General features: G+C 44.0%; 2 protein-coding genes across 2 annotated transcripts in view; one reads left to right on the forward strand and one right to left on the reverse strand.

Moving 5' to 3' along the window:
- Nucleotides 1–12,473: 12,473 nt before the first annotated feature.
- SKI (SKI proto-oncogene) lies at nt 12,474–114,334 on the reverse strand. The gene is made up of 8 exons (XM_014257277.2): nt 112,858–114,334; nt 111,827–112,748; nt 23,178–23,303; nt 22,579–22,694; nt 20,825–21,087; nt 20,148–20,449; nt 17,919–18,149; nt 12,474–15,906 (listed from the first exon to the last, which is right to left on the reverse strand). Exons 2-8 carry the CDS (start codon nt 112,736–112,738, stop codon nt 15,718–15,720), a joined length of 2,139 nt encoding a protein of 712 aa, XP_014112752.2. The 5' UTR covers nt 112,739–112,748; nt 112,858–114,334; the 3' UTR covers nt 12,474–15,717.
- Nucleotides 114,335–143,136: 28,802 nt separating this feature from the next.
- Nucleotides 143,137–144,179, forward strand: part of FAAP20 (FA core complex associated protein 20) — a 3,598-nt gene continuing 2,555 nt past the window's right edge. Inside the window, exon 1 of the mRNA XM_014257200.2 lies at nt 143,137–143,261. Within this exon, the coding sequence (XP_014112675.1) occupies nt 143,158–143,261 (104 nt within the window). The 5' untranslated portion in view covers nt 143,137–143,157. The remainder of the gene's footprint in view (nt 143,262–144,179) is intronic.

A 144,179-nucleotide genomic window follows, 5' to 3' on the forward strand; every position in this document is an offset into this window, starting at 1 on the left:
ACACCCTGATCCTCGCACACCCTGTTGTTGTCTGCTAGAAGAGGAGAAACTCCAGCCCCCGGGCAGTAGTTCCTGTGCCATTTCCCACAAAGTCCCCCAGGCTCTAGGTCAGGCTCTGCTCAGCTCAGGGAGGGCTGTCCCCAACCGCAGCTCTCGTACTTTCCTACTGTGTCACAGTCCCAGCGACAGACAGCAGCACTTTGAGCGCTCACATTAATGAGAGTCCTCGTAGTCGCCTCGGAGGGCTCCAGAGCTGGATCACGGAGCTCTGAAAGTCCAAAAGTCCATACCACAATCACGGAGGCTGCAAAAGAAAATTTCCCAGACTCACTTGACACCAAGTTTTTGCCTTCTTTGAGATGAAACGCTTACCAGGGTTTACAAGCCCTCCTGGTGCCGGGGGAATTCCCTGCAGGGGGTGGTGTAAATGTTGAGGAAAGCTATACTGTAACTGTGAAAGCATGAGAAACCATAGAGAGGTTTTCAAATGAATTTTCAGGTTCATTCACAGCTTGGCTGAAAAGCAGCTGTGGAAAACAAACCTCCTGAGAACTGAAACAGTGCACGGAGTGGAGCTCAGAGCTGCAATTCTTCAGTAAAATGGGGAATTTAAGCATTTCAGTGCTGGGGAAATGAAACTGGCCAGTGCTCTGTTTCACTGGGTGAGAAAACAGCCCATTCTGTAGGGTTTGGCCTTGTTACAGAGTGATTTTCAAGACATAGGAAGGAAAAAAAAAAAGTTATTTTAAATTTCCTTTAGCCCTGGCATATCTTGAGAGGGAAAATACTTTTGTTTGAAATTTCAGTGCTAATCATCAGTGGCTTGATTTAGGGAGTTATTGAATATTATTTTTGAAGGCATTCTATCCTTGTAGCTATCACGGAGTCAGCTGGAGAGGTACACAGGTTCAACATACAAAAATGTCTTAATTGTTATCCTGCCCCAAATTGAAGGGCTTATTTTTAGTGCTGGGATCCTTTTTGGAGCTGGTATTCCATCACAGGGGACGATATGAAATATGCTTCCCTTATGGATTCTTACATTTTTAACTTAAATTTGCAGATTAATTTTGTTCCAACAACTCATGAAGAATGAATGGGGACAGACAGGTCTTTTTTAAAAGTGTAATATAAATTTGATTGCCCTTAAAAATCAATGCCAATAGGATCCAGATTTTCAAAGCTCATAAGTGCTTTACATCCAATGATTTAAATTGGAAGGAGACACCTCTACAGCTTTTGAAGGTCTATGACTTTTATCTTTTAATTGCCACTGTAATGAAGAGGGGGGGTTTTTCAGGCCTGTCTGTCTCTGTGGTAACCTCATCTTCTTGTGCCTGCACTACAAGGCCTCCCCAGCTCTATCTCTGAGACACTGAGCTCCTTGAATGAGTTTCCATTTGTTCCCAGCTAGATAAGCAGCACCCTTGTAATACCCCCTTGCTCCAGCGTAGCTCTGACGTAGCTGTTGTGGTGAAGTCTTTATCAGATTAGAGTTTATCAGGCTCACAACACACAGCCTGGACACTTCTTGTATCTCCAGGGTTACACTGAAGCCCAGGCTGCCCTTGGCTTCAGAGTCTCCATTCAGGAAAGTGCTCAAGCACGTGCTTGAGCAAGTGAATAGTCCCACTCAGTGGCTATGCAGTTCCCTTTGGCTTTGTCAGGGATCTGCTTAAGCATTTCCTCAGATTAGAGCTTGGTGGGTGGCTGATTTATCATCTAAACCAGTTTCTGTGCAGGAGCACATTGTAACAGTCAAGAGGAGATAGGTTCTGCTGCGTAACTCCATGTGGAAAGCACACACCTCTTGCAGGAGGAGATGCTGGAAGAGGGACACTCAGTTCTGCTGGTTCACAAGTAGTTTTGAAGCATGAAAAATACTGCCAGAGGAAGCTAGTTTGCTGAAGGGAGTGCTGTTGGGCAGATGCCCTGCACTGTGAACTCATCCTAAATCAGATTTAATGCAAGAAGATCACTTATGTAATGGATAATTGAAATATAGCAGAAGTGCACAGGATTTGAACTCAGGCTGAGGAAAAAAAAATCCACAGAAACCCCAATCAGCGGGAAGGTTGTTGGCCGGACAAGGCAATGTTGGTTTGATCAACATTGTAAAGAAATGTTTTGTTTCATAATGTTCTTGTGTCATAGAAGCATTTGACGTGTCTGAAAATACCAGTATGTTCAGCAGTTTGAGCTTACGACTCTGACTCATCCCACTAAAAATGCCAAAGAAATAAAGCTATTCCTTTGCATCTTTTTAGAGTGGACAGGAAACACACCCAGGTGGTCAAGAAAAGCACCCATCATATCAGGACACCTAAAATTCAGGGGGGTTAAAGACTGCAGCATGATATCTAGGAACTTTGGCACAATCCTTCATATCCCTACAAACATGTGGTGAAACTGTAGATAACCAAAAATCAGGACTGAGAAATTTGGGTCATTGGATAAGGAGTTTTAGTGAGCTTTCCTGTTATTAACTGTACTTTGTTGCTCCAACCTGTGTTAGGTGTGAGTCTGTCTCAGTTCCTCGTTGGGAAGGAGCACCTACCCTGAGGTATTTGGTTAATCTTTGAACTGTGGGGATCCTTGGCCAGTCCCAGTGGGCAGCCAAGATAAGAGCCACTGCACAGAGCAGGCAATTACACCCAACCTCAGTTCATACCCATTTTGTAAATGATTAGTGGCTGCCTTAGTAAATAATTGTTCACCCCAGCATGTGCAGTGCCCCAGCCTGTAAAATGTTTATAACACCTGAGAACAGTTTATTGCCTCCATATAAACTGCTTATAAATGGAAAATTAGTGTGGTGTGGGACCAAGGGCAGGGGCAGAGAGGGCAGTGTTGAGCCTTTGTTGCTGAGGTCCAGGATCCTCCTGCCATGGCAGGGATGTGAGATCCTTCAGAGAAGGAAAAAGTGCCCCTTTGAGTGTACCTTAGCTGGAATTGCCAGAGCCCTTTGGGCTCTAATGCATACAGGATTTATCCTGAGGATACAGATAAGAAGGTATTACGATGACTGGCAGCTGGAAGAGAATGGAGAACGCTGCCTGATTCAGTGCTGGAAGGGACTGGATGGCTCTGGGAGATGTTTCTTTCCATCACTGACTGGGGTGGGAGAGTCAGGCCCTTCCTTACCTGTGGTGTCACAAATCACCTGGAGCTGGGGCTGAATGTCATACTCACCTCCATCCTCCAAATGTAAATAATCCACAGGACACCAAAAGATGAGTGATAAAAATCACAAGTATCTTTCAGTATAGCTGTGATGAACATATTTTCCTTTATTTTTTTATCTTCCCTTTAAGGATGCTGTTGGCCCTGCTTGACTCACTCTGTTCCCTCTGTTTTGGACTGGCTTCTGGTGGGAAGTTAAGCAGCTGTACCTTTGTTTTCTGTCTTCTCTCATGGCTGCAGAATATGAAACAGTAGGTTTTTGTGTGTCGGAGAGTTTCTTAGTTGACTCAGTAGCCAGAGAATGCTGCAGTGTCCAGTAGATGGAATCTGCACTGTTGTCACTGAAGATCCTGTGCCCCCCTACTGCCACTCCCCAAACCCCAAAGGGAGCTCTGAGGATACTTTAATGTTCAGTTAAATCTGAATTAACCCAATGTCCTGGCATTTGAGTGTGTTTTTCATGGGCCCTTCCTCTTCCACAGGCCCATTAATGAGGCTAAAATAACATAAATGTAACAGAAGCATAAAAATAACATAAGATCTTTTCTATTGATCATGGCATCAAAACCAGCAGAAACATGTGATGGAATCATGTGCATACACATTACTTTGGCGTCAAAAATGGTTCCCTAAGGCCTGTTAAAAAAACCTATGGAAAAACATAAATACAAATACCACAAGCGTCATAGAATCACAGAATGGCTTGTGTTGGAAAGGAGCTTCAAAGATCATCTAGTTCAAACCCTAAATGTGTTTTTCCCCATGTTTTCTGCTCTAATCCAAGAGCTGCAGTGTGGGCTTGAGAGGAAGGAAGGTGAAGGCTCTTTTCTTGATGAGCATCTTGTTAGAAAAGTGTGGAAACCTCTGATATGGGAGGTTGTTCCATCTGTGACAGTGGAGAACAAAGCAGAGACTCTTTCTCTGGTGCAAGAGTAAAATCTGATTAAAATGAGAACGTGTTTTGGAAAAAAAGGAACCAATGGGAAATACTGGGTAAATTCTGTAGGCTTTACCCAGTTCTGACTCACAGGTGATGCTCAGTTTCTCTCACATGATGCTGAAAGTGCTCATTGATAACTTGAACAAGTGAGAGCTGCACATCTCTGTTACAGGTGCTGGTTTTCTGGTTTTATATATACATATAAAATACACAATATTATGTCTACTTATGTTCTAAGACAATAGGATCTGCAATCAGCCTGAAATAAAAGGGCAGCCTCTCTGGAAAACCTGAAAGTTGGGTTCTGAATTGTGGCAGAGAGTAAAAATTCTCTGTTTCTCAGGATTTTCTGGGTTATAAGCAAGACTGTGCTGTTTGTTTTTTGTCTGATTGTGGGTGGGGGGATTTTGTTTGTTTATTTTTTGTGGTTTTTTTTTTAGTGCAGTTTATTTAGCACTTCTGCAAGATTTAATGTGATTACTCTTGAGATCTCAGCACACTGAGGTAGAATGTCATAAAGGTGTCTGGTAAACAGATGTTCCAGTCTCTGTGAGCTGCTGGGAAACTGCATCGCTGAATTCATGTGGAAGCAGCTGCAGCTTTGGAAGCTGTAGTTTCCTGAATAAATTCTTTGGACATCTATTCCACTTTGGCAACTGTGGCTGTGGTGAGACAAAGATAGAAGTAAAGCCCAATTGCAGCAATAGGCTGGACCTTTTGTCCAACCAGCTGATAACAGAAAGGTGAATTCACTTTTGGGCAGTTAGGTCTTGAAGTTTTGAAATGGAACCATTAATGCTCAGCACATATTAATGGGTCAGGAGAGGTTTGTGTCAAGATTTGCTTGTGTAGGTAGTGAAAAGATGTTCTGTGCTTTAATACTGGTGGTGTCCATCTCACTGCTGCAAGATCACGACAAGACCCTAAGAAATAACAAGGCTTAATAACAGAATAATTCACCAGAATTGTGAGAGGAAGATGTTATGTTGTGGCTATTTAGGTTTCAGAAAATTTGAGTATCTGGACCTCTAATAATTATATTGGATAGCCAAAATTAGCACCTGTCTTCAAATAGTACTCCTTAAAAATAAAACCTGAAATGGGAGCTGTGCCCAAAGTCATGATGGAGGATTTCAAAATCTAAACCAGGATCTGACACTTTTGCCTGAGCTCCCCAAACTGTTTTGAGGCTTAAATGGAAAGCGTGCAGGGAGGAAAGAAAAGCCTCCCAGGATGCTCCGTGCTGCAACAGGGCTCAGCAGGGATTTCACCCAGAGCACAACTCCTGTCCTTGGAAGTGGAACTCAGCCTTTTCCATTCTCTGATCTCAGGGTGGGTTCATTCCTTCCCTGTGGAGCTGGTGATCCGTCTTATTTGATGGAGAAATTGCTATGACAAAATGCTAAAAGTTCTTGCTCTGGGCTATTTTTAATCTACTGTAGGAGAACGATCAGAACACATTTTCAGAAGGCTTATGTGTGGTACGCTTGTGCTGTGCTGGATGGGATAAATGAGAGTTGACAAAATACAGGACATGATATTTAAACCCTTGACCTGTGACATTAGAAGTCATCACAACTGTACGTTATCATATTTATGTTCTGGAAGGAAAGGCTTTGCTGTGCAAGAATCTCAGAAATGCCCAGCAGAGGTGCAGGGATGTGGTTCCCACTCAGTCTTTCTGCTTTTTTTGTACATGATTGGTAGTGAAATCTCCTCTCAGGCCTGGGTGGGTTTCAGTACAGAATATTTCCCAGCAGTCTTCATGTTGTCTGTACACAGTAACACAAAAACTTGTTTGTGCACAGGAATACATCTGTGTTTTGTGGAAAGGGCGAAGCTACTTAATGACAGCTCAGCTTGTGCAGCCTCAGCAGTTTTGCTGATCCTTTAATAGTCCAGGCTTTCCAACTGCTTCCAACTCTCTGTTCACTGTGCCCATTTCAGAAACAAGAGCCCTGATAAAGCCAAGAGACTTTAGAAATTCTATGAAACACTGTTTTCACCTCAAGTTCAGGGCTCTGCTGAACCCTGCAGTGACTGCTGGTGATGTTCATCTGCAACACGTGTGCTTCCAGAATTCCACCTCCTTGTGAGGGGCATATCCCAAATTAGTCTGGGGATTGGTTCTGTATGTGCAAATCTGCTCTTGGACAAGGAAGTGTCACATGAACACTGGGCTGAAGAAAGCAAGCTGTTTAATCTTAAATGGTAATTGTTATCCTCTGGCTAATGATAAGCAATATTATGGCCAGTGTATCAGCTGTAATTAATCAGTAAGACACAACAAGATGTATGTTACACAGAGATAACAGTGCTCTAGAATCAGTGACCTGCAAAGCCCATTATCTCCCAGCTTCACGAGCCAGGGTGTGCACATGTGGTCCCAAAGCCACTGTCCCCTCTGCCCCTGCCTGCAGGCTGCTTCTGGGGAGCAAAAATGGGAAAGGGTTTTGTGTTGTACAATTTTTTAGCAAAGCTTTTTTTTCCGAGTAGTTGATTTCTGCACCTTTAATAAACCAGTGTGAAATATTCTAAGGTGTCACACCCTGGAGTTCTGGGAAATGAGCATCACTTCAGGCCAGGCCCTGCAGGGTTGTGCTAGCCAGGGAGGGGTGAGGTGTTTGAGGAAAGATTCCCAATTCCAGCACCAAAGCAGCAGCAATGTGTCATTTGCTCCAGGAAAGAATTCCTGTTGCGTTCACAGATAGCAGAGGGAGCTGGAACATGGGGTTAGATGGACTTTGTTTCAGAGTAGGATTGATTTTTGGTTAGAATTAAAGGTTGGAGGAGTGAAGTTTGCACTGTTCATACTGAACACAAAACCTTTCCTGTGAAGGTGCTGTTGTCCATGGCCTGCACAGGGTGCACAAACTGATGCTGCAGGAGCAGAGAATGAAAACCAGGGTGGTACAAACACCAAACCAAAGCGGATGAGAGCATCTGAATCCTGCTTCCTTCAGCACAATTCATGCTCTGTTGTTTAATGTAGGGATCATAGAGGAAAACCAGTGCTGGAGGAGGAAACCCCAGTGTGTGAGAGCTTCCAGTAACAGCAAGAGTAGAACAGGATCAGCTTTTCTTTGCTGAGTCCTGTTCTACTGCTTTCCTTCATTCATTAAGTTACCTCAACAGAAGTTTGCAGGGCAAAACACTTTGATGCTGATCAGATTTTCAGTCTAAGCATCCTGGATGTGGATCTGCTGCTCCTTGGTACTGGGCTGCTGTGGATAATTGCACAAAATTAAAATACAGTGGATCAAATTGCTGTGTTTTGCTCCTATGTAACAGTCTGTCTCACACTTAGTTATTCATGGCTTTTCTCCCCACAGACATATGAATTAGAAAGTCACTGGAATCTTGATAAACAAACTGCTGACAGTTTAGTCTTGGCAGAGGGAGAAAAGCAGCAATAAACTGAGGTGAGAACAGTATCATCTAATGTCTTTTAGCCAATAATTGCTAGGACAGAGTATGTGTGTATGGATTTCCCAAGTTCGGGGTGATGTTATCCATTCAAGTGAGTGGGTTCTTATTTAGCCAAATAATAATTTGAAAGATCTTTAGAAAGATGTAAGCAGTGCAGGCAATCCCTTTGTAGCCCAAGTTGTGCTTTTGAAGTAGAGATCAGTTCTGAGAGTTGGGATGGCACTGAGCCCATCTGGACCCTGATTTCAGTGGATGTCCTGGACATTACTGTATTAAAAATATAAATACATAAAGTTAAGTTTAATATAAGAGCAGAGAGACAAGGCAGAGACCAGAGCCAGCTGTCTGCTCCTTAGAGCCCCTCTCCCTGGTGTGAGTGTTTCTGATTACAGCTGTGCACTGTAAATGCCTGCTCCATGTCTGGGGATAATCCATTCAGAGCAATTACAAGGCATCCGTCACCAACAGGACCTGAGCCACAGGCTGCTTATCTGGGAAAATTGATGGAAGGGAAGGAGGGAGCAAGGGGAGGAAATCAATGCCTTTCCCCAGTGTTATCTGCCAAATTGAATTAAGCAGCAAGGGATCTCTGCATGGGAGCTGTGTGTGGTGTGCTCAGAGCTGGGCAGGGATGGTGGCAGCTGCCCTGGGCTGCTGCTCCCTGGCAACTTCCTGGGCATCCACCGGTACCAGTGGGGCTCGGATGGGCACAGGGAGTTCAGAACTTCCCATGCAGAACTTCCAACCCCACAGCAGCAGGGTCGGATGGGAGCCTCATGTCTGTTCACAGTCCTGATGTACAATCTCATCCAGTGGGTTTTTTTTTATGTAACCAAAGTCCCATCCCAGTTTTTCCATGCAGAGTGTTGTAGGGAAAGCAGCAGGGCTGACATCAGCAAAGATGCAGTAATTGTAGGCTGCAGAGTCAGGACTAGGAAACCTCTATTGCTGAAAAATGCTGTGTGTGTTGAATCCCTTGGCACTGCAGTGTACTCCTGAGCTGGGAGCTGCTGCCAGGCAGAGAAGCTGGAATTTGAGGCAGAGGGTTTGTGGGGGAGTTTAACTGTGGAAGGTATGGTGTCGTGCCCTCTGCTGCTCCACTCACCTTGTGGGTTGGAAAGATAACTGAAGGAAATGTGACTTCTCTGTGTCTGACTGGTCACTTTGCAAAACAGTGCTGGAAATTGAGGAGCTGCATTCAGGAATGCTGAGCAGCCTGGGAAGGGAGGACACTTTGCCCTGCTGAGCCTTGCAGTTGGCACTGCCAAGATGTTTGATGGGTGCTTCCTGCTGGGACCATGAGCAGTAGGAATGTGGCTGCAGGGAGGCCACAGCAGGGCCCTGGCACTTGGGATGCTGCAAAGGGAATCCATCAGTGCTGGCTGAAGTGGTTTCACCTGTGGGCTGTGGCCAAGAGCTCTGTTCATGCACTCTTTTCATGTGTGGTACCTGTTTGATGCTTGGCCACATAAAGGGAACAGTTTAATGACCTTTTCTGACAACCAGACAATAAAGGAATTTCTATTCCAGGGCTGGAACTGAGCACATGGAGCAACCCAAAACACTGTGTTATAAGAAGGGCTTATAAAGGGCTCTTTGTAAACTCTCTTCCCAAGATCATGGTCACTCAAGCTTACGGTGTTTACAGAAATTAAGTTTTGGTGTAAATCTGACCTTTGAAGCAGTGAAACCTCATTTTCTTTTGACCTGTGCAGGTGTCCCCTTGCTCCTTGGAGTCTTCCTCAACTGCACAGGTATAGGAGACGGAACAGCAGTGGTGGATGGGTCAGAGGACTGGGATGGCTGGGGCAGGGTGACTCTGGGGCAGTGTTATATAGGTGAAATTCTCAAGGTTCCAGGTTGAGCAGCTGACTCAACAGAAACAAATACAAAAGTAAATTTAAAATGATGAGCCAGAAACCCCACAGATGCTGTGCAGAACAATTCAACTCAATCAGTCCAGACCAGAGAGCTGTGGAAACTCTTCCCTCCTAAATACAAGTGTGTGGGAATTTGTATTGCAGTCAGGTAATACTTAAAGTGCACATAAGCCATCTCATAAAAATTCCAGCAGCTTGTATGTCACACAGCTGGGTTTTATTAGAGCTGTGCTCTTCCTCCTGACAGTGCCTCGGAGCTCAGATCTCCATTAACTCTGGCATTCCTGGGCTTCTGCTGCTTCCTGGATTCCTGTCATTTTCCACATGTTGTATCCCTTCCCTGCAGGATGTGTTTCTTTAATGTCTTTTCAGCAAATGAAGTGGGAGCACCAAAGAGTTTGGTTTGGATCTCTTGAGCAATAACAAGGAGTCTCCTCATTTCTCCCCAAAATCCCTCAGGCCTCTCCCTGCTCTGTGTGTGTTGAGCTTCCCTGTGTTCCATCTGCCAGGTTGGGATTGAGGGCCTGGTCACAGGACATTGGGAACCACTGAGGTGCTCTGCTTAACCCCATTTCTGGGATTTTGTGGCCGTTTCATTCAGCCGTGCCCCACACAAGGTTTGGATTTGCCACGTATATACCCCGTGTTTGGATTTTCAGTGTTGTTTTCTGATAGCTGGATAACACAAACTCTTAAATAAGTCATGAAAAGTTTTTACTCCAGGCCTCAGGAAATTGAATTATTTCTATTTATTTCAGCTACTTTGTTTGGGTCAGTTCAGCTCGCTTAGTTATTGAGCAGGTTCAAGTCTCATTCCTAACGTTTCTCATTCCTAGTAAACTGAAGTTATTTTGTCAGCAGAACCAGAATTTTAAAACCCAGTTAGTTACCCCTTACCCAGAAACACAAGACAGCTTGACTAGGCTTTACCAATCTGTGTTGTTCCACTCAGAGGTCCTTGGAGACAGAATATGTAATTTTTTCAGCCTCTGGTAGCAAGCCTTATCAATCCAAATCTAGTTTGCTGTTTAGTTTGGAATACCATACAGGAATACCATGACAAGTTTCTCTGAGAAGGAACAGCAGGAGGGAAGTTATTTGAACTTTTAATTTCAGGACCTGGAGTTATAGTAAGGTTGTGCAGCTGGAAGGACAGGGATGTGGACAGGATATAGGGCATGAGATCCCTCCCCAAGGATGTGGAGTTGCATTTAGGACACAAACTCACCCCTTAGAAAGCTGTGTGAGTCTCAAATAAGAAGATATTTATTTTTTTAAGCTCTTTGTTCATTCTCCAGCTTTTCCACTGCTTTACAAAGAAAATTTTTTTCAGAAATGTCCCATAGCGGTGGAAATTTTGCAGCCACTTCTCAGAAAACCATGAGACAATTATTCTGACATAAGTTTCCATCTGCTGCTTTTTGCCTTTTCCCCTCTTGTGCTTCTTTTTCTTTGACCTAGAACAAACTTCTCTATGCTTACAATACTCACTAATCCAAAGAAATTTCACTTGAGTATTAGAATTTCCCCACGCAGTGGAATGCAGTGATCCCAATTAAATTCCAGTCTCCTTCCAGGAGTGTCCGTGCAGCCCTGCAGAGGCTTTGTATTAAACGATGCCTTGGGGAGAGTCCTTTTCCTGGGCTCTCCAGGAAAACAGGAACCAGGTGCTGTGGGATCATGGCCGGGGTAAATTGAAGGGGGGAGCAGCACCTCAGCAAAGCACAGAGAACTCCAAAAACATCCCAGAGCTCTTTATTTTTTTCTGGACAAACAATTTTATTTTCGGTAATGCGTCTATACACTGTACATTCAGTCACTGTGGTATATAAGCATAGCTATTTTCATACATAATCTCATAAAGTCCTTTATTTTACAATATTATCTGCATCGGGGGGGAGGGGATGTGGAAAAGGGGGTGGAAAAGGACTATCAAGGTACACAGCGAAATAGATAAATATGCCAAGCTTTTTTCTTATTTTTTTTAAATCAGGCATTTATAAACAAGAAAGCATACATTACTTACATAAAAATAGTTCTAGAATAGTAGAGTAAGTCATAATATTGTCATTAGCAGCAGCATAGGAGAGACCAGGATAACAAAAATGTGCTGAAATGCTATTGGCTATTATAAATGTAAAGATTTATTTTTCTTTAATTGAAAAAATGTCATTTCTGTGAGTTCTTTCAATTAAAAAAAAAAACAAAACAAAACCAAAAAACCAAAACAACAACCAAGCCAACAAAAAACTTCTCTCTAAAACACATGGACTGCTCAGAGGGCAGAATGGAACAAAAACCAACCTTTTGGTAATAAAATACTTTACAGTGAAAATAAGGACAAATAAAATGTAAATGATTGAGAAGAAAAGGTTATAACCCATATTGAAAACTTGCAAAAAGATTTTGTTTTGTTTTTTTCTAACAGACAGCAAAGGTTCTTCTCAGTTAAAAACACAACTCATAAAACAAGACAACTACCAGGTAAGAAAGAGTTTTGAAAAAGTAAACACCATATACACTTATAATACAACAGTGTAAAATGAAAAAAAAGTATTTACATGTTGAATTTACTTTTAATGTTTTTTTACATTGGCTAGTTCTGTTTGAAAAGCAGAATATTATGTATAGAGTTAGCTGCTCCATAGATATGAATGTTATTGCTGTTGGTTTTTTTTTTCCCTTCGTTAAGTCTTCATTCAGTAATAGAAACAAGGAGTAATTAAACTGAATTATACAAGTAGTAATATATTTGTAGGTAGAGGGAGAGTCAACAGCCTGTACAAAACACCTCTTCTCCCTTGGAACTTCTTAAAGGAAACTAAAGCACAGAGGAAGGGGAGATGGAGGAACAGCCCCTCTCCCTGGAATGCAGCAAGGAGTGGGGGCTGCAGGAAGGAAGGAATTCCATGGGACCAGGCTCACACAGCTTTACTGAGGTGTTGCAGACACCGGAATGACCCCAGAGCTCCCTGGTCTCGAGCACCTTCACACAGGGGGCCTGCTCTGCAGAGATCCCCCAGAGAGAATCAGCCTCTGGAGCTGGGACAGAGACACTTCTCATTACTCTGAATTAGAAATAAATTACACACTGCAGAAACAACTTATCTGTTCTGCAGAAAGACCAATCTGATTGTTAAACACGGTTAGGAAATGCCCAGTAGTTTAAGCCAAACCCAGCCCTGCGAGCCCCTCCTGGGCAGTGGCTGCTGCTGGAGAATGTTTGTTCCTGCACTTCTTGCACCTTATTTATCTTCATGCTTTTAAACCTTCATTGATAGAAACGGCCTTTCACTCCCAAGGACCAAATCCTAGTATTGCCCTGCCTGGAGTGACTGTGAGTGGGGCAGAAAGCAAAGCCCCAGATGTAATTCTGGTTTGGAGATTCTGTGTTGCCCCTGTGACATGTTACCTGTGCGGCACAGGTGAGACTGCTTGGTGGTGATTGACTATTGTACTGTTCTGCTTTTTTCCTTTGAAAATCCTGCAGATTTCCTTCCTTCAGGAGCATGGGAGCCTCATACCCAGTGAGTGACTGCATTTCCCTGGACACAAAAAAGAAAACTCATGGTATGCTCGGGTGAGTGGCTTTTCCTGGGAGACAAGAGCTGGACAAGTTGCTATTTTTGGGGGGTTATAAAGGGACAGAAACGATCATAGATCAGGGGGAAAAACCCAAACAAGCAAAATTTCCAAAGCCAGGCTTCCATGAGCCACCGCAGGAGCAGGGTCTGTTCCTCTGTGTGGTTCTCAACACAGCAGTAAAGCAGAGCACAAGAGACTAGAAATGCACAAAAAAGACCAGCAACAGCTATAGTTGTTTAGTTTCCCTTGAAGAAATAAGTAGATAATACAGATCTGGAAATCATAAGGCTGAGAACAGTTTTCTGCATACTGCATAACAAAAGAACCCCTTTACATAAGACAGTAATAATGCCCATTAATGACTATATGGCAGAGTTTAATCCATGCATATGACTAATAGTCACAGAAAAAACATACAATGAAAATAAAACCCCATATTAAAAAAACAAAAAACAACAAACAACCTGCTCAAGCATGATCAAAATTCCTTTTGCATTGCACTTTAGAAGGAGATCTGCACCTAGAGCCAGTCTCCAGCATCCCAAACACACAAGGGCCAACCCCTGTATCCACAAACAGGTTCAGGTCATTGACTTGGTGTCACTGTTTCTTGCTCCCAACAGTTTTACATTGTCCCAGTAATTCCACTCCTTTCAGATTTCTTCTTTTTTGTACCTAAAACATATATATGAACTTCTTTGTTAATACTCACAGTTACTATAATGGTTACTATAATGGTTTCAAGCAAATAGCTCTTGTTTAAAAAAAAAAAAAAATCTCTCTAATGTACTGTAAGTAAATACCATAATTTTAGGATTGGAAGCCACTTTCTGTCTACTGGGAAATAATTCTGAAGCTTACATAGTTTGCATTAATGTCCAAAAGCAAATGAAGATTACTGGAAATATGTTTCTTCTTTTAAAATAACTCTGGGTATGATGATGCATAGGGGGTTCTCTTTTTTTTTTTCCTTTTTCTTTTTTTTTTTTTTTCTTTTTATTCTTTAAGGTAAAAAAGCATCAGCATTGCCTAGAGAAGATGCTGAGAGGAAAAATGAGCTGGAAGGCACATCTGCAGCCCCAGATCACATTTTCACTTGAGTGTGTCAGAGGTGAGTGTTTATGGGTGAAAATTAACTTTTCTCCTGATCATTAAAGCACCAGCTTTATTTGTTAAGCACTTTTGGAAGCATGTCTGCTGCTCCCTAGCTTAGGTCAGATACACAGCCATAAAACCAGGTTCTAACTGAACCAGCAGCACAGGGACAATTCCTGCTCTGGGTATTCTGGACCTGCAGGATCCTCCTTTGCTTACACAGATGCTGATGGGAGGTGTCAGTGGTGGCAGACTGGGTTCATGGTTTGTACAGCTGTTAGGGCAGAATATCAAATGTTTGACGTGTACATCTTAGAAACAGGGAATAAAATGCAAAGTAAGATTCTGACAAAGTGCAGGTTTAAAAAAACATAAAAATATATAAAACCCCAGCACCACCCCCAAGGCAGTGATGGTTTGCTGCATTGTATCCCGGGCCTGTGGCTTGGATCCCAAAATTAAAGTAATTTCTCTTTGTAAAAGCAAAAAAGTTTTTTAAAAACAGATGTAGGCTTATTCACAGCAGCCAAAGTGTTGGTTTTCTGTTCTGTAGTATCTGACACTGTGACGTTGGACTCTCCTTGGGCACAGAAATCCTCACTGACAGTTCAGAATGGAAGCAGGGAAATACTGAATTCATGGTAAGATGGTGCAACAAGATGAGTTTTCCAGAAACTGAAAGCTGAAGATTTCAGAATGACTTCAACACACAGATGTCTCTGCCTTGTTCCTCTACCAAGTGATCATCCATTTCCTTCCTTTCTTTTCCCAAGGCTGAAGTGTTCCTAGATGAAGTCTCTGAACACAGGGGGAGAAGTGGGGCTGGGCTGGGTCTCTCAATCCAACCCCTTCTCCTCCCCTCACCCCCTGCACACTCCTGCAACTTCCATTCTTTCTGTGTCCAGGGCAGGAAATGGACATAATTCATTCTAAGGAAAAAAATCAACTTGGAAAAGCATTCTGAACATCTCCTACACCTACGTGATGGGATAGAACTGTGATGGCTTCTGAGATGGCTGGAAAACTGCTCCTGACATGGATGGCATCATCACCACAGAGGGGCTTCTGCACAAAGAATCCCAAAGCCTATAAAGTCATTAAAAATTGTGCATCAAAGGTTTGTTTTTTATTTTTTCTTTTTTTTTTTTTGTTTTGCTTTTAAAGGTTCATTATAAAAATCTTAATTTTTTTTAATACCAAGTCTGTGTAATGAATTATTTTAAATAGCTTATAAGAAAAGTTGATTTGTTTTTAAATTCCAAAATGTTCCAACAGGAAGGAGAACACAAAGCCACTGCTGTGCTCGCCTTGAACTCCGGGTTTAGCTGGACCACGCTGCTTTGCTTGGAGTTTGCCAGTAGAAAATTTGCTGTGGACTTAAAAGTATTTTGTTTACAAACACTTTGTGTTTTCTAGGCACAGTAAGATGTTGTGCTATATGGATTGGGAAAAAAAGAGGCGGAATTCAGTGCTTCTGTTCTAGAGAGTAACATTTGCCTTCCAACTACTTTGAATCCATATTCCTAAAGTGTGTGCCAGGACACTGCTACTCACACATGCACTCCCAGTCCCACTCTCTCCCTCCCTGTGCTGGGGGATGAGGCATCAGTTCTCCATGGGGCTTGAGGTGCTCTCACTGCTGGGATGGCTGCTGGCTTTAGGCCACAGTTGCTCCTGAAGTTCCTTGACCACCTTCTCCAGGTGCTCCCGTGCCTCCCGCTCGTGCAGGAGGTCAGCACGGAGCTGCTCCCGGTCGGCCTCGGCATGCTGCAGCTTCACCTGTAGGTCCTCAATCTGCAGGGACAGGACACACAAGGTTGTGGAACATGGGGTAGGGCAGAGCATGTGCCTCCCCACAGACCTTGCACAGGGTCAGGGAAGCAAGAAAATGTGCACTCCAGGCATAGGATTATCAAGATTGAGGCAAGGAAGGAATCCCCTGTTTCTTTTTCCCCATACACTACTGCAGTACAGTGCCCACTTAGCTCTGAAACTCAAACATTTCCAGTGACTCCAGCTCCAGCATGGAAGGTGAAGACCAGAAGAGTTAAGACACAGTTCAAGAATTTCTTAGTGTCACAGAACTCTGGTCACTTCTTCAAGCATGGCTGTTATTTCTTTAGGCAGTGATGGCAGCTCAGCAAAGCAAACCCCAGCTGTTGGCACAGAGGATTCACTTTCAGCTCTTTTACAATGATTGTTAATGGAAGTGACCAGAAAAATCCTTGGCTGCTGATTGGCCAGGCCTGCCCCAGCTATGGATTGATTAAAGCCCTTCAGTGCTCCCACTCTGCTCCCAGCAGGACCTGCAGCTGCCCTTAGTCTCCCTGATCTCCTGTTTGGTACTTGCAGACAGAAAAGGCAGAGAAAGCCCCCAGGACTGGAGGGTGCAAATATCAGAGAAACAACACCCAGCAAGAAAGGAAATGTCAGCAGTCAGCAAAGATTGCCATTTAACAAGGAAAGGAAACCTCCAATGTCTTTGGCTAAAATGCAGGTAAACTTCCCCATCCATATTTGGATTTCAGTATCAAGGCAAGAAAAGGAAGACATAAACCACAGCTCCTCAATGGGTATTAAGTATCTAATACATTAAGCCTACACAGAAGCATTTCCACCCTGACTCTTGTCTTCTCCCACCCTGGCCTGATGTTGTTTCTGTCAGACTGAGCCTGTCTAGAGAACTGTGGTTTCCTCAAAAATAGTATCTGACCAACTTCCTCTTGCACCCCAAGCTGTAGCTACAAGGATGTATAAAGCTTGATTTAAAAATTTCTCAAGAATTTAAGTTATAATGATACCTTATAAAATTCAGTCCTGGGAGTGAGTTACTCTGCTGGAGTTTTGTTACCAGCTGTTCCAGCCACGAAACAGGAGCTGACACCTACCCTTTGCTCAAACAGAGCTCTGGGGGACTCAGGGGTGACCACGACAGGGGGCTGCTGCAGGGGACACTGCCAACCTGCCAGGCCTGGCCTCAGAAAAGAGGCATAATTGGCTCCTTGAGCTCTTTTTGAGGTGATTTTTAGCCTTTAAGCTTAGGAAACCTCATCTATTCCTTCCCAAGGAGGGAATGCATTAGGAGACTGAAAATGCCCAGTGTCACACAGTAACCCCAGGACACACTTGAGCCCCCAAGCACAGCCCAGCCCGTGTTCACCTGCTCTGCTGCTGCTCCCAGGGCTCTGCAGGGAACGCCCAGCACAGCAGCCCTGGAGTGGCTCTGTTTAGTCTGGACACCCCTTATCAGTGAGACATCCTGTGATGCTGAGAGGAAGCCCCACATCATTTCCTGCTCCTGGCCAGACATGCCTCAGCAGGAGCAGGCAGCCACTCCCCTTCCCGTTATCAGAGCTCTGGAGACTGTGAGTTTTGCTAGTGCTCTTCCCCTCCTCCCTTAAAGCCACCACACCAGGGACCTGTAGCTCCCATCTCCAGGAGCACCTGAGTCTCACAACAGGCTGCTCCAGCACCCTGAAATTCCCTTTGCCACGAGCTTTTCAGGGCTATGTTAAACTGTGTAAAGTATTGGACGTATATATAAATAACACAAATTAAAGTATAGGAACCAGTAGCTTTTGAGGACTATGTTTGACGGCTCCCTTTGACATGGGAGGCCCTGCACACCTCGTGGCAGGTGCATGGAATAAGTTTAAATTCAGGCCCCATTTTTTGGAGTCCTGGCTGGCCCCTGCTCTGTGTTGATGCCTCTCCCAGCCAGGTTCCCAGCTCAGGAGCAGGGATGGGAGCAGTGCTGGGCAGGGGAAGGGAGCCAAGGAGCTGCTCCAGCCCCTGATGGGTCTCACCTGTGCTGAGTACTTGGCCCGGAGCCTGCCGGCCTCGCAGCCCTTGTCGCACACACGGATCTGCCGGGCCTGCTCCAGCTCCCTCTTCAGCCGGATTCGGGACTCATTGGCCTCCTTCATCTTCTTCTCATTCTCGGCTCGCAGACGCTCAATCTCTTTCCTCAGGTTGCGCTTGGCCTCTGTTGCTTCTCTCAGCTTCTCCTTCTTGGCCACTCTCAGAAACTCCAGCTCCTGGGACACAGAAGCAGGGAAGGAGTGAGTGCAAAGAAGTACAGCTGCAAGGGGAGCCATCCAAACCACATTCCCACCTCCTGCTAGTTGTGGCCAAGGCAGCCTACAACTAAACCCCACTCTGAACTTTGCACAAGCCCTTCCCCTTTAAATCCCGTGAAGTTCCTACACTCCAACTACCCTGAAGGCCAGGATAACAAAAAGCTCAGCACTGCAGCCCCATTTTGCTTTGTCAAGCAGAATAGCTGCAACCATCTGGGCCTGAATAAAGATGAACTGCAGTTGGAGAGAGCTCCAGCATCAGCTCCATGTTCCAAACCACCCGACTGCAGTTCCTGGGCTGGAGTTGAAGGCTCTGAAGATGCACAACGTGGAAAGTACAGTTCTGAGTGTCCTTTGCATACAGCAAAACTCAACAGGATATCAGAAATCAGCTCTGTTTTATCAAGCCCCACCCCCACTTCCCCAAAAATTCACTCAAGGAAAGGACAGAACACAAAATGTGTCTTTTCTAGCTCTGGAGTGCTGCAGGTGACTTGGGTGAGCCCCAAGACTCCTGACAATGAGCCCATGGACTGCTCTGTCACAAGAGCTGTAAAACTCCAGGCTAAAACCTGAAGCTGAATAGAAACCATAATTTGCTCTAGGAACTACCCCTCCTCCTGTCCAGGCTGGGAGCTGCTGCCTTGGAATCTCAAATCCATGAGGGAACCATTAATTGAAGTGATAATGATAAGGAATCTTCAAGACACAAAGGAAGAAACTCCTAAGTTGTTAAAAACATGTTCACAACAAGCACAGTTATGGCTCACATTTCCTAAATAGTTAAATTAGAAATTAAAGATCTATTTTTTCCCACAGAAGCAGCATTTCCTCCCTGTCCGAGTCAAACCCTCCAGCCTCAGTTGCTGTGAAGTAACACTGCAGGGTCATGGGAAATTCACTCTTCTGACAATCTCACTTCCCAGTCAGGCCTTTGTTAGCTCTGGAAATACACACATAGCCCCTGGAAGTACAGAGAGCCTCTGGAAGTACACACACACAGCCCCTAGAAATACACACACACCTCTCCAGTGTGTGGAACTGGGAGCCCACGCCTTCCCAAATGGAGAACAATAGCTGGACATAGTCCCCTGCCCCTGACACAGGGCTTGATTAACGCTCAATTGCTTCATGTAATTCCTGCCTTAAGTACACACTATTTAAGGTATTACACATAAATGTTTACTTTTAAATACATAAAATAAAACACACATTTACTGGAACACAAAGGAGTGAAGCAATTTCCTCAGGGTAACTAAAAAAAAGGAGTATCAGTGGTGGTTTTGCGTCCCATATTCGACCAAACCAGGCCCTTGTTTACTCCATCCCATGGATTCCAGCCTCACCTTGGGAACAGCTCCACACCAAATATTCAAAAAGGACACACAAATCTTCTACATTTTCTCCCTCTTCTATTTCTCTGCACTCTTTTCACCCCAGCTCAAATACAAGCCACCCATCACTGTGCTCAGTCCTGACCTGCAGGCCTACCTGACCTTTGATACAATGGATGGATCCAGGATTTCCAGAAATAAGGAGCCGCTTCCCTGACTGAAGCTCAGCAGTATGGCCCAGTGAAGCCTGTTAAAGCCCTTGCTTCAGCTGTGGCCGTGGTCCCAGGGACACCCTCCCTCACAGAGCCTTTGAAACTCCAGCTAAAGCCTCCAGAAATGTTTCCTATTCAGTGAAATGAAAACAAAATAAACACTGCTGGACTAGATTTTTTCAGTAATGAAAAATGTTGATTTTGGTAACCATGGATTTATAACCCAAGGAAAAACAGGTGGCAAGCTTAAAAATGTAGGACTGGTTCCTGTGCTTTGGTTTCCCGGCTGGATTTACAAACAGAGCCCCAGCAAAGGCTGCTGCTATTTGGGAAAAATGAGGCAATTCTTTTTTCAGAGCTCCCAGCTGGGTTGTACCTGGCAGGGTGTGGGCAGGGCAGGGCAGCCTTACCTGGTGCAGGCTGCGCTTGGCCTGCAGGGCTGCGTTCAGCTTCTCCTCCTGCTTCACCCTCATCTTCACCACCTCGTGCAGGAACTTCTCTTTGGCTTCTTTTGTGTCCAGGCCACTGTCCAGGGCCTGCCTGAGGTGCTCCAGCTCAGCCTCCAGCCCACTGCTGTGGGGGTCAGGGTGTGCAGTCACCTCATAGGAGCTGTTGACAGGGGCTGGGGGCTGCATCCCAGGGGAGCTCATGTCCTTGGCAGAGCTGGAGGAGGTGAAGGATGGGGAGGAGAGCGAGGATAAGGAAGAGGTGACTGGAAAACAGAAACATTGAAAATTAATTCTAATATGTCAAAAATTAAGAAATAATTATATACAAATCATATATATATTATACAGGTCAAAATGTGCTGTCCCTTTTATACAGAGACACTCAATCAATTTTAAAAAGGAAAGGAAATTAAAAACCTACTCCTTTTATACTTTGATACTTGAAATATGATGAAAATGCAACCTTGACTTCTGGGAGTGACTTGCAATTTGTTTGAAATGTGACCCTGCAACTCATGTCACCAAGGCACTGGGCTTCCAGAATTCCATTTAAACCCCACAGATACTGCACAGAAACTCCTGCAAAAAAAATCCAGCCCAAATAAACTGAAAAAAAGGCAGCCACAAGCGTCACTTACATTCTTCCCTGGTTTCTACTTCAATCTCTGCTTCTGACTCCTTGTCCTCCTCGGGGGCGGTGGCCGTGGTGGCCGCAGCCTCAGGGACAGCCGTGTGCTCTGTGCCATGTTTCCTCTTCCTCGGCTGGGCAGAGCCCAGGGATTCGCTGCTCCGGGACACCACGGTGGCACAGGGAGGGTTGCTCACGATCTTCTGTTGGGCTGGAGGGGCCAGGGCCACGTTGGGGGCCACGGCACTCTCAAAGCTCTTGTAGGAGTAAAAGCTGGTTCAGAGGGGAGGCAAAAGGAAGGAGAAAATGGTCACATTCCTGGCTTTGGAGATCTTCCCCATCCAGTCTTACACTGCAAACATTTACAAGAATGACAGTGAATCCCACTGATTTACACCAGCTGAGAACCTGCCCATGGGTACTATTTAGTGTTTTGCCCCCATTAAACCCAGGGATCCCATCCCAACTGCCACCTAGGAGATGAGCACCAAGGAGATGAGATCTCCCAGACCCTAAAAGTCCTAAAGCTGTTTCCTCCTGCTCTTCATTGGCACTGTTGTTTTATCCAGCTGCACAGCTGGACTTGTGTCTATCCACAAATCTTTTGAAAGCTTAAAACAGCACTTCCTTAAGGAAAATCACAGAGTGGAAAAGCATCTTGTATCTCTGTGATTCTGACACACACCTGAGTGTCTGTGTGTAAAATCACAGATGAAACAACCAACAAACCTTTGGTTAAACCTTGGTGTTAAAGGGGAGCAATAACATAACATTGAATACATGTAATTTTGCAAACCACAGAGCAAACACTTTGCAACTTCAATTCAGCATCTACAACATGATGTGGTATCAGTTAAAATTTCACCTGGAGCTGTTGAAGGTGGGTTTTATCTAATACTGAAATCAGTCAAGTTTCTCACAGGGATACCTAGGGCACTTATACCACTTCTCTCCTTACCTAGTTTAAAAATTAGGATATGCTCGTAGGCTTTTTCACTGCTATTTTCCTTTCTTTTAAATCAATCCCCACAGCTTCTAAGAAACTTGTTCATAAGGGCAGTACAATATGTTTACTGTAATATTCCCTAAAAACGCCTGGTCACTTAAGTCAAACTTTCCAAAGAAATCCTCACCCTCAGGCAGAAATCTGGCTTGGAGGTTTTTCAGACTGCACAGCTCTAGTCTGGCACAGGGATGTCGAACTGCCCTGATACTTTCTGTTCTCAGTGTGGCAGCAAGGTCCCACATGCTGTGGGTGACTTGCTCAGTGCTGCTGCTCTCTAAGAGCAGAGTGTGGCCTTGGTGTCTGGATGGGTCTGACAGGCTCTGGAGCCAGGACCCCATAGGACCAGGGCACACGGAGGGTTTGGGGAAATCTCTGCTGTCCTTCAGACTCCCCAGCACTGTGGGGATGGGAGAGGATGGAGCTGTGCTGGGAACGGGGAGCTGCTGCAGGTACGCCTGGGAATGGGTGCAACTCCCTGGCCACTGTCCCGGGTCTGGGACTCTGTCTTCCTTTAAACAGCAAAACCCAAGGTCTTTGATGACTGCACCCCAACCACCTCTTCACAGCAGCCTCCACCTGACACTTTTATGGCAGGTGCCACCATTAACCCTCTCTCATGTACAAACCAGCAACGATTTTTTTGTGTTTCCTTTCTGCAAATTAAACCTCCGCAGCTGCGAGTGCTCTGACTGAGCACAGGGACAAACTTGGAGCCACCTGCCACTCCTAACCCCCTGTCCCCACCCCTGTGTCCTTACCTGTCCCGAATCAGGGCAGGCAGGTGGCTGGAGAGCTCCTTCTCACTGGCAGACACCGCGGGGGACCAGGGCCGGAAGGCGGAGAGGCGCTGCCGGGGATGGACACAGCCGATGCTCTGGGGACCAGGAAGGAAATGAGTGATTCCAACAACCTTTGAAACCATTGATCCCCACAGAGGGGAACCGGGGCTTCCCAGGGCACCCTCAGTTATCCCCACAGCTGCTCCCCACTGGCCACGACCTCCTTGCTCAGAGGTTCCACTGCAGAGGGGAATTGCACTCATGGGTTTTGTTGGCCAACAAGCTCTGTGTAGTTTGTAGGGATCACAAACAGCTCCTGAGCCTTGCAGGAATCCTGTACCTTAAAGGCACAAGGAAATTCCTTACTTCCCTGTCACAATCCAGGTCAATGAGCACTGGAGGGTGACAAGGAATCTGGGGGGACTGTGTAGCTTAATGCTGATCTGGAAAATGGGTAGAAATGTTACTAATTTAGAAACCCTGAGCATATTCTTTCCCTCATTTTTTCCTCTGGTTTCAATAGTGTGATGCTTTGTGCCAATTTGATCTCTCTTGATTACAAAATACTTAACAATCACCTTATTAGATGAACTGGATAAGGACCGTAACCAACTGGACTGTTTTTCCTTCTCAGTAGAAGCTGGAGATTGGGAAGCAGAGTCATCTATTTTGGGCTTTTTGGAAGCAGGAGGATCTGAAGAGACCTGAAACAAAGGCAGGAAAAACCAAAGTCAGAATTCCTCATTTTGTAATCAGCTTAGAAACAAGTTATAAGGCAGAAGCAAATCTTATTATTTAAAAGGAAGAAACTCTGGGTGTTTTTCTGTTTTTTCAAATGTAAGGCCAAACAAAGGAGTGCAAACAAAGGGCAGACACAGACTGTGACATAACACACTTCACTCCTTGATGGGAGACACTCAGGTCAAGTGTGCATGGTGCAGGAGAGATGGGCAGTGATCATAGGGAGACACTCCAAGCTGCAGAGAACCATGGGCCTTTTATGATTTTTGTATGCAGAAAGGTAAGTTTAATGTGGTTGCTGAACTAGAAAGATTATTTTAAATGAGAACAGAACAGACTTTGTTATTCTGTTTGCAGTGGTTGTTATGCCGATGACTTCACTACCCCACAGCTGCAGTGGATTCTGGGGGTGCTGCCAAGAGCTGCTTTTCCACAAGTGGCTCAGCTTGGCCCATAAATCATCCTCAACCATAAGAAAGCCCTTTGGCAAGCAAAATCCCTTTCCTTCAACACTGTGAAGGAATAAAATTCCTGTAGTCGCAGCGTGGCTTGCAAAAAAATTGGTAACTACTGGTTTAACTGGTGCACTGGGAATACCAGCTTAAAACCCTGCCAGTACAAACACCTCTCACAGCAGGGAGGGAGAAGGTTCTGGACCTTGTGCTGCATCATGACCAGAAACAACAAAAGAGACATCCTACCGCCATTTCTATTCCTTTTTCTGTCTTTTTGCAATTGTGAACTCTCCACCCTTCTGCATTCTCTCCCAGACTGGCTCCCAGAAGGGTGACAGAACCACACTGCAGTAATTAATAATTGCTCATATTTGCATTCATTTCATCCTTTCACTTCACTGTGATTTTTGTGGGCAAACAAGTGTTCATCCAGGTGTGTCTGGAAAACCCAGGGATGGCAATATCCTGCGAGCCTGAAATGCTCCAGCCCAGGTGTCCTTTCTAGTGACAGAAAGGATCTCATTTGACAATGTCCTGTGTTCTGAAAATCAGTCCCTTCAAGGCAACTTCAGTAGGGAACTCAGAGACTGCTTCTCCAGGTGATACTGAACCCTGAGCACTGTGATTCAAGTGATTTAAATTCACCTGAAAAGCACCTGCAGAACTCTCCAAATGCCCTTCTCAGGACTCTCTACCCAAGAGCTCTCTAACTGCACCCTGTCAGCACCTTGATTAGGAGGAAATTACATCCTCCTGTCCATGCAGAGCCTGCTGCTCCCGTGGGAGCAGGGCAGATGATTCTCCAGCCCATGCCAGCCCATCTGGCAGCACCCCCTCACTGCCCCGGACAGCCCAGTGTGCCCAGCAACGTCACCAAGCCAAGCCTGGAGGGCTCAAAACAACATTCTCTGGCACTGTGGAGCTCAGGGCAGCTTTCCATCCGTAGCAGATGAAGGAGGATGACATGGGAGGGGTGTGTGTGTGTGTGTGTGCAACCCCCAGGACAAAATTAGCCCGTGCCAGTGCCAAATTCCAGCTCCACAGGATTTGCAGATGATTCTTTGGGCACAGCTTCAGGCTTCCTCCGGGCTGCCTCCTGCCCGGCCATGGCACAGGCCCTCCCCTCGGACACAACTAGGAAAAGGCATCCCTGAGCCTTTCTGTAGGAAACACTGGAGAATGCACTGGAAAGTATTTGGTTTTGCTCTTGGAGATGCTGCCTGTGCAGAATTAGTGACAGCATGAGAAAGGCATTTGGCAAGTGACTCCTGATCCCAGCCCTATCCACTGGGGATGGGGAGCTGCGTGGGGAGGGGAGCTCGGGCTGCAGGGTGGGGAGGAAGGGGGGATTGGAAGGAAAAAGGCAACAGGTGGCAAGACTCAGCATGGAACCCGTCCCTCCCCACATCTGTCCATCCATCCTGAACATTCTTGCGGGAATGGGCTGGGCCCCAGGAATGGGGTCAGAGCAGGACTGGGACCCTGAGCACACCCAGCTCTGAAATGCGAAGTGGGGTCAATCCTAGAAAGGCTGGGGGGAGATGTTTCCACAGAATGATCTCGTTTGCATTTTCAAAGGAATCATCTCCAACTTTCTCCACTGTCCCCCTTCTTTTGCCTTCAAGTCAAGGCTGACCCCAAGGACCAGGAGGGTCTGAGCACAAAACCTGGGAAATGCTGCTTTACTTCCATGTCCAGGAGCCTGTGCTGATCTGCAAACATGGGGTGCAGCTGGAAAAAAGCAGAAAAGGAGATATGTACATGGGGGAAAACAGGGCTGTCCTCCCCTAAAGGGATGGAAAGGGGACAGAGAAGGAGGTGCTGAACAGAGCCCACAGGTTTTTCTAATCTGAAGTCTCATCTCCCACCCCTGGCCGCTCCTGACAGCCCAGAGGTGCCTGACATGGAACAGCACTTCAGAGGACTCAAGGGCCACTGTGAGAGTTGTTTGGGCCCTGCTGTGATGACTCCTCCAACTTCCCCATCCCTATCCCACCTGGGCTACATGGATCATCTGCTGGTTGAGGCAGGAATTGCCTCTTGACAGATGCTTTGAAAAACCCACCTTGGATTTAAGTTTCACTTTAACAATGTAAAAATGCAACAATTCCAGTAGTTTCTACTACAGGAAGAGATCCAGAGGTAGAACAAAACAGACACTGAGTGCCAGATCTCCTCTCCATGTGACTCAGCCATTACATCCCACCCGGGACAGATTCCAGGCACCAAGATACCCCACTCTGACACTTCAAGCCCAGCCACAGCAGCCAGCAAACCTTGGTACTGCTTCAAATGGGGATGATTTGATTTCATTTTTTTCTCTGTGCCAAATAATGAAACACACACCAAGTTGCAAAAGAAATACTGAAAATCCCATCTTTTTTGCCATCTTCATAAATGATTTATGAAACACTCGAAAAAAATCTCAATAAGACTGAAATAAGTATTTCCTTATTCCTATATTCCTGTATAAATTTTTATTTCCATTGGAAGCAACCTAATAATCTGCTGTCAAATGGGCTGGGCACAGCCACTTGTTAATAAACATTTTCTCTACTCCACAGATAGAAGAAACTTCAGGATACAAAGTGGGCTCAGAAATGCTAACATGAAACATTTACTTAAGCTTTGGTTCTGTTGGTTTCTGAAGCAAATTTTAGGGAAAAATAGATACAGAAAGATTTATAAGTCACGAAAAAAAAGATTTCAGAGGTACATTCCAAAGAGAAATTTGGGGCTGTGAACTCTACCAGCCATTTTAAGGCAAACCAAAATTAGGCAGCTCAGCTTGGCCTGTGGCCAGCCAGGGCCACATTTGACATGTCAGATCAAATTTTCTACTTCAACTAAGTATTACAGTAACAAAACAGTGCAAATAATTTTTGACCCTCTCCTTCTCAGGAAAACAAACCTTCCCCAGAGCTTGGTACCAGGAGCAGAACCAGTAGCTTCAAGTCAGGCACCTCAGCAACACTTTTTGCTACAAATGCAATGGAAAATGAGCCCAGAAAAAAATTAATGTATTTTAAGAAATGGGAGTGCTCACAGGTATGATTCTTGGTGCCCAAGTATCTACCAAAATACATTTCCTGAATTCACTTTTTTTTCCCCCTGCTGTATCCCAGTGTCACAGACCTGGACTGAGCAAAGGCGTTTGCTCCCTCCTCATCCTTTGCTATTTGGCCCCAAACCCACAACATGTGGTACTGAAAACTGGGCTGCTTCTGCCTTGTTAAGAATGAAAACATCAACAAGTGGAAAACACTTCAGAGGCCTCCATACCTGTGGAATTTTTAGCTTGCAAATGTACCTTCAAAAATCAGCTCATGCTCCAAATCCTTATCTACCCTCTGCTGATAAAATCACCCCAAAATGGGTCTGAATTGGGCAGTAAATCTGAACACCTGATTAAAGACAGAGATCTGGCAAAATAGGGCAGTGGTACAGGTTTATCTGAGCTGGTCACCCTTCCCAGGCCAGGTGTGACTGCACTTCTATGCTGCTTTCACTGGGGAATCCATCCCTTGGACTCATCTGCTCCATTAGAAGACGAATGGGAAATGTGGGCTCCAGATCAGCAGGAATCCTGGCACATCATGTGGCATCTTTAGAAAGTAAAGATTTAATGTCCAAAAGGTACTGAGTTATCCCAACATAGAGAAATCTGTATTCCAACCTCTTGAAAATTAATTGGGAAGATACTGTGAGGCTAAAGAATTCCATTTTGTATCTTAAAGGCAGGTGTAAATCAGAAACAATTCCACTGGAAAACCCACAGCTGGAAAAGCAGGGAGAAGGAGAGAAAATAAAAACTGGGCTGTAAATTTACAGTGTCCTCTCCTTCTGCTCAGGCTGCTGCTCATTCTCACCGGGGAGCTACACCCTGAGAACGGGTGGAGCTTCCTGTCCCATCCATTCCCCGTCTGGGTGTAAAAACTCAGCCACTTTCTTAACAGGGCAACAACCACTAGGGCTGGGCTGATGCAAACCCAGAGAAACCCAGTGAGGCTCTGCTGGGGCCCAGACATGCCAGACACCACGGGTTAAAACCACAGCAGAGCAGCAAGAGCCAACAGGGAGCACCCTGTGTCCCCAGAGGAGCTTCCAATCTCTGTATTTCATGGTGCTCTGAACTCCAGAAAATATCTGCATAAATCCAAGGTCGAGCAATCAGTGTCTGAGCCCTGTTCCTGCTCAATGAAGGGCATGTTGAGAAACACAAGTGGAACTGAGAGAGAGAGAGAACCTCCAGGATCTATTCTAGGTAGCTTTCCTGGTTCACTTGTCTGACCACAGACCAGTCACACCCAGCTGAGCAGCAGACTGAAAATGGGTAACACCACTGACCCATTTTGAAAGGGTGCCATGACATTTATCTCCTGCTTTTACTTGGAACAGAAGGTTGCAGTTTTATTTTAAACCCAGTGAAGTCCTGGCCCTGAGTGGCCACTCCTCCTCCAGGAGCACCCAGGACACATTTTTCAGGCTCCTGCTGGCACAGGGATTAAGAAGTTCCACAGCTGCATTAAGTGACATTTCAGAAGGAATGTACCTTGACAAGGATTCAAATCTACTTCTGGAGGTTACTGAGACCACAATTCCCACACCTGAGAACTGAACTTGGAATTTACCATGTGCTGCTTTCATGAATCACAGGTCCGAGTCTCTCTAAGAACAGGATGAACCACATGAGAAGGAAGAGGGCTCTGACAGCCTTGAGATTTCTTTCAGATTTCAAGTTAAATTTAAAAATGCCCAGTGGAGGTTTCTTCCATGTGGGAAAAGGGCCCTTTATCCACATCCTTTAAGCCTCCAGGAGCATGTTGCCCATGGCCAAACACTTCTCCCTAAAGCCTCTTTGTGACGTGGTCCAGGAGTGATTAATAAGGTATTAGACGTCTTTGTAAGGACTGCACTTTCACGTGGATTAGAGGAATAAATATATTCAGGTACAGATTGAAAGCTAGGGAGGGTAGTCTCCATAATAAAAGAAGCTAAAAATAAAGCTGTGCCATGGAGCTTTAAGAAGATTTACTGCTTGTCTACTGCAGATATTTAAAAGAGGAAAAAACCTACCACACTGCATTGTCAATTCCAGGGAGTGTATGTAGCATTTGGGGTTTTTTGTGTGAGTGTGTGGGGTTTTGTTTGGTTTTTTGTTTGTTTGTTTTTTTTGGGGGGGGGGTGTGGGTTTTTTTTGTTTGGTTGGTTTTTTTTGTTTGGTTTTTTTTCAATTTTGGTTTCATTGGGCAGGAATCCAGACTTTCCATCTTCCCGTTCTTGCTGCTCTGCTGGAAGCACAAGGACTCATTTTCCCCTGTCAATTTGGGACGTGTGATTACGGGAACTATTTGCTTTCTACTCCTGCCTTCACAGCACATGCTGGCTGCCAGTGTGTCCCCCAAGGGCAACCTGGGAGGAATCTCCACCAACCACAACTGCCAGGCACAGGTGGGGAAGGAGCTGTGGAAAAATCCCTCCTGGACTGCCCTGCTCTCACTGCCCACAGATGAGCCTCGAGGGCTTTGTCTCCTCCTCAGAGGGGGCTCCTGGCTGTGCAAAGGGCTGATTTTTCAATGCAAACCTTGCCAGCTGGTCTGGAAGAAATGGATGTAAAAAGGAGATGGCTTGCTCACGTGGCAGCATAGGAAATTCACCTAAAAAAACTGTGAACTGAGTTTTTCTCACACCTGTGCAAAAATCTTTAATTTCTATGGAAACATATCCAAAATTTACAATGGCAAAAGTGAAAAGGGACTGGGCTGTTTTATTTCGGACACCATCACAGTTTAAAGCAAAGTCCTGCAAGTACCCTTTGATTAATTCATTTTGTAAAGGCAAATTTAAATTATTTTCCAGAACACTCTACATAGCCCCTAGCGTAAGTCATCATCCATTTTCAAAGCTTCTTGGCTAGCATAAAAGAAAGAAAAAAAACTCGTTTTTTCTCCTGTCTCAACATTTCTTTCCTTTTATTCCTTTAACACAAAAATTAGGCCAGATGACATCTGCTGATTGCACTTATCCTTGGGAGCAAATACAAGGCATTTCTAGCAGGTTGTGCTACAGCAAACCCAGCAAGCACCTCCCAGAGCCACAAACTTCAGCCTAAAATGCAGGGAGAAAAGGCAAATCTTTTCTATTTCTCATACACTGGTAAAGCTGCTGAGATTCTTTGGGCCACTGGGGACTTCACTGGAACTTGTGAACTTTTTCCCAAGTTCCAGGAAGTTTGGACATGATGAAGATTCTACCTGGAAACCTGCATTGATAAAAAATGCTCAGCCAGCTCACCTGGCTGTTTAATCCCTGATCTCTACAATTATGCTTTTAATTTACTGTTCTCCTGACACATCCATCACGTGGAATTACTCTTTGATATAGACATGGATCTATAAATCCATACAACTTTTCAAATCTTCTACAAATAATGACTTCTTAATAGCCATTCTCTTGGTCTTAAAATTCTATGAACCTTTAGTAGTTGCTCACAAAATCAGTATTTCCCATTCAGAGTGATTTTGATTCCTTCAGAAATCCCTCTGCCATTGGCAGAGCACAAACCCATTGTGGGGTGATACCCTCTGCCCAGATGGGAACACTGAAATAAGCCAGAAAAAAAAGGAAAAGCCATGTGTGAATGTGGCTACCTCAACCTCAGGGTTAAATCCCTCAAATTAAGCAGTTTCTGGTAAAGAAGAGTCTGCAAAGAGCTGATCTTTGTTACATGATGTGCTTGCTTTTTGCCTCTTGGCTGATGCAACTGGAAGCTTCTTTTCCACTGGCTAAGAGTCTGTTTTGCCCTTCCAGTGGAAACTAAAAGTTACAGCTTGAAAATAATTCCCTGTCCTGTGGTCTGAACAAAAACAAAACAGCTCTAGTCACCCTTCCCCTTGGCTGAGCAGAGCCAGTGCTGGAGCCCAGCACAAAGCAGGTCAGAGGGGCTGAGCACAGGGAATGGCCCCTTTTCCTCTGGTTGTTTTTACTGGCAGCAGGTCCTGGGAACTCTGGAATGACCTGTCAGGAGCAGGGGAAGGAGAGTGACCAAGGGAGGGAAACATGGGCAGGAATCTGTGCAGCACATACAGGGATAGGTGTCCCAGAAAAACAGGGAGCACTTCTGGCACTGGGAGAGAACCAAGGGGAGGGAAGTGATGCCATCAGGTTCAGCAAGGAAAACCAGAATTTCCTCTGTGGACAGACTTGCTTTGCCCAGTTTGTGGGGTCACATTTCTGGTAATTAAAAAGATCTTTGTAAACAAAATTTTCTCTGCAATGCAGCCAGGCTCACTAGCTGTAACTGCACTCAAGTTCCAGCTCAAAGCTCTCCCAGGCATCTGTTCCTGGATAGTGGAGACACGTCCACTCTGCCAGCCAAGAACCTCAGTTTAGTCTCCAGTGTTATATAAAAGGACGAGTATTCCCCTTGTGACTTCCACTAATTCCAGCACAGTTTAAGGAAGACAAGAAAGGAGAGAGGGAGCTCTAAAACTGATAAAACTGATGGGCTTTTGATGCTCTTTCATCAAACTCCTCTGCAGGACCTGGCTATGGAGCTGCCAAGCTCTGGAGTGTCCTGATTTGGGTGTCCCCAGTTCCTCTGCAGAGCTCCCTGGGGCACAGAATCTGTTCCTGAATCAACTGAAGAGCCACCAGCACCCAAACTTTTTAATTCTGGGAGGAATAGCAAACAGCACAGACAACAGCCAAGTCAGTAATTTAACGATTCTCCCAATCCAGGTGAAGAATTCACTGTCAACCCTTGCCCCACACACCCTCCCAGCACCCAATCTGGAATTTCTGCCAGGCTGGCTCTCCTGGCCTGGCACATGTGTGTGAGCATGTGACATTGCCCTGAGGGCAAGGGACAGTGCTTTTTGTCAGCCTAAGAAAGGACAAGAGCCTGAGGACATCCCCAGGAATTACCTCAAAGGCTGAAGAGCCAGTGGAGCACAGCAAGCACAGCCCCCACTGTCTGCACTGTGCCTTACACTCACCCCCATTATTTACAGGGCTCCTGCTCTGCATCCTCACCCTCTCACTCCAGGAAAATGCATTTTAGCAGCACATCTGGCTGGCTGCAGGGTCACTTTTTGGTCATCCAGAATAAAAACTGAACAAAACAGTTGGGATCCTCAGCTGCAGAAATGCAGCACTACCCTACATTTATTTTTCATTGAATATCAAGTACTTGAGATGACCACAGGAAAAGCTTCAGAGTATTCTAGGGGATGCAGTGTGTGTGGAATGACAGGACCCAGAGCCAGGCTCTGCTTTGGAGCCCAAGCACAATGAGGTATAGGGAAACAACTGCAATTACCTTCAATACCGTCACAAAGTCACAATATTCACAAACATCACCACAGTCTGAATTTTCTGCTCCACCCAGCAGCCAATGCAGTTTTCAAACCCAAGACTGCTTCACATAAATATCAGTGAAAGTCAATATATCAGCCATGGATTAATAGTTACAAATCCTATTAAGGTTACATGGCAGTGCCATGGAAAACCCCTCAGCCCCAGTGGGAAAAAAAACCCCAGAGCAAGGCCTCAGATATCTAAAAACTCACACCTTGAGTCTTTCTATCAGAAGATGAATGAAGGAGGAGCAACCATATAGGTACAGATATTTTAGGTGCCAGTGGCTTTAAGTTATGAGCAAATTTAATATCCTTCAAAGAAACTCAGTTGTCAGTCAAGCGCTGTATGAACACACTGAGGAGTAACTTCTCCATACACAGAAGAGAGGGAAAACCTAAATTCTTTGCTTACAAAATGTTTTGAAAGCTGCAGACAGGCAGATGCTTCCCTAAAAGCACACAACAACCACAGTGCTCTGCAGTTCTAAGAAAGCCACAAGAAGCTCATCTACTTTAAGTAACAGTTATTACTCCTGAACTATCCCCAGAGCTCCCAGGATAAAAAGGCAGACTACCAATTACAGTCTTAGACATCCAAAGCTTATTTTACTGCCTTATAAGCATCACGTGCTCCTTCCACGGAGAGGGAGGGGGGAGGGGAGAGAGGAGAGAGGGGAGAGCCCTTGAGTTTGGTCTTTCTGCCAAAGCCAAGCAGCAAAGCAGCTCTGCTTTGTCAGGAAGGGTTTGCTTTGGAGTAACCTTCCATGTTCCAGTGAGTGATTTGTCCGAACAGAATTAATTTTAGCCACAACATCCCCCATGCTGGAGTGATGCGCTCAGAAAAGGATATCCCTCAGAAGGCCTGGTCACCTTGAGGAAAGGAAAACACTTCGAATAGTTAACAAAAAATTAAAATAACTGAGCAAAACCACGTGGTGGATTGCTGGGATGTCCTGTGCAGGGCCAGCAGTGGGACTTGGATGATCTTTTTGGGTCCCTTCCAGCTCAGGATATTCTGCAAAAATATTATCCCCTACACTGGGATGTTCAATGTGAACACCATCACATCTGGTTTCTTCATTCAAGAAGAAGCCTTTATCAAATTGTCTCCTCTAATAGAAGAATTTTGACAAAAAGCCTACCTGTTTCTCTCCTTTTTCCCAACATAAACTCACCTTTTGACTACAGGTAAGAGATTTAAGCGGAGATGCCCCATGTATGTGAATATGGAGAGAAAGACAACATTTCAAAAAACCTACTTTGTGTAACATCAGATGAGGCAGCAAAAGATAATTTGAAGGGAAAAATGGAAGGGAAATAGGATGGACAAGGAGGGGGAATTCTGGGACACTCCAAGAAGGCTTTCAGTTCTTGTATAACATGATAGATTTTAAGCCTTTAGGAGAGAACTGGCTGAGCAATATTGAGAGCAGCATGACTGTGCAGCCACATGGGTTGTGTCTGCTACAACTCTACTAATAGGAGAACATAGAGGGTGGTTTGACTGTGCACACTCCATATCCGCCAACAAAACTGCTTTCCCTCCCCACTGCATCCCCCCTCATGGTCACAGTGACAATATGGGGGCTCAGAATGCCCAGAGCCCCCAAAAGGGCTGCACTGCCACCCCAAACCAGCCCCTTCTACTGTGAACCCCCCAAGGCACTGCCTGGCCCCAACTCATCCTCAGCAAGCACTCAAAGCTCTGTTTGCCTCTATTCAGAATTAACAGGCTTTAAACACAGATTTTTAGTGCTGAACTGCAGAATTCAGGCCTGGGTGTACAAGCCCTGTTTGTGGTGTCCCAGCAATAAACACGGCCCCTCACAATGTGAGCTGGGCTTGGCTCTCACTTCTCACTTCACCGTTACAATGAAAGTTCTATTCCACACCCCCATTCTGTGTGTGTAACAGGCCTGACCCCAATAAAGATGGTCAAATAAATATCTGGTGACCTCACAAGTATGAAAATAAGTTTTTTTTAAAGAAAAAGTATATCTTCAGGGGGTTTGGAAGTAACTTTCAATTATTTTTAATTGCCTGGAAAATTAAAGTAAGAAAATAGTGTGGTATAAATGTTAGGGCACATTATTAAGCAGTTTTCATAATATCTTAGCCATAAGCTTAACAGACAAAAAGGGTTTTTTAAAGCCTAGGTCATCTGTTCAATATGAATGGCCTGTCTGTTCCAAGACTTCCTCAAGGGGTAACTGAACTGAAATATTCCATGATAGAAACCAGATTCCATTTGACCTGGTAGACAACAAGAACTCCACAGAACCTTCAACCTTTGGGTTTAATTACAAACCACCACAGAGTCTGGACTGCAGCCCATGATCAGAAATACAAAGAAAGGGGTTGAGGGAAAGTTTGGAGCTCTAAATGCCAAGGTTCCTTCCCCCACTTTCCTTTGCTTAAACTGTGGGGTGGTTTTCTTATTATTGTGAACACAACCAACTTCCAAACTGCAAAGTTAGCACTATTTCCAAGGTATCAGTCTGAGGCCTTTCTGTCTTTCTTGTCATGGAATTCTGCTGCCACACCAGACACTGCACCAAACCCAGCATGGGAACCAACACAGAGCTGAATTCCAGGCTTCCATGTCTCTTACTTGATTTTCTTCTTTGTCTGATGCTTGGAAGCCTCAAACCCACTTGGGTTGAACTTTTCTTAGGCAGTCTCTAATGCAGTGACTAACACAAGGCTTTGAGAAGTATTGGAGGTGAAAAATATCGTGAGCAGCTGAGCCCAAATGAAGCCAGACCTTACAGAGAGCAGAGGCTTGTGGTGTTCCATATCCTGGGCAGAGTAGAACTGTGATGTGTTTGGGCCATAGGAGCGATATAAATTGGCAGTAAAAGCCTGACCTAAAAGGCTTACATCAAAGAAAAGCCTGACTCGGACCCTGACTGCACAAGAGCAAATGCTGTCACATCAGGGAGCTGCAGGAACGTCACTGCTCAGTGGCGCTAAAGGTTCACAGGCTCTGCAATTCAATGCTCTTTTCATACATCCAGCACACAAGGAATGATAAATAAATAACAAATCAGGGAAGGAGGTGGTGTGTATCCATCTAAAACAGCGACAAGAAAGCTCTGTCTAATACCACGAGCTGAAGTGGGGGTGGATCATCCACAGAAGGGACTTAATAACCAGAAGCTGAGTCTGCAGGAAATTCTGGTAACATGGATGAAGGGCTCAGATCTGTGGGGTGGCAATAGAAATGACAGATATCTGCAGCCAGACACAAACTCCCTTGCTACTGGGAGGAAGAAGGTAACTCCCAGGCACTTTCCAGAGGACAGATTTGGCACCAGGTCCTGTGCTGCTGCTCTCTGCAGGACATTGGGTACTTCTGGCCACTCAATCTGTGTGTGCACCATATATACTCAGTCAGGTGCCTGCACTTGCTACAGAGGGACAGGGATGAACACCAGGAAGACGTCTGTGTGGAAAAATGGCCTGACATCTTCCCAAAAGCACCAGTGGCAACCCAAACAAAGCATCCACACTGGTGTCACTCATCATGCCAGCACAATTGGTCACATCCCAGTGAAGAACCCAACAACAATGCAGTCCTGGGAAATGGGTAATCCCAACGGTTGTTTTGGTCTTTGGAGATCCCCATAAGGATAATTTAACCATTCTTACATTGCCACAGCTTTACTTGCTTTAAAGGATGTTTAAAGAAGCACAAAACTCCAAGAATAAACTGCTGTAAGGATTTCACATAGTTGCAAATCACCATTCACTGATGTGTCTTATTCACTGAAACACTAAAGGAAAAAAAGCACACAAGTCAAGCACGAAAGAGAAGCCTGAAATTAGACTGATCCCCTTGTTCACTTGTGCAACCCAACAGAAAAGGACAGCCTGGACAGACAAATTAATGGATCAGATTTTACTGTTACATCAGGAGTGAGATGTTCCAACTAAAGTTTTGTATTTAATTTATCGCCTGCTTTACTGTGATACTGTGCCAACAGCTCCAACCCCTAAATCTTTACTTACCTACCTCACATTACAGTTCTGTCTGTCCCATTTTTCTGAGGTTGAGTATTTCAAAAACCCAAGCAAGTTAACTTGAAGGTTTAACAGAATATACTTGTGTCAGGTGAAGCCTGAGGCCTGCACTGGAGAGAGCAGTGAAGGATCTCACTGGTCCCTTTCCCAGTGGGAAAAGTGTCACTCATCACTGGCCGAAAATCCCTTCTGTCTCCATGCACGGCAGGAGGAGGCTGGAGGAGATGATGAACCGCAGAAACCAAGAAGGGGACAAGATGGATTGGTATAAACACATATAAACCTGCTGGTATAAACACACTGTCTGCGTAGTGCACTTAGCTTTAAGCAGAGGGAAGTTGACATTTCACCTAAAATGAGGCCAGGAAAATCAAAGCTCACCTCAAGGAGAGTTTTGCCAGCCACTAAAGGAAACAAAAACTATCACCTTTAGGTAGATAAAAACCTAATTTAAGTGGGGCAACAGCCGAAAGCTTCAAAGGCCTCAAACACAGTAAGGCAAAAATCCTTTGCAATCATCAAAGCTGTTCCATACACATGGCTTGAGAATTATTGTCCAAGAAATTTGGGCAGGTTCCTCCAACCAGGATAAGAAAACTGCTTAGGAGGGAAAAGAATTGAACCAGGCTGCAAATTCCCCACCTCTGCTGAACTCTTGCTGACAAAATCACAATCCTGCTCTCAACAAGGCCAAGTTCAGCCAACTTCCCTAAGAAACAGGTTAAGCTGTACAGCAACAACTTCTAATGGAACAGGGAATGGGGATAAAGCAGAAAATCTCAGGAGAAGGGAGAGAATAAGCATTTGAAACACCAAACAGAATCCCAAACCTTCATTAATGAGTGCAGATTAATTTTGTGGGAGAGAAGATGATCATTGCTACTGCTGCTCTGCTGGAGTAAGAGGAAGGGCTGCGGGAAACCAGGCAGATAATGCTGAGCTCAGCTGTTCAGGACAGCAGCTGTCCCCAAATCCTCACTGGAGGGAACCAGCCAGGAGGTCACAGGAGTCACAATTATTTGGAATGAAGAGGGAAACAATAGGTTGGGGCCCTCTGTCTTCTTGCCTTTCTCATGGCTTTTGTGAGCTGTTGCCTTCCCAGAATAGCTGGCTACACTCGGGGCAGCTCAGGGGCTGGGTCCGGACAGGCCCCTTTTCTCCCCTGCAGTTCCACAATTTAAAAGGAAAAATGACACCTCCATCCCCCCCCATTTGTGTGCCTGGCTCCCAAGCACCTCTGCAATACTAGCTGACCAAGGAGGCAGGGGGAGGTTTTAAGCTTTAGCAAGGGGTAGGAAAAAGCTCAAAACAGACTCAGTCCCATTAAATTTATTTTCTCTGACCTCCCTTCTCAGCTGAATTTCTCTCCCAGGACAAAGTTAATGCCATATTGCAGGACACTGTGACAAACCTGTCAAAATCTCAGCTTTTCCTGAGCCAGGAATGCTGCTCTAGAGGGAAGTGGAGACACTGCTGTTTGACAGAGTATAAGAGAGCTTGTAGCACCCAGAGAGCTAAAACAAGGTCTCTTTAACAGTTCACAAAGTTTAGTGAACAAAAATGGCCAAAAAATTGGTTTGCCAAGATTTTGGCCACCATGGTAAATAAAAAATGATTCTTCTCCTGTCTCTCACTGCAGCCTTGAATGACCTTGGACAAGGCATTGAACTCTGATCCAGCCAGGGCTGCTGTGCCCCAGGAATGCTGCAAACCTGATCCCATTGCAGAAGAGCTTCAAAACGGCAATTCTTACACAATGGTAGAGTCTAACTGGTCAGGCTTAACAGAGCTGAAGGAAGCGTGTAAACAAGGACTTCATTTCTTCCTTGGAATTTCTGATGAAGGCACAGACAGAAGAGACTGACTTTTCTTACAGAATTTTTCTAACCAAGGCTCCCATATCCTGACTCCTACTTCGTGTGAGCTTGGAGAGAAACAGGTTGATTTTCACTCTAGGATGAAACTGCTGTAGTCCTGCTAGCTCAAAAGATCAGGAGAAACACATAAAACATTTAATTTAAGATTAGCAGTCAGTGTTAGACATTCCTTGCCTGTACCAGTAGGGATGAACACAGAGCCTACTGAAAGCTGCACTGTGAGTAATATTACAGTGAATCTGAGATCAGAGAAAACACATTTCTTGTTTTAAGTGGTGTTTCCCCCCTTTTCTTCTTCATACAATTTTAATATTGATCCACAGGTTAAGGATTGTTGTAGGGTGCTACCAGAACAGTTTAATGGGATACTTCTTGTGTTATAATCTTGGTAAAGAGACACACATGTGGATTTCAATAACATCGTGAAAGGCGACTGAATGTAATAAGGTGACAGAAAGATTGAAAGAAGATTAAAACTCATTTATCTCCAACTCCCAGGCAAATCACAGTAACTCCTCCCTGTCCTTCATTCTACACACACCTGATCCCAACACTGCTAAGAGGCAGAAAGCACAAGAATAAAAACCTGACCAAACCCAGGTTTCCCTTCTGGGACAGGTTTGATGTGTTTGCACAGGAGATGAAGCCACAAGGGAGTTTGGATATGCCCAGGAGCAGGCTGGAGCATTCTGCTGGAAAGCAATGCCAGTGACTCACTACGCCATAGACTCTCGGTGAGATCCTAAAGCTTTCCATTTTTTTTCTAACAGCATTTGGCTTGGCTTGGTTTTCTGAACTGCTGCTGCTCTCAGGTTCAACAAGAGACATGTTTCTCTAAGCTGATTTCTCTGTGGCTGAGGATTTAATCAGATCAAAGTAGTGATTAAAACATTGGCTATAACCACAAGCCTTAAAGGGAGAGCTCCAACTGAGCTCTCCCTCTTTCAAATCCAAGGAGAAGCAAAACCTATCTCTGACAAATGGATGCTTTTAAATCCCAGATTTTTGCTCCTTCTGAGTCACCTTTCCTCTCGATAGCGTGAGAAGCTCCTGGCAAGTACAAAGAAATGAAGAAATGCAAATGAATTAAGGGCTGCATGTGAATGTATTAACACCACCAAGACACCCGGGAAGGTGGGCTTGCTGACACTCCCTTCGTTCCAACACATCCACTGTAAACTTCCAGCACAGCTCCCTCAGACCCTGTCACTGCTCCTGACATTCTTTCCTACAGTTTTCTACTTGCTGCTTTGTAGGTCTGTGGTTCCTTTCATCCATCCAAAGACAGCACAATAACATGTTGGGAGTGGTGAGAAATAGATTATAAAAAATGTAAATGGAGCATCATTTCCACAGCGCTACACAGAGTAAACCAGAGCAACCCAAACATTAAGGCCAAAACCACCTTTTTAGTGACAGTCAGTCTCAGAAATGAGGCCTAATTTTACATCATGACCTGTATGAAGAGCCAACGAGCTGTGCCATGAGATCCATGAGCCCCATCCCAGCTTCCTCCTGCACAACAAAAACAGGCCAAGTGATTCACTCGGCAGCTGAGAATGAAGGCTGCTGGGTTCTGGCGCCTTCTCCTGTTCCCTGAGCCCCACCATGCTGTATGAGAATTGTTCCCAAAGGTGCAGCACAAGAACAGCTCCTCTTGAACTCCATGGTAGCTCTGCTCCAGGAGTGCCACAAGATATTTTGAATTAATGGAGAAGTGCATGTTCCATTGGGTGTTAATACTTATTTGTTACGCCGACTTGGCAGCTCAGCCCTCTCCTCACTTCCATCACTGTGACACCTTTGAGATACCAGCTCCTTGGTATGTGGGATAACATCTTCTTCCAAGCTATTCTCAACACTCTACTCCTACTCCTCTTCTATGTGTTTAACCATTTTAAAGCTGATTTGGGTCATGACTAATAGAATTAGATACTAAAATCATGTGCTGTCAGCAGCAGACATTGTAAAGCCAGCAGGACCCACGCAGAATGCGAGTCGAGGCAGCTTCAGATGGGTGGGAAAGCAGTCACATTAGTTTGTGCTTTCTGCCACTTTTTAAATGGAATTAAAGCTGGACAAAAATCCCACCAAAAGCCCCAAACCTCAACTTCACTCTTTTTGGACCCAATTTCTTCAGTTTGCATATCAGTCTAAACCTAAAGCAAGAGGAGATGAAGTTGTCCTCAAGCACTGCTGAGGACAGCGAGGACACTGAACAAATAAATGCCAACAGCCCAATTTTAAGATTTACTGAATTAAAGCAGGCACATGTGTTTTAAATCTAGGGTCACAGACTTGAGGTTTGTGCACAACCTCAAGATCTACCCACTTTGGTCTCACTGCAGCCCATATGAAGAGCACATGCCCTTTTCATGGATATTTCCAATAGCTCTTGATTTCCCAGAAAAAATATTGAAATAAAAGAAGAGCATACCCCCCTTCTCCCTGTTGTGAAATTTGTAGAATGATCTGTCCATCAGCTTTAGGGCAGGACTGAGAGTTACACAGGCCTGAAGGTCAGCAGCACTGAGTTTTATTCCTGGCTCTGCAACTGAAGTTATTTGAATGTCTTTTGGTAAATAAAATGTAAACATTAAAAAATGTAAACAGCATCACATTTTCTGAAGGAGTTTGGTATTTTCCAGCAGAAGGCACTAGGGAAACAAGACCGATGTTTTCACAGCAAACAAACCCCAAAGAACCTCCTTTTCCTAATTCTTTTATAGGGTTAAACACCATTAATTCCAACTGGGAAACAATTCAAGGTGTAGCTCATGAGTTTCATCTCATACATGTTGAGCATTCAGTTTTCAAACCTTTGACTGCAACTTGCCGATAGCTACAGAAAATGGTTACAGAATGCAGTTGTGGAAACCCCCAACAATTCAAAAGGGTTCCGTTCATCTTTCTAAATAAAAGCATGGAGTTCAATAGAAAAGAAGATTTAAGTTAGTCTATGATAAAATACTCCAAAACTGGACACTCCACAAAAGTTGTTCTTTTTTTGCCCCTTTTCCTGACAGCTCTCACACACCACACCCCTATGAATTCCTGCTCATTATGTTTTCCAACATTGTGCCAAGTTCAAACCCAAGCACTGATATGTAAAATATGGTTATTTAGAATTGGTTTCACCACAGGTACCATCTGCTTACAGATGTTTACATGGGGTTACCTGTACTTGAGCTAGCTGTCCAGATTCCCTTGTAGGTGACAGAAAGGCACTTTTGGACTGCAATTCACCCTGAAGGAGATGCTTTAAAACCTGCAGATAACCCATCAGTTAGCACTGACTTAGACACCTACACTGCAGCCAACCAGTAACTTAGTCCTGCGTTTATCCTGGTTCATGGACAAGACTGCATAGAGAAATAAATGTCTAAATATCCTCAAAGACCTGTTCAAAATCCCGGTACAAGACTGGTCCCTTTTAAAAGGGGCAATATTTAAGCATCTTTTCTCCCAGCTCCCTCGTGTCAGCTGACTGAGATCTGTTAACATCTTAGACAACACTTTTATGCCTCATGCATAAGTCAGATTTATTTTAGTAGTGTTTTCTCCTCCACATGAAACAAGAAGTCTAAAGAGTTATTTTAATGAATGGCTCTCTTTTAATGATTACATTTTTTCAGAAGAACAAAAGTGATCTGGTCTTGACCCACAAGGAAACCAAGGTACATTTGTCCCCATAGACAGAGAGCCCCGGGATAGGAAGGAGGGAGTGAAAGGCAACTCCTTCCCTGTGGGCTAAGATATTTTACTTGCAAATGCCTGAAACTGCACCCAAAAAGTAGATTACAAATAAAACAAGTTATCCTTGTGTAAAAGTGGCTGAGCCATCACACTCAGGTTACACTGTTTGGAAGGTTTTTACCACTCCAACCACACACCTGAAACATTATACAGTGATTTTACCCTTTCTGATGGGTTTATTGACAGCATTATTAAGAGGAGGTTACAATTCTGCAGGAATCATTAAGGGTCTGACTAATGTACACACAGCCCTAGTGGGACACTGAGCAACTCAACTACATACACTCATTGTTTTTCGCTAGAAAGGATCCCACAAACTCATCTCCATGAGAGCAAGTTCAACAATCCATTTCATAGAGTCTCCTAATGGAGCATTGAGGTTGTAGTTTTCCCTCTGTGTCCTCAGCTTCCACTTTCTCTGATGTCAGATCACATTAAATGAACAATCAATGTTTCTGTCTGGCTCTTCCTCATCCCATGCCAGGGCACCCCTGCTTCATCCCCTGAGATCTGGGAGAGGCCAGGGAATCCTGGCTTACAGCCCATGCTCTGTCAATACGCCACCGACACGGCGGGTGCAACAACCCAGCAGCACTCTGCCTCCTCTCTTCTTTCTCCTGGCTCCTCCTCAAGCCTCATGCTTAGGCAGAATGATCACTACAAAGATTAAAATTTGCAAAGGTGCAAAACAGAAATAGCAGGAACACAACCTGGTTGAGGCCTTGGGTGTCTGACCTGTCAAGGTCTCACATGAGAGGCTGAACTGTGTTAACCCCTCCTCATGATTCTAGCATCACACTTGGTTTCCAATAAAAATGTTTCAAATGGCCAAACAGACACTGTACAGAACTGTCAGTTTATTCCAGCCCAAGTGCACTGTCAGCTGTATATTACTGAATTGAAATGTCCATTAGAAATTGGAGGAAAATCCAGGCTTTTACCTGTCTAAGACTGGACTGAGATGAGTCTTTCATTAAGGAATGCACAAGTTTAATGTTTTCATTTAAATACCACAGGTATTCTGCCATGTTTAGAAGCAGAAATATGTGATCAGTATTTAAACATCCACATCTCTGTCACTGTGCTTGACTTGAATCTTGTGGGAAATGTAAAGTTTGGATGCCACCCAAAAATCATGTGAAATTTAAGAATCAGTGAAAGGGAGCTGCATCTAGAAGAAAAGTAAAATCTTCAAAAGTTATGCCCTCAGTAAATACTGAATGTCCAGTAATAAAAGCAACAATAGAAGGGATCACCTGGAATTATGCACAGATTCCTAGGTACAGTCCAAGTGACCTCAACAGTCAGAATAAAAGGCACCAAAACTGTGCATAATACACTGAAGCATGACAGAATTTTTCCATGCAGAGTATCAAATAATCCCAGGCATCCAGTGGCAACCAAAACTCTTTAGTGTAAATTATCACCCCCAGAACCATCTAAGTTTCCCCTGAAAATGGCTTTGAGCAGTTTGGTACTTTGTGTTTATTAACACAAGTTCATGGAAACACCCCACCTTCCCCAATGTTTTGTAAATCTGCAATTTTAAACAATTCTAGATTGACCAGGAATTTCTGTAAAGAAAATGAAATATAATAAATTGCCATTTTCACAGTTACCACTGCACTGACACAAATGACGGTGTTTCCTACGTGCTCAGGGAAAATCAGTAATCCCATTTTCAGGCTGGCCTTTTCCTTGAGAATGACACATATTTCCCATGGCCACAGGTTCTCTCTCCACCGCTCACCCTCATATCCAGCATGGATCTCTCTGCCTGAATTATCCCCTCAGTGCCACAGCCTTGGGCTTCAGTACAGCACCACCCATTCTCACAACTGCTGGGCTCCACAGGACTATTTCCCACTTCATATGGATTTCAGATCAGAAGAAAGGCACTGAACTCCCTGCTCCACAAAGGAACAGCCACTCTCCCTATAAAGCAAATGCTCCAGGAGCACAAGTGCCATGAAATCCCTCAGCTCCTCTTCTCATAGCAGAACAGGAAAACCATTCCAAGGCCCCTGTGTCCTGGACTCACTCCTAAGCCAGCACAGAGTGAAACCCAGCATCTCCCAGCTTTGCTGCTGAACCAAAGCTGATCATTTCGGCTTCTGCCAGGAGCAGAAGGGACTTTCAGGGATGAGGGCAGCAGGGCAGGTGTCTGCGGAAACTGAGAGAAACCACCAAGTCTCCAGGAAGGATGGACGGGGAGCGGAGGAAAGGAATTATTGTGGTTGAGAAAAGGGAAGGGGTTGGTTGAGAGAAATGCTATAAAAGCACCATGACGACAGAATAGGGTGATGGAAAGGTCAGTCCCTTTCAATAAGGCTCTTTTTTTCTTGTCCAAATGAAATACTTGGCCACGTCCACCGGCAGAGTTCAGCTGGAGGTAAATGACCAGACAGGGGAGCTATAAACTGTCTAGAGATTATGCTGTTCTGGAGGGGCTGCCCTGCCGTTCCAGCCCTTCTACCAAAGGCAATTTCCACAGCAAAAAGCTCCAAAACTGCACAAAAGAAAAGGTGCTCCTGTGCAATCCCAACGCAGAGCTGGGCTGGAATTCCAGCCTCCCTCCAGGGAGGGGAAGAGCTGAGCTTGCAGCCCATCCTGAAGGAGGATTCAGGAGTGAGCACAAAGGGATTTTCAATAATGAGCAGGTGATTAATCCTGATAGACATGCAGCCCTTGGAACTGCTTTTCAGCTGCTGCTGTAGGTGGTCAAATTATACCTTTCTATCACATTTCCCACTGTACTGCACATCTCCTCAGTACATTTTCTCATGAAGCACTGGAAGGATTCAGAACAATTAAACCTAACAACTGAGTAATTCCCACTCCTTCCCCCCTCCCATATGAAATCATTCTTTCTACTGCTTTAGGAAAATAAATGTAAGCTCTAGAGTTCCAAGTAATTATTAATGTACCAATATTGTGCATTGTAACAGGAGATGCAACACAAAGATTTACTGTTTCCTGGAGCGGGTGCTGGAGCCAGCTGAACAGTCATTTAAAGTTTTCAGCTATGCATGACAGGTAGAAAAGCTTTCAGGGGGGGGAAAAAAAAATTATTGTATAGTGACTGGTTCTGATATTATACAAATGAGAGCATTTCCTGCTTATCACAGCCTTCCTTAAGGCTGGGAGGGTTTTTTTTTTCTGTTATTTATTCACTGACAACCAATTTATTTCTTAATTTATTTCCTAAGAGCACAGGAGTGGTGGCACATAAGGAAGTATGTCAGGGAGCAAATATACAGCCCAGACATATATTCCTGTAAGGCCAGGGCAGCTCTGCATTCAGTGTTTCAGCTTCCCCTTCACCACTATTTACGTATTTACAGGAGCTACAAGTCTTTTATCAAAGTAGCTCCTGTAAGGCAAATCCAAATCCCATTTTACCAGCAGTAATGTGTTTGCCTTAAAAAAAGTGGAGGGGGCAGAACACTGTCATCAGTTCTTACCTCCACTGAGCAAGTTGGTTTCTATTTTATTTATCATTAGTTTTTCCCCTTCATGCACTCCTTTGGAATAATAAACTGGAGTAGTTCCTCCCGTTCCAAGTTTAATTTTAATATGCATGACCCGAGCAGCTATAAAGAATATGCAGAAAGTGGGGGTTTTTTCCCCCTACATCCTAAAACTTCAGCTCATCCCTGGCAAATTCTCTCTCATTTCTGTCCCCATTGATATCAACCCCTCTTTCATGGCCACTGGTGAAAGGGAGGGAACTGAAGGGATGCTTGATCCAGGACTCTGCTGGCATTAAAGATCAATTACACAAAAAGATTTAACTTTTTCATCAAGAATTAAAGGAAGTGCTGAACAAAAATGAATCACAGGGCGTTGTCCTTATTCTGCATGGAAAATGTATTTACTAGGAATGAGTAAATAATTTAAAAAAAAGTTTTATCTGAATATTAAGTTTGTATGGCCATGCCAACAGTTTCTAGGTTTACAACCTGTTCTTGGGCTTTAAGTTTTGCCATTAAAAAGGCTTTAGGAAATGGCTGACAGTTCCTCTCCCTTTATTTTTCAGGCACTATCACAGCGTACATGTTCATGCATATTTTCCATCAATACAATTTTATAATCCAGTTACAACCTGTGCAGAAGAAGCAGTGCAGCTCGACAGGTATTTAAAGAGCAGCATTAAAATGGGATGTTTGGATGTGCCAAGCAGGAAAAAAAGATGGGGGGGAAAGGCAGGGACAGAGCAGAAGAGCACAGGCAGTAATTATAACAGTACCTTGTGCCTTGCTGAGTGTTCCATAGCATGACTCATTAGATCCTAACAATGCCTGGGAGATAGGAAGTGTCATTATCACTGTTTAATAAGTGGGGGAAACTGAGGTAGAGAAAAAAAAGAACGTTCTTGTCCAAGGTCGCACAGCAAACAGCCCCAGAACAACCAGTATCCCATTTTCTAACCCCCAGCCCTGTGTTTCCCACCGGGGCAGTGACCCTACAGCTGAGGAATTGCTGATCCCCTTCCCGCAGCATCCTCCCCGTTACAGCTTCATGAACAGATCACCAGAATGGAAAAGAATTTGAGCTGTTAAATTACATAAGTGTGTAGTCACCACCTAGCAATGGAGAAAAAAGGGCTGGATATTTTCAGTTACAACTAGATTTTCTAACCAGATGGCCAGAAAAACTGACGTCACTCACATTCCAAATTACAGAGCTGCTTGAAAGCTGCTCTAGTGTTAAGGATGCACCAGGCCTGCCTTCTAAGTCAGTTTTCCAAATCCCTTTCTGCACAGAGATCAGGAGTGGTTTTGACATAATTTTTGCTACACTGTTGAAAATCTGCTCCTTTTGGGACACACCTGTCCCAAGCTCCCTCAGGGGGAGAGGTGCTCACATCTTTTCCTGGAATGAGGCCCCCATTCAGGCTTAGCTTTTAACGCTTACCAAGGTCCTCAAAAAGCCTAAACTTGGGAAGTTTTTTTAACTTTCACTGAAAACTTCACAGAAGGAACCTTCCTCTAACCATGACTACTTGTATTTAACTCACCTCATCAGCTGGATTTTGGCTCCAGATGAAAATCTCAGCAAACACAGGAGCCCATGCAGAGCAACAGGACAAGGGGTAAAAAAGGAAGCAGGAAGTGCAGACCTGTCTGTTCTGAAATTTTAAATTTCATCCTCAACACAGAATCAACTGAAATACTTCAGGTCTGCTCTACTTTTTGCCGCTTTTCCCATCTCCCTTTATAAATTTAAGACAAAAAAGTCAGTGGGAAGCCAGCAGGAGCCTTACCATACAGGGAAGTCTGGATCTGATTCCAGGGTAAGAAACCTCTCCATCCCAGCAAAGTAAAAGGTCAGAACAAATTCCGAAAACGCATCAATCACTGGCTGGACTTTTTCCCACCTTCAATGAAATGAAATACACAAGTGGCCTACAAAACATTTTTAATTCAAGCCAGTTCAGAGTTCTACAAGACCAACAGAGGAAATCAGAAATATCTAAATCCCCAGTATGTTGATTTTTCCCCTTTCACAGCTCCCTCAGCCCCTCCTGGGGCTCCAGCCCCTTCCCAGCTCCAGCCCCTCAATGCACTGAGGGTCCCAGCACAGGGAGACAGGGCTTAAATCGAGCCATTAATTTCTTTACTCACTGCAGCAGCAACCCATTGAAAAGCACCCCCCCTGAATCCTGTGATTACCACATCTTTGCCAAGTGTCTCCAGACCCACCGATAGAATTGCAAAGCACTGTCACTATTTGCACGAGCAGGAAAAGGAGCAACAGGAAAGAGCTCTTTCCACTGTCTGTTAGCCTTAAAGACTTGGGAGAGGAATGTCAGGAAAAGTAATCTGGTGCAAAGCACAGCATTTCGAAGGTGATAAAGGAGGAGTCGAAAGAAGAAAACAAGTTCTAGGATGTCTAGCAAGAGGTGATTTCTTTAAATCACCCCCTGTTCCGGGTAAGCCCAGCACTGGTTGTGTCTGAGAGCCGGCACCAAACTCTGCCAAGTTTCCGTGCAAAATAAAACCTTTTATTTTCTCTAATTTCTTTCTTCCTTCTCCCCATGCAAAAGATTCCTAGTTTGGCATAGAAAAATGAATTAAAGGAAGAAAACATCAGGTTTTCAACAAGAAAAGGGAAGGAAACTCAAGGAACTTCTGAAAAGGGTAGGACATGCTACTGCTCACAGTTTAAGGAGAAAAGCAAAATAAAGCAGAAGAGGGAATGAGATATTTCAGAGGTACAATACCAGCCCCCAGTTAAGACATCACAATTCACCCCAAGCCTTGCTCACCCTGCAAGTTACTGACCAATGTGACAGGGAGAAATCCCATCCTCGTGGTTTGGGATCCCTTGGGAAGCCCTTGTCATGACTTCCCGACCAAACCACAATTTGCAAAGCTAAGTTACACACAGTATGAGCGAAAAGCCCTAATTTCAGTAGCCAATTCTTTCCTTTTCAACAGGACCCGCTTGCTGTAAAAGGCTCCTGAAACAATGGAATGTGCCCCAGCTATGGGAATTTTGATCCATCCAGGCAAGAAGAGATTAAGAAACACCCAACAATGTTACCATGGTCATTAAGGTGGGTCATTAACCCAAACACACGAACTTTGAGAAGGCAGCTCTGACACTCCAATGAGGACTTGTCTTGTCCATTTCATTCCCGGAAAGAACAAAATGCACCAGTGAGGGGGCAATCCCATTTTTACAGCCTATTTTCAAAATGGTTTAATGCTTTTGTTCAATGGAGTTTTACCTAAAAACCAGATCAATTCATGGGACAGTTCACAAAATGGGAAAAGCCAATAGCAGCTGTCAGTTCCCAAAATCCACGACAGATAGTTCTGAGAGCTGGCACTGGAATGCCACAAAAGCATTGCCTGTGCAATCACCACTGTGATTACTGGCTACTGTTGCCCAGAAATATGGGCACATACTCCCATCAGCAGTGACCACAGTCCTGTGCTGCAAATCTTGGAATCTTTGGCTCCAGTGCTTAGACTTGAAAAGACCAGGTCTCATTTCTGGTCACTCTTGATGTTCCCTGCTTACCTTGGCTTCGAGCCCCCCAAGTTCCAACAGTAAATATAAAATATACAATTCCCCTTGTACTCCAGCCACCAGACCTGACTGACACCTGCAGAGCCATCAGTCACAACCACAACATTATCAAGAAAATTCCATCTAAGTTCTGGTCAGGACTAAAACACAAACCAAGGTAATGCATTCACACTGAAAAGAACTCAGAAAACATGCAACCACTAACCAGCTGTGGGGTGGAAAGCACATACATTCCCAGTCTTCCCAAAAGCTCCCCAGGTTCCACAGCTGGCTGTGTAAAAATGCAGTAAGTGACAAACCAACCCACGAACTTTATGTATTTCAAACGTTACTTAATAAATGGCCTCCATCAGGTGGTCTGCAGCCTTTCAAATTATTATTCTTAGTAATAACGAAAACTAACACTTTTTCTGAATAGTCACAGTGTCTAAGGGAAAAGTTCAAGACTAAAAAAGAGAAAGTACATTTTGCTCACCTCCCCCAGTGTAACTGAGTGCACACTCCAGACACCAACAACTCCATGGCAAGAACACCACCTGGTGCCACACAAATCTTAATTTACTGCTTGTGTTAAAAAGCAATACTTGAGGCACTTTATAAATACTTTTCATCAGTGAAAACCAGCTATTAATTGCAAACCTAATGTATTGTAGGCCGAGACACCTCTATAAACTCAGGAACTCTCCAAGGAACATCCTGGGATTAAATAATAGTCTTATAGTCATTAAAGGCTCTTTCTTTCTCCATTCATTGGATTTTCTTGCACTAACTGGTGTTTTATTACACATCAATTGTCCTAGACAATTGATTATCTATCATGATCACGGGAGGTGAAGAAAGGTTGTTTGACTGTAGCTATTATAGATCCATCAGATTTGTTAAAAAGGGAACAATTACTCTATTGCTTTTCTAGTTTCTCTTCATCTCCCTCAGTTACAAGAACATTCATTTTTGTCAGGGATCACAGCATCTCCTGCACTTACTCCAGTCACTGAGGTGTGCTGGGATGAATTCTCCAAGAAAAACCATCCTGCCTTGGGACCTGTCATAAATGTTTACTTACAATCAATATCTTAATTATGAAGAAAACACACTACCAATAATGTAAAGTTTGTTATTTTAAAAGACAAACCACCTCTGTTATTTATCAGACAATATAAAGTCAACTGAGAAACTGCAGCTACTGCACTGGAAAGGATCTCCCTGAACTGGAATGGCCATGGAGCCCAGGCTGACACACAGATTAGGGGTACTGGTGCTGGATGCTTTGACACATAATCTTTGCCAGTGCTGTTCCACAGCCACACAGATAATTCCGGAAGCTAAAATACAACACAGTAGTGTAGGCACTGACTACAGGCATCTCCAGAAGGGAGATGATTCTATGTGAGCAGTGTAACAGCCCTTTCCTATTCCTTGATCCCAAGCCATTACACTGCCAGGGAATCACTGCCCTTTCCCACCTGCAGCAAGAAGAGAAGTGTATGCCATGGTCCAGGGCCAGGGATGGAACCAAGCCTGGAACCAGGCCCGGGCACATCATCTCCAAGGCTTTAGCCAACACAGCCCATTCCTCTCTAAATCATGTGCGGTCTGGGGAGCAGAGTCCTTGAAAGAGCGACTATTCCAGACACACAGACAAAATAAACAGCCCCACAACCCAAACAGCCAGCACAATTAGACTAAATTGTTGATCATTCCAACAGCCCAAAAGGAATAGATGATGAAGAAACATCTGTATAAATTAAAAGGATACTTGGAGCCAGAGGAGCCTCACTTGAGATTCCGGAATGCACTATAAACATCCCAGCAGAGCCCCGGAGCTTGGGCTCACCCCTCACAGCTGGGACCAGTTAGATTCTGTCAATGGTTTCCCATTCCCCTTCAGAATTACAGAAAGGTAGCAAATGCCTTTAGTCTAAACAAGCTTTGGGAGAAGCAAATGTTTTTGCCCCAGTTCAATGTGAGCAGCTGGAAGGAGTGTACAGCTCACATGGGAACTAAGAGAGGGCAAAGTAGATACTATTATTTTTACTATATAGCTGAGGTGTTTTGAAATTCATCCTGAAAACAACCAGCAGCAAAAAATCCAAACTCCAAAAACTCAGATTCTCCCTCACTTCTTTCCCAAATAGGAATAACTTATTTCACAAAGTACCTGTTATAGAAAACATTTGGGCATAGTCTCCCAGTCTGTGGAAGGCCCTTTGCAGAAGCTGAGGGACTGGCAGGTGTGTTCACTGGATGGAATCCTCCTGCCTGAGTTTACTGCTGAAACTCCTACACTCCTCTGTTTAGAACAGTTCCCTGCTCTCATTCCTATTCTGATTTCAAGCACACTGAAAGGCTGTGCTGGGTGAAGGGAGTTGGTGTGGATTATATTTATAGCCATATATTTAGTATTATGATAAAACAATCAGGTTGCACAACAGCCACCTCAACTCTGCTACACCTACTCATTACCTTTGTCCTCCTCTCAACACTCTCATTCATTTGATTCATTTTCTGCTAAGTTAGATTTCAAGAAGGAAGTCAGTGCCTCTCAATGCATTTACAGAGCATGAAGCACAGAAGGTCATGACTCTGGTTTCCAGACTCTACTACAGCAGGAATAATAATGAATGTGGTGTTGCTGTTACAGTGAAATGGAGCCTGTAATCACAGTGTGAGATCAGAGAGGGATGTACTACTATTAGCATAGAGAGAAACAAAAGTCAACAAATGAATGCCAAGATGATGTCAATTGGAATCAGTCCAGATTTACACAACTGTCGTAGAAAACAAAACCTGAAACTTGGGGAGGAATAATTCAGACAACCCTTGCACAAATTATTGTCCTTAGCTACAAATACTCAGAAGTGGGAGAGGATTCACTATAAATACAATTCTTTCAGTTGTCATCCAGTTTGACATAAATCTGGAATAATTCCAAATTGTTGTTGGGAAGAAAAACAAAAAAAGCCCTTTAATATTACTAGATGAAATCCCTAAAAGAGGGAGAATTTCTTCTCTGGAATCTTTACAGAATGAAGCTTAACCTGAATGAGAAACTGCTTAAACTTAAGCTAAAATTCCAGATAATTTTGGGGTTTTTTTTCCCTTTCTGAGGTCAAAACTGTCTGTTTAACAAGGTCCCTTTGTTTATTATATATGCACATGTAGTTTACAAACTGAGTCAAGAGAAACATTTTGTGCCATTTCTGATAAGTTCTGCAGACTCAAACACCTCTTTAGTGCTCGATTTATGAGTCAAAACTTCAGCAACTGACTCGGAACTGCTGGGTTTTTCCTAGGGCAACCACGATACTCACTTAAATGAAAACATTCTGAAAAAAAATAAGAGAAGGAATGGGATTAGATCATTGCCAGCACAATTTCTTTTGTGATCAAATTAAAAGCAAACCATAGTAGTTATTAGATGTGAACAGTTGTCTGCAGGTTGTTCTTCAGGTCATGCAGATGAGCATAGAGAGAAGGAAGACAGCAGGCTGAGAATGGCCAAAATCTGGCTTAATTTATGTTTTCTATAATCTGTTCTTTTTTCCTACCAGCGGTGGCTCAGAATGCTGATGCATGTGCCTTTTGAAAGTTAACATTTAACAGAGATTTCAGGTCTACTGAATTCCAAGAAATAAAAATAATCTCTTGCCCTGCTTCAGCTGCCAGCTGAGGCCAATGTTTGCTGAGGGGAATGCTCAGAACCACAGAGATTTTCAGGTGGAGGAGCTCCAGCAGCCTCATGGACTGTGCCTCCCTGCCCCACACACCATTTCTGAGCAGGCAGATTGGACCTGCTGCTGTTTTTCCCTACCTTATCAAACTTTTTCAGCTACAGCAGAGTTTTTACAAACGTCACTTTCACTGTGGTCACACACAAGAGTGCACTGAACAGCCTCTGGGGCCTGTTTTGGTCCCATACCTCAGCTCCAAACATCCCACCCCATCCCTCACTGGGTGATGGGATGAGACCACCACACCTTCCCCCGCTAATCCAGGGCCGTGCTGCTGCAATGAGGAGGATTTAAACAGAAATGTGTCTTCCTCCAGCCCAGGCTATAATAAGATGTTTGGAACTGCCTTTCCTGTGGTCAGTGTCTGAACTGTCAAAATAAAAGGGGAAATGTGGTTAAGTGTTCCAGGCTTTGTTCTAAAACCAACTATTATATGGAGAAGCTGCACATTTCCCAGGATCTTCTCAGTGCTGATCTCTGGGCTGCAGTTACAACACTGTTCACAGTGACACTGTTCAGATATGCCAGGACATCCTACAAGACACCCATTTGGAACAGGAGGATTCTAAATTAGATGTTGGGACCCTCAAACAACACCAACAATAAAATCCCATGTGAGCTCATCCATCTTTTTCCTAGCACAGAACTCCCTCCCACTGCCAGGCAGGTGAGGATCCCCTGGCTGTGTCTGTGCCTTGTCCTGGGCTTTCACCCATCTTTTCCTGCGGTAAAAACACCAACATATAACAAGCAGGTGCAACACTGTTTGAAAATAAAATTACCTCTCTTTAGTGAAAAGGAAAAAACACACTGGGCTGCTTGGAGCAAATATACATTTATCTTAAGACTGTCACTAATATTCAAGATTCTGATGGATTCCTTTTCTTTTTTTAAAAAATAATATTCTCTCTAAAAGCAATATATCAAATAGAGAATGCTTTTTAAATATTTCTGAGAATATGATCTATCTGTAAAAGAAATTAGAGTAAGCCCTAAGGTGCAAATAATTATGCCCACAGAGTACAGAAGTTGTTTCTTGATTTGTCTTGATTTAGAATATAAAATGTGGAAGTAAGAAGAGCCTCAAATGTGACACTTTTATCATCACCCGAAAGTTTACACAAACCAAAGATGGGGGATTTCTTTTAAAGGCAAATATACTAAAGTTCTATGACTCAGCATTTCTGAGAGATGTACCTTTAGGTCTTAAAGGAGGGAATATTCCCTATAATGAGGAACAACTGAATAGTCTACTGTGAGAAACTGCACTGATGTTTTTTTCACTTCAGCTATAGATGTCCTGTGACTATTTCTGAAGCCAATAAAACCAAAACTCAGGGAGGAAAAAACCCACAGAAATTCTGTCTGGTTTGTGCACAAAACCATAAATTGCTCCCAGCTTCCCTGGAAGCCAGCTCCAAGCCTAGTCACAAAACAAGCTTCCAAATCTCAACCACCTCAGTCCAAGTTTGAACTATTATAATGACACCTGAAGACCCCAGGATTTCTAGTCTGAGGTTTGGCACCACCAGCTCTTGTTTAGGGCTGTTCTGATGAGTGAAATGAGGCTGGGGGGGTTGGGGGGGGTGTCTCTCCTTTAGGGATACAGTAACACAAAGCTACAAACCCATCCAAAACAATTTCAGGCATCATCCTAGAACACAGCTATGAAGACATTTTGAAATGGACATGTGTCAAGAGGCTGGAGGCTAGGGATGTGTGTGGGAGATTTCTTGTTGATGTGCTGTGGTTCCCCTGCAGCCCGCCCAGCACTCGTCAGGCCTCCCTGCTTTACAGGAACCTCCAACAACTCCCTGGAGTCAGGATCTTAAGAGACATCTCCTGCACCAGGCAGACGAGAGGTGATGATAAAACCCACTCACTGCCATTAGCAGCAACGGTGCAGGGGGTTTTATCTGATGCGAGAGGTTGCTACTGAGCCACTTGAAACGCACCTACTAAAATGTAACCCACAGTGTGGATGGGAAAAGATGGGGGGTAGTTTGAAACTTCTCCTAAAAAAGCAGAGCTTTGTCGAGACTGAATGAAAAACCTGAGGAAGGCAAGGGAGGCTTTGGAAGGACATGCATGAAACACTTGCTCCATGAACCCCCGATTCTGCAGCTCACCCAGGGGATCTGGCAGAAATCGCCTCTGTGCTGGTGAGCCCCAGCATGTTTCCCTTCCAGCTGGGTTCAGCCACTGACTGAATTCACTTCATGATCAGGATCCCTCCCTGCTGAAAACATCCCTCAGTTAAAGACACACAGATTTCAATCTGACTTTGCACACCTGGGAAAGCAAAACCCACCCCTCACAATTCAAAAATGGGGGAGAGGGGTGAAGTCAAGATTTCACCTTCAGAGCACAAGAGGATCACATTTCTTCTCCACCCCCCACTCCTCTCACCACCCTCCCTACACTTCCTTCTTCTCCCCTCTTAATAATCTTCCAGGTCTGGCAACCCGAGTGTTTTCTTTTTCCTCCATAGAAACCGACATAACAGCGAGTTTGAGCCAGGCTCCAGCTCCACAAACACAGTCTGGCCCAGGGCAGACTCAACAGAAACACGGAGACATGGAAAGAAATGTCCAGGATACCCTCAGGCTGCCAAGCACATCTGATCCTTCAAAGTATTGCTGTGAATTGCTCAGGATAAAGGCACAGTCCCATCTGTCCAGTGAGGTCTGTCCAGGAGGGCAGCACAATCTTGTGCCCTCTACTCCACACCAACTCCTCCAGCATAGATCAAATAATGACACTATGAAACAGCACCCATAACAGACAATTAATCAAGCACAGCAGAAGGAATAATGTGCCCAGATTGGCATTAAAGAAGCAGCACTTTGTAACAACAGGTTACAGTATCACCACACACCTCACTGTGTGTGTCTCTGCAGACACCAAAATGCACACAACCGTACAAACACCCTTATAACTGACTTTCTGCAGCTGAAGAAACAGACATTAAGAGGACACAATAATTTGCCACAAAAAGCAAATACAAGAACAAACCCCAGTTCTTCTACAATTCAGATCTGTGCCTTAACTTGTCATGCAGGAGCAGAACTGCTCAGCTGCATGTCCAAGGCCACGTGTAGCCATCAGACAGTTCTCCCTTATCTAAGGAAAAGGAATTTATGCTTCCAAGAGCAGTAGACTGTTCCCAATGTTAAAACAAAGTTTTGAGTGGAGAGGCTCAGTGGTGAGAAAATACCTTGCTGGACACAGATGTGCTCTTTTAGTGCATTTTCATAAAGATCTTAGTACAAAAAACTGAAGCAAAGAGAGAGCAACAAAGTAATAAATGAAGAAATTATCACAATTCAGGGCTTTCTGCAGTATTTCTGTTGCATTTCAACACAAGAAGCTTCAAACCTTTGAATAAAAATACTTCAAAAATGCCAAAGAAAGTGAACTCCCAGCCCTACTATATTACAATTATTCTTCTGCAATGTTAGGTAAGAAGAACAGCACACCTACAGTATGGAAATGCCAAGTGAAAACAAATCCTGCTATCAGCAGGGGCAGGCTCCAACCTCCCTTGCTGCTCCTTCCCTCCCAATCTGCAGGAAACACCAGCCCAGGCCACCCTGAGCACTCACTGACCTCCCACTGGAAAGCAGAAAGGGACAACAGGGCCACAGAGGCTTGGGAGAAGAGAGATAAAGGAACCCAGCATTTTTGGAGGGGAATAGGAAAAGGGCAGAGACTGCTCACAGTGAGGACATCACCCTCAAGGCTGTGAAAACAGCCTGTGCCAGGAAAATTCAGTGACTGGGTTTTGTGGGCAAATGTGGATTCACTCCTGGAAAGATTAAGCTCCAACACTCCCCTCCTCACTCCTCTCTCTAAGCACAGAAACAGGAGGCTGCAGAGCATGTCCAGAGAAGCTAGCATTGCACTACACCCATCTGCTACTCTGTACTGTCAGGGAAAGAATAAACTTATCAGCAACTGCAGGTTTTTGGGGAAAAGCCCTGGGACAGCTGATGGGTTGTGTGGGATGCTACACACCATGCCTGTGACCCCACCAGAATCACTAGGTTGGAAGAGACCATTTTCAAGTCCAGGCCCGTGGCACACTCTGAACACACAATGTGTGTCCCTGGCAGCATCGGAACCCTCATGGGCACCAAGATGATGCTTATGCAGGTGACTGATTCACCTTCCCTGCTGCTGGCAATCTGAAACTGTGCCAGAGCAAAGCACGCTCCCTCAAACAGAGAATTCACAGATTGAATTTTCCGTTCTCCCCCACTTCCTCCAGACATTGTGCTCCCACTGTGCACTCCTGTTAACCATAACAAATGCAGAGAGAAGAAGAATCAAACAACTCCTGTGTTTCAGTTAAGTCATACTGGAGATTCCCATCAGTGTAGTGCCATGTGACTTCCAGAAATCCAGCTTTGATTTACCCCAGCTCAAGAGAGATTGGGATCAATCAGCTGAGCTCAACTCCAGCTATCCTGTACCTTCCCCAGAGTAACATCCCAGCTTAGGGAGAGTTCTCCTCCTGCCCCCCACCATCCTGCTCCCCTTCTCCTCTCTCCTGCTGCAGCTCCTCCGTGACCCTGGCACAGTCACGCATTTGGTTCCCATCCAGGATACGACTGCACTGCAATAAACAACTTTTCTTAGGATTCTATACCCAACCCCATCCTGTGTATGTTGTCTGAGGCTGTGGTTCAAAACACTGAGACAGAATTATTGCAACCCATCTTTTTTACACACTGTACAGACTGTCTCCTCAGCATGATGCATTTTTAATAGGCTTTCTAAATGCAGACAACCAGGCTGCTAATAACAAGCTGCTTTTTTCCTCCCCCCCCCCTTTTCCTTCATTCTCCTTTTATATGTTTTTTCACAAGGTAAAACTGCTGCAGAGCTTTGATGCCTCACTGCACCTTACTTAAAGAAACACAGTTTATGTGGCAAACAATTGCAAAATCCATAGCACTCGAGCTGTTAAAACTGTAACAAGCACCACTGGAATGATCCTGGTGCTTGCCTGCCACTTCTGTTAGGTCCACCACAAGTTTTACTCTCACAGGCCACAAAAAGTATACTGTTTGAACATGAGTTGAACAAAAGATCTCAGGATGCTGGGCACCGAACCAAGGAGAGAGATAAACTCCAAATTTAGCCTGCCACAGGCAAAGCCCATCTCCTGCAACACTTCAGACAACTCAGGGAGAATTCCTCCTCCTCGTTGTACTGAGATGAATAGAAGAAATCCTGTTGTCTGTCTGGAACACTTTCATCTCCTGTCCTGTCTACATCTCTGCTTTGCAGCTACCCCCTCTGTGTCCCTGGCACCCCATAAATTGCAAGGCCACCCTGGCAGGGATCAATCCCCAGCTGCTGGATAAGGGCAGATCTGCATGGCAAGGTGTTGCTTCAGCCCCTGCCCCAGGTGTGACAGTAGAGTTACTGAACAACAACACCAAGGAGAAGATGAGAGCAGGAGCTTCTGGCTCTGCATGTGGGTGGCTGGATGGATAAAAGATGATAAAAGATGATAAAAGATGATAAAAGATGATAAAAGATGATAAAAGATGATAAAAGATGATAAAAGATGATAAAAGATGATAAAAGATGATAAAAGATGATAAAAGATGATAAAAGATGATAAAAGATGGAGAGGGAGATGGGCACTCCTTGCTATTGGAAAGAAAACGCATAACCCTGCTCAAGCTTTCCTAAACCCCACTGCACTTTCAACCTTTAAAAATAAAGCTATAATTTAGCTTCATTTTAACTGAAAAAAAATTACGTATATAAATAAAAAGCAGGAGCACTGATGTCACTAACTTCTTTTCCCCCCGCTTTTCCAAAAACAGAACTTTAAAAATGGGCCAAAATTCAGGAGAAAAGGCTCTACTGTCTCTAGAGCTAAAATGTACCAGTTTGACTTGGCAGCTGAACAACTTTCCACTGATTTGATGCTTTCCCCCCTCCTCGAATTCTCCCATCCAAATGCAGCTGGAAATGTCGTTTGGGAAAAGAACAGGCATTTCCTGTGCGGGTCCCCCTTCCCCCACCACATTCTTGGCACAAAAGGCAAGGGAAAAGCTAGAGAGACAAAGTGTGTATAAGAGGGAGAAGAGAGAGGCAGTGTGCAGGGATTTCTGGCTGCTTCCCAGAAAATATACAACAGAAATTGCATGGCTCAAAAGAGACAATTTACCCACTTTCTGCAAGGCTCTGGAGCCCTTGGTTCAGTATGGGATGGTAGTCAGAGACAGGAGCATGGCACTACAGCCTGGACAGGACATGTTCTAGATACTGCAGAGTCCCTGGAGGAGGGATCCAGGATACTTCCCACAACCAGCCACACTCAGCTTAGTTATTTACACCTTAAATCCAGCTGCATTAAAATCCTTCGGTGCTCCAGAAGTGTAAGGAATAATGGAGGAGAGGGACTATGGCCAGACAGATGAGATGGGGACGACACAGAAAAGGCTTCTTTTAATGCTTTGGTCTTTGGCCACATTTGACTGACTTTTTTTAACACCACACTCTGAAAAAGGCACCAAGCAAGGCTTTGCACAGGACAAGTTTTCAGCATCTCTGTTTTTCAGAGCGTGTGTATTCAGCACTTTGTGAAAATTAAATCCCTCCAAGGTATCTAAATCCAAGCCCTGGAAGGGACTGACATTTCTAAAAGCAGTCTGCAGAGCCCCAAAGGTCTGTGACGCTGGCTGCTGCCCAGTCATTTTGCACTGTGGTGCCCTGCAGAAAGCAGCCATTGTCCCAGCCCAGAATCCCCGCTGCCACTCCCAAAGTGCTGCAACACTCAGGGTTCTTCGTGAAAATGATCCCACAGCAACAGTCGTGAGCTGGGTACTGCAATCTGACTTTCCCTGGTTTCACTTAGTCACTCTGCTCAAGAATGGATCAAAGCCTCCACAAAGGTTGAGTCAATTTAAACATTCAGTTTGCTCCTTGAGCTGTGAATTAAATGCATTCTTTGGTGGCTGGGTAGGGACGAGTGACTCAGTCTGTATAAACATTAACTGACTCTAAAGCTAATGGAAAAAAGAAATATGGAAAGGAGAAAAACAGAATCATACGTAACTTCTTGTTTCAGCTGGCAGCAAACCCAGATTCAGCGGGTGCACACCAGCTCGTTAGGACTCTATCATCCCAGTCTGGTTTCTCTAGGGTACAAACACACCCCTACCTTTAGGATTCTTTAAGTCTCAGTCCGAAATTCACATCCGTGCAGGGGAAGGGAACACGTAAAGGGTGTGGCCTAATGACTTCCTTCTTTGTTCTGCAAGCAAACAGCACTATCTACCAGGCTATCTCTGCCCTGTTTCCTCCTTGGCAGGCGAAGAATTCTCAGTTCGCTAAGACCTTGCACTCACTCTAAAAACTTCCAGTGGGTCCAATTCTTTCAGCAGGGACCCTGCAGAAGTTTTTATAGACATCTAACAAGAGCACAGCATTGCGAGCACGTGCATTTACAAGCAATTCCTATTCCAAAGAGTTTAAATCCAAAGAAAAGGAAAAGAAAGGCCCCTTTTTGCAGATCTGGATTAACACGATTTAGATCATACTTACAGAGGATTTATGTGGCAAAGGAATTAAATTTACATATCCTTAGTCCCAGCTTCCACTGGAGCCACTGCAAGACTCCTTACTACGATATTCCATGGAGCACATGGAACTTTAGATCCTCAGAGTCTCTGTGCAGAGTCAGAGACAGAGATGTTCTACCTGGGGTTAAATCTGATGAAAAGGCAGAGAAGCAGATGCTGTGTTGACTGTGCAGGCACCTCTGCAAACACAGCTCCAAGGGCACTGACCTTCCCTTATCTGCCCTCGGAGCCACACCGATAACGCGCACTTGGCAGCAGCACCGCTTGGTGCAGCCTGACTGTGAGATGATTTAGAGGGGCAGCTCCTGATGCTCTGCTACTGCATTTCACTCTCACCTCTGTGCCCCATGACAGGGGCAGAGGTGGGCCTGGGGAAATCAGCTTCACTGGAAAACAGCTGGGAATGTTCCTATTTGTGTGCCTGAAGGCTGGTGACGGACTGTGTAGTGCATTCTGAACTGCACTAAACCCTCTTTAAGGAGCATAAAGCAGCCTCAAAGTAAACAAAAAGGCCGTGTAAGAACAGATTTTATACAAATGGTTTCTGTAATGCTGGAAGTTCTGTTTCAGCCCCAGCACATGTGTAACAATGCTGTAACACCGTGTGTGCGTGTGTGTGTGCAGCCTCCCAGGTCATATCTATACCCAGGAACTACTTAAACTGTTTTAAAATCCATTAAGAACTGAGGGGTGAGAGGCAAAAGCTATAAGCCAGATCACTGAGGGAGAACTAAACATGGGTCATCTAGGTCTCTTCCTTTCTCTACTAAATCCAAGTGTCCCAAACACTGAAAACTGGGCACTGGACCTGAAGGACAGTGCACATATTCCTTCATGTAAGCAGTGGAAAGCTCAGTCAGCCCTACTTCCTGCACTTTCTGACCTTTTGTATAGGCAGGAATTAAAGAAAATTTAAAGGCTCCCAGAGAAAAAAAGACAATTTCATATATTGCTCTATATATTAACCATTACAATCTTAGGAATGTTCCAGAACCAAGGCAAAAGCAATTAATTTTCATTTAAGTGAGGTGGTTTTCTTATCTTCTCCCTCCAGAGACTCTCCCCACTGCTGCATAAGGGGCCTACAGGGCAGTAACAGAAGCGTTCAGCTACACTTTGCTGTTTTTCTAGAAAAGGAAGTGAAAGTGCACTAACATAGAAAGAACCTTAAATTAATGCTGCAGATCAGCAAGAGCCACCTCACTCTGCCTGGGAGTGTCTCATGGCCCCAGATTATCCAGCACACTCTGCAGACAGTCTGGACACCTCCTAAGCCACTTTGCTCCTCCGGATGTCCTTCTCCTCACTTTTCCTGCAAGCTGAGAGAGAGCAGGTGTCCATCCACTGACCCCCAGCCAGGTGCTGAAATGAAATCCCAAGCTCCAGTGCACAGCAAAAGCAAAACCTTAGGATGGAAAAAGGCTTCCCGGAGCTATTTAAGAGACATCTCCTAACACGTGCCAGTGAAATTCTGGGCTTCAGGAACTGCGAATAGTTCAAACCTGAGTCTTTTCAGCAGCTGAAAACGGATGGAGAACACGTCAGAATGTGCTGTAAGATAGTCAGCAACTGCAGGCCTCAGAATGGGAAAGCTCACTGACTTTACAGCCAGCACAGCACCGATAGGAATCCTGGCTTTACCAAGAATTGTTTTGATCTCTCCCAGCTCTGCCTGTAACTCATGGCCCACCTCATAAAAAAAGTCCTTATTTCAAGTGTTCTGAGCCTCTAACTCCAGCTTGAAGCCCAGGGTACACATATAATAGAGAGAAACAAGAAGTATTTCAAGTAAGTCCTCAGCTCTGCAGACAGATCCTCACAGGTTAGTGTGTCACTACCACCTTTTCCTTCCAAAGCTGCTCGTCTTCACCATGGCTAGCAATGTGGTTAGATTGAGTTAAGAATCCACGGTTAAATATCTGTGGTCATACTAAGTGAAGAAAGGTGGTTGAACTCCATAGGGGTGGGGTGAACATGGCCAAGGACAAAAGAAATCTGTTAAGCATCAGCTTGTCAAAGCTCCTCTCCATGAGCAGCAATGCTTACTTTGTTCTGGGAAAAATGAGGCAAAACACCCTCCTTTTTACTGGTAAATTTCAGTGGGGGTAACCAGATGTGTTGGGATTTACCAAGCAGTGACATCCATATGCAAATAAACACTTCAATTTTGTCAGGATGTTTATCCCTGGTGTATGGCTCCATCACTGCCAGCTAAACTTGGATACTCACAGCTGTTACCATAACTTGTGCTACAAAACTGAAAGGTGGGAACTTCAGAACCACCAGTCCAGTACCCAGGAGCAGCGGACCGCTGAGCTGATTTGGCCCAGGTGTACAAGTAGCTGTGCTGTGTCCCCAGGGATGATGAGGCTCACACAAAGCAGCCCAGCTTCTCCCTGAGCTGCTCTTTCCAAGTCCCCTTTGTTTCCCCACAACACTTTGCACACTCACTGTCTGTCTCTGCTTCCTCCTGCCTACCCTGCGGTCGGAGTAAGAAGCCAAGGGACTAAGGCCAATTAAATGTGGGAGCAGGTGGCAGCCAGGTGGAATTATGGGAAGGAGAGCAGAAATTTCCTCTATTTTCAAGGATCTGCTCTCTCTGCACTGAGATCATACTTACAAAACAGGTGCTGCTGCACCATATGTCTCAGAGAAAGTCACACTAAGCAAATTCTATCTTGCAACAGAAGAATAATTTTTTTTTTTTTTTTTTTTTTCTTTTGGATCCCTCAGGTATCAGAACCCTCTGGGGAGATTCTGGGGTGTTTACACAAAAAGTGCCAGGAGCATAATGTGTATTGGTGAATCTTGCAGTTGAATTTACGTGCAGTGAAATTTAGTCTGTTACTCCCTTTTTGTATAAAAGCTAAAAAGGACTTGGACATTGTTGAAGCATCTTCTCAACACAGCATGGAGGCACAAACAGATGTCTGCTGGTTTTGACCACTTCTTATTCATCCCCTTCAGCAAATGAGTAGAAGAGTGATCCAAAAAACCTCTCAGACATAATGACGTTACCCTTTATTAGGAAGCCATTAAAGAATTATTGGGGTTGTCAGAAAGGCCTGACAGGAACACTTAAGTCATCAGCCTGCTGTCCTCTCTTTCACCCCTATGCTTGGCCCTTCCTTTGGAGATGAGTATCTTGCACAAACAAAATTATCTTTGATTGCAACAGTTGAACTTCTGAGAGCAGGGAAAAGCAGATTGCTGACTACAGGGAGTGGGGCTGCCCCAGACAAACATGGGAGAAGGAACAAGAAAAACAAGTTTTAATTAAAGCTGCTTCTAGATTATCAATTTTCCCTTTTGCACCATGAAGTTTGAACATACGCCTGAAGAGTGCGATACCAGTGACATGTTACACAAGGCGATTTGGGGACTAAGAACAAGGTGGCAACGTGTGAACAGCAGGATCCTGCAAAGTGCTGAACATCCCCAGATCCAAGAGCCTGCAGCTCCAGCAGGAATATCCCTTCTTACACCTAGACTGACATGGGTCATACTCATCCCTCCCAGGAAAGCTCATAATTTGACTTAGTGCTGTTGACAGGAGGATGGAGGAGCAGTCACACGCCTGGGCAGAGGCACAGCCATGGGTGGCTCCTTTGTCCCTGCCCCAGGGATTTCCACAGCCTTTATCCCAGTATCCCAGAACCAGGGATTCTTAACCAGAATTTAACAGCCCAACCTTTGGCATCAAATGTTTTAAGTTTAGTTGATGTAATCTGAGAGAAGAATTTGGGGTTATTTTTAGGCAGTGGTTGCTGCTGCTTTTTATATATATACACTAAGGAGACAGCCATTACCAGTGTCATTTTACATTATGCTCATGCATTACTGGGTGTAGGAATATTTTTATATATCCATACACACACACTCTCCCTACATTTTAAGTACATATGTTTTACATACATGTCAAAAAATAATTCTATGTGCAAGGAACCTGAGCACACAGTGTATCATCCTGCCACTACACAAAACAATTCCCTTTGAACCAATCAGTTCCATTAATCTTTAGAGTCTTAAAATTTGTCATACCATCAGAGAGAGAAATTAATCTATAGCACTGTAAAAAAGGAGAAAGCACAATGAATCGAAATTTGCAATTCATGGGCTCAGTGGTTTTTTTGGGGGGGGGAAGGGGAGGAGGTTGACAAGGAAAGCTGATGGATTTGGCTTTTAAAACCGAGGGACCAGCACCACTTCCCCCCCCCCCCCCCCCGCCTTTTTCCAAGTGCACAGCGCCTGTAAAAATTCCTGCGCGCTATTTGCAGGCAAGGTCACTGCGAAAGGGCATGGCTGGGAGCCAGGGTGTTTTTCAGCTGAACTGCAGGGAGGGGATGGGAGGCTCAGGAACTCAATTAGAAGTTTCTCCAGTCTAGCCAGTAGGCTGGAGCCCAGACTGCGGCTGTTCCGCCCCGCGCCCGCCCGCCCTGGCTGCCGCCGCTGACGCATCCCACAGGCATCCCTGGAGGAACCGGGGGAGCCTGGGCTCCCTGCCGGCCTCTGCAGCCCTGGCTGCTTTTCCGGCATGACATCCCGCTGGGGGATGTGCTGTGGCCTTTCCCAGGCGCTCTGCTCCGTGCGGGTACCGCACACGGGCTCCGCAAAGGCGCCTGCCCACCCCGACCCGCACCCGCCGCTCCTTTGTCACCCTCTGCCACCCCGGGACGCGCGGGGCATCCCCAGCCAGAAGCTCATTAATTCTCCGCGGCCTGATTTGTCTCGAGGCGGAGGAGGGGCGGGCCGAGGAACGCACACGGGATATTTGAAATACTGTCGAATGTCACCCAAGGGGAACCTTTGCCCTAAAATTGTCACACAATTTCCCTGGCTGGGACTGTGTCCAAGGCAAATCCATTCAGCACCACCGCATGACTTCCTCTCGTGCCACAGGCAACCCTGTGCAGAGGTTGCAAGGAGCACCTGCATGGGCAGCAGAGTTGCTGCTCTCCGGGTTGCAGCGTGTGCAGGTATTCAGGGGCTCCACCCCGAACTCACCTGCAGCTCCTTTCGGGTTTCTGACCCAAATTCTCAGTCCATCAACGAGCAGCAAAGGCTGCTAGACAGAACCAAGGGTCCAGCACTAAAATTTGCCCCCAGAGTGCCTGGGAACTGAGTAATAGCGTTGGGATCCCATAGATGCAGTGCTGGCTACTTTTAAAAATGTGACACACACACAAAATATATTAATTCCCCCTCCCTCCATGCTGGTTTTCTAGTTAATTGGAATGAATTTGGCACATCACCTGGGAAATGAAACTGCATCTTTAATCATCTATAGTGTATTTCATACAGACCCTTCCAATATATATCCATACACAGAAATTTGCACCCTCCCAAGTATTCACTTCCCTCACTGAGTTTAAAACTTCAGAACAAGAGGGTTAATGAATTGCCTAAAAACTGGGCAGCACTTCCATAATTCCACAAGGAATCCTCTGCTAACAGGCACATGTGATAGCCCAGGAAACCCTGAATTTGCTCTCCAATGCAAGGGGTGTTTTTGTGATTCCCATCTGTGGGAACCTCGCATTGCTCCCCTGAAGCCAATGCACACCAGCCTGAGATTAGAATCCATTTTCTGAAGTTTTTAAGGTCATGCCACCTTAGATTTTTTGATAAAGGCTGAGCAGTGCCTGCCTGAGAATAAATCCAGCCAGTCCTCAGAGGTGTTGTTGCATGTCAACTGGAGGAAGTGATTAAAAATTAACGCAAGTGAGGAGATAGAGCAACCTGAAAGGGTGTGCCCGTAAAACACACTTTCAATCTGTCTCATCAGCAAAAGAGGAAAGAAACCAGATTCTTACAATACCAGACTCCAGGGAAGTGGTTGGGGCATGAACTCCCTGTTTTTTTACAGATTCACCCCAAACAATTAACAACAAGAAACTCCATGTTACCACAAAACTGTTTCTCGCTTTCCGGGTGAGGATGCTGGGAGGAGGAGGAGGAAGGGAGCATGGGGGTGTGGAGGTACAGCTGTGGGTGGCAATTAGACTGCTGGGATGTGCAATCTCACCCTTCTGGAACAGATGGGAGTGAGCTGGCCTTGAACCATTCACTTCTGGCTGCTGTGGGTATTGGTTTGGGTTTTTTCTTTTATTATCATTGTTGTTGAAGGTCCTTGTGAAACAACCTTGAAGGGATACAGAACCTGTTTCTTAAGGCTTGTCTGTGTTTGAGCACAAAAAACAGACACATGCAGAGCAGGAAAAGGAAAGACAAACTTAACTTTTCAGGAAGTGGAATTCAAAAGTAATTTTAGTATTTTACACTACCTTCATGCACAAACCTACCTCTGAAATACTTTGTTTGTTTGGCTGGTAATGAAGATCTGAGGAATGAGCAAAAGAGCATAACTTTCCGTGTCCACTAAAGAAACTTTTCTCCTCCAGCTGGAAATGCATTAAATTCCCCCAGCATAGCAATCCTGTTTGGAACTTGCATGGCTATTTGGATTCCAGTAATTTAATTAGCAGATATAATTTCTACTTAGATGCCTGGCAAACAGCAGGATTCAGTCTTATTCTCCTAAATAGACTGAACAGTTTATTTGGAAAAAAGCTAATTTTTGGTTTGGGAAAAAAAAACCAAAGAGGCAGGAAAAGGTATCCAGTTCATGGGATTAGCAGCAATATTCATAATTAAGCTTTATGAGACTTCTCAAAAGCTGGGGCTGCTGTTCCTTCCCAATCTCCTCCCTTTCCCGACCCAGCTAAAAATCTCAGTAATTTCATTAACAAGTTCAGACTTCTGTGCTCCTCACTGAAGGGTCTTAACCTGTGACCTTTGCCATTTGCAAGCCCTCCCAATTCCCCCCCACACCAGCATCCACCCCTGGGACTTCTAGGTTTTACTGCTCCCTCTCCAGAACTGGCAGTAGAATGAAGGATGGAAATGAAGCTTTAAAAGGAACAGTAATAAGTGCAGAGCCTTTATATTATGCCAAACCCTGTGTGTTGTGACAATAATTCCTGGCTGTGGATACCAGCAAGGGCTGTAAGGCCCTGGAAGAAGGCATACATAGGGCACTGGAGCAGGACCTCCATCCCAGAGCCACACCCCAGCTCTGCAGTTATTGAAATAAATAAATAGATTCAGCAGGGGAAAATCTTAGAAAACCCCTCAGGAAAAAACAAGGAGGTCACAAACCTGCCACTGACCCCTGTGAGAGTACTGCTGGTGCAAAAACCCAACCCAAACAGCAGCAGACATCATTTGGAGGGGGAAACAAATCAATAGAGAAAGGTCCCCTCATCATTTATTCTCCTGAGCATAGAGCACACACGACTTTTCTTAATTATTCCTGATGTTCATTGTAGGTTGCATCATTTTGGAACACCGACGGTATCATTTTTAAAACTCTGGTTGCTATGGCAGCACAGAATGTGGCTCTTAAATGTACTCTGCTTGCACATTCCTCTGATGAGAGGCTGCTTTTCTTTCCTTTTTTTTTTTTTTTTTTTAAGAAAAAAAAGCATCTCCACTGAGAAACATGATATAATGACACCCACCCCACCCCACCCCACCCGAGAACAAGCACAGGAAGAAAATGGTGGCTTAAAAAAATATGGGGGGTGGCAGGACAGAAACTGGGCTTAAAAATACAGCCAAGAGGACACTTTTCTTTCAAAGGCAGAATGTAAGCAGAGCATTTTGGGTTCTCTTAGAAGGTCGCAAATTCAGACAAACCCAGTCACTTCCTTGGTGACAGCATTTACAGCTCTGTATTCAGCCTTTGTTTCCTTCTGTAAGGTCCTCCTGGGCCAATTACTCAAACCCAGAACTTTAAACCTTGAGCAATCTTTGAAGAAGTGGTGGCAGGTGATAAGGGCCAGCCAAGCAGACACTCCCTCACCTCTCCTGTGCCCCTCTCCAAGCCCGGGTGGCCGCAAGAGCTCCAAAGGGCACAGGAAGAGCCAAATCAGCCTCTTGGAATACACTGGCCTCAGCAGCAATCCCAGTGGGATATAGGAATTTCAATTCCAGTAGGATACAGGAGGCTTCTCTCAAATATGTAATCTGTAGTGGGAATAGTGTCCTTGACACCACAACCAAGTCTGGCACTCCTAACAATGATCTCTTAATAATGAATTTTCCAGCTTATAGCAGCAAAGCTTTGCCATCCCTGCCCTACACACTTTAGAAATAACATTTAGGGTTACCTGTGGGTGTTTTTTTTGGTGTTGTCTCTATTTCAAAGGTTCAGTCCCTTCCTTAGGAATCTCCTAAGCGAGAGCCTTTGCTCACATTAGCAGGGCCCTATTTGAAAAGGAATAGCAGTGTTGCAGTGTGTTTCTTGTTAATGGTATGTTCAGTTATTACCTAAGTTGATGGTTTGGTCCAAATGAGACCCTCCCACACCATGTTGTCAATCTACTCTGAGTCTCCTGCCAATCTTAAACCCACCACATGTTTGGAATTCCACTTTGGAAATCCCCTAAACTTCAATGCTTGATTAGTGCATGTGACCCAACTTTCCCCCCCTTACTTCCCTCACTGGATGATGATTTTGTGAACCCTGCCTTTTTACCCTCCCCAGGATATCTCTGATTAGCTGATGCTTTGAACCGCCTCCTTATTTCAGCTGCTGCACGCTCACATTTTCTGTCTTTTGCCCCCAAGATTCCCCAGAGCAATAAATCCTCTATTATCCCATGCAAAAGACCTCCCTCTCATCCTTGTCTCCTCAGAGGGCAGACTGACAGACAAAAAGCCATAGAGCAAGTGCTCTAGTTGCACCTGGGGTCATCCTGCTCCTGGGGCGTGACCCACTCCTGTCACAGGCTGAAGTGATAGAGCCAGATCAGCTCCGGCAAGATGCGATATAGCAGAACAGGATATTTTTTACACCTCGCAGGACTGTGTTCTTCAGCACAAGTAGCTGGGTTTGAAACAGTTTAAATAAGAACTCAGCCTCATCAGTGATCCCCTAGCCTCAGTCATTAAAAACATGGGTTGCACCTCTTCTGTGGCAACTGCTGCATTCCTGCCTTCCAAAAAGAGCCCAAAAAGAAAAAACGCCAGTGAGACTTGCTTTTTGAAGTGCTCCTTCCCTTCTGGCTTCCACCAGCAGCAAGTGAAAATTTAAATTAAAATCAATTTCTCCAAATGTTCCATGCAGTCTAGTTTTGGCACAAGCTCTCAAGCCATTTTATCCTTCCCTAACAAGCAGCCTATCAAAAAAGATAACCTTCTAAGTGCTTCATATAAGTCTATAAGCAGCATTATCTCCATTTTTGCAGGCAGGTTAACAGAGACAAGGATTTTGAGTCCATCACTCGGCAGCAGTTCAAAATAGAAACCAACTGCCCAACCTTCACACCCATTCCCAGTCCTTAATACCACCATACACTCTGACTGTAAGAAAATTAATGATGTCTTAAGTCAGAAAATCAGCTGGAATGATGTAAGATATTGAGGAAATGAGAGTTAGAGTGACATAGCAACCTCCTGATTTTAGTAAGGTCACAAATTGTTTCTCCAGGTAGAATGACCAAATACAAGTTTGTTCTGCCTATGGGACTGGTTTAAGATTTTGGAAATAAATTATGATTTTGTATCCCTTTGTTTCTGAAGGAGCAAGAGAGAAGGTCAACATACATCAGGTGCTAAAATCAAGATAAAGAGATCTAATTGTCACCAGCTGCCTAGTCATTACTTGGGCAGTCCATGCAAATTCACAATCAGCTTTTGGCAAAGAATGCAAATTCCTGGATTTAAAGTTTATGTACTCTTTTTCCCTTGGAGATTTTTCAACAGCTGTTAAGTTGACACTTCAAATACCCTCAAGCTGACCTTTATCATCAAGATGCAGGTATGATCCAACAATAATCTTGTCCTACTTCTGTTTATAATCACGAACTGTTTTTCTGTATTCTAGAAGCAACTCAAAGAGGTTTACCCTCACATAAAATACTTAGGATTAAACATATGAACAACAAGACTGATTGCCACAGAATCAAAGTAAGAAAATAAAACTCGCACAAACCTATTCACTCCCATGTTTTCCTACAAGGGCAATGTTCTCAGAACTTCATCGAGGGGTGAAATTAGGAGGGAACCACAACAATGTCAAAAAGGAAAGGACATTAAGATGCAAACTAAATAACAGACCTCTACTGATAAAATATTGGACTTGGAATCATGTCTATGTCAGATTTTTACCATTTTGAAACTGAAACATTTTGGAATGACAGCACAGCTGCAGTGGGTGTGTCTCCCTTCCTCCTCTTCCCTGCTTGCACACAAACAGGTAACTTCAAATTTGTTGCTTCCACAGCTGCACAGTGCAGTCCCTGAGAGCTTCCAACGACATCCAGGAACAGAAATGGGCTTGGGGGATCACGGGCTGTCAGAGCAATGGACTTAGTATTGAAAAAACCCAAACGCACAAAAAACAACTCCCCTGCAAGACGACGCAGTTTCCATGAGGCTGAACCACCTCAGATCAACACTTCCTCCTCTCCTGCTTTTTCCACTACTGCTCTATGTGCTTCAAAGCTCAGGAATCAGAATTCACCTTCCCTGCCCTCCTCTGAGGTGCAATAGCCTACTTTCTTTATTTGGACAAGGTGAAAAGGAGGAGTGGGGTCCTTGCTCGCTCTGGCTGACAGCTGATGCTGCTTTTATGGGGGGAGATTAACTGTAAACTGGATTGTACCCCGAGTTCAGCCTTATCTACAGAATCCTTCCCCTCTTTACACATTCCAGGGGTTCTTACAACTTCAAATCACTCTAGCCTGCAATATTAACCCCTAAACAAGCTCTCATTGAACTGCCTGAAGGAAGTGTTTAGAAATTTTTTTGACAATGTATTTTTAACTGCTCCAGTTTGCAGAAACAAAACAACTTTCACTTCCTTCAAAACAATCCATATGTCCATTTTTGTGTCTGTGCCATCGAATGCAAATCATTCTGCTTTCAAGTTGTATACAAATATGGACCAGGCTCTTGTCACTGCATACACCAAAAAAAGCACAAATAATCTTGTAACCAGTTCCATAGCCAACAGGGACACCTCCATGTGACCCTGCCTTTTTCAGATTCCCTCTGGAAGTGCAGCTGGGAATCAGATCTGTTCCACAATTCAAAAAGTGACAGGCAGATTTGGTGTGATGTAAATGCTGCAGGATCATTATCTCCTGGGACACAATGGCATTCCTGCTTTTTGCAGTTCAGAAATTGCTCTGGCCTGATAACCAAGCCAATGGAATCTGGCGAGGACTTGGGGTTGGTTTTAGGACACATCTACCAATGCACATTGGGGGGTTGGGTTTTCTTCCTCCACTTTTCCACTGGATCCAGTGAATTTTCTCTGGGATTACGTACTGAACTTCCCAGCAGTGGGAACATCTATTGTGTTTTTACTACCTTCAATTTCTACCATAACACAAATAAACTGTGACTAAAAATACAGGCAGTGATTGAATAACACTTTGTGGAACACTCTATGACAAACCTACAAACCAGCACAACCCTCACTGCTTCCCAGAACCTGAAGCCTTTTGAGGTGGTTTTAGTTTGGACAACCAAAAACAAATACTTCCTCACTTCCAATATTTTGAGACAAAAAGGGAAAAGTTCAATAGCAGCCAAGATGCTGAACTTTGATTGTAGGCAATTCTTTTGCACTGAAATACCACCAAGCTGCAACTGGGAAGTTCCAGGACAGGTCCAGCTCAGGCTTCAGGAGGGAAGTCGAGAGCTGACAAACTTCAGGTTGATCTTATTTTAACTGGGGGGAAAAGGGGAAAACGTATATTTCAAATACTTCTCAATTAACGTCTTGAAAAATGAATTTTAAACCTGCAGCAAACAAAGCTTCACTTGGCAAACCCCAGCCATGCCCCGTGGCCTGAAGTCAACAGGCCTAAAGGAAATGGGTTCCAAAGACAAACCCAAATACACCACAAGGACACTGGACTGACACAGCCCCTCTCCTCTCCTGGCACTGCCTTCCAAACAGCATCTCAGCAAAGCCTCTCATCCAACACCATCTGCAAACCCAGCTTCACTGGAAAGGAAACCCAATGCTTCCAGTCAAGACAACTGAGGCTTCCCTGGAAGTATGAGAACACAAAAATTAAGACCTTAAGTGCATTATAATCCCTCTCCTTTTCCTATGGAGATCCTAATCTTAATTAAACACATCTTAATTTTTTTACCTGTTCATAGCCTTCATTTTTGAAGAGCAAATGTTTCTTTTTGGTCCTTGTATTGCTTAATTTTAAAGAAAAAAAAACAAAACCAACATAATCCTGAAACATTAGCCTGTTTGTAAAGCAGCATATAAAATGTAATGTCCTGATTCTATATTTTGACTGTGTTCTGTTCCTCAGGCTACCCCGGCAAAAGCTCAGTTCTCCTGCAGACTTCTCTGGGGTTTTCTCTGAAGGTGCCTGTGATGGATTAGGAAAGATCCCAGTGAATGATGAAAGCTGATCTGCAGTTGGGGAACGTGCACTTCTCTAACAGTCCACCTGGGCAAAGCAATCAGTGCTCTTGGATATTTCTCCAAAGATACATTCAAATTCTGTGATATAGAACAGCAGTTCTGCTGTGCTTTTGCAGAAAATTGCCCCATTACTGCCTGTTATCAGCAAAGCTCTTGAGAAATCCATTTGGAAAATATTTTCCTATACCATTCATAAGGAAATTAAAATATAATTTAATGATAATGCATATGAAAGGTAAGACAAATTACTTCTAACAAGGAGTAAGACATAGCTCTGGTGTTCAAGTACTTTCATGATAACTTGTTCACTATTTGTTTGTTTGCTTATTTTAAATAATTAAGGGGAGGGGGAGAACTACTACTACATAAAAAGTTCCTAAAGCACAAGGAAACAACAGAAGATAGGTAACAGAATTCCAGAACAGGAAAAAAAACCACATCTTCCACTCAGAAACCAAGGTATTTATCTGGGAAAATTCTTCCAAACCCATCATCACAATTTAAATACAAGCCACAAAATATGTGTTACTTACCCAACTCCATCATCCAGCACAGTCAGTTTAAAAAGGGGGGGAGGGGAAATGTGCATCTTCCTCCTTCCCAAACCTGTTTACTTCTCCTCAGAATTGAGGTTGGTTTGTTTTTTTTTTTTTTGGTTGCTTTTTTTTTTGCACCTCCTATCATAGCAAGCCACATTTTCCAGAATTACAGTTCACATTTTCAAGGGGGGAAAAAAAAAAATAAATCCTAAGGACCCTCGAAATTGTTTATGAGTATACTGGGCACCAGTAAACTGCAGTCTACAAGTCCTTCACTGGGAAAAGGGTTCCTGCTATTAGGAAAGAGAGGCCAAAATGAGGCACAGCTGTTTCTCCCTTATTTCCAAGCCTGCTCCTTTTCCTACACTCAGGCTATTATTCCAGACAGCCGTGAAGTCTTGCAATTGCTTTGGGTTTTGAAGTTTGTGTCTTGTTTTAAAATTAAGGTGAACACTCAGTTTCTCTTAAAGACTAAAAATGTTTCAAACTTCAATAGTCAATGTTATTTCTAGAACTTTCAGTTGAGCTTGTGAGGAAGAGAAGGAATTGACTGCTTCCCCTAAAAAAAACATCAGGAACATCAGGAGCCATAAAAAAGAGACAACACCCCTGATCTGCCTGGTGCCCTAGCCAGCGCTGACGATGGTCATGAAATGGGACTCCTGAGAAGCCAAGGGAAGGTAATAAACATTCACACACACAAGAGCACTGACCTTTTGGGCCTTGGATCTACACAGAGCTGCTGGACACAACTGTTTCAGGGGAAGGACACCTGGGAGCTGCAGAGGCAGCTCCTCACTCAGGGCTTGCAAAGCCTTTGGAGAGATCCTGGGTCTGGACCCAGAAACAAGGGAGGCAGGAAAAGCAACGGTTCTGGACAACCAGGCTAGAGACTGCTGTTATCTTAATAAATTATATGCAATTTAAACATCAGGTTGGATGCCAAGACAATCCAAGAGGCAGCATACACTGAAATAAATAGCCTGCAAACAGATGAATTAACAAGAGGGAGAAATTGAGACTCGAGTCAATTATGCCCTACATTACCCAAGTGGATGCTGGTAGATTATTTCAGCACTGCTCCGTGCAGCATCACCTGCACTCCTCGCTGCCCTACACCACCCCAGCAGCAGCTCTGCCAGCCGTGTGAGAGCAGGCAGATGGTCCTTGATGGTCCCTGCAGCAATCAGGGAGGAATGGTTTCCTCCTGACCACTTTCACACTCACTCTCAAGTGACAGGCACTAATCCTGACATAAATCACTCACGCCTGCTCCATCTACCCACCCGCCACACAAAACAGGGATGTGTCAGCCTGTTTCCTACAGAACCTTCCTCCCAGCCCCCCATTTGAGGAGGAATCGTGTGTCCTGTGCTTTTTAACGTGCTTTAATAAATGTTCAGACCAGCCTTTCATGCTCAGTGGTTGATTGATAGCAATTAGTTGGCACTGACGAGGATATTGCTTGATGTGACAGACCAACAAAACACACCAATTTGTGCCAAGAAAATATGTTCCAAAAAGGTGGTACATCTATAGCTCTAACAGGGCTCCTGCACTAAAAAATTAAATATAACGAGCATGTTCAGTAAAAATAAGGGAAAGTGGCACCTCACTGCATGATTGTATATGGATTCAATAAGCTGTACAAGTCCTGCTACAGGACAGGCAAGGTGGTTTGGGGTTTTTTAAAATCATCACTGTAGTAAGAGTATCAAGGCAAAATTCAGTTTTATGCTAACAACACAACTTCATTACCTTAGTTTTATCTCTGCACCTACCACCACCTTCAGCTAAACCAAGTCATGCAACTTAAGTGATTTTATACCAATAGTGTTGTTAAGTAGCAGGCAGGAAAAGACACAGTTCAATTGTCATGCGCGTCAGGAGTCTGGCACACACTCCCTTGGAGATTCAAACTTCTCTTTAAAGGAGAGCAATTAAACTGTTCATGAGGCAAAGAACACCAACATCATTCCTACACTGAAAAGCTGCACGTTTCAAACTAAACTGGTGTCAACAGCAACAGACTCATATTTTTTTGTGTGTTGTAGTTAAAATGAAGATGTTCCTAAATGACAAATCTAAACAAAAAGACCATTCTTATCAGATCTGTTTGCATACATTCCAAGTACAGCTGCACTGACTTAGCTGCAGGAGTTTAAATTCACCCATTAGGTTAAATATTACGCAGATTTTCCATGTGGACACAGCATGTAGTGGATCCCAGATGTTTAAAATCTTAGGGCTGATTGTATAAACCACTCACTACTTTGTGGAGGCAAAAAAACATCAAAGATTGGGACATTTATTTGAAAGAATACATTCAATTTCTAGCCAGTGTCGTGGTTTTAAACCAGTAACTAAAAAAAGATTACTTATTTTTCTGCTGTGAGATATGGATTAGAACAAGAGCAAAACAGGCTTAAAACTTAAAAGGAATAAAGAAAGTTTATTAACAATCTACAAGAATAATAACACCAGAATAAACTTTCAGAAAACTCTTTTTATCCCTTACTACCCACCATTCCTTTGTTCACATGACAACAGAGACAAAAACTTTGGTGGTTAAAACAGTCCCAATTTCTGCTACAGTCTTTTCATCACTCTTTGTAGAGAAACAGAAGTCTCCTTCTGTTAATCTATGGAGTTTCTCACAAGAAAACTACTTCTGTTACAGTTTTCTATTTCTCTGATGTCAGCTGCCCAGAAATCTGTCATCAGAGCTCACTCCTCCCATTTCACATCACTCTGAGGTGTGTTATGGGCCATAAGTCTAGGGATGTCATTTTAAGGATGAGTTATTCAAAGGTAAAAGTCTTCTTCATCTGTGTCTGTGAGCTTCACTAGAAAACAGTTTTCTCATTGCCCCCTCCAAGGCTTCAAATCTTCGCTTCACTCTATTCTAGCACTTCACTGTATCACAATCACTCTACTTTTTACTCAAAACTTACACTTTGAACACTCTATTCCTCCCTATATACTGTCATGAATTAAAGGAGTTTTTTCAAGACCTTATTGTCCATTTCCATAGCCTCCATAGAAAGGTATTTCAGCTCATAAAGCATCTCCTTATCGGTAATGACCGATAATTGGTCAGGAGAAAAGACTCCCATCAGTCCCCAGCAACTTCAACTTCCTTAGCTCCCAAAACCACCTTAAAGGTAAAGTCACCCCATGACAGCCAGTCAGGACAGGAAGAGCCATGTCCCTATCGTGGAACGCAGGAAAGGGCACTGGAAGGGGATGAGGCATCTGCAGCCCCTCTATCCATCAGTCTTTGCTTGTTCAGCATCAGCATTTTAAAACAAACTAAAGCAAGACAATCTATGCCAGGGCAGGATATAAACTTGCACACACTCTGTGAGAGCCCCCAGCTCTCCCCTTGGGCAGGCTGGGTAAGAGAAGAAAGTTCCCTGTTCAAGGACATGCAAAATTGTAGGACAGGAAGGAACCATTTGGCCAACGATGTGTGTTGTGACTGGACGTCCCCCAGACTGGGGCAGGTTTCTGTGGTTTCCTGCAGACAGTTGTGACTGACACAACCAAAAAAACCTCCTCCTTCCCCTTCCTGTCTTATGACCTTTAGTGCCACTTGTTCAGGTTTACTGTGTGTAACCATTTATGAAGTACACTCTGAGCTGGAAAGGCATAAAACAACATTCTTAACTCAGGAGAGCTGGATCTTGAAAAATACTGGGGAAGTTTTCCTAATCTACCGGAAGTACCAACTGTTCTGACTCTTGCATGATAAGAAAATAATTTTGTAGTATTTATTTCCAGCTTTCTACTACTAGACACGTCACCCAGTATGTCTAGATGAACATGCCTTGAGTCAGAAGTTTCACAGATACTTATTTACCTAAATTTCACTCAGCCAAATTTCTGGATTCACAGTTACACTTTTAGACTCAAGTTCTTGGAAGCATTGCTAGTCAGGTCAGATCAGTATTCTAATGTGAAGCATCTTTAAAGCACACGGTAAACCTTAATCATTTTAAGTCCCTAAGAGAATTATCCTAAGCAACTTCTAAAATTATGTCCTGAGAATTGGGATTTCAAAGTAAGCATTTCTAATCTTCCATGCATTATTAGAAACCCTCTGGTCCTCAAAACGAACCCTGCCGTGCTCCCCTTGGCTACAATACATTTTGGTTTGATTCCCCACTTTTGGAATCCAGACCCACCTGGAGTACAAGCTTAGCCTAGATAGTGATATTTTAATTTCCATGTCATTAAAACCAGGCAAAATGGTGGTTACAATTCGAGTTTCCTTAGCAATCCACTGTGACCGTGACAAGGCAAGACTGTTAGGATTGCAACAACAACGGGAAATTCTAAAGGGAAATTGTTGGTTCAGACAAAGCTCAGCCACCACAGCCATCACCTCCTCCTCTGGTGACACTCAGCCCCTGGAACTCGAGCACTGAGTGAAGCTGTGAGTAGATTTTCATAGCATTCCAGGCTCCTCAGCATGACACTATATGGAGCATTAACTGGCTGTTTTAATAAAAATTGCTTGGCAACAGGGGTTTGTATAATACAAACATTTCTACATAAAAACCCAAGGTAGCCTTCTCATGTGATTACAGACGGGTCCATAGTAATGCAGACCAGATGTGCCTTCTGCATTCCAGCATATTTGTTAATCTGGAGGTTCTGTGCTGTGTGGGAGGAAAAAACAGTTTATAGAATGATTCATATTAACCAGGTATGGCTGGTTTAAAATGCTCTTTATTATTCAGAAACAGAAATTAATCAGGTTCTCTTCTTTAGAAAAAAGAGATCAGTCTTTTATCATCCATCACTTTAAAAACATTCCATGTTCACAGCTGAACCTTCCTTGTATTTTATTCTTACTCCTGGTTTCAGACACTGCTCTCTGACTCATGTTGTAGTTGTCTGAATACCTTGAGCCCCCTCTTGCCCTACTCATACCTGCCATGGATGGAGCTGCTTGCCCAGCAGTGCTTCCTGCTCTTTGTTTTCAGCATGAAACCACTGTGGCATTCGGGTAATGCACAAAGTGCATCTGTCAGATGTTACTCCTGTCACATCTGGGCAGCTGGAACTTTCACTCTGACAGAGAGGGATGGCCATAGAGCTCAGTGGGAGGAGCTGTGACTGTACACAACACGCAAGTCAACAGAAGAGAAAGCCTTATACAGTTATTCCAAGTGTTACTTTCTTTTGGTGTAATTCAGAGAAGAATCAGATCTGCTGAATTGATGTGTGTACCCCCTTAATGTCATGTGCTTCTGTGTCAGCACTGCCCAGAACTGCTCCAGAGACACCACCTCATCTCTTTCGAGAAGATTTCATGCCTTGTTCTGAACAGCACACCCCAAAATCTTCATGTTCATGTTTTCCTCTAAAGTCTGCTGCTGCAGCAGAACAACTTTTATAAGCTACTAATTCAGAAAAAGAAAAATAAGAGTGACCAGCCTGCCTGCCCTTGCCAGCTCATTGTTTGGGAGCTGCCTGCCCACTCCATCTGAGCACAGCCTGGCAAAATTGAGGTTGTGCTTAATTCCTGCATTCCCTGACAAAGTTGAGGCTGTGCTTAATTCCTGCAATCCCTGACGAAGTTGAGTTTGATTCCCCAGCACTGTGAGCCTGCGCTGCCCAACCTCCTCACAGTACCGAGACCACGGAGAAAGAGGTAGGAGGGGCTCGAGGACAAGCCGTTTTACAGTCTCTCGGCATTCCAGTCCGCTGCCTAATATCCATCTTTGGAAGAAAAAAGAAGGGGGAGAGGACAGTCTGAACTTTTGACCTGTAGCGCAGAGACCCAACCAAAAGAGAGAAAAGCCATAAAGGTGTCTATGCAGGGCCGGGATCTCATGACAATCGTCTGTAGTTTGTTTCCTCACCATCCTCCTCAGAAAAATGTTGATTACTTGTTTTATGATTGCCAGATGGTGGACTCTACTGAGAACCTTCTTCATCCCCGTGACTGCCTGACCCCACATAAAACTGGAAGGGGCCGAGCCTTTCCCTACACATCCCGCACAGAGGATGCCAAGACCCCCAAACCTTAAAGAATTCGACCCCATTTGTACCAACGTTGTTTCCGATTCTGTGTAAGGAATTCACACCCGGATTTAGAACTGGCAGCAGGTCAGCCATTCATAAAACATTACACTACACCAAACATACACAGCAAGCCCAGGAGGGGAACACCAGATGAGCTCCTTGCCCCAAGTAGGGGATTTAAACCTTGGTAATGCACAAGGGGTAGAGATGGTCTTAGGGATGAGCATTTCACAACTGTTTCTCATGACTGCTGTGCAGTGAGTGAACACAATCACACACAAAGAAAGCAAAAATGCAATTTTAAAGATACTGGCTTGTGAACACACACAAAAAAATCCCAAAGCTTATTCCAGAATGGCCCATGTGGATACACTACAAATAAAAGGCATTTTATGCCATAGTGCCAAGGGAGCTTCCACAGCAGAGCTATGGAATACAGTCAACTTTTATTACAGACCAGAATCCCAGGCAAGGAGCCACTGTGGAAGACTGACCTCTTATTTTTTCTTCCCACTGCCCTCAATTTCTCTACATGGACAAGCTCTGGATTTCCAACACCCCCTGCTTGGGCCAAGATTGAGCAACACCACAGAGCCCAGACCATGGAGGGAACACAGTTCCCATTTCTACCTCAGTTGCAGGCAACTCTCTCCTGTTTGGCCTTAACTGACCAGATTCTTTTTTCTGAATCCTTTTTTTCCTCTTGCTCTACCCCATCACCATAGCCATCCAAACTGTGAATGCACTACAAAGATCCTTTTACTTCTCTCCCAAATGGACACAAAAGAAAACAGAAAACCTCCCAACAAAACCCAAAAAAATGTCATGGATTCATCTTCCAAGAAGTAGGAATTGCTACTGGGGAGGCAGTGCATCCACCCGTGACTCCGTGTCAACAAATCTGGTTATTGATACACCCTAACCATTTCCTCACCTCAGCAGCATCACATGCTGCTTGTGCTTTAAGGGCTGGTGTAAACCTGATTCTTGCAATACATTCAGCTGCAAAGATTTTTATTGCTAAAAAAACCTGGACACCAAAGGTTCTTCCCACAGCATTATGAAACTAAAGGCACTCCTGTCCCCAGTTAATCTGCATTGGAGTTGGTGAGCTCTCTGCTGTCCCACTGCAAATGCAGGAGGGCCATACAAGCAAATATGTTTTAAGATCCCATTCTCCCAGGCTGGGAGTGTGTACCCACCTGCTGATCCCACTTAGCTGAGGACAAGGCAGTTCAAATGCCAGGAACTGCTTGGCTATAACTTCACTTTTTCAATACTCAATCAGAATTAGCTTTTCACTGGAGGCAGCAGTGTTAAAATGGAGAGCTGACAAACTCAAGGGAGGGAAGTCCATTAGGGTTCTTAAACACAGACGTCCCAACTCAGAAAGCCCTTAAGCCACCTATGACTGGTGGGAATATATAGTGGGAAAAACATCTCTGCACACTAAACCCAGTGTCTTTCCTTCATTTGTCCACTGTCATCCACTTTCCAAGTCAAGACACTGGGGTAAGTGGATGAGTAAAATGGGCACTCTCACGCACACCACAGCTGATAAAGCATTTTTTCCTTCTAATTCCAGTCCTCAAGCAGTTCACACTCAGAGCTAAGTCACTTGGCCTTACTCTGTTTTCATTCCCTCCTTCCTCTCTCTGCCATTTTAACTGATAAAACCCCAAAGTTCACAACCTCACTGTCCAAGGATTCCCCTCAGATATGGCATCCTCCCCCACATCAGTGATAAATAAGATTTACAGGGATGGTGACTGCATCATCCTCTAATCTACCCCTGACATACCAACAAGCCATAAAGTTTAGTGTGACCCCATTTCTGGGGCTGTTTACAATACAATCCTTCTTCAGCTTCTGTCTTGAATAGCTATCAGGAAGGTCACTTGGACCTAATTGCTCTGGGTGCCTCCTAATGACCACAAATAGCACCTTTTTAATGAGCAGAGAAGGGGGAGAAAGAAAGAAAGTGAAAAAGAAAAGAATTCAGCCTTTCAAACCCAGAGAAAGCCTCAACTCTGCTTCTCAATTACACACAACTTTAACTTCTGCTGAACTTTACTAGAATATGCAAAGACAGGAACGCAGAAGGTATCTAATTTTTTATCACCTAGATTTAATTAGGGGATTGATTCTCTTCTCACATACTTCAGTTGGATTTTATTGCTCCCTTTTCTCACTTAGGTGTTTTCTTTAGTGTACTTCAGAACAAGATCTCATCACAGCAGCACAGAATCACCAGTACTGGAAGGAAGCCACAGTCACACATGCAAAATGAGGGCTTCAGGTTGTTTTAGGGAGAATTTCTTACTTACATGTGGGTTGTTCAGTCTCAATCACCACTTAAGTGTTATTTTTCTTGTATGGATTTATCCTGCTCTGATAAATTTTTCTAAAAAGACACAAACGCAAAAGAATTCACAATGCTCATTATTTTTCTTTCCCCTGTGATCCTGATCTGACTCCTGCTAAATAACAAGTCCAAATGCTTGCAGGGATCCTTAGGTAACCTATCACAGAACAAAACCAAACCCACAGAGGTGCACAGTATATGTTACATCAGACAATTTCAAACACATTTCTGTAAGTTTGATACAACAGAATTAAAAGTAATGAGGCCCCAAAAAATAATTAATATAATGGTCAATGTCGTCCAATATTCCATAATGAATAGAATCAAAAAATATGAGCACAGTTTCCCAATTATCCCACATGGAGATGAATTTACTTCATCACTGATTTTAAAAGTACACATTGTTCTGGAAGGGAGAATTTCTTTGGGAAATCCAGCTTCAACCTTGTTGGCTCTTCCTTTTTCCCTACTTCCAGATAAATGGAAGGGTTTCTAATTCTGTTCCCATGATAGAGTTTTCTTTACTCACTCCTATGACAAAGGATACATTATACTGGACATACTGAGTTCTCTTGCTATTTGCTGTAAAACCTACACCGAATTGAGAAGTAAATTCTTTGCACACCTGTTTTTCTGCCATTATTGGTTTATGATTTTGTATTGTTTTTCTTTCCATGTAACATCTGGTCAGCAGAAGGGCTGATCCAGCCCTCTACTGCATGCATGTAACTCACATCCCAACACTAAATACAGACCACATGAATCCTTCCAACACTGCCAGAGAGGCTGATACTCTTAAAATACTTACAAAAATGCAGGAAGTTATTTACTGAATGTAACATGCACTTTGCCTATAAATGAGTTAACACCAGGGGGGAAAAAGGAGCGTTTTTTTATTAATTAATACAGGGTTGGGAAACATTTTGAGAAAGGGGAATGTGGATACCTTTTCTAGTGGTGCCTAAATACAACTGGAATTCTTAAAAAATTAGGAATGTACCCATATAACCCTTATTTTCCTTTAGCAAAGGGACAAATCATCCCCAAACCAGACCAACCCAGAAGGGACATGAGCCAGTCCAACTATGTACAGTTGAACCAGAGGAAAGGGACATGAATTCAAGGCTCACTATATAAAGCAAAATATGTAAAGTTTATTTACAGTCAATTCTTGTTATCATTATGAGGTTTAGGTAAATAGTTTAGTATCTTCTTCAGCATTTTCTCTACATAGTAACATCACACCAGCACCTTTCATTGAATTAAATGCTGGTTTGGATAGTGTGTTTCTGCAGAAAGCTCCCCTAATATGCACGGCCATCCAGATACCTTTCCCACCAAAAAAAAATTGGAATACAGTTTAGGGAAAAACCAGAGCCAAACACAATTTCCATTTTACAAGGCAGCACTCTATGGGAAGGACACTGAGATGTGTCAATCTGGTGCTGTGCAATCCCCCCTGTTATTTACACTCGTCAGAAACTCTATTTTGAATTCAGCTCAGGGTGTTTTGACATTCATCCAAACTTTCATCTTTCCAGCACTGAGGTTGGTTTCTGGATTTTCTACTTCTTCAAAGAGGCACCATGTTACCAAACAGGATCCTGTTTAGTTTTTTTCTGTGTACAAAGGGCAACAGTGTTTCCAAGAGCTCACCAGGCCAAAGGCAGCACATGGGTTTTCTCCATACAGGCAGCTCCCAATGGCCCCTCAGTTAATCCCAGACTACCTGGGGTTCCTGGAAGTTGGCATGACATCCTCCTCATGGACCACATAGCTTTGTCCAGGCACTCACGGCTGGAATTGTGACACTCAGTTTTTATCCAAGTCTGGAGATACTACAGGGAGGTCAGAACATCACAATGGAGGCAAAAGCTGTATGCCAGGAGGAAAAGCTCATCAGGTCATAAGGACACAGCAGAGCCTGGACTGGAAGGTTCTAATTGCAGATCCACTGGAAAACTTCTTGTGTGGCCACAGACAAGCCATGGAGTGTTCTCTATCTCAGTTTACTCCTGGAAGGAGCAGATAAAACAAAACTCTTTGTCACGGGGGCGGGGGGGGGGGGGGGGGGGGGGGGTGGGGGGGTGGGGTGGGCACACAATGGCTGTTTAACATATGTAAATGCTCCAACAGCCTCCAGCAAACTAAGCAGGGAAACACTGCTGGAGGTGTTGCTGTAACTGGTCCCGACAGGCTGGGATGTCACTGGGGCAGGCATCAGAATGCTGAGCATACACAGGTCTCTTTAAATGCAAAAGCAGAGCGCTGTGAAAGGATTGTGCTCCTAATCACGCCTCCCGTCACAGCCTTGGCTCCCATTTGCCCTGAAATCCCAGCGTAGCAGTTCCGTATTCATGTGCCAAAGAGCACGGCCGGCCTCTCCTGCTGAAAAAAGACTCGAACAAATCCTTCCAGACAGCATAAGAGAGGGAGAGGGAGAGGAGACACTACCGGATCAAAACAACCACCTGGAGTGACCTCTCCTGCCTGGGAGACAGTTACATAAGCTCGGAGTGAGAACCGCCAGGAATGCGGCACAGGAGGAGGAAGCGCTGGGGCCAGCGGGTTCCTGCGCTAATTCCAGGCAGATGCTTCGCCTTGCTCTGTGCAAAGGAGGGGGACTCTGTCCTTCAACAGCAACACTCCTTACCCACAGGGCACCCTATTCCCAAGAGCAGGTGGCACCACAAAGGTAAGAATGGACTGGTTTGATGGACAAGTGAAGCCTCTTCTGTATGAAAGAGCTGAGGAGTTACACCTGAATAAAATACAGCCTGGTGGATGTTCAGACACATCCCAGGATCCCTCAGCTGAGGGATGAGAAGCCCCCAGACAGAACTTAAATACCTGCATCGTGTTTGTTACTGCTGGGCCCAGCTCCTATCCCAAGGACAGTGTGTAAGAAGTGTTGGAGGGACTGAGGAATACGCTCCAGTTCTGTGGCTCATGAAGCGTATGCCTCTGACTCAGGCATTTGGAAAACTGTGTGCCAGGATCAAAATAAACCCGGGGGGAAAAACAAAAAAAAAACACAAAGAAACAAACAAACAACAACCCCCCCCCAAAAACAAACAAAAAAGCAAACACCTTTTGAACTCATCTATGCAAGTAAAAGTGAACAGGCTGAACCAAGATTTACCACGAGTTTTGGTTTATTAATTTCGTTTTCTGAGTATCTCCACAGTCTGAAAGGGGAGTGGCAAAGGGCATCTTGAAGATCTTACACACTCTTTATCCTGTAGAGACCCAAAATAGCATCTTGTGATGTACTTGTGAAATTCTAAAGAAGTCACACAAAAGCCCAGAAGCCACAGACGGGAAAATGGAGCACAGCAACACAACTTATGATTGCAGGACCACAGGAATGTGCAGGAGAAGAGGAGAGAGACAAATACATTCTCTGAGTCGTGAATGGAGCCTGGGAACAGCAGGATTGGGAGAACTTTAAAAGTGACTTTTGGAGAAGGGGCAGGGGCTTTCCCAACACTGACCTGTCCCCAGTAAATCACTAGGTTTGCTGGCTTTTTACTGTCACTATCACTGCCCCGCTCAAGAGCCTCCACAGTTCTCATCAGGCTCTGACTGTAATTGCAAGCTGCTCCCAGAAGATACTCAGGCACAGATCAAAGAGTGCTGAACACTTAAAGGTTTTAGCCAGGGACCTGTGCTGTGGATAATTTAATTAACAGTTCAGCATCCAACACATGACTGCAGCCAACTCTGATACTGCAAGTCTTCAGCCCCTTGGAGAAAAACCTAGGAATATTCCAGGAGAGAGAATGCACCTCCTCTTGCCTACTGAGACCAGTAAGTGCAACATCTATGTGCTTCCTCTCCTTGTTCTTCTTACTTTAAAAGTGTTTCCTTTATTACACGAAGGAAATGTTTTCTCCTATAAGATGTTCCTCAAAGGGTCAAAATCCAGGCTGCCCCACGGCCCATCCAACTGTAGCCATCCAAGCTCTGTGATCTTAAATTAATGCTCGATGTTGCTCAGAAGGGCCCTGAAGCATGTTTTAGAGCTCCAGGGCACTTTCAGAGATATTCTAAGAGTCATTGCTGAACGAAGCCTGATTACAGGAATGGACAATGAGGTATTTCTCCATCTTTTTAAGTAGAGTTCACTAGAACTTGCTGACCACCAACCTTAAAGAGGAAAGAGCAAAATGAACCAACAAAAGTGGGAGAGGAGAGATTCCTTCTTGTTAAAACCCTGTTTCTGTAAAAACAGAACTGGCTCGTTCAATCTGCATTCAGGTAGTTCTGCTTTTGCTTAGTTCAAATAGGAAATGGATGGAAAATGGAGAGACAAATACGAAGAACTTTCATGGCTCCAGTGGAAAGCCACCTACCAAGCTCCTTCAACCATCCTTAGGTGAACTCCATGGATTTTGGTTCATTTGAAGCAAGATATGAAGGACAGTAGGTTGCTGAATTTTATGCTTTCTCTTAGGAGAGCAGCACAAGGCTGTGGGACTGAGAAACAGGGAGTAAAAAAGTTACCCTGTCTTCTCCATGAAAGCATGAACTCAACGCTCCAAACTTCTCCACAGTCACACAGATTTTCCAGAGGCTCAGTAAATTTCACAATTTCCAGTCTTGTATGGCAAGTGAGAGATGATACAGAACAGATTTTTCTTCAAAGCAACTAATGTGAAATTACTTTCATCATATCAAATTTTGGCATCAAGCGCAAAGAGAGATCCTCAACTCCATTGACATGCACAAATAGGAGATCGAAGCTTTGTTTCACTATCATTTTATCCAAACAGATGATGCCTTAACCCATATCACAGGTATTGCAAAGAACAAAGCAATGCTGTAAATCGAGGAGGAAAAACTTGATGGACCTTGCTCTGTGCTCAGCTATGCATTAGCACATCCATTTACATCCTCATAAATGAAAGGTGTCAGAAAGGACAAATCTGGGCTATCACTGCTTACCAGCTGCATGGTACATTGAGAAATTAAAGTTTTCAAAGAGTTGCTTGTACTTTTCAATACTGGCAATTTTAGAATGTGTACATCTGGTACTTTTTGAAAAGCAGGTCAACACCAGGCATGTCCAGCTGCACACCCAAACTCATGGGGGCTGCTGAAACTCAGGCAAAGAGCAAATCCTGCTCTGGTTCTTTGGTGTCCATCCAACCCTGGTGCAGTGGGCACAGGCTCTCCCCACACCATCTCTGCCCTGTTTCCTCAATTCCACACAAAGCACAAGTGACATCTTACTGGCACGAGCTGACTGCCAGCATGCCCATCAGAGCTCATGCTGAACTCTGCAGATACATGTGAATATGGATTTCAGAGTCACTATTGTTTTCCCCTCCCTGTAAAGGGAAGGGATTCCCCATCCCCCACCACTGCGCAGCCCTCTCCACCTCATTTCCATCTGGCTGACGCTGCACTAACCCTGACGCTCCAGCTGGATCCCACAGTATTGTCTTGAACATTGTGTTCCAGCCAAGCTGAACTCGAGGAGCCTCCCGGCTACAACACAAAGCCCAGGGTTTTATGGATACACTGGCTCTGCCTGCCAGCCCGTGCCCCTGGTACTGCCGGACGGTTTGGAAGCAGGGCTGGCTCCCGGAGCGGGGACAGCCGGGGAGCAGGGCTGGCTCCTGGAACCGGGCCAGTTGTTGTGCTCCAGGGGTTTTGTTTGGGTTTTCAGATACTGCCTCTTCTCACAGCACACAGACAAATGGGGAGATTCTCCCTCGCTCCCTAATGAGAGGGGGTCTGCTCCGAAATTCCTAAAGCCTTCCCACACTCACCCAGTGCTTCACTAGCAGTGATTTCAGAGAAGGATTCTTTGGAATAGGTGAGCCCGCAGCACTCAGGTCACACACAGCTCCCTATATTTGCATTTTCACTCACCCCCAGTGAAATACAGGAAAGCCTTGGGCCACAACAGAAGTCAAAACCTGGCTCCCAGTTCAGTTACCAAAACCACAGCAGTAGCTGGCATTTCGGAGGGCACACAGTTTCTCTCAGCTACTTCAGGCAGAAAGCTCAATACCTTCTAAGAGTTAACAGGACTAGGCTGCTTAATACTTTACCCTCATCAAACATGGTAAGAGGCCTCCCATGCTGGAAACTCCTATGACCCAGTTAAACACAGTGACCCAATTCTGTTATGACAGGAATGAAGCCCTTCTAATTTTCTCAAACAAGAACCATTTCAACTAAACAAATCCATTCCAGTCGAATCAGCCCTTGCACAGAACAGAAATCTGAAAAATTCCTTTTTTACTGCCATGGATTCACCCTTCCACAGGGCCATTCATGTCAGTACATCTTCAAGCACTTTGCAAATTAAGAAAACACATTTAATATAAGGTAATTGCCCATATTTAAATTCCCCTCTTGCTTTCAAAGGTAAGCATTCCAAACTCAAGCCAGGAGACCTTTCCAGTGAGCATCTGCACTGTTCCAGTGGTGCTTTCCAGGCAAGTACTACTCCTAGTAAATGGACAAACTATTTCTCACTTACACTCAACTCCCTTTGTCAACTAGCCAGAAGGGAATGCACAGGTGCCATGAAATCAGTTTAAGCATATTAGAAAGTATCTCTGGTACATCCCAAAAAGATCCTCTATGAAAGCTGCCTTTGCACTGCAGAATCAGGTGCTAAGTGATACAAATCTCCCCAATGTGACAAGGTGAAGTCAGTCACAAATACAGAGATGAAGTGCCAATCAGTGCACTTGTGTTTCAAACCACAAAACAAAGTATTTCTTTATGTGAACCTTTCTTGCTACTGTGCAAAGTTCTGATATATATCAGTCCTCAACCTGACACCTACTGCAATTTTATATAATGCAATTTTAAAATTAATAAAATAAAAATTTTCAAACCTATTATTTTCAAACTATCAACAAGTCAGGGTGGGAGGAGGGGGAGGACAAACGAGCAGGTCACATCAAATTTTTTAATCTTCTAACAGTCTTCACCACAACAGCTGTTTAGTACAGGTCACCCCAGCGTGCTCACACAGCCCTTACATGATCAGTGTTGGGTCAGAAGTAGAAGAGCCCATAGAGCCATGACAAACAACAAAATCTCCCAAACCTTAAAATGGACAGAATCCAGCCAGCAATTCCTGCCTCTAGTGAAAAGTAACCAGACTTTTGTATGTAGCACCTTGCAATCTGGAAAAGGTATGTTCTATCCTCTATTAACAAAAACATTTAACAAAAAGTTTGAATTTCATTCCATCTTCCATGACTGGAAGTAACTTTTCTTTCTCCAGACAATAACCTAAATATGGGGCCAAAACTGGACGCAATTATTTATAATTAGATTTTATTTTACACTTCACAAAAGTTGACCCTACATGTTCATTCACTTACCAGGTAAAGCATTTTCATTTTAACCATAACAATACAGAATTTTATAAGAACACACACTTATAGAAGCTGCATCTGCAAATGTGAACACCCACAAAACTGAGATATCCCACATGAAATCTCTATGCAAATGACTATACAGATCTGCTCAGAATTCACATGGATACAGGAAAAATAACATTGTTTCTGTCAAAGATTTCAACAAGACCAATATGGCAAAAGGTAATAAGAAACCTCAGGCACCAACACACAAGGAACTGACTGGGAAGGTGTCAGGGGTTCATTCAAAACCTGGACACTCTCTGATCATATGAAGCACTTCTACTTTACAGCTCCTGTGCTAAATTAGAAACAAAAGTGTTTCTGCGACCAAACTGAGCAACTTGTTCTCCACCAACAGCCTTTATCATAGTCTGCACTAAAACACCTTGAGTGCACAGAGCTCCTCCAGGAAGTCCCTGATGAATTGAAGGTGAAAAGCAGCTGGAAGAATGAGTTCCAGAAAAGGACAGGGAGCTGGGGAGCTGTGTGTGTCCCAGTGCTCTCAGCCAGCACAGAAATCCACTCATGGAAGGACTGGGGAGTCTTCTGGGGGAAAACTGGCCCCCAAGTGTTTTACTAGTGAATAAATCCCAATTAATTTATCACAGACCTCCCCTAAAATGTGTGAAAATCCACTGCATCTCTTGAACCATTCAGTCTGACAGAACTTGTGTAAGAGCAGACTGTAGCACCCCAGAAATTTCTTACAGGCTGGTAAGAACAACAGTGATGCTTAACTGACTTTACAGCCTTTTTTGTTTCTTTGTCTCACATGTTCACTTTTTAATTCTTTATATCCACATGGAGTGAACACCATGGGCTTTTAGAGATGAGTGTTAATGCCCTGGCCAAAAAGCAGGAACCCAAAGATATCAGAAGAGGAGGAAGTCCAGTTCTCTACTGAAATCAGAGCTTTGACAGGCTTCTCTCTGACCTAAACTAGCCTTGCCAACACAGCAGACTAAATCTAATATTGCTGGCTCTGAGCAGGGACAGATGTTATCTGAGAGCTGTCATTATACCACTGAGTCACATCACCTGAGAAGACCTCTAGACTGCAGGGCTGGGAGGTAATTACAAAGCACTTGGTACTCAGGTCTGTCTGTGTTTCAACAGCTGCAACCCAAACATGAAGTCTTATGACGACTCCATCAAAAATTTTCCTTCCTTATTTTTTTTTTCCATAGGCAGTACAACAGAAACAGAACGAAATACTGGCAGAGCTCAAGAATAACATCCATAAAATCTTAAAAATGAATTCACAAATTCTTCATATGACATCTGGGAACACACATTTATGATAAAATAACCAGGGTTTGGCTGTATCCACATTCCTTAGTTTATGCTTAAGAACATTCTCCCTCCACATCCCAGATCCGTGATGGTCTACTTTACAGCGCTCCTGCCCCTTTCCCACTCTACCTGAAAGATCCAATGAGATGAGGATCACTTCCACATCTCTCCTTTACTAACTGGAAACCCTCCCAGCTTTGAGCACCCTTTCAGAGCAGCTTCACTACGGAATTGATTAAAAGAGGAAGTTTTCCTTGACACCAGAGGAGTGACACCCTGGAGACGGTGCTTGTGCAACCTCCTTGTGGGGCTGTGCTCTTGATTTCCCTGTCAAAGCTCAGTTGTCAGGAATCAAAAATAAAACTACAGCACAATGTTTCACCATTATTTCTCCTCCCTCAGCAGAATGAGTTGCATTGTAGGATCTCACAAAAAGCTCTACAGAAAAAGTACAGACTTAGTTTGTACAGGAACCTTCCTAGGCCCCATCCCTAAAATGCCACCAGAAGGACTGCACATTCACAATAAATACATTTTTAACATAGTGCTAATTAAAGGAGAAATTGTTTGGCACTTTCTCTTCTGAGTACGTCACCAGCTTCTAAGGACAACACTCCCTGTCTCTGCCACTGCCAAATTCAGAGCAACCACAGGCCTGTAATGAGTAACATGTGAAGGCCAAGGTGAGGTAATGTCTTGGCACCTTTCATACATATTCATAAAGAAACAACAACTCTCAGCACTAACATGCTCCTGTCTATATGTAAAATGCTTTACAAAATTCCTCTTAAGAACCTTGTTGGGCACGGAGGTAAATATTGTTAGTCCTGCTCACAGAGAAGTGAAATGACTTGCCAGGGAAGTAACTTGCCCAAGGTCACCTAGTTAAGTGGTGTCAGGAGCTGGGACTATAAAGACCTGCTCTTGCCTCAATCTTCTGCCCTACCCACTGAGGCAGCATTACCTCCCTGCACCTATGGTAATAACAATAACACCACCCATGAACAAGTTATACCTAGCAAACACGAAGTAATTCCAGAGGAGGGATGAATGAACTCCTATGTTGTTAATTCCAGGAGCTGATCCAGTTCAGGCCTGCCCATGAACAGAAGGAAATTCTTTCACATACACAGAAAGAAGAAAGAACGAAAAGAAGAAAGACAGAAGTGAAGTGCTCCACATCAAGTGAAGCGTTGTAATCCCCGAGCAGGAGCTAAACCAGAATGACTGCCCCAAGTATGGAGCTGCCTCAACAGGGACACAGTTTTTAAAGTGCAGAAATGTCTCGCTAACCTGACTTACCCTGCTCAGCCTCCAAGGTGTGCTTGTGGCTTTAAATATTTTCTCGTTGCTGCTTTGAAGGCAAGAACAGACACGATCTCCCAAGCACCCATTGCTCCGCAGTTGGGGGGAGGAGGAGGAGGTGAATACTGTAGCTAGCTGAGAACTGTCAGATTGTGTTTGCCATCAAGGAATGCCATTTCCCAATGCCTGAGTTTAACTCCGGAATGAGATGCACGCTGCTGCTGACCCCTGTGCTGCCACTCAATAGACTCCCTTATCTCATCAGCCCCTGAGCATCCCATCCTCACTCCTCCGCGTTCATGTTCCCAAACTGTCAATCTCCCCGCAGTGACTCACAAGGTTCTGAACCCACCACTCGACTCTGAGTCTCACTATTTTTTCATGCAAGTCCTTCTGGCTTAGATTGAGAGGCGTCCTATTCTTCTTAAACGTTAAAAACGAAATTAAAAAGAATCACTGAAAGCAATATGCCCTCAGCACAACAGCCTCCCTGCGAGCTCTGCATACTTCAAAGAAAATACACAAGAATCTAATTCTGCTCTCCAGTCAGAATGCTGCAAATTAGGAAAAAAACCTGCTGAAGTCAATCAAGCCACAATCATTACAACCACTGCAAGCAAAAGTGAAGCAGGGCCTGCCTGTGGGCACACTTCAGGAGTGACAATGGATTAGAAAATACATGGCAAGGGTGTATTAAAGTTTAGGCCAGCTTAAAAGATTCTTGATGAACACCCCTTATAACCCACTGAAAACAAGAATTATTTTTACCCACATTCTAATCCTCATTATTACACAGTGCCAGCACCACCTGTGCATTGCTAACACACCTCTGAGAAGGTGGGGTGGCTGGAGATAGTTGCCAACTAAAATTCCAACACAGGCTTTGTTTGTCATCCCCATGTGGCACAGATGTATCACCCACCAAAGATGGCTTCAGTTCTTTACCTTCTGTCACCTCCCAATTCAGATTATCCCACATTAAACACAGGGCTCACTTAAGGCGGTGTTTTTAAAACTGATGGAGCTCAGTCATTGGTAATGGAACTGTTTTAATGCTTTCTCAGCCAATCCTACTGCAAAGAGAAGGAGGAGGAGGAGGAGAAGGAGAAGGAGAAGGAGAAGGAGAAGGAGAAGGAGAAGGAGAAGGAGAAGGAGAAGGAGAAGGAGAAGGAGAAGGAGAAGGAGAAGGAGAAGGAGAAGGAGAAGGAGAAGGAGAAGGAGAAGGAGAAGGAGAAGGAGAAGGAGAATGGAATACAGGCAGCTCTCTCCACAACATTCATTTTGACGTTTTGATATTCCTTAAGCTACAGAGTAACCTGACCAAAGTGGAAGGGGTTACAGCAAACCCAGCATGCTTATTTTCCAGGGAGCACAGAACCAAACCCAAACATGCACATCCATACATCATTGGATTTGCTGGTCAAATCAGCAAGTACCAGTGACTCAGTTAGTCTCTTAGCAGTGCCTAAATAGCACTAATTCAGCCCACTGGCTGCTGCAACACACATCTCCCAGGCTGTCCCTTTGGGTTTAGCAGTAACAGCATGGCTATTCTTCTCCTGATAGCACCAGGGGCCCCAGACAGTCTCCTGCTCTCTCTTTTCCTCTGTTCTGCCAACCACACAGAAAGAAAAGACCCCAGGGCTGACTGTGTGTGAACGTTGAGTAGGAGGAAAAAGGAAGAGTGAGACACTATTTCTATTCATTTTACAGCTTCATCCATCAAAAGTCTTTCTAAAAAAAAAACCAGAAAAATGCATTTCCAGAAGCTCCTGGTTGAGCAAGAGCCTAATAAGGTGTTTAAGACATTGAGCCAAGCTCTAGCAGCCATATCTACTACACAGAAGTTCAACGAATTACAAATGTACTTACAGAAGTACTATTTGATTCTAACCTACACTCCCACCATTGTTCGTCTGTTATTTATCTTTTCTGGGTTTAGGATAAAGGATAAATCATCAACATCAACACACCCTACTTTTAAGTGAAACTCTAACACCTTTGGCAATCTCAAACAGCAACACACAACCCCAGTGAACAAACCCGTTGACCCCAAAGTGCTTTTGCTGGGCACTCAACAGCACATTTCTTCAGTTAATTTTTGTGACTCTCCCTTATGTAACAACTAATTTTCAGACAGATTGATTCCCTGGTGACTTGCTGCACATTGTGCAGCCACAAAAGCACCAGTGACAGTCAAAGAAGGTGACAGGAACAGTAGGCTGGTGTTAGGGGAGAAGCCAAAAGGAGTTTTGGCAGCAACTAAGTATATGTCAAATTAAAGTGACCAAGCAACTACAGCTTCAAAAGTATTGAGTCAGTATGAACAAAATGTGCTGTCAAAACACAACATGTCAGAACTGAGCCCATCAGATCTAGTTTACTTGATGACTATACACAGAATTACAGGTCAGGAGAAACACAGGAGATCTCAGAGGAGGGAAAAAAACTTTGCTAATCAACTTACAATGGGGAAAGCCGAGTAATCTGACCCAGAAAAAAAAAGAGCAAATTACACCTGAGCTCTTCTTTCTCTTCTTCATAATTCTTCTCATAACTTAAAAATGAAGGCTCATGAAAAAATGGTCAAAGGTGGACTCACTCTTAGTTTGAGAGCCACATTTGTAAAAGAGGTAATATTGCTTTAAGTCCCTCCCAGCAGCTTCCCAGCTGACAACTTGGCATCCAAAGACTAGGTAGGAACTTGGCAAACATACAGGATTTCTACAACAATATTTGCAACATAAAATGAAACAAACAAATAAAAATAATACCCCTTTCAAGTACTAGACAGTAAGCAGGCCTTGCACTCCCACTCCCCTTTCCTTATTAATATTCAACAGTTTAAAATAAAGATATACCAAAAAACCACCAGGGAATCCAGGGAATTCATTAAGCCTTCAGTATTTCAGTTCACCAGTCTCTGATTTCCAGTCAGCTGAAACTGGAAAGTCATTACTTCAGCTACAGCCCAGGTCAGAGGAAAGACTAATCTTAGACTGACAAAGCTGCCAGATTTCAGGCTCAGGATAAATGCAGAGTGGTTGGGGAATTGTAAGGGAGAATAAGTAGAATGCAGTATCTTAATTAAAGAAAAACAAACAACCTGTGCCAACAAACAAGGACATGTACTTGGGCAGCATAAATCAGTGTTACTGATCAGGAGCCACTGGAGCTGCTCAGTGTGAAACCTGTACAGAGCAGGGCACAGGAACCACTGAGTCTCCTATTCTTGCATGTTTAGGTCAATTTGATATCTGGCTTTCAGAGATGCTAAAGTGTGAATTCTACGTGTCCTTCACCCCTACCAGCCCAGACCCAGAGCAAGTACCCAGCTACTGCCTCCCCACAGAGCCTGCCAAAGCAGTTCCAGAGGCCAGCACAGCTTACCACACAATCCCCCCCTGCACAAATGTCAACATTATCTTTCTTGCACTAAGGACAGGAAATTGTTGCCAGCAAGAGGAACTCCATGGGAAGTGTGCAGAGACAATATCCTGCTTGATGCATCCCCACAGCTTCTCAAAATGGTCCCAGATTTGCTGCTGAATCTCCTGCCCATATCCCTGCTCCTCTCTCTGCCTGCCTGAGAAATCCCCTCCTAATTCAGCTCCTAGCTGCTCCCAGCACTCCCCAACCAACAGGAACTGCTGCTCCTCCTTCCAATTTTGCTTTTTTATAAAAACATTAGAACCAGACAAGCAGATCTTTGTAGGATTTCTCTTTTCTGGGTTTGCGTTTTTTATTTGTAGGTAAACTCCAATGTTGCACACAGATTATAAACTGCAGCCTGGTGTTTGGGAAAAGCCACCTTTCCCTCAGTGCTCAGTGGGGAGGGCAGGCAGAGGTTCTACCAAAATGAAGAGCGATCACAGCCAAATAAATGGAACTGTTTAAAAACATACTCTTGAGCAGGTGATGGTACTGCAACTTATGGACATTTTGTCTTCCCTCGTCAGAAAAGCTGGCTTGCTAATTTATGGGCAGAGTGGGAAAAGCAGAGGGATACAGACAGACACAGAATACTTAAAACAGGCCTCAGAATGGAGACAAAGCTCCCCTTTCACCTCCTGCTGCTATTTACCATCTGGGATCCTGAAAAGGGGGTGATGGGTAGTTTTGTGATGGGTTTGGCAAGGGGCAGGACATTTAGGATTTTCTATGTGTAACGAGGTCATGTGTCAGCACCTTTGCAGCACATGGGAACACTATCCAAAAGAAGGTTCAACAAAGGGGTTGCCCTGGCAGAACTGGAATGAAATTCTCTTAAAAAATATCCTGGCACCAACACAGGATCTTAATAAGATTAGTAATAATAATAAATTTGCAGAAAATAACACCAGAACGTAGCTTGGGAAAGCACAGAAAAAATTGAAGGAATGAATGCATCCAATTAAAATGGGTATTTTATATTATTCTATTTTTAGAAATGGTATGAAATTTCAAAGCAAAATGAAAATTCTGAATCACAGCATTTATACCACAGTTTGGAAACCTATATATCAGGCCACTCCATGTTTTTTGGTAACTTTTGCTTTCTTGAGCCCCTTACACTGTGCTTAGGAAGTAAGACCTGAACAGACCAATATGAAATGTGCTGCAAGTCTGTGGAGAGGGAGAAGTGCTTTGTATTACACTATTCTTTGACATTTCCACAATATTGGGGGTTGGGGTGGTGGAGATAACTTAGGATTTCAGTCTTTGCTTGTAAGAAGTGTAGTGGTTTTGTTATTTCTTTTTGATCACTTTGTTTCACAAAAGCAATTTACAAAGAGCAGTTACATGAAATGAGGACTCCTGTCTTCATAAAGAGAATTATTAATAGGGTGAATTTCCCATCATAGGGTGCTACAGTAAATCTTTAAACAGAATCCTTCAGCCCAAGGACCTGAAAGTAACATGAGCACCGAGGCCTTTTGCCCAGACTGGATGTCTGCTGACTGAAGTGATTCTAACAATGCTCCTACTGCAGACAATTCAATCTGTGCACTGAATTATTTAAAATCTGTTCTCCACAAATGCCCAGATGTGACAATTAGTCACTAGAACTAATGCAATACCTTCCTACCCATGTGTCTCAAACTCCTGCTTGATAGAAACCCCATTTTCAAGTCTGAAAGTCCTAAACCCAGGATGTCACTACTACACCACCAACTACACAGAGAATTTAAAGGCAGTTTGTGCATTGTGGAAGACAAAACTTCACAAGGTACTGATGTGGAATCAAAAAGTTATGTCAATCCTAAAGAACACACCCTTTAAAACAATCACTGGATCACAGCTGTAATCGTGCAGTGCCCTGGACGAAAAAGTGTTGTTTTTGTTCCTCACCAGCCTCTCCTCCATGCATGCACACCACAGATCCAGAACTAGAGTCAGGGAGCAGTAAAAGGACCACAACTGGCACACTGCCGTAAGATACAGATGGACACATTCAGTCCAGCAAGAAGGGCTCTTCAAGGGATCAGAGTTAGGATGGCTCCATCCCACAGCCTGGGTCAGGCTGCAATCAAACCCTTGGGCCAGAAAGCCACAGCAGCCACCCCCCTAAGGGACCTCTGGTTAAGCCACAGAGCACCAGACATGGTCCTGAGGGCTCCTTCAGGCCATCCCTGCCCAGCTACTGGGCAGACCCCCAACACCCTCTTCTCTCACTTCCCAAGGTTTCCTCCTGTGGCATCTCCAACTGCAGAAGGAGCAGTGGAGCACCATAAGGAGCCTGGGGATAACTGAGCACACACAGTCTGAGTCTCCTGGACACTGGGGCTGTCCTGGGACACTCCTGGGACTGTCTCAAGCACACTCCTCCTGATCTGAGTCTCAGGTCACCAACACAAACCAGCCTTTGGTGTCAAACAGAGCAGGAACAAAGCATGAAGCAACAGCAGCCCATGACTTTATAGTTTTGATGCAAAAACGGTAAGGTGAGGGAGGAGCAGGTGATGCCACATCAATCAATGGCAGTTTCCCACCCTTGCACCAAAGACAAGGCCAGCAGCCAGCACCTCCTGACACACAAACCACAATACAGGGACTTGCACATCCCCCAGCTGCTGGCGCCAGCCTCATTGGCCCAGGGAATCCACAGGAGGAGAGATGTGAAATAAAAACCCACCAGGTCTGATAGCAGCACAAAAATCTTGTTTGTACCAATACTGAGTGACCTGCAGCACTGCAATCCTCTGACAGAGCCACAGCCTGAGCTTCTGCAGAGCTGCAGAAAAGCACCTTGGCCAGGCAGAACATAAAATCAAAGCCACCACTCAACATAACAATGACAACCACATGAGGCTGCTACTGACACTACTATATGGTGTCACCTAACTGCAAAAAAAAACAACAAATAAGTAGCTTTTCACTCCAAAATTCCTGATTTTTTTCTGTATGTGTTGTTCTGCTCTGAGACAATAACCATAGTTATGCTTTGTCCCCCCAGTTTTGAAAAGAGCTGCAGAAGGAGGGCAACACACGCACACAGAGGTTAAAGGCACTGGACAGTGCTCAGTTTTTGGTAAAATCTTACCAAAAAATAAAATAAATAAATAAACATAATCACAGTTTTGATAGTTCTGTGGGAAAAAAAAAACCAACAAAAAAACCAACCAAACAAACAAAAACCTTAGCAAATTTGCAACAAAACTGTTAAGTAATTAAGGCAAGACACTTCACACATGAGCTTAAACTGCTAATTAAATCCCCCCTGCTTAATTGACTAGATTTGCATATCATTCAGTGAGGAATGGGAATGGCTTGGGCATTACACAAGCACTTCCTTGTACAGGAAGGCAGCTCAGTAACATAAACTAAGTTATAAGACAGAAACAATGCCAGTTTCTGAATGAAATATAAATTTTCAGCAGATATTTTCAACATGGTTTTGTGAGGAACATTAGACCAGTTAGACCCACTGCCATCAGTTACTACTCCAATAGTAATATTCAGAACTACAGCAAATGCTTTCTATCTGTTCCATTTCCCTACTGTTTAACCCATGATCAATGTCTACTTAGTTATACAAAAAATAAGTTTACATCCAAGACAATCCATTTCTACTTGAAAAACCCCAATACCTTCATTTCAATAACTAGGAGAAAAAATATCAGTCTGTCCCTCTCTGCCACTAAACTTAGTGTGAATTTAAGGAAGGTTTGAGCAAATTTCCAGACCTGTAGCAGCAAAGAAACACTCTGACTCTTAAGATCAACCAGAGTCAAGGAAAATGTGCAATTATCTACTATTCCAATCATTCCCAAATAAACCAAAGTGTGCAGAATAAACCCAACCCGGCAGAAGCCCTGCTCCAAGGAGGTCAGATGATGTTTTCTTAAGTGGATAAAGACTCATAGTCAGGAACACAACCTCCCCACATGATAAAAAAATGGTTCTAGGAGTTCCTTTCCATAATCTGCTTTTCAAGTGAGAGTTCTTAGACCAATGTACACCATTAGCACCTGGACAATCAGGGCCATTCTGGCCTTTCAGTCTCCAAAAGATGATTGTAGATCATAACAACATCTCACCACTTTTTGTGGAAGTTGGTGTCACCTCAGTTGATTGCACATTCCACTCAAAGGTACTGATAAGGAGATTATTTTTTTTACCTGATCTTATACCTTAAAAAAAAAAAATCAATTCTTTATCTCATTTTTTTAAAAAGGTTCTGTAGTCTTTGAAACATTAATATTCTCCCTAACAAAGCCAGCAGCTGCTCTGCCAGCCTGTGACATGGATGGTTTTGTTAAAAGGTTTTCATGCGGGATTTTTTCAGTTCAGTGTGCTTTGCATATGAAACAGGACATTTCCCCAACCTCCACCCCCATTCCCTCCTAATCCAGAAGGGACCTTACTTCCTCCCTCTCAAACAAGCAGCTCATTCAGCAAAAGGGAAATCCCGAGATGCACTCGGGCACAGAGCCTAGAGAAGAAGCTTGAAGAAAAAAACAGAAACCAACAAACCTAAGAACAAAAACACACCCACCCCCCCACCCCCCAAAAAAAAAAGAGCTACCAAGTGTGTCCAAACCAGCCGGAACAGGATCAATGGAGCTGGTAATTATGAATTCACTTCTGCAAACCTCTGATTTGGGACATAGCTCTGCCCTACTGGTCTTTACCACATTTTTCAGGGCTGCAATTCTCTTTTGGTCCTACAGTGACACAGCCCAGAGCTGCAGCTCTCCCCTGCTCAAGCAGGAATCACAGACTGGAAAAACCTTTACACAATGGCTGAGGGCGAATTTGAACCAACTCAATTGTTACCTTGCCATGATAATCTGAGGCAAAATTTGTTTCTGGCTTTAAAATGAAAACAAAAACCAAGCAACCTTTTCTTAGTTAAGAAATTGGTTTGAGCAGGATGTGTGTGTCTTCATATTTCTCTTCCCTGAGATTTTGTGACATCAGAATTGTCTGCAGCAGTTAATTCTGATGTCACAGGAGATTTAAGATTTTGGCTGAAGGAGCAAAAAAGTTCAAAAGTGAGTTCAAAAGTTATTAATTAATAAGATATTTTTTTCAAGGAAAAAACCTACATACAAAAAATACAGCAATTTCAGTGTAAGGGTTTCACATCTGCCAAGATAGGAACCAGCTGCTCTTTTACAAGCACATGAATGAGCATCCCTCTTAGAAACAAAGGAATACATGGAGTTTTGTGTGACTCTACTGAAATCAAATCATGTTATAATAAGAGAAAACTGCACCAATAAATTAGTCCAGCTAACAAGGGCAAATTTGATAAAAATTTTTTAGAAACCTAAATTATAAATTTGCATGTAAATTTGTAAGAGCAGAATTCAAATGTTGAAACAGACATCTGAAAAGAAAATTTTCACTTGTAACATCTCAGCAGAACGTGGCCCTCAAATTATTGTCAATGAGGAAAACCTGGCCACATTTGGGAGTGATTTCCACATTTTAATAAATCCGGACCAAGTCCAGTGATCTCAGTGGAGTCAAATTACAGAGGCTGGAGTGAGGCACTGGGGCAGTTAGGGCTCCATGGTAGCATTTGGGGCAGGGAAGCTCCAATTTCTTCCCTTTCAGTCCCTGTCAGGGTTTCCCTGACAGCACTGATATCATACGGATATCCTGACTGCATCCCAGCCCAAGAGAACTGAGCAAAGACCCTCAAGGTCTGGACCACAGGGACATTTAGAATATTCTCTCTTTTCTCTCACAGCAGGAGTTAAAGCTCACCATGAGCACACCAATCTGAGTGCATGGACTAAGCAGTGCAGGGATGTCACACCAGCCTAGGCTGTTCACACAGCTCTCAACGACGATTCCAGGGAAGATGTTCCTGCTGGGAGCCGCCCCACACGCTGTCCCCTTTGTGCCACTGCAGTTTCTCCTGGAGCTGCAGGAACTGATGAACCTTCACAAAATAATCCAAAACAAGGGAAATAAAGAGAACGTTGCAATTCTTTGGTAGCACTTTCTGTGCCATGTTTGTGACTCAGTTTGTGATTTAAAAGTGGAGAGTCCTCTGGGTCACAGAATTAGAAGCTGCTGTCAGGAAAAACCCAAGTCAGTCGTGCACCACAGCGTGGAAATACAGGTGGTGCAATAATCCCCGTGAGGGAATGTGGTGGAAACGTGAGCCCATAGCTCCCAGCCCAGCTCCTCCCCCGTCCCAGCGCCCCGGAGGAGTAACTGGGACAGAGCTGTGCAACACTCTCCATCCCCAAACTGCTCAACCCCAACTAAAGTCAAGCGTGACGATCTCTACAAATGCAAATGGCCCAAATGCCAAGACTAACATTTCTAAAACCTAATTCAACTCTTTCATTTCTTAGCTGCAGGCCCTTTGCTGCCACTCCTTTTTTCCGCCCAAACAAAAGACTAAAGGGATGACTCAAAGCAACTTGAATTTCAAGCTAAAGCCACAAAGCACTGAATGCCTCATCTTTAACATTAAACAAGTGTGCAGATGATATTCTTTCAAGCCTCATCACAGTTAGGTTAATTGCTCAAAAACTGCAAAAAGACCAAATTTACTTGAAAGACACACGAGTAAGTTAATGCAACAAATAACGAAGCAAATCATGCAACAAAATACAAGAGTAGTTAAGGCACTGCCAACTCCCTCTACCCCTTCTTCCCCTCAAAATTACTGATTTGTTCTGTACTCACAATTTTATATAATAGAAGTATAAAATGATACAATAATAAAAATTTAATTTAATTTTTTTCCTTCAGAACTCAGTAGTCTTCAACATAATACCTTTGCTCTAGAATCACCAGAGCAGAAGAACGATCAGTGAATCCATTATAAAAAAAATATTTTCACAGAAATGTTTTTAGAAATTAAGGCTTTAGACAAGGAGCACCTAATTTGCAGGCTGTGGAGGCCAAAGCCTTTGAGCAGTAGTTGTGCATATTAAATGATAGTAAAATAGAACACTTTACTCCACTTCTATCACTGTCTGCCACTGGAAATGGCCCAAAGGTTATTTGGCTCCTCTGGTTTTACAAGAAACTACACTGTTGTGGCAAAAAAAAGGGCCAAAAGCCAAATAAAACTAAATCTTTGGCTATACAAGCACAAGGACTCATTGCATGGCATGTTTCTTATTAGTGACTAAATGGGATCAAAGAAATATCCATGATTGACCTGATGCTACAGTCTGCTGCTCTGAGGCTGCTTTACTCCTCCCAGCAGCTCTGCACCACTTTAAACATAGTTATTTCCAGGGAATATTTCTAAATTATACCAGCACGGGTGAGATAATTCATTGAATAAACTGGAACTGCCAGTGGGAGTTTAGAATGGCAATTTTTGGGGTTTTTTTTTGGATGACACTGTTATCTTTCAAATCAAGGTAAGTTTTCCAACTTACTCACTGTGGAATTGATGGTGCTTCAGAAAAGCCTGTTTAACACATAATTCTTAATAACAAAAGTGTAAATCTGAAATTCATTACATCAGTGAAGGTTACTGAAATCAAACCACATTTTAGCCTAAATATTGTGCATTTTCTGCCTTTTTTAGTCCACTACTCCATATAAAAGCTGTAAAACTTATTTTACTGCTATGAACAGGTAAACCTGAACAATCTTGAAGATTTTGTAGGGTGAAAAAATATGGAAAAATTTAATACTTAGTTCAATTATTTAAAGTAATTCACTGCTGGTACTACTACAACCTCTGTCTTTGGTAAGCAGCAGGATGCTTGTGCAACTTGTATTTTTTATTACTCAGCAGAATTAATTCTGTGAGCTTGATCCTGGAAACAGCAGTTCCCAGCACCATGAGTACAGCACTCCAGTATTCCACAGGGAGGGAAAGTGACTCTCCCAATTCCACTGGAACTGCAGTAACAGCTCTCCAGACCTGCGCACCCTCTGGAATGGGTACAGGTGCCATGACACGGTCACACAAAGAGCCTCACACAAAATTCACACTGAAACAAGAAATTGTTTTGCCCTCTTCAAGTCCAACAAATGCTCTTGACTGCAGTGCTTTCTTCTCCCGAGATCATTTTGCTCAAAGACAGCAGGAACTTCCTTCTAAATGGTCAAAGCATACCAAGAGCAGCATTACAGAAGTATTTCAGACTTTTTAATGGTAATAAAAGCAACAACTTCTTACACAGCACTCAAGTGTCTGTAGACAGGGTGGTGATCAGTGACTGGGCTCAAGGATCTCAGAGGTCTTTTCCAGCCTCAATGATTGTGTGATTCTGTGAAATCCAACAAGTGAAAGAAAACACTACAGCAGATATGCATCAACAATGCTGCAGAGCCCAGAATATCCCACATGAGTGCCCAGCTGACCTACCTGGAATAAAAATCAGCGCCTGTAACACAGGTAATGTGAGAAGTGGAGGGGGTAGAAGACTTCATAAAAATGCAGGATATGACAGTGAAAAGATAAGAAATGGCTTTTTTTCCAACCCCAACAGATGTTGTTCAATTAAGAATGCAAATAAATCACCCTCTGCATTGTGAGTCAGAAAACACACACATAAAAGCTTTCTAAATACATTTCAGTTTAAACTTGCATAATTCTCCCAGTGGAGAAATCATCTTGAACTTATGTAATCCTTAGAAAGAGACATTATTATGTACGATTCTGTGCCACTAAGAAACAAGGAAGACATATCTAGAAAAGAGGTGCACCCACACATGATTAATTATATGGGGCTGGAGGGAAGAGAGGGGGAGAGCTGGAACAGAGATGCAGAACCCCAAGTCTGGTGTTTCCACAGAGACTGAGCTGTGAGCGAGCTCCAGGGGCTGCTCCCCTTTTGCCAGCCAGAACTGTCTGTTATACTTAACCCAGACTTCCGAACACTTGATATCCTGTCTGCTATTTCAATGCCCTTACTCAATGTTTCAGACAGACATTACACAAACTGGCTGATGAAAAGGGTTGAGAAACCAAGAAGCAATCCAAGTCAATGACCTTATTCTATAAAACGATACCACTTAGTGAACAGCAGGCGAGGAACAAAGCACAGGGTACCACAGCCCCCGAATCCATCACTGGAATCTTTCCCAGGAAAAGACAAGAACCAGGCTCTACCTTATCTTGTTGATAATGCTGCTGTCTTTTAATCCTTAAAGCCTGAGCAGTCCTTGTGCTCCCAGTGGCACTGATTCTCATACCCAAACAGAAACCGCTTCCATGTGGTTTTTTTTAAGAAAAAACTACAGAAAACCAAACATAAAAGTCCTGTTTTCTACAAAGCATGTGCAAAGGTAACTGTACATAAATCAATAAACAACAAAGCCAGAACCCAGGTTATTGATTAGCTCCTTTGCTGTTTACCTCCAGCACACAGAATGATGCTGCAATTTTTACATACACACACAATCTCCAGCCTAATGTACATTTTCCCTTACCCTTTAAATGGGACTGTTAAAACAAGGCTGCCTGACTTAGGATGGCAGGACCTGCCTTATTTCCCAGAACATATGTCTGTGCAGCTTATCAGGTTGTGTTAATATGCATCCCATGCTTGGAGAAGCCTAATTTTACATGATAGCAACCAAACCATAGATGGAGGCGATGATAAGAGCTCCACACATGGTAATTCCCATTGGCTCTCAGAAGAGCTCTGTCCATCACACACTGACAGGATCAGAGCTCAAATTAGTATCAGTGTTTTCGTCACCTCATCCAACCAAAAGTCAAAGCAAAATCGTTATCTCAGTGCAGAGGGGCCAGACTCTATCAGCCAGCAAGATTCCCCAATGCCAAGGAAAGCTGCACACTCAATCAACTAACTGCTCCTGATTTTAACTTGCTTTGAGGCCAAGCTTGTGGTCCTTGAATTTGCATCAGCAGATAAGGCTGGTCCTTATCCAAACCTTAATCATATTTCTTCATTAGTAAAAAATAAAATAAAAAATAATAACTGACAAATCCTAAATACAGGAAGAGAAGATCTCTGTGGTAGTTCTCTATCACAACCTTAAAACCAGATCATGCATGTAGTGACCAACAGACAAGAAAGACCCTTTCAGTCTGAAGCCAGCTCTCATTTGCCCCATTCAGGGAGATCTACCAGGATCACAGCACCAACTGTCTACTAAACCAAATCTTTGTTAATAAGCAAAAAAAAAATACTGCAATAGCAGAACTACAGGGTCTCAGAGTAGCACAGTTCTGTAATACCCACTAAGGCCATAAACTTAGAGTGAAAAAAAGAGTGAAGCCACTCTACCTCAGCACTGGGACATTCTGGTTCAGATCTGTCCCTGGTCTCTGCCAGCCAGCACACAGGAAGGAGTCTGAGTCTGCTGTGGTTTGCGGGTGAACTGGTTCCAATTACCATGGGCTGACTGCTTGAGTGGGAGCTGTAGAACTGGCCCCAAATCCCCAAACCTTCAGATTAACCTGCTGTGTTCCAGAAGATACGGAGCAGGTGATTTCAGTGACGATCTGAGTCTGAATCTCTATACTGACAATGAAATTTAAGGCATACAAGACTGTACAAGGTGTAAAGGAGGAGGGAAGGACCAGAGCAAACTTGCTTCTCTGAAATTGTTTTCCAAGAATATACACTGTCTGTATTAACGACAAAGTGGAACAGCATTAAAAAATTGGTGCTGATTTATTAATTTGTAATACATATTACCCAGATACACAAAACATATGCAAAGTAGATATTATCTAATAAAATGTATCATTAATACATATGCTCTGACAGATTTCAAACAAAAACATGCTACAGTCCTACATTTTAAAGTAATGTTTCCTGTACGTGAAGATCAATTTGAATTAAGTGCTCTACAGCCATTCAGCTAAAATAGATCAGCCTAGTAATTGACAGGATTCTATCAATAGATTCTCAAAAATCCAGTATAAGTCATTTTTGTCTAATTTTTTTCCAAGATCCTCCTATTGGATTTGGTGCAACTCTTCCATGACAGTTCCCTCTTAAATAAGAATTACAGAGTCAAGTCCAAAGTGAGCTTTAAAATAAAACTAAAACAACCAAACCAAGCCAAATATAAGAAAAATAAATAAAAAAAATCTGTGTCTTAATACTGCACATATGAAGACACGTCTCCTCAAGTGATGGCAAAGCAGTCAGGCCAGCTGAGCCAGCAATGTGAGTTCAATCACCAGTGATCCCCAGTAAGAGCCAGCCCACTCCTTACTGCACTAGGGACATTCAAACCCTTCGCTTCAGTGAAATTACTCTGCCAGTAGATGAACATAAGGTTAGTTTTTCATGAGACTGGACACTGCATCTCCGGAGATACCCAGAGGCCGTGGCTGTGGCCCTGGAGCCCCTGCTCTGGCAGTGACGGGGGTGCAGATAAGGAACAAGAGGCTCCAGCCCTGTGCTGCTGCGCTGCCTGGACACGTTCGGAACAGCCTGGCGCAGACGCCTCCAGATGCTTTTACAACACCAATCCAAAGGCGCCTCTCAGCAAGTGCAAACACACCCTCGTGGGTCAGCCAGCCCCAGCCAGTGATAACCGGGCTTGCAGCCTGCCAGGGACCAGGTGTCAGGCTCCCAGCACATCCAAAAAATAAGCGGTGTTTACACGCATCTTCAAAGCGTGCTACTGTTTGGGCAGAACACACGCCCAAACCTGAAACCACAGAAATGGAGAGGCAAGTGAGACAGCTCAGACAATGGAGGGAGAGGCAGAGGTTTAAATATTTTAGGCAGCAATTTTCAAAAGCAGAGATTATATTTAATTCCCACCCTAATTCAAGAGAACTGACTTGAGGAACTTAGGAACTCTACTGGAGCAAGAGAGCCATGGTTGACTCAGCACCATTAGATCACTGCCAACAAACTCTTTGTCCAACACACATGCACGTACCTGCTGCTTTGTTCTTGATCTACATCTGTAAAACTGTTTGCACACTTGGGAAAAACTGCTGATGTTTGCATAAATACTGTCCTTTCTCTGGGTACACGGGATGTCGTTCAAGCTGGTGTCACTTTTCAACTTTAAAGCTGTAAAAGGCTTCTAAACTAAACTACTGCCCCAAGATGTCAATGTTTTTGTTTTAGGGACTTCTAAATTTTTACTGGAGAATCTCTAAAACAATTATTGAACATCAGGTAGAGCATTTTCCATTGGAAAACAACTGAATCCTCAGTTCTCGGGCAAAAATTGTGCAACAATATTTTTCATGTCAGTTTCTACCAAGAGGAATAAATCTGTCCTGCAGTCTGAACACCACTGCCAGGGAATAAACTCAGAATCTCTCTGCTACACCCACCACAAGATATACCTAATAACAAATAAAGGTTACTCCTGCCAGGAGGCAGGACTTTAGGATAAGACACAAATTGCAGCTCTACTCCTGCAGCCTTTCAGGTGGCCATAAAGCACAGCACAGCAACCACTGGGCAGCACCTAAAAGCCCATGTCCTCCGTCCAGCTGTGCCAGCACCGCGCTGTTCCACTCACAGCAATTTGGGTACTTTGATTCTGCTGCACACTTGACCTGGCTAAACCTTCCTCCAGCTGAGCGAGCTGCATGTTGTGGCAGCGCTGGGTTAGAAGGCATTGTGAAATAAAGTGGGAGGCCTCATGCGCTCATTTGTGTGTCAGTATCCAGAATGCTGCTTCTGGCTTCCAGCTACTTCATAGAAGTGCTGCTGGGACTTGAACCGTGGGAACACAGCAGCACTGGGTGTACGGGTGTGCTCACATGTGTGCAAGGACAGCTCTGGCTCTCCTGGGCCCTGCTCACAGACACTCCTGCTCAGGGTACAGATGTCTGGCACACAGGTGGAGAAATCTCAAAGTGCTGTCAAATGTTGCTCGGTTCAGTATTGGACAAAAAGGGTTTGAAATAAACACAGTTGAACCCATCCTCCTCTTCTGGAAATAGCAACCAACAAAGCCTCCAGGGCTGCATATGAACTAATACTGTGTGAGTGGAGCATCCTGATGTGAGGCAAGCAGGGAGCTCTGTCACATGGGAGTGGAGAGAAGCACCATAGACACACTGAGGCCACATGGGTCCCACAGGAGAGCACACATCAGGCAGCAAGAGCTGAGCCCAGGAAAAGACTTAGGCACATGGTGGATTTCTAGGACCCTGTTTTGCAACCCTGCCAGGTTATTCACATTTTTAATTTCTAGAAATACCCAAAAATGCAATGGTTGTGCTCCACACCAGTAATGGTGGATGAGATGAGACGGGTAGGGAAACAGGACACCCACACAAGTAGAAGTGTTGGTGCAGAGAGAAAGCAAAGCACAACAAATCTTGCATGGGAAGGTGGAACACAGTGAAGGACACAAAATAAGTAAAACAGCGAAGTCATATGGCTCAAGAAAAGAAAGAGCCTTGGGAAGTGGCAGGAAGGTGGAAGACCTTATGGGAGGTCAGTTGCTTATCCAAGCATGAACAAGGAGGACATAAAACCAAAAATTTTTTAGAAGAGGGTAAGGAATGTGACTGAAGCCTTTATGGTCCCTGGTCTAGTGAGGAGCTCCAGCAGTCACAATTCCCTCCAGCTTTTGGTCAAGACCCTTTGCTGACTTCACAAAGGTATGGACAGAGGGTTCCTCTGCAAGTGGGAAGACCAGGCAACAAGAGTCTTGTTCAACCGACATGGCTGACAGAGAGAGCAGATCTCTGCATTTACACATCCATTTCCTGGTACAGAAGGATGGATATGCACTACAGATATTTGATGTAGAGAGAAATATGCACTGGGAATGAAATATCTAGGAAAAGCTATGCCTTGTAGCGAAGCTTTAAAACCACGCCAAGGGAAAAAAAAAAAGAAAAGGGAAAAAAAATAAGAAAAGAGAAAGAAAGACCGAGAGGGAAAAAAGGCAGTTCTGCCACCACACTGAATCTGCACCAGGGGTTTGTGCCAACCCAGATCCTCCATTTAAGTCAGACCCTTAAAAGGCAGAGCTGTGCTGGCAGAAATCTCCAGACCTCATCACAGAAACCTAATGGAGACACATGAAAAGGTCAAAACACTCACTGCCGCTTAAACAGCCATAAAATTGGTCATATGCATCCTATGCTACCAACATACTACCAGAGCCCCAGGGAAAATACACCACACAAAGCAATGTGTGTACACATACGGAGAAATAAATAAATTGAGAAACTGAAAAAAAAAGGACACTCCTGAAAGCAGAAAATCTAATATCTGACACAGCAGCTTATGGCATACCATGCACACACAAACACCTCTGTATGAAACAGAACAAAGCAAAGCTGAGATCTACATCAAAAAGGAAGCCCACCACAAAGACATATGTGCTTCACCCTTTCATCCCCGAGACAGCCAGAGCCCCACAGACACACAAAACCCACACAGGATTTAACACACATGGAATGGGACCATCCTGTCATTTCTTCACTAGACATCTAAACTTTACTCCAATGTTACTTGCCCCCGGCCACAGCCTACCAATCTTAGAGTCTGATTAAATCTCTCCATAATTTTCTGCTCACACTGCTACAACACAAATGACCTTAGCATATGATATCCATTGGCTAAGCCCAATGGAAAAGGAAGGATAAGCGTACAAAACTCTGACAGCATCGTCATGGTCTCCTCAGGACTGCACTGCATTAATAGAAGAGTCCTGAAGGCCTTGAAAATTAATATGAGATAAAGCATTCTGTTTTACCCCACTGTCTGACCACACACCACTCTATTCTTCCCCACCTCATTCCTTGCCACCTTCTAAATGGATTTATGCAGGAGACTTAGCATTTCATCATGATGGATTTCTGGCAAAATTTTCCAAAAAATAGATGGACCACCATTTCCTCAGACAGTTTTTGGCACTCACGATTTGGTATTTTCAATTCACTCTGCAAGAAGTGAAAAAGCTGCACTCCAGGTAGACTGGAGTGGAGAGGGTGAGGGAAGAGTGTTTCTCATGTTCTGAATTAGGACCCATGAAGAAGTCCCCCCAAAAAATGAAGCACAGACAAGGTTTAGTAACATTTTCTTGTTCTCCTTCTTCAGCCTTGCCTGGGGTGTTGGATAAATGATGCAGTTGAAGAGAACTGAAAAAGCCTTGCAAGAAAAGGAAAGCACTTCTCTATTATTCATTTTAATTAGACTCTGGAAATGACCAAGCTAGGGGAACAGAGCCCTTCTACAACAAGAATGTGGAGATTTCTTGATTTTACTTCCCAAACGAAGCATGCCCTAGAAGATTCCTTCCCCGGCAAGAAAAATGTCTCCAGATTGAAAGCTATATTCTCCTCTCACATCCACGTAGATCTATCCCACCATTCCATCTCGGCACATGACTGACAGAGAATAGACAAGCCATTAAAAACACATCCACCTCCAAACACGGGGATAATGTGCCTCATTACTGCCCAGCTTTGTCACAGCGTCCTGACACTCCGGGGAGGAAAAGGAGGGGTGAGGACAAGGACTGAGCCAGAGGCCAGTAAAAAAACTGGAAGAGTGAGACCCTGCTTCTTAATCCAGTACTGTGCAACCCGGTCAGATGGGCTCATTAGGCCTCCCTCCTAGTCTGGTTGTGGAATTACTGCACTGTTTGCACAGCATATTTTTTTTTTTTTAAATATGGGTTTTGTCTGGATATTTTTGTTGCACTTTTTTATAAATAAAAGCTCTGCCTTAGTCAGAGTGTGTGTCTGTCCCTTTGAACAGTTATTTAGTAAGTTAATTCAGAATTTTCACAGTGGGCTTTAAACATCGCTTCTCTTCTCCAGTCTTGTGTATTGCCCTTCCACTCCAGACATAAAAACTCAAAGTTTAGAAATCTCTGACAGTAAGGCAGAGCCCAACCAACAAACCTGCAGGGGAGAACTCGGGAGGCAGGAGTTTCCTTTCCCCTCGCACCTAGGGGAAGGAACAGGAAGCAGAATTGCTCATCCCCAACCAGTTGCACCATCCCAGGAGCGAGACAGACACCCCGGTGTCTGTGAGTCCCCAAGGCCTTGCAGCACTGCAGCCCATGGAGCAGGACCGGTGCCAGATGCCGAGGCAGCCTCCCACCCACACACCAGGGATTCTGGGATACAAAGGGGGCTCAGACTGAAAGAAAAACAAGTGGCACCTAAAAAAGTTGTTCTTTAGCTGTCTGGCTTAGCACAGAACGGCATGGAATACCTTAAGGAGCTGCTGCAGCTGGTCCTAGACAGAGTCATTTGCTGGATGTACACATAATCCAATACACAAAAGCCTGTCTGCTGGGGAAATTTAGGCTTCACAGGGATACTCTAAGAGCAAGGAGTTCTCCACGTTCCTAACACTTCATCCATAAACCAGTAACCTGCACTAACGGCACGATTTTTTTTCTTAACAGGCATATTTTATTTCCATACAAGCTTTTAGAGCATTCAGCCCGCACCTCCATCCCTGGCAACACTCAATCGACCAGAAAAGTGCATGGACTTGTGCCTGGAGCCATCAGTACCTGCTCTTTTTTCTGGCTTCTTCCTTGCCTTAACCCCCGAGTGAAGAAGACCTTAAAGATCCAAAATCACGCACTGCCAGATAAAGTCTGGAGCAGTGTGATGGGCTTCAAAGATCAAATTCCACATATAGTAAAATACACAAATACATATACGTAATTTAAACAAACTCCAAACACCGTGGCCAGAACACAACCAGAAAAATAAAGGTGGCATCTTGACCACTGCTCCTCCAGAGTGGCACACACACACAGAGAATGGAGAACACGATTAAAACTGCTAAATGACTCCAACGAAAAGCAGCTGGTAACAATTTGAGTACATCGATGAATGTCACTGAAATTCCCCCCGCCCCCTTTAAAATTACAGGCACCACTTACCCGAGGGGCTTTCCTCTTGTATTTGTTGTTATAGTCAAATTTTTCTTTCATTTCATCTAAGAGCTGGCCCAGTCTAGCTTTCTCCTCTTTCCCAGTATAATCCTGGCTGAGGAGGATATAGGATCTCCAGTTTGCAGAGTCAAAGCCCCAGTGGCAAGTCCTGTTTTCCAGCGATTTGTGAGAGTGGACCACAAATTTGTGTGGTGGATACATAAGCCTGCAGTCCAAGCACTGGATGCAGGCTGCGCTGGGGTTACTGTAAAGCTCTGGCACCAGGAGTCCCTTACACTTCCCAAAGCATTCATGATACACCTTGAAGCTCTTCTCCGTGAGCTCCAGCTCAATTGTGCTAGAGAATTCCTTCTTGCAGTGGGGAGGATAAGTGCCACCATAAAGCAAGGCGTTACAAAGCCTCTCAGCATCAGTTTTCGTGATGAGCCCGCAGGAAGGAGCGGAGAAGGGCAGGATGCCCATGACTTTGAGGATTTCCAGCTGGTCAGCAGTGCATCTGGAGCAGTAAATATGTAGCTCATCACACACCGAATTAATTTGCTGCAGGGAGAAGTCCCTGAGCACCGAGTTCAGGATCTGGGGTAAGCAAAGCCGCTTCTCTCCGCCCACCACGAAGCAGGAGATGGTTTCCCCTTCCAGGATGGTCTCGCACCTCTCCGTGGATCTGTCCGAGGGCATGAAGAAGGGACCAGGCATGACCGGAGGAGGCTGGATCGGGGGCAGATGCAGTACAGGTTCCGCTGGGTCTTTGCCATTGTCTTTCTTGTACATCTCCTGTGCCCATCGTGCTGAGAAAGCAGCAGGGCCACCCAGGGAGCTCATAGAGCTCAGATGAAACTGTTCCAAGGTCTTCTGCAGTCCTGGATGAGGCTGGAAGCTGCTTCTACTTACAGTCTCCATTTTTTAGTTTCTATTCCCAAAACAAACAGCAAAAATCCCCAGTTATCTTCCACCCTGGTGCAAATCCACTTAAGGGATTTTTTTAAAGGAAAATATATGAACAAATTAAAACAACCCACCCTTGTGTTTTTCCTCCTTCTCAATCAGCAATCCACTAACGGAGAGGAAATAAATCCTTTTGTATGCGTGTCTCTCTCTTCTTTCTTTTCTCTTGGTTCGCGTTACAATTTCAAACCCTCCAAGTCTCCAAGCTGCCCCGATGGAGCACAGAATCACGGCAAAAAGAGGTCTTCATCCGAGCACTCACCCCCTCAGCCAACCCCCAGGCAAACCAATCCCTCCTCCCACACCTCCAACACACACACACACACTCACACACACACACACACACACCACCCACAGAAACACAAGAAGTCTGTGCCACGCTCCGAGCACCCGGGGCTCAAATATGTTCTGGCGGCTGCTGCTTCTCTGCAGTGATCCCCCTTCTGTCCATATCCACCGAAGGAAGGCGCGGGGGAGGAAAGTAAAAAGCAGGAGGAGGCAGAACGCTCGGTCTGTGGAAGGAACAACGCAGGAGAAAAGGCCCAAATCTCTGGCACTGCCAAACCGGCGCGGGGGCTCCGCACGGGCGTGGAGCGGCTCCGCTGCCCCTCGTGGTCCCTCTGCTCGGCCTGGGAGGGCTCCTCGCCTCTCGATTCGCCTTCCTTCCCTTATTTCTGCCGGTGATCTCGTTGTGCCGTGGGGAGCTGCGGTGAGAGCGCGCACATCCTCCCAGCTCCTCTTTCCAGCAGTGACTGAGAGTGCCTGAGAGCTGAGCTAATGCAGGCGGGCTCAGCCTCCCGCCCTCCGCCTCCCCCCCTCTGTTTGTTGGTGTCTGCCTCAGTCATTGAATCCCGGCCAAGAATGTGACCAACTCCCCGGCCCGGGCTCTTCCAGGAACAGCGCCCGCCTCCCGCTTCGCGCTGAGCCCAGACCGCCCGGGATCTGCCGCGATCAGCCGAGCCGAGCCAGTCCAACAGAGCCGGGCCGCGCCGAGCACAACGGAGCTGATCCAAGCTCAGCCGAGCCGAACCGAGCTGGGATGTGCCGAGTTTAGCTGAGCCGAACCGTGCCTAGCCGAGCCGTGCTGAGCCAAACCGAGCCAAGCTGAACAGTGAGGAGCTCAGGCGAACCGAGCCGAGCCTCTGCACGGACGGGCGCGCGGCACGGCCCCGGCGGCGAGGGAGGGAGCGAGGGAGCGAGGGAGAGGATAAACTGCTGGGTTCACGGACCGCCGCGCCGCCAAGGAGGGGCGGTCGGGCGATGCCTTTTTCCCTCTCGCCGCTGCATTTCTGGCAGCAGTAAAATGGAACAAGAGGGGGGAGCGGCGCTGGTCGCGCTCGCACGGGCACGGAGCGTGTGTGAGCACTCACGGCGCCCTGCCCGGAGTCAACTGTGAGCACACCCCGCACCGACAGCACTCACTGGCGTGAAAGCGCGACTGATGGGCGACAACCGCGCGGGACGAGAGCGCATCCTCGGGGCACCACGGGACACCGGAGCCCCGAACCCACTGAGCGCTGCAGGCGAGCGACACACGTGTGCTCCCTTGCTCCGACACACGTGTGTGTTCCCTGCTCCCGGCACACGTCACACGCTCCTTCCACCCACAGGCGACGATCACGCATGGAAGGAGCGAGAGGCGCAACCGCAACGCCGGTGGGCAGGGGCCGGAGGTTGTCCGAACCCTCGCTGGAGCAGGAAGGCAGAGGCAGCACTAAGGCCACGCTGGTGGCCAGCGTCGGCTCCTGGGCTCCCACCCCCGGGGCCGGGACTGTGTGGGGGCACCGAGTGCCCCCCGCACGCCGGGAACGAGCGCCCTCTACCGACCGATGAGAGATCACTGCGACCGCCCTGCGCAATAGCGGCCGGGGCGCGGACACCACTGACCAGGGTAGAGATATACATGCGCATGGTACGGACAGTCACTGCGCACGCCACGGACACCACTGACCACTGACCAGGGCACGGACCTACGCTGCACATGGTACGGACACTCAATGACCACTTCCCAGGGCACAGATATACATGGCACACAGCGCAGATAGTCACTGACCATGGCACAGACACCCAATGACCACTGCCCAGGGCACGGACATGCACTGAACATGGCTTGGGCACCTACTGCTTGGGGCAGTGACATATCCACTGCCTCAGCACAGACACACGCTAGCTATAGCACAGACAGTCATTGACCATGGCATGGACACCACTCACCACTGACCATGACATGGACAGCAACTGACCATGGCACAGACCCCTACTCCCCATATATGGATATCCATAGCATGGACACACACTAAACATGGCACAGAGATCCAGTGCATGGACACCAAGTGACCATAGCACAGACACCCACTGGCCATGACATGGACACCCAATGCCCAGGACATGGACACCAACTGACCATAGCATGGGACCACTGCCCAGCAGCACTGCCAACTTCATTATGGATATTTTATTCAGATCAGGAGTGAGATGCTCTTAGTTTTTACAAATATAAAATTTCAAAGCAAAAAAACTGTGTTTTCTCCCATTTTTCATGGACTGCACACCCAGAATTCTAACATTTCAAACACCACTTAGCATCACCATAAGAAATAAGCTGAAAAGGTTTCCACTGTTATCTCAGAGCTCTGTCAACTGTGTGCCAAAAAGGGCTGGGGAGCACTTTCACACCAGCACAATTGTTAATAGTGTTTGTAATGCAACAAGGACTTTAAGCACTGCTCATCCATAGAGTGTGACTGAGGGACACAGACATTGAATTTTGGACAGTCTCCTCTGGAAGAGTTCACCATGGCAGTGAAACAGCAGAAAAAACAAATCAGAACAAAAGAGGAGGAGCAAACAGACAAATATGAAAACTGTGCTTAAAACTGGAAAACAAACCCGCTGTGATTTACTCAGACTCATTGTAATGGGGCAGGGCACACACCAACACTCTTGTGTTTTATTTGTACTTTTATATTCTGAAATCCCATTCAGAATAAAAGGAAAAGGTGTAAGTGTTGTGTAAGAGCTTGCCCCTAAGTCAGCGTTTCTCCAGAGAGGAAGCCACTCTCACATACCCAACTTGGATACCCACCCTCAAAGTGCTAAATAGCTTCAGAAGAGGCAGGAACCAAACACATTGGTCCAGATCAGCAGCTGTGTGTTCATGTGCTCAGAGAAGACACTTGGAGGATCTTCACCAAATTGCTTTAATAGAAAGCCACTGGTAGCAAGAAGGACCCATGAAGTTTCTGTTTATACAATCCATCACATGTGGATTTGCTGATCCATGAGTGGGATTTTTAGATATTACCACAGTATCAAGGTCTAAAGATGGGATTTAACAATCTAGGCCATAAAGTTCTTGTTGATTCCAGATGCTAAAGAAATTACCACTTAAAAGAAAACAGGGGTAGGAATTAAGAGAAAGCAGGACTAGGAATATTCCTCACTGGGTAACGGGATAATCTAAAAGGTTTTAGTTAAGAATATTTTTAAAATTATATTCTGCAGAAGGTACATATGGTACCTTTCAACTTTTCATATGGTACATATGGTACCTTTGACGGACATCCATACACTCCACCATTTCCAAACTGAAGAGTGTGTTTTGGTAGAATGAAAACCCCTCCCAGTACTCAGTCTCCTCTTAGAGAAGCTCTGCCTGTGACAAGGGAGAAGCACCAGACACACAGTGAATTCCCCCAGGGCTGTGGCAGTTGACCAGACTGTCATCAGAGACACTTGGATACAATGGGGATCAGCAGCAGGATCACTCCCTAGATGGATTTAGTGCAGTTTCAGGCTTTTTTTTTTTAATCCATTAAAATATAAATGGCCAGATATACTCAAACTTCACATATGGAGTTCCCAATTCTTTTAAAGAACCAAACTACTGCCTGCAGGAAGTTTGGACAGCAATGGAAAAGCTTCTCAGCTCTGGAAGCTGGGGTGGTTTTTTTCACTCCATCTCCTTCATCCCCTAGAAAGGATAGCAAGCAGTAGCCGCAGCTTAAGAGAGGTGCCATTTTCTCTTCCAAATGACTTTTAATGCAAGTAAATCACTGGATCATGCAATAGATTGTTTATGGGTGGAATTCACAAATAGAATTCCTGAAGCAGAGGGGACTACCAAAGAGACAAGGAAGGATGGTCTTGTGGTTAAGACAGAAAACTCAGGACATCTGGGGTCTATTCACAGATATCCCACAGATTTCCTGTTGCCTTGGGCAAGTTGCTCATTCTCTCTGTGCCTCAGTTTCTGTATCTGCAATACTCAGACAGTGAGCAATTGGAGTGGCAGCTTCCAAACTGAAAGCCATGACAGGACAGAAACCAAGCTTCAACTCCTGCAGTAACAACACAGCAAAATTTCCATGTCTTTACATCCCACAAACTCTGCAGAGCTAAGCAGCAGCAGGGCAGGAGAAAGGGGAGTTAAGGGAGCTATCATGTGGCGTTAAGGTGGCAGCGGCTTCTCAAGTCTCTGCCTCTCGATGACGGACTGAAATCTTAAACTCAGATTAATCTGTCCTCCAGTCACTGTCTTGCTCCAGTTCCAAAGCCCTGAAGCTGGAGAAAGGAGAGGGGGAAAATATCTCCGAGGAAGGGCCCTAACACCACAGTGTTTTTCTCACTCTCTTCCTCTTCTCCTCCCCCTCTCCATTGGCTTCAAGGCCAACAGCTCCTGGAACACAAACACTCTTGTAAACTTCTGAACCACACAGCCCTATGGTGGGTGGGTGTTTGCTCCCTGCCTGCCAGTTCCAATCCACCCACAGATTCCAAAGGCCCAGAACAAAAAGCAGACTCCATTTTCCATATTTAACAGGCAGTTCTCTTCCCTCTCCATCGCCTTCACTCGGTGCCTCTCCCCAGCACCAGGTCCCACCTTTTTTACGTCCCCCAGGCTGGGGGGATGTTGCCTGTGTTTGTACACACAGAGGAGAGGTGTGTTCCAAGAGGGTTGCCCCCAGCCCCCTCTGGTTCTTTCTGCCTGTCTGCTTGGGGAGAGCTGGGGATTAGCAAGGGCTGTGCTGCATATTGCAGCTATTTGACAAAACGTTTGGGAAGGGCCTATTGTGAAGACTGTGAAGAAGGGTGGGGGGAGCGTGGGTGTGAATGTGACACGTCAAAATTCCTGCTGCAGCTCACATTAGACAGCACAGCCCTTGGAGCAGCCAATTTCCACTTTCTCCATGCTTGTACCATGCATATTCATTGCTAATTGTGACGGAAGTAAAACAATTTCTGCATGGCCAGGATATTTCCTTCCCTCTTTTCATTCAGAGATTATCATTTATCAAGGTTGTAATTTTCAATAATCAATTACAGTGAAGCTAAGGAATGCCAAACTGTCTAGAACCTGTGGAATAAGGTCTCATACTCTCTGTTGGAAAGGATTATTTGAGAGTTAGGTGGTCTTTTTCATTCAAACCTTTCAATTTTTCATCAACGTGCATATTCCACTTACAGGAAATTATTTCACAAATGTGAACTAAATTATCTTTTTGGCCAAAATGAATTTTGAAACATTTATTTTAAAGACACTGCTTCTTTTTGAACATATTTCTCTGAAATATGCACTGAAAGAAGTGAATTTAAGACATCTAAAAAGTCACCCAAAAACATTCCAAGAATCATTCATATTTAAGATGAACCAAACGAAAATTTTCACTGCCTGAGAAGATCAACAATAGACTCATGACAACAAAAATAGTCTTCTTTTTAAATTAATGGAAAACTCAACTATTTACAGTACAGCTTTCAGGGCAAAGAGCTCAGTGAGATGGCTGGGACTTTTTAGCAATGGCAGCAAGACTGGTTTTAGGGCTTTGGTCCAGCTCACTGATTTTATTTTACCATGTTCACAGCAGCTTCTCCCAGAGAACCCCATGGATTCAGAACTCATCATTATTTCCTTGACCCTTTTCCAAATTCTTGGCTATGTCCAGCTCAGTTCCATAGCCTGCCTCCTCAAGTACAGAACCTCTTGGTCTTGGCCCATTGGTCATATATCCATATAATGAACATATGAGCTGCTTAAAACATGACTTGCTCTCACCTAAAATTCATATTTAATTTGCAGGAAATCATCAGGCATCCTAGGAAGTATGGGAGGTGAGGTGTTGTTAAAAGCACGTGAAAGAGTTCTCAACTTTTTGGATTTTTTTTGTCCCAAGTTGCCTGGTATGTTGCTCAGGGCTGCCCCTCCCTCCCTTACACACTCTCTACCTACATGTTCCGATGGATGCTGCCAAACACCTCATAAAAAAAAAATTCCAAAAAACATTCTTGCTACCACCAATAAAAAAATTAATTCACTGGGAAAAATCAGAGTCATAGAAGGGAATAAGGCTGGAACTCCTGGGATTCACAAAGGAGCTCACAGAATAGTCCTGTAGGGAAGTCAGGGCTGCACAGACTTTTTGCCATTTACATGAACAGCAAATCTTTCATTTCTCAGCATAGCCAGCAATGAGCAAACAAGGCAGAGCATCCACATCCAGCAGAGGCAGGGACAGGAATACCAAGCCAAAGCCTTGTCCCTGTCAATACTGCACTGAACTGCTGTTGTCCACCCTCAGCAGTTCCTCCCAAAGTCACCATCACCATTCTTGAGAAGTAAAATCAACTCATTTCAGAAAAAGTTAAGCATGGATTTAAGCAAGTCTCTCCCACAGCTCATCCCAAAGCAATCCATATTAAAGGAAGTATGCCAGCCTTGCCCTACAGGAGCTCCTGATCAGCAAGATCTGTATTTTGCAAATAATGTTGATAAGCTTAATGCACCTTTGCTACAAAGACTCTGTTGGATCTTCTGATCTACTCACTGTGTTTTTATCACCATGGCTTCTGATCCTGGTGTCTCTCCTCATGTCCTTTGGTACATGCTTTACAGCAGCTCAACATCCAAAATCATGGCAGGGAATGAGTCTGCTTGAAATTTATGACCTCTTCCCTCTTGTTGTAAAGTGATCCCCTGTCTGCTGGTCTGACAGGTGAACCTGCAATTTATTGTAGAGGTCTGTGCCTCCTATAAATAACACATGGAGCACCAGGCACTCTGTGGAGATCAGTGCTTGCATCATCACTCATTCAGAACATGCTGTCCCACAAATCCCAGATTTCTACTCCTTTCTCACAAATTCTTATGCGTTGATCTCATATTTATTTCATTTATGGGCTTTCTGAATGAACCTGTGATTAAAGTACATGCACACCTTATTAGCATAATGAGATTTTTCCTACAAGCATGTAATGAAAATGAAACAAATTCATTCTGTCAATTTACAGATGTGGAACTGCAGAACAGAGAGGATATACAACTGGCTTAAGGCCACCCTGAAGATCTTTATCACAATCCAAATCTTTTACCAAGTTAAAATCAACTGCTTTTAACTTCACAACTGGCTTTTTTCCTAACAAAACTCCACAGAGTTTTCTAATTCCTAGAACTACTCCCAGATCAAAACTATGCAATAACAGAATCCAACAGTGAAAAACAAAGAGGACTGGGGATGTTTGAAATTTTTTTATTTTTTATTTTTGGTCCCTAAGACTTGTTCCATACTCCAGTGGACAAGACAGCCTAGGCTTTGAATCAGGCATTACATCTGGTAGACACAGGTAGTGAAAGTCCCCCACTGTATTCATATTTACTGAAATGTCTGTTTTAAAATTGCCCTGTTCCCTTTTTCAGGAAAAAAGCACTGAACATTTCTAGACAGCATCAACTGTCAGACTACCTTTTATATAAAGCATTTTCATTCCAAGTCTCTTCAATTTTTAATTAGCTGTGCCAGAAGAGAGGAGCACAAAAGCTGGTGACAGGAGACATTGGGGCAGCAGATTCCCAGTGTCCCAGTCCTTGTGTCCCAGCAGGACATTTCCACAGCCTGCCCTCCTCCAGCTGCAGAGAGCACAGAGGCACTGGGAATGTTCCAGCAGGACCTGCTCAAATGAGCTTCCACCAGACTTTCAGAGAGTTCTACTTCTGTCTCCAGCTGTTCTGGACTTTCCTATGGCTACAGGAATGGTATTGATATAGATTAAACCCACTTCACTTACCTGGCCCTCTGACAAAGAATGGTGCATAGAAAAAAAAAAAAAAATTAGGGTTTAAGATTATTTTAAGCAAGAGATGAGCTCATATCTAGTAAACTTATAAACTATTCCTGGGTACAGAATTTGTATTAAAATAATAAAGACTGACTGTGAGAGGAAAGGCTGGCCATGCTTAGATTACCTTATTCATCTCCACCCTTCAATAGTTTTTATTAGACATCTTTCCTGCATGTGGCAGGCTGACAGTGGGACTCTCTCTCCACTCCCCCTACCATCCATCATGTAATCCAAGCCCATCTTGAAGCTATGATCCTGTCTGTCCCATGCCTGCTGCAGCATCACCCCCTAGGACCAGGATCCATCAGAGAATGTGTCAGCTGGCACCTTTCCTTCCCCTCTGCTTTCTTTCCCTGTTCAGGAGAAACCATTCCTTGCCTTCTGGGGCCAGCACTGGACCCACACTGTTCCTCCTAATGAATGCAACCTGTTCTAACGAATGTGAAGCTTATTTGTGAGTGTGCAGTTGTACTCAATTGCCTGACATTTCACATTTCTCACCATAAATCTGGGTAGCACTTTATTTTAATTACTGGGACATTTTCTAACTTTTATTGTTTCTGGCAAACACAGGCGAAATGAGCTCATTCATTACATAAGGTATGTGAGCTATTTCTTCAGGGGAAATTGTGTTCTATATTACCCTTGCTATGCAACAAGATGCCATTCACCTCCCTTGTATGTGTCATTAAGTGTCACACAGACTGAGAAGGACTAACTCATCTTTCCCTGAATGACAGAGACCTTGAAAGTTGGATCCATCCATCCATCCATCCATCCATCCATCCATCCATCCATCCATCCATCCATCCTTCTGCATTCCTAACACACCCATTAATTGTCAGCAACTTCGTCACATCTCCAGTCCAAAGCCAGTGAAGGCACCACTTTGATGTGATACAGAGGAAAGTCCTAAATGCAAATTTCAGTCCCTGGTTTGATTATTCTGAGGTAATTTTGCCCTATAGGCATTACAACGGAGACAAGGAATAAACGGGTGAGGGCTACACTGCTCAGGAAGATGCTGTGTGTGAGGACTGGGCACGAGAACCTGCAATCAGGGCCCTGGGCAGACACAAAGGATTCTACAAATGCCCTGAAGCCTTAGTGTAAAAATCCCTTTTTATTTCCAACCCTCCTCAGAAAAGTTCTGTAACTTCACTAAGATGAACAGCATTGGAGACCAGAGAGCTTGGACTCCTCCAGCTCTCCAAGGTCACATCAGAAGACCTGCAAAGAACACTCAGCATCTCTGGGCCTTATTTGTACCACAGCAATCAGTTCCAAATTTCAAATGGAGTCCAAACAAAAATTAAGTTTAGACTCTCTCTCTCTGTAATGTTAATTTGGGGCCAAGACTCAGTAGGTGCTGAGCACCCAGCAGGCAACAGAACATTTCCCTTGTAAACCCAGCCCATAACTTTTCAGTTACTGAATTCAGACTGGACTGGAGAAATCATAAATCAGGCCACTCCTTTTGACAATTGTTTGAACTCTAAACTGGACTCCTGCTCTTGACCTGTAGCAATGCCTCTCTGCTTGTCTGTACATTATCTCCCTCCTCAAACTGTACCTTCCTTGTTCATACTGAGCCTGAGATGATGGAATTGGCCATTTGCCCAGGTGAAGGGGGAAAAAAAAGGCAGTTACTGTAATGGAAGGGCTTTCTGACTCTTCTGACTGCACAGTGAAAATCCCAGGCAGATAGCACAGAGCCTGTTTAATGACTCACACTCCACTTTTCCACCAGGGAAAAATTTCAGGCCTGTACTCAGTTAAAAGATGGAAATTTTTATAAAACTTCCATTGTTGTATGTTAACATCTGTTCAGAAATTAACAAAAACAAAATCAAAGTAGGAAAAGAGGTTGATTTTCCTTCTTTCTTTCTTTATTTTTCTTGTATAAGAGCTTTCTGTTCTGTAGATAAGAGTGAATCTCCAAGGGGAACTGTGAGCACACAGAGTTCAGTACAATAAAATAGAGACTCCAGTGTAATTGTTTGCTGGCTTTGCGCAAATCAACGTGCTGCGAAGTAAACTGTTCTCTCAGTGATGGCCATTTCCTCCTGCAGTGATCAAGAGTGCTCCTGTCAGTCAGGGAGGGAGAGAATTCTTGTGTCTGTAAGCATTTGCATGTGCTCAGCCCCAAAAACTCCTCAGATCTGAACAGCATTCAAGGGCTTCTGATGAGACAACTTTTCTGACAAAGTGTTCCCTCTCCTGGGAACCAGGCCACTGAGGATTTGGAAGAGATGTGTATAATAACACAAAACTTCCAGTTTTTGTTGGAGAAAAAATATAAAGAAATTGCAGGCAGCAAATTTTGCTTCATTCTTTCTAATGCTTCATAAGAATACATAACTTTTTCCACCTGGTTTTGAGCAAGAATATATATTTCTTTTTTTTTTTCTTTTCAGAGTTGAATTCTTGGAACTCATACCAGTTTCATTTGGCTATTTTTACCCACCCTGCTCCTTCCTGTATCCATGGAGTTTCATGAAAACATTGAATTCCAGCCTCTAATGACATAACCTTCCCCTTTCCTTCCTGTTCTCATGTCACCTCTCATTTTCTCACCAGCTCCAAAGCCTTCTCTGATTTTTAGACTTTTTCTACTTTAGACTTCTTGTTTTCTTTATGTACTTTGCATCAGCACTGTCCTGCACAGAGTGGAATATTAAAAAGTCACAAACTTCTGAATAAACGAGCAAACACAGCTGCCTCAGCTGAAGAGAGCACCTTCTCTTCCTCCTTACTCTAAGGAAAAATCTGATTTCAAACATACAGCTTTGTCTTGCATCGGTATCAAACTGGAAAGATTTGACTCCAGTCACTCTCTGAGTGTCTTATCTGTTGGGCTGGGGATAAATCAGCTGCAGTACAGCTCAAGTGAAATGAAAAGAATGATTGCCATGTGAAGCTGAGACAAAGAGACTGACATACAGCCAACAACTTCACTGCCTGTATTTACCCATTATATGTGAGATAAAAGTGCCATTCAATGTATGGCTCAAGTTACTTAATGGATCAGCACTGAAAAATACCTGTCATAGTCTGGCTCTTTCCACATGGATCCAACAATTGTGTACTCCTGCACGACACAGAACTCCAGTGCTGTGTGAGCTTGGAGGGAAAATGTAGGAACAGCAATCTGGCATGAACATTCCTTGTCTTAAGAAAAAAATCTGCGAATGGAATTCATTTGCTGATTTGCAGGAACAATGAAGTGAAGCAACAAAACTTAGCAAACCATATTAAAAAGCATCTTCACAAGTATTTTTGCAGGCGACAGAGGTGTTTATGAACCAAAAAAAGAGGTGTAGAAGTTACAATTGCTCCAGGGCAAATTTTAACTGGTTTCCCCTCCTTATTAGATTTCTCATTCATAAAAAATTGCTGGCTGACTTAGCAGTCACTGCACCATGTGGGATTTTAGGTGTTCCTAACCATCTGCATGCATTTTTCACATTTGTCTAACTGATCTTCCATCTTCAGTTTGTCTTTATTTTATCTCCCTGCCTATATAATTAGAGTTATCTGGAACATCAAGACAAGCCTTTGTCCCACCAGAAGGATGGACAGTCTATTTGCTATCAGAAGCAAAGAACATAAGCTCTAAACTATTCCAAACTCTACTGCCCTTTTCTGCTGGCAATAAATTAAGTTCTTCATGCTATAAATCATGTTTGATCCTTACAGTTTTTTCTGATCTAGAGCCTGGAAGTTCAGAGTCCTGTCAAAGGGTGTCACTGAAGTTCCCAGCCAGGTTTGCTCTCAGAACACGACATTCTCAAATCCAGAGGAACAGCCCCAAGTGAATCAGTTTGAGCTCCACACTGACAATCTTCCAGGAATCAAAAGTATCTGTATAAAACTGAATCCTGAAATGTGTCAGGTGCCCAGAATTTCCATCAAATTCAGTGGCTGATCCATTGAGTGGGATTCAAGGATTAGAACATTAACTTGTACAGAGTTACATCTATCCATAACTTCCCTATGGGAATGCCGTGCTGGAAGATTACAAGAATAAGTCAGCAATTTCTCAGTCCCACAGTCTTATCTTTCAGTGCCCAGCTAAAGTCTTTTATCAACAGAAAACAGCTGGAAAGCTTTATACAAAAAGTTATGATCCTGCAAGATTCAGAATATTATTTGCACGATAAACTGAGAAATGAGGTTTGAAGTCTTTCCTGTGTTTAAGCCTAAAAAGAAAAGCTTAGTAAGATTCAGAAATGCCAAGTTCAGTCTCCTCACATACAGAAAATTAAGTCTGTTTGGATCCATGCAGATTATTCTGGGCTTGCTTACAGAAGCTCCATGGGGAACATATCCAGGTTAAAGAAGACGTGCAAATGAGAGGTGTGTGACACAGATTTGTGCTGCCTTTAATTTTTGCTCATAGAAGAGCTCCATGACTAACAATATCAATAATGTTTTAGATGTTCAATCTTACCCCCACTGGTGTATGTTTAGAATTCACCTGCAGTTTATTCATATTTAATCTTTTTCATGCCTTCCTTCCCTGCTTACTCTACATGGATGATTGACATTTTGATCAGTTACAATTACAAAGTCACATGGAATGATGGATTTGTGAAAGCTCAGAAATGAATCCCTGGTTCTTCCCCAGGTTGAAAAGGCCATTTTTAGCAAGTCAAACCACCAGAATTCCTTTAGTAGAGCTGTACATGGGCTATACCAAGAGCAGTGTGTTACAAGAGATAACAGTGGAATGGGTCGTGTTAAGCACCAGGAACAAGACAATTTTGTCATGACCTTTGGTGTTACCTACAAAAACCAAATTTTCATGCCATGTTTTCATTTCTTCTCATCACAAAGAGCTACTGCCTTAAATTGCCTCTGTGAAGAGAGACTCTTCTCCCTCAGCAGGAAAAACAGTGAGGTCCTTAAAAGGGCTGCTTAGAAAAACTCAGCAAGTTCACAGAGATGCTTTGTCAATTCTGCCCATTGCTCAATCATCTTTCTTATATAATTGATGAATAAAGTCCATTAAATTTCTCTGGAGATAGACCAGGCCACAGATCCTGTTCTCATTTTATTTTAGTTCTAGGAAAAGCAAGCGGGAAAAAGCTTTCAAAAAGCTTCAGCTACTATTGCTGACAGTTGGTTCCCACAGACATCTGTCAATAATGGGGTGTCCAGGAGGTTGCTCCTGGTGTCTAGGGAGGTTGTTCCTGGTGTCCAGGTCTGCTCCTGATGTGCAGGAGGTTGTTCCTGGTGTCCAGAGGTGGGCCATGAGCTGAGCTCTTTGCACTGGTCTCAGTCACCTAAGGGAATGCCCATCCAGATTTATTTTTAATGGATTTTGCTGCCACACTGTTTACACAAATAGGAGTATGCACTGTTTGTACAATTTCAAAATCTTACTTGAAAGTATTTCATGTGTACCTGTCTTAGTTTAGGGCAAATTAGGAAGGAAAACTCCAAATGGGGATTTCCCCAGGGAAATGCCCCTCCCCACTAACTGGTCCGGGAAAAGAAAAAATTCCTTAGAGAGAAGTGGAAAAAGCTGTTTATTTAACAGAAATTGAGTAATATTAAATAATAAAACCTCTTGCTGTTCGATGGGATGGCAAATCTAGGAGGAAAAAAAAGTCTTTTTCATGTGGTGTAGCTCGGCTCGCTCAGGTTCTTATCAGTCTCTCCGTCGCTGGAAAGTGCCGAGGCCCAGGCCCCGGTGGGCCACAGGCGTGAGCTCCCGGGGTTTGGCTGGGTGTTCAGTCCAGAGCAGGCTTGCACAGATCCAAGAAAATTGGGAAAAAAACAAACAAAGGTCCAGGGAACTCCTCTGCCTCAGCTAGCTAGAACTAACTAAAAGTCAGAGAGAATCTCTGTCCCGCTGTCTGTCCGTGCTGCAGACACCACAGTCCAGGAGCGGGATGTGTGGGAGTGATGTTTTTCCTTAACACAAACTGCGTGCTGCTTCTTCCCCCTCTCTTGCTCTCAAAGCCAGTCTTAAAGGTGCAGAACTTAATATATAATATAAACCAGACGATTGGGGATACCAGTATCATAAAGCCACCCCAGGACAGTACCTCAAGTACTTCCTTCCACCTCCATGTTTCCCTTCCTTTCCAATGCTTTGCAATGGAATTCTGGCTTCCAAAGTCAGAAGTGCCCCTGAATCTGTCTAAACAAAATACAAGGACAGTTCATCTAAACCAGAGCATTCCCATCTGTTAGATCTCCCCAAAGCTGACATTTGATAATGACCATCACTTCCTAAGGACAGACTGCACCTCTAAGTGAAGACAGTGCCAAGCATATTGTGATTTTCATTTGCAAGATTTAACTTGGAAAGTTCCAATGACAATTCCTGAGTGGAAGTTAACAGCCAGTTGGAATCACTGTTAGCCTGCCAGGAGGAGCGGGCAGGGAGGGAAATAAACCTAAATTAGCTGTGGTTTGTGAGCAAGGGAGGTCAGCTCTGAAAAAAATAACATGGTCCCAGTGGGATAAACAGTACAGCAGATAAATCAGTAACTGGGCCAGTCATGAAATACAGGTCTTGCAAATATTTCACAGCCATGGAAGGGAGGCTAAGGAGAAAAACAATTGGCTGGTTGGGCACCACATACTCAAAGTGAATGTACAGTCTCTGTAAAGGTGGCACTGCACAGGGGTGCTGCTCAGCTAACTCCAAGGAATTGCCAAACTGGGCACAGAACAGCCAACCATACACAGTTATCCTCAGGATTTGTGTCATCAGTGCTTGAGCACTAAGAACTCAAATCTCAGCAAAGGCTCTGTGGCTGATACTCTGTAGTAAGCCAAAAGTTACCTCCTTTATCTTCCAAAGTTCAATTTTGTACTCACTAAACCCATGCTAATTGTCTTCACCAACATTTGAATTTTTAAGACGGTGTTTCGCAGACACTGGATTTGGATAGCAAGTTATACTCTTTGAAAAGCATAAAGATTTGCCTCAGATGATTTCAACTTAGTGCTCCCACGTACCACTCACTGTATTTGTGAAGTGCAGAAAAAATCCAGCAGGTCAATATGATCAGTAAGATTCTGAAAATTTTCTTCAAAAACAGAACCTTGAAAACATCATACACTCAAGCACATAAAGGAATCATTTTTATGTGCTTTTCATCACTCTAAAAGATTCAAAGACTCTTTCCTTCTTGATTTTATTCATGAAAAATGAGTCATAGAACAGATAAAACTAGCACATTTTCATAATGAAGAGCTGCTCTGACCTCTAGTTTATATTAATTGATGCAGGGAAAGAAGATGAAAATTTCCAAAAAACGTAAGAAAGTAGTAACTGTTGAGTGTAAGTAAGGAATCAGTTGAGCATTTTAAAAAAACCTAAAAGTGTTTAGGACATGGGTTTCAATATACAACCTGTTGTGAATGGGATCATACAATCAACACAAGCTACCTATTTTCCCCTATATTCCAGATCCTGAGCATAGGTCTGTGCTACCAACCCAAAAGATCTGAGCTATTCTGGAGGAGGGTTTCATGCCACATGGCCTCAGTACCTGAGAACAGCAATGAGTGACCCACCTCTAGATCAGGATGGCTGAGCACAAAATACCCTGTGGGAATGAGCTGTGGCTCACAACACCAAAACCCTGCACAAGGTCAGTGGTGCGTCCCTGCACCAGGAAGCTCCAGAGCCCAGGAACCTCTCCCTGAGCTGGAGAGTACCAACACTCCCATCTCAGTCTGTACCTCTTGCAGGAGTTTGGAAGCCACTCTTCTTATTGGCCATTTCCTGTTGACAGGAGTAGTCAGTAGAGGGGAAACATCTGCAGGAGTTGCTGTAACTTAAAGGCTTTCCCTGCACAGCCTGGAAAAACAGAACTGTTTCCCATGTGCCTTAACTCAGCAGAAACCCTTGTGCCTACTCAGGTCTCAGTGGAGGACAAGGTCTGAGCTGCCACAGACGTCCTACAGCACTCCACAAAATAATTAAAGTATTTGAAACAGGAAAAATACCAATTCACTGAAAGAACAGGGAAGTGGGTTTTAAGAAGGAAAGGAAATTTGGACTATTTCCACTGACAGTGCTGAGGTTATTTAGCACCTCAGTAAAGTACCTGTGGAATATCATGTGTATCTTCCATCCAAGGACTTCACCAAGTCCTCCACAGGGTTTCAGAACACTTAGAAAAGTTCCACTGTAGTGACAAACCGAAGCAAGAGAAAGGAATGCAGCAATTCTCTCAAAAAACAGAGAATGTCTGGGAAGAAGCACAGATTTCCTGTGCTTTTAACCGGTCATGAGGGCTTTGCCTCATCAAGCCCACAGGTGATGGAAACTCATTAGAATCAAGGATCATTATGCAAGAGAGAGAATACAGGACTGCTCCGACACCTTCACCCAGCAACTCACTCAAGCCACAACTCAGAACAGGAAGTTTCAGTCAGACTTTCAATTCCCACACCAGGTTAAATCAATCTAAATCAAATACATTTAAAAGAAAAAGCCTTGAATGGAAAAAAAACAATCTTTTTATGCCACCCACTACCAGAAAGATTATTGTTCTTGCCTCAAAATGATTCCTGATTTGAAAGCTGCTTGAATTTAGAAATCCAGGGACTGGATTATTTTTTCTGTGTTTAAATTTCTACACAGGAAAACTGAGTAATTTGTACAGTTAGCTAAGCAAAAAAAAAAACCAAACAACAAAAAAACCAAAACCAAACAAAAACAAAAAAAAACAAACAAAAAAGAGAAGCAGTGAGGAGGATAGCCACTGCGGGATTAGAATTATTTTATGCTGACAGAATTACACTGTTGAAAATCCCACATGAAGAAACATTTTTTAAAATCTTTAATCAGGCCTTATTTTCTGTTTCTGGTTTTCTCCCCTCCTTTTTCATTCCCTTCTCAAAAGCTTACTCCTCTGCTCTATAATAACTTTGGGACCAAGCCTTTGTTTCTTGACACAAAATGCTGCTGGTGTTATTTTCAGCACTGGAATTGCTCCAAGGGATCCCATGCAGTGCCCACTATCCTTTCCCTTACACTGGCCATGAAAAGCTGCTTCACACAAAACTTTAAGACACTTCAAGAGGTACTAATCCAAAAAAAAAAAAAAGTCCATCCTTCTCTAGCAAGTGTTAAAATGGTTCTCTCGTTCCCTCTCTGCTGTATTTTGTTTTAAAGATCATTACTGTAACAATTCTGGGGGGGGTTGCGCCATGCACATATCTCATCATTCTTGCATCCTTCCACACTCTCAGCTGCACAGTCAGCAGTACACAGTTAAAAATATAGATATAAATATATGTATTTATGCTTCACAGTACATGTTACAAGCTCAAGTCTGTGCCTCCACACAGAAAGGAGCTGAAGCAGGGTCTGCCTCTGCTCTCTCCCTTTCCCTGTGCATTTGTTCCTAGTGAAGGATATCAGACATGACAGCCCTGGAGTCTGCAGTCCTTTGTCTCCATTAAAGGTCCAATTCTGACAGCAGGAGGCTGGGACTTCACTTGGACACTGTTTCAGCAGTACATTTCAATCAACAATGCCATGAGAAACTTCCAGGAACCACCAGCAAAAGTCAGGAATGAGCAATATTGAGGCTAAATAACCAGTCAAGGTTCTCACTTTCTGAGAACTACCAAGGAAACCAAGTAAGATCAATCATGCTTGTCATTTAGGCTGGAACACATTGGGGACCATGTTCCTGTTTATTTATGGGTCACTTGAAAATAACCCTATGGAAAACAACCAAGGAGTTTCTACTAGCACAGACTGGATTTGAAATGCAATCAAAGTTTCTGGTTTCCTTAGCAGAGAGTCTGTGGGCAAAGCACAGCAGTCCTCCCTGAGCAGAGCAGGCTCACAGGGCTGGGGGAGGGAAAGGGTTACCCAGGGCACCATAAATGTCACCAAAATATGCTGGGCACTCTGCTCCTCAGAGGGATTTTATTAGTATTTTCCACTAGCAGCAATGCCACAAGTACCCAGGAGTCAGAAAAAGAACTGGAAGCAATTGTGAAATTGTCTCATCTACTTTTACCATCCACATGGAAAAACACAAAAAAAGACTGATGGGCATACACTGGGAAAAAAAAAACAGATGATGTCCTTAAACTTCTTTTTTCACAGTTTTTATGGAGATAGAGAATATCCTGAATGTCTAAACTCTCCAGAAGCACTGTCCCTTTAAAACTGGAATGTGACTTCTTTTCACCCACAAGAAAAAGTGCAGTTTCCCAGGTTCTTACTGGAAACATTTATTGGGAAAATATTCATTTCCAAAGCCTTGTTTTTACACTTTTGGTTCACTGGCTGATTGAATCTTGTAACGCTTTAATAGTGTTTTTACTCCATGAATGTTTGTAATAACTTAATCCATCCTATTTCCTACAGTATCTCCTTTTAAGGATAATTATATCAATATGCTTCTTACATTTTGTAACCCAAAAAATGTATTTTTTCTAGATTTTTTTTTTCTCAGTTGGGTGATTCAAAACAAGACTTTAATGGTATGCTCCTGGCTCTCACGATTTCTGGAAAAGCTGCTGCATGATAAAACTCAATTAATAACCCAAAAAAAAACCATTAGAAACATGGATAATTATAGCATTTTGTGAAGTTCTCACAGCTTTTCTTCCTAATAAGAGAGTTCAAGGTTAGCTGCAATCTGATGCATTTTACAAGCCAAAAATCTCATCCATTTATTTTGTGTTCACCTGCCCTAAGAAACTTTGCTTTGCTTTGTTTTTGGGGTTTTTTTCTCAAAAAGAGCTGCAAAGTTTCACAATAGGCTAAAAGATATTACCATAATTAAATTCTCTTAAATATAGCCTTGAATAAGGGCCCCAAGCATATCCATTTACAACAGGAAATATCTAAGAACCTAAGCAGATGTAATAGGCATATACAAGTCTTTTTCTAAAGCTACTTGTGGCCTTCTGCAGAGGACATTGCTCAACTCAATTCTTCCCAAACTTCTGGGCTATTCCACCACAGTCAAGTCTCAAAAGTTTTCACAGGTTGGAATTTAGGAATTAATATGCTTTCTGGTTCCACAGACTGGTTTGGGCATTGTGAGTTTATCACTTTGTTTGGCTCTCCCTGTCTCCATTCAGTCTCCTTTGCTGCCTTTTCTGATGCTGCACTTAGAATATAAATTAGACAATTCTGCAAATTATTAAATTTAATGACAGTGATATCTAATCTTGTCAAACAAGACCAGGTGTTCTCTGTGTCAAGAACAACCCCACTCCTCATGCCTGTGCTGTGCTGGGAGTCCTGCAGAGCTGAAATGGCTCAGAGCAGGCTGAAAGGCTCAGGGCTACAGACAGGTCTCTCAAAGCAAAGATCAGACTCCATTGTACTTTTGTGCCTCCACACCAAATTAAAAGACAGCATTGAAGCCTAACTCAAAACATCTGGCTTGAAAGCAGTATGAGCTTGTACTTTTCCTCAGACTCCAGTCACAGTCTCAGACAGTCAAGCTGAATTTTGGTAGCCTGGCAGCCACTGTTCCCTCAAAGGTCTTCTGCTTGATACTGAGTGAAGGCAGGGCTAACGCTGCTTCTTAGCTGCTCATAAAGGAAACAAGAAGTCCTTTGATAAGATGTTATCATCTTTCCTTCCTCTCACTGCATTCTTTGTTCAACAGGGGAATTTCAGTTTTGTGTTCCCTGTCCCATACAGCAATCAGAGGCTCTAAAGGGGACCTCTGGCACTCCAGATCAAACTGCTACCCACTAAATCCCTTTTCTCTGGAAAAGAATTAGAGATACTTCGCTAACACATCCAATATGTATCTGATGAAAATTGTTACCAGAATGTTTCAATCTCATAAGTTACAGAAAGAAGCCAACTCACAGCACTTGACAACATGGAGCAGAGTGCCAGAATGCAAAGCAATAAAGTTCCTTCTTCTTGAAAGTGACAAAATGCCTATTTTAAGCATACTGAGACAATAAAGTGCTGATTAACAGGCAGCATGCTCTTCAATGAAACATATGAGTGTGTAGTCTTGTGCTAAATACAGAAGATGCTGAAGGTATGTGATGATGAGTGTGAGAACAGCTCCACACCAACATATTGAAATTTAGATTTAAACCAACTCATTGAGTGTTTTCAGCTACAGGGAGGACTGACCCAGTGTCAGGGACAAGTTTTGTGAGCTCAATAAGCATATATGCACATGTAAGGTTTATTTCTCAACAGCTGAGAGTTGTCTCAGACACATCAACATCTGTTGACGTGTCTTTGCTGCCTTACCCTGGTACAAAGGGGTGAACTGACTCTCCAGGGATTGCCAGGGAGGGATTACTTTAGCCTGAGCTAGAAACTACAATACGTTCTTCATAGGTAGCCTAATCACATGTTAACACTGTGTTCTGCAGAAATTAATAGAGATAAGGCTGAAAATAATACTCACCCACGGAGTCTAAAAATAAGCACCGAAATTTCCCCTCCTCATTCCTTTCTGCTTTGTGTTTCCCCTCAGATGACGACACCATTCTCCTCTCCAGCTCTCCTGAAATGCATCATGAGCATCATGGTTACAGACTGTTCTGGGGAGCAGATTCTTCATGTAGGGTCAGAATTTTGGGATGTGCTGTGTGAAACAAATTAAGGGTTATAGTTTTGGGATGCACTGTGTGAGGCAAATCAAAATCTTCCTAGACCACGATAACCAACAGAAGGCACTGGTTTAACACGGTCTCCAAGAATCAGATACCTAGAAACATATTTGAATATGTATAAATTAGGTGGGAAGCCTAGTCACAAGAGTGAGATGAACTAATTACAGTAAACGGGGTGTTTTCAGCTGCACTACCATACATACACTCCTTCCCAGTATTGTTGGTGTGACAGATTTATTGTTGTTGGTGTGACAGTTTTAGTCCTGCAGCTCAGCCCATTTCAGACTTCCAAATACAAGCCAACTAAAACACCAAAAGCTTATTGAATATTGATTGCTTTAGACCATGCAATTTAATGCAGGCTTCATTCATGTAAACACAGGAATTTTGAGAGCACAACATCCTTAAAATCAGTAAAAGGGCAGTAATTTATCAGGAGCAGTTCACAAAGTACTTGCAGTTCCACCAGGCAGACAAACTTCCCAACAGAAGCTGGAAGAAGCCAAATGGAAGATGGAGAAGATGCCAAATGACACTACCCAAAAATAGGAAGTAACAACACCAGTTTTAGGGAGGGTTAGTATGCACCGCTGTAGCATTGACATGTCCTCATGCATATACATAACAAACTAATTCATTCTCAAAAAAAACTTCTTATGAGACAAGTAAAAAAAGTTTCCATTTCCCAGATGAAAAAAATGAGGTCAGTAGATGTGAATACAGATGGAGCTGGCTCTAGAAGTGGCATAAAAAAAAATGGAGTTCTAGGCATTATGCACCAGACTTTCTAATTTTGTGGTATTGAATTTAGAGAATCTGGTGAAGGAAGGGAGAAGAAACAGTTTTCCATGACACATTATGTCTATCTGCATGCAGTCCCTGCCATAAGGTGTCCCCAGCCCAGGTGACTGGAGCGGGCAGCCCTGGGAGTGATTCCCTGCACACCACAGCCATGGTGTCCTGCTGCCAGATGCATGCTCCATTACATTCTTCTAGTCCTGAATGAAAAACACTTTGAATTTAGTAATATATAGTATTCCTGTTAATGTGAGGCAGGAGACTGGCAACACGCCACTCACAGAGCCCAGCAATGGAAAAAGCAGAGCGAGCTCAACCTCACAATGTGAAGCAGACAGACCTATTGTGAGCTGTCTCCATGCTCAGGGCTGGATGCTCCAGGCTGATTTATGAGCACAGTATTTACAACTAACACGCATGAAATGCATTATAAGGAGAAATAAATCTCTTAGCATGCACAGAGAGCAGCTAAGATAAAAGAATGCATATAGTAACTAGGTGACTGTTTGCCATTAAGTGTGGTACTGAAAGCCAGAGCACGTCTCTGGGGCAGGGGAGGCTCAGGATTTGCACTGGGGTTTATCAGTACTCTGGAAAACACAAGCCATTAGGCAGAGACTTTCAGAAAGATGTCCCAGCTTTTTATTTCTTTCTAGTGGACTCAAAGCTGATGAAAGACACTGTGTTGGAGGCCCGTGGGAGTAAAACAGGGCTTGAAAGGAAGATCAGTCTTATGCCTATGGAAAGACCCAGAGAACAGGCCCAGGTCTTTTGTTATCACAGGCAATATCCCTAAATTTTGTGCACCCGTGTTCCATCTCATAAACAGTTATCAGTATGAAATTTGGTAATAAAGGGCTACTTTAAGGCAGAGGGCACATCATAATTAAGTATTCTGAATTACTGCACCACACTACAGGCAGTAGAAATTCCCTAAATTAATTCCTAGATTAAATCATCACTGAACAGGAAAACATTTCAGAAAAATAACCATCCCTTACTAAATCATGCGACCAGAAAATAAGGATGTTAATTCTAGTTTCTCTGTAATTGCAAAACCCAAACCCCACTCCCAGAAACACTGACAACAATGCCCTGCTGATCCCTGCTGTCCTTTGAACCCTGCAGTGAGCAGGCTCCTCCAAATCTCATTTGGCTGGAGAGGGAATAGGAGGCAGCCCTCACTTAAATGCATCTATATTTGACATTTCTGCCTACAAAGCTGCACTGGTCATAGATTGCATCTCATCATGCCCAGCCAACCTAATTAGGCGCAAACAGCTTCTTGGAAGGACCCGGATTCATCTCTTCCTTTGATATTGAGATTTGAGAGTGCCAATATTTTTGCAGCTCTTTGTGATGTTGCCTCTTCCCTGCTGGGATGTGGCTTTAAGTTAAACAACTCATTTTCTGCAGGGTACAGCACAGTCACAGAGAGCTGTGAGGCTGCTGCTTTTCCTCAGACTGCTCTGATAAAACATCTGATTCCCGTATGGGAGGACAGACTCATAAAAACAGGCTAATGATAGAACTAGACTGAGGTACAAACCAGAGCAAGCACTTAGCTAACTGAACATGCTTCCTGTCCTCAGCCAGCACCACAACATCTTGGTTTAGCTACGACACATCTCCCTCAGAGCTCTTCCCACTGATTGAAAGGGAACAACCAAAACTTTCTATGAGAGCAGGACAGTTGGATTGAAGGAACAGCAAAATGGATTTGGGGAGCAAGAGAGGTTCTCTTGGGGAAAATCCTTCAAAATCTGTCCAATTTCAAACTCACTCATGAAATGAACAGTAGCATGACATTACCCTTTGTTAGCAGCAGTTTTGGGATGTGGCTGAAGTTGACTGAACGGATTTGACTGACAGCTGCTGGGAGCTGCAGAGTCACAGTAGAGGCAGGCACAGCCCTGTTCAGCACCTTTGACTGGGTGTTGTCACCACAAGGGACAATCCAGGCAGATTGTCTCACACTGACATCTCAATGGAGTTTCAGTTCAGTGGGTGTTAAGATAATGTAAACAAACCAAACTCGGCCCATGTGTGATACAATTAAATAAATGACACCTGGGAAAAAAGAAACTAGAGCTCTCCTGTATTTTACTGTCAGGATTCTGAATTAATTCCATTTTATATTTCTTTTATCAAAGCATTAATGACAAAAGGAGGATGAATATGAAAATAAACACTCTTTGGTGAAAAAATTTATATTTGCCCCCACAGTTTTGATTATTCCTTCAGACTTACCCTATTTTCTTTCCAAAACACTAGTCAGGCTTTAAAAAACTGCAAAACTAGCTAAACCTACTACCCACATTTGTTGAAGCAATAATACATACTCATCTGTTGAATTACATTCTATTTTATGTTGATTTTATACACCATTGTAGTTGTGGATAAAATCATACCACACTAACTAGTAGGGTAATTTTCTCCCACTGTTTTGTGGTTTCATGCCCATAAACAAGTGATTTATGGATTTTTTTTTTTTTTTTTTTGTGCGTGGAGCTCCTTAATATGTTGATTTCAAATGAAGGAATGATACATAGCAAAGAAGAAAAACTCAGACTTCTATTGGCTATAATTTGTGAGATACACTTAGAATTAAATAAAAACAAACAAAAAAAACCCAAAAAAAACCAAGAAAGCAAGCAAGAAATAAATATGAAAACCTCAAGCCAAATTTCATCCTAAACTCTGAGTCTAAATCCTTTAAAGTATGGGGAGATGATACAACTCCCTCAGCAAAATTCTGGGCTGGGCCACAGAACCCACAGCTCCATGCCATCAAACCTAATCTTTGAGATCTGACACATTCTCTCCAAGTTTTCAGTCACATTGCAAAATTCTGAGAGGATGAAAGGCACATTCTCCTCCTCTCTTACACTAACCCCAGGGCCTAGAAACAGCAAGACTTGATTTAACCAAACACACACTGGGCCAGAAAAATGATGAGTGACACTGGGACTTGACTGACACCAAGGAGACTTCATCTGATTCATGGTCTTCCAATGCGATCATCCCACCACCTCAAACCCCTGAGCAGATAGTGCTGAAATGAGGAGATAACCAAAATGCGAAAACATCTCCTCAATGGCCAAACTGACAGCAAAGTCTCCTCCTCCCTGGGGAACTGCACTCACCAGACAGACAGCAACTTCCCAGCCCCAAACAGGCAACATCTTCCAGGAGCCAAGGCCCTGGTGCCCTCCCCTGTAAGGCAACTCTTTGCAGAGCTACCACCAACAAAAAGGCCTCCAAACCTTTTTTCTTACTTAACTGAACTCTCCACTGCATGTCTCATCCAAAAAATTTATTGCACCACATAGAGCCTGGACCAAACTAAACCTGCTGGCTCCCAAACAGGCTTCTTAAGCCTCTAGCAAATCAAGAGTAGGATATTTGTTTCTAAATCTCCAAAGGAGGATTAGGCAGGGTGACCATAATCCTAACCAGCCTCACACCTGCCACTCATTCTTAGTGAAGGAGAGACACATTTTAGCATCTGGAAGTTGCTAGCAGATGAACCTCTTTGTCCAAGGTAGGATATCAAAGATTACAGTTCCTAGTTTCTTGTTTCTTGGCTGCATAGGAAAATAAGGGTTTTTACTGTGAGACAAAGAGTGAATATGATTGTTTGTTTTGGTTCTGGTGACATAATTCTTTTTTGTCAGCACCATCTCTCAGAAATTGACTCTGATCTGAGGAAGAACTAGAGCTTAACTAGAGTTAACTGTCTTCTGAAACTTTCCCCCATCATCTTCCTGATGATAATAAGGTCAGTGAGAGACTTTTTTATATATGTTGTCAAACCTTTGATCAAAACCCTTGTATTTTCCATGATGTTTACAGGTAAGTCCCACTGGAATGATATCAGAGCTTCCCAATACCCATTTGTAGCACCAATGAAAGTGGCAATGATCAGAGAGCCATTTATCTTTATATTGTGGGTATTTGAGCAGTGCTGTTGTTACTTTTGAGGGGGAATTGTGCAGGCTCTTTGTCAATTGGTTTAGGTTGCCTACATTAAGCCAAATTGCTCTTGCCATACCCAGCTGCTGCTGCTGCCTGTGTGTTCCACCGTCCCCACATTCACTTTAATCCATCAGCCAAGAGCAAAACAGCTTTCCCTCGGTGCACCTCCTGCAAACAGGGGAGGAAAACACCACAAAAGGGAAAAAAACACACATCATTTGCAGCATTTTTACATGTAATAGTAACAGTCTCTTGGTGCCATCATCAGCCATAGCATTTCATTCACACAGAACACTTGTGGGCATATCACATATGCTTTTCCATTCAATGTATTTTTAAATGTTTCCCAGGCAACTGTTTCAATACAATATGCCTCCTTGGCAACCTGGTACCGGCAAATGCCATGCTAGTCTCCCATGTCCTCTTTTTAGGTCTTCCCATCTTGGCATATAAATGTCACAAGGCTGGGTTTTCCATCTTCAGCCACGCAGGGGCTGATCTGTCCTTGCACTTGGAAAGGCTGAATTGAAGAGGTGAGTCGTGCACTGGGTGCTGCACACTGACAAATTCAGCTCTGGTGTGCTACCAGAAGGAGCAGGTTTCAAAGGCAAGGTTTCTTTTGTAGGAAAGAGAATGTCTCCTGCAACTAAAATTAAGGAGAGCCCACAAAACTGTCTCCACTCAACTGACTTTCTCTGGAAGCAGCAATGAGCCTGCACTTCTCAAACTGAAATGCACGTCATCTTTATTCTCCTGACTAAGCCAGTCCTACACAGTTCTCATTTTGTGGTTTAACTGTAACATATCACGTTAATGAAAAGAGTCAGACTTTCCCATTTTCACCATAGCCAGTGATTAACTGGGCTGACCGCATCAGTTTGGCTGAGTTATCCTTTCCAGGGCTGCATTTGCTGCCACTGGGCTGTTCAGGGGACACGTTGTGACATTAGAGTGGAGCATTTCAGCTGTGGGACATTTGCTGCAGCAACTTTCCCTGGTCTGCTCTGCACACTGTACTCTCTTTGAGGACATTGTCCTTTATTACATTTAGCAGAATGGCCACACTCATCCTTGAGTGAAGTCACAGACTATTTGATGAGGACAAAAAAATTCTCAACATGTACTCCCAAGCTAAGCACTGATTAGATAAAATAATTTAAATGTAATAATATTTCAATGGTCTGGCAAGGAGCAATTTCTTCTGAACATTTTTATCTGATACAGGAGTTATCACTACAGAAGCAAAGATATTTCAGAAGGTCTAAAACTATCAATGAGCATCAGTCATCATAAGAAAAAAAGTTTTAACGAAAACTGTGTGTGCTTCTGCCTCAAAGTGGCACATTAAAAAAAAAAATAGCTCCTTCATGCAATGACATCAGGCTTTGAGAGAAATCCAGCAGAAACTGTGGCATCTCTTCTTCATTGATTACTCCATAACAACAGCTGAAAATTACAATTTTTCCAGGCTATAAAATGCTTAACACTCAAAATTCTACAACAGCAGCAAAAATCTCCTCCCTGTCTGTGAGCTGTTGTATCTGTAATAGAGACCCTGCATTACCAGGCTTTCTAATTCTTTCCAAATGCAGAAGCGCTCATTCAAAGCTGCAGCTGTTGGGAGGAAATCAGAAATAGCAGAAGGCGGATTAGTTGATAATGTACCAGTTCTTCCCCAGCAAATGCCAGCACCTGTGTTTTACACTCTCCTCTTTCCCTCAGCCCAGGAAAAGATCACTTGGCTTGTTTGGCAGGCAATTTATAGGCTTTAGTGATTGTGGAACTGCAAATGGATTAGAATTTGTTATAATAGCCCCTTCTTCCTGAGAGCAAAAGTTAAAACTGAGGCCCACTTTACAGCAAGAATCAGGTACCATATAAGTAAAGATTAAGCATGTGTAGCTTGAGACTTAACAGGGAAGAGATAACTACACATGCTGGCATTCCATTTACAAGGAAATCCCTGCAGATAATCTGTAGGAGCATTCTGGCTTCCACAAGCTCAAATCCCTTGACCACTGGCTCAAATCCAGTCAAGGCTGATTATGATAAAGACTACTCCCTGCATTTCTATGAGAAGTTTTTTCTAAGACCACTAAACATTCTAATTATTGAAATTAGCAAGATGCAAAATCAAGCAAGAAGTAATAAGATTTCCATGCAGTGGAGGAAACAGAAGATACTATCTTGTGCAAAGGGGCAAGTCCAAGACCAGGTCCTATTCTACATTTTGCCTTCCTATTCTTAGTACATTATTAATTCTGAAAAGATGAAGATGAAAAATACTAAATGCCCTTAATGGATATTGAAATCTGCAGGTAGTTACAGAAGCAAATAGAGCACAGATGAAAACATTCATGACATTATTAGAGTGGGTATCATTAAACAGGTAACAATCAAAAAAAACTTAGAATTTTCAGTTAAATCTACAGTTAAATCTAAAACCCACCTACACTACAGAAGCAAGATTTTCTCCTTTTGCTTTTTACAAGCAAAAGCTGCAATAATAAATTTCCCTATTCTTTTTATTATATTCTTTAATTGGTGGCACTTACTGCACAATAACCAATTTTTATGTTCCCCCATAATAAAGCTTTTGCAAATGCTGTAAGTGCCCACAGCACCACACAGCAACACCTCCAGCATGAAGAACAGGCTGTTCTGGGAGAAGTCGTGTCGAACAGCATAAATCTATGGGTACAACACACAATTTAGCAGCAGAGGATTGTCCAAGGAGTATCCAAGGGGTCATAAAACATAAAACACTAACCCAAACATCACAGGAATTAAAGAAACCCTGATGCATCACTGATCATTAGCATAGATACACCCAGGAGTAGGTTCGGAGTGCTTTCACAGCCCCCCGGATTTTGTTAAATCCCTGATTTTGCACAGTTTGCTGCCTCCATGTGGTGACAGTCGGCACTGGGCCACAATTCCCAGTGATCCTGAATAAAATCCTCCAAGGAACACTTCTTCAGCTGGTTGTGAAATCAGATTTCTACCCCTCCTCTCTCATAACATTTCCCACCACTTCCACAGCCAAATCCCTCTTCAATTCACACTTTTTCTTTATTTACACCCCCTTTCTCCTGCCGTTCTTTGCTCTGTCTCTGCTGCCACCACTACCTTATTCTCCACAGCAGCATAAAACCTTTAGATCCAGATTCTCTCTTTGCCTCTATTCCTCTTACCTTGCTCCACCTGCAGCTTTTAGGGGAACACTTTCCCGACAAAGAAGGAAAGGAGGGCCGATTTCCTGGGATCTCCTTTCACCATACTGTGAAGCATCTTCTAAATGGCAACAAAAGTGACAGGCAGAGCCCTGTGAATGTCCCTTGGGTGTTCCCTGGGCACTGCAGTAGCTGTAACAGATATTAATGCGGGAAAACGTTAAACTGTGTGACAGGGGTTTGCTTTTCCGCTGTCTCCCTGGACTTCATTCTCGTTTTACTCTGCCCATCACACAGCTGAAATGCTGGCCCTCTAGTGTGAAAATTTTTTATGTTTTTGTTTTTCAGCTGGGCTATCTGTTGTGTAAACTGACACAGATCCCAGGAGCAACCAAACACTTTGCACTTCCAAGATTTTTATCCACAGAAGGAAACCTATTAATGCTGCTTTAAAGTTAAGAATGGTTATTGCATACAGTTAAAGGCATTATGGACTCACAGAAACACAAAGTACCTGAGTTAACACATGAAGGGTGAAGGCTGGGCAGGACCTCCCAGATCCCTGGACAGCATCATCCTCAGCTGAAGCACCTCTGGATGGGGCTGCCTGGACCTGCTCAGATTTAAATTAATGTGAAATGTGAATCTCTGAACTCTGATAACCCATTTTCAAGATTCGGATCCACTCAAAGCACATATAAATTCTTGTCAGCCATCTTAGATACATTTTTGCTGGGACCAACACATTCATTCACAGGTGTAACTTCTAATACTGTCAATACTGATGCCTCCTTTCTACTCTGAAAAATCGAAGGATGGGGCAGTCTACAGACATCCAGCAATGCATAAATGCAGTAACAGAAGAAGAATGTGGACTTGGATTCAGGTTTTACCAATAATAAATTGGTTTTAAGCAGAGTCCTCTGTGCTGGTGCTCCCTCATAAATACCTGTTACCAAACTGGATTTATTTCCTTATAGTTATTTTTTGCATCAATTATGAAGAGTTTAAACGTTACTTTCTGATCCTTTCATGTACTGTTGGAGGATGAAGTGCTTGTCACCATTCCTGTGGTGTCTGTTTTTGAGACGGCTGCAGCCCGGAGGGTGTTTAAACCCTCTCTAGCACCTTCTATATTTCAAGCCACACGGCGACATTCCCGCCAAAAACGTCAAACTGCATCACTTCAGATTCTTCTCTAAAAGTGAAACTAGGTCAGAGGTGTGCTCCCAACCGATCTTATTTTTGAAAGAACAGCCTCTGGAATTGGCCCCACGCACCAACTCCAGACCCAGGCCGGGACCAGCCAGGCCCGACCCGCCGCCATCTTGTCCCCCTCAGCCACGGGGACCAACCAAGCACAGCCCCTGACCCCGCCCTTCCCAACGGACCAAAAGCCTACAAAAAACATAAAGTTTAAGAGGTAAAAGCGACACAAAAGAAAGGCTGTTTTCGAGGCAGACCAGCCCCTGGAGTCTGACGGGTGCACGGGCTGAGAACGGCGGGCTCCCCTCAAGGAGTCGTCAGAACTACTCGCCCGTTCCCGCTGCCCCGCGACATGAGGGCGGCTCTGAGGGCTGAAAGTCACAGCCCTGGCAACGCGCCCGGGGCAGGAGGAGGCGGAGGAAGAGGAGGAAGCCCAGGCCGCCCTCTCACCCCGCCCTCCCGCGGTCGCCAGCGCCGTTCCCCGGCGATGCGCGGGGAGCGTCGGCCATGTGTGAGGAAGGAGCCGCCAAGCTGCGCCTGAAGCCCCGGACGGCGCTGTCCGCCCGTGGTCGGGACTGCAGCCCCGGCCCTGAGCCCCCGCCGCGGACCCAGTGAGTCGGGACCGGGGATCGGATCGGTCCTGGGGGACCGAATCGGCCCCGGGAGGATTGGATCGGCTCCCGGGGCCAGGGTGCACCACCCGGGCGACTCGCGGCGTTTCGCGGTCAGATCTGTGTCTGTTAAAGGTTATTTCATAAAATACCGCCCGTAGTGCCGTTACAGATACAGATAAAACTGCAAGGTAAAGCACAGCGTGCCCCACACCTTCTGCAGGTTCGTCGTCACAGAACAGCTCTGGCGAGGACAGGGCCTGAGAAACGTTAATGTATGAAAACTCAGTTTTCTTCCAGAATACGGCTCACAGGAGCGCAGAAATATTTCCTGTTTTTTCCAGCCCTGGAATTCGGGAGGACTGAAGGCAGTGAGTGGCTCAGTTTGTATTTGAGCTCGGGCGGCTCGGCCGTGCCCCTTCCACCATGGGCTGTGAGAGGTTGATCACTCTGTTCTTTGAGGGCACGTTGTTTCTAACTTCTTACCCGTGCAGCTTCATTCCTGGACAGCAACCCAAGAAAATCATCAGGAAGAATGATGGAAATACCATTATGACATTAACAATCCATCCTTCCCTTGGAATTGTCTTTATACAGCATTACCTTTTAATGCTTATAGTTCCTAGGATCGACTAAATCAAGTTGTTTGGGAAGATAATCAGTAATTTCAATTGGCAGTGTGGGAATGTCCAGACGTACTTGCGAACCGATGCAATTGCTACCCCTCAGTGCAAACACTTACATGATTTCTGTGCTTCGCAGGTGTTAAGTGTGGTGTTAGAGAAGATAAAACAGTGGCTGCACTGAACTGTTTCACTTGGAAGTGAAGAGATAGATACCTATTGCTCATTTGTTACAAGCAGAAAGAAAGCATTTAGACATTAAATTTTTGCTAGCTGTAAAAATTACATAAGTCAT

Source organism: Pseudopodoces humilis, chromosome 24, assembly GCF_049639895.1.
Source record: "Pseudopodoces humilis isolate 2021_Gansu_Grassland_sample_001 chromosome 24, ASM4963989v1, whole genome shotgun sequence".
NCBI lineage: Eukaryota > Metazoa > Chordata > Aves > Passeriformes > Paridae > Pseudopodoces > Pseudopodoces humilis.

Bases quoted from the DNA above. Each gene is read 5' to 3' on its own strand.
- SKI (XM_014257277.2), bottom strand. From the start codon at position 112,738: ATGGAGACTGTAAGTAGAAGCAGCTTCCAGCCTCATCCAGGACTGCAG. The intron at 23,304-111,826 runs GTAAGTGGTGCC...CCTTTGTTTCAG, and splicing joins ACAAGAGGAAAGCCCCTCGG to GTCTCTTCAGATCCTCCTGC. The intron at 18,150-20,147 runs GTAAGGCTGCCC...TCTGTGTCCCAG, and splicing joins CCAAGCGCAGCCTGCACCAG to GAGCTGGAGTTTCTGAGAGT.